Below are 144179 nucleotides of genomic sequence, written 5' to 3'. Positions count from 1 at the left end.
TGATTTAACTCGGGGAGAAAACGAGGACAAAATGGATGCACAGAGCCACTCTCGATCCCACAGGCTCTGTGCTGCTGGACACGTGAAAGGTCACAGAGATTGAGTACACATAGTTTGACTGGGCAACACATTACCCTATGCTTTTATTTAAAAATTAAATTGTTCCCTGGTGTAAAAATGGTTTTAAACAATAATAATGTTAATTAATAAATAAACTGTCAGCATTTTTTTTTACCAGCTAACAGGAAATGGAAAATGGCAATGAGCTGCATAAAAAACATTACCAGGCATGTATTAATATCTATGGTACAAATACTGATATTAAACTTTAAAAAATAATAATATTTCCAGCAACAAACCACACTAAATGGCATAAAATATTAAGGACGTTTTTATTGGCTCACTTATCACATTTTCTGAACAGAAGTCATTGCAGATCTGTGTGGATCTGGAACGTACTTGGCCTCGTGGTAAAAGCAACGTGTTTGGAAACGGGGATCATACTGTAGTTACACTCCGCCACCACCACTCGATAAACCTCTGAACTGGCCTTGGAAAAGGCTGATAAACTCCCCCACCGGAAAACTAGCTCTGTCAGTAAATTACGATGTGTTTCCAATGTGTGTTTCGATCATCAGCCCTGACAAAACGTAGCAAAATGTTTATTTAAACAGAAACGGTGGCGCGTTGAACACGCTGTTTCAAACCGACTGACCGACATAGCACAGTTTGCTCCTATAGCGTCTGAGAAGGCGTTCTCCGTCCTTTAAAGCACAGGCCTACATCATTACTGATTCAACCTACACCCCCTGACGTATCCAGCAAATGGGAGCAATCATACCTCAAAGCCTGCGGCAAAGTAGCACAAGGTTGGGAGAAAACAGAAAACGTAGCAAAACATTTTCTGATTGAGAATAATGAATAACAAGAAAAAACATATGTAATTTTACTCATGCCAGGGTAACTGTGAAATATCTAACATAAAAATATAAACATGAACATTGGTGTATTGCATAACATTAGAAATGTGTCATAACACAGAAATGCACATCATGCTGTACTGCCAATATTTGAAAACACATTACTGTCTTTAGAGGCAGCACGGATGGTGCAGTGGGTAGCACTGCTTCCTCACAGCAAGGAGGTCCTGGGTTTGAATCCCCGTCGGCCAGGGCCTCTCTGTGCGGAGTTTGCATGTTCTCCCCGTGTCTGCGTGGGTTTCCTCCGGGTACTCCGGTTTCCTCCCACAGTCCAAAGACATGCATGTTAGGCTGATTGGAGAGTCTAAATTCCGCACAGGTATGAGTGTGTGAGTTAATGGTTTGTGTGCCCTGTGATGGACTGGTGAACTGTCCAGGGTGTATTCCTGCCTTTTGCTCAATGTATGCTGGGATAGGCTCCAGCCCCCTGCGACCCAGTTCAGGATAAGCGGGTTAAGATAATGGATGAATGATTACTGTCTTTGGAGAAATCAGGATGCCCTTCTCACCACACTGCTGACATATGGCAAAGGAATCTGTGTGTCATCTCCACTGCCTTCCGTTTAGCACTTTAAAATATCTCCATAAAATGAGTCATCTTGAAAACGGTGACTTTCCTTTCAAAAGAATAAGGTTCCAGTACCTAGACCTTATTCCACACTTCCAATCATGAAATACAATCATGGTCTGTGAAGAAAAAAACTGCTCAGTGTACTGTTATTTTATTTTAGGCAAAGAACAAGATTGCAGGGATATTTTTTAAGCCTACCTGCTGATTTTACAAATGTGCTCGTCCAAAAATTATGAAATGATTCAAACCAGGCCTCACCTGTAGGATGTCATGCATGAAAATAACAAAGGAATTCTCCCCACCGCAATCTTTAAAAGATAGATTTGGTGACATCGATTAGAGTCACGCTGAGGGTTGTGTAAATGTTTATAAACTGTTGGGGTGTCCTGGAATTCTCTCTCCTTAGTGTAAAATCCAGCTATGACCAGCAACCACCAGTTTCAAAACCTAGCTCGAGCTGCCTTTTTTCAGTAGGGTCTCCTTTGAAAGTTGTAGTACTTTATTTCCTTCAGAAGGAAACACAGAACACCAAAACCACACTGGGTCCAGAGGTTCAGGGTTACCACAGAGGTCCAAACCCTAACATCTGATTGAAAACATTGATGAGAATTCTTCATGTTTATTTAGATCAGCGGTGTCAGACTCCAGTCCTGGACGGTCACAGTGTCTGCTGGTTTTTGGTGTGTTTCAGCTCGAGAGATACATTTCAAAGACTTTCATTAGCTAAAGAGTCCACACACCTTGGTCTCAAGGCCTTAATTGGCTGCTGATTGAAAGGAAACCACAAATACCAGCAGACACTTTGGCCCTCCAGGACTGGAGTTTGACACCCCTGCTCTAGATAACGGTTGTTGAGGCTTGACAATATACATTTTCAGAAGCAGTTCCTGTTTCCAGTGGAAACCAACACAGTGCATTCTGGTTCTGTTACATGGAAAATATTTTGCCTGAAGGTGGAGGTTACTGCTGGATGAACTTTACAATTTATTTATCTACAATATCACCTCTGTTGTTAGAATCAGAAGTAAACTGGCTTTAGAGGTATTCAGGAGCCAAGTTAATTTACCTCCAAACATATTAATGTTTGATCTCATTAGAAAGGAGCCGTGAATCTTTTTAAGATAATAATTCAGCTGCTTAGCTCTGCTTCTAACAACATAACAACAACTTTAATATATACATTTTCCAGCAGTCGGATAAGACAGTCCTTGCCTGACCCCTCTTCGAAGCCTTACACATCAGCACAGCTTGTCTGCTTAGTATGCATAGGCCAGGAGAATGGGAGTGTAATAGGGAATACAATATTATTAGGATACAAATTGGTTTATGGGAGAGAGTATAGCATATGTATGGCCAGTATACCCATATGTAATGCTCTACGCAGTCTCATGGCAAATATGTGCCTCCAAGCACGCAGATTACATTCTCACAGGAATGCTCTGCTGCAGTTTCAAAATCAAATGTCCACTGGGGGTGCTAAAGGAAAGCTTAGACCTTAAATTACTGGAGAAGGGGCTCGTATTCTCCGGAGACGCCTTGACAACTCTGCTGGTTTAGCGCGCAGGTTCAATCTAGCGGTTAGGACGTTAGCTTCTCCCATTTGCAATCTGCATTTGAATCTAGTGGTTAGCACGTTAGCTTCTCCCATTTGCGATCTGCATTTCAATCTAGTGGTTAGCACGTTAGCTTCTCCCGTTTGCGATCTGCATTTTTACAATAATATATTGCACCGTAAATACAACAAACTATATTACATCAGAGCTATTCAAGCAGGAGGGTCTGGTGGGTTTTGTGGGAAAGACAAACTTGATTTCTATTTTTCACTTTTATTTTATTTTACCCTTATTTTATGTTGTTAAATTCACACAGCCACCACATGGTCCACCACCACAGTCTACCATGTGTAAAAATGAGAAGATCCGGAGTATTTAAAAAATGCTCGTAATGTTACATTCCTTAAATGACCACCCCTGGTGGACATTTTGTTTTAAAACTGCAGCAAAATGTACCTGTGAGCGCATAATCTTTGGTCTGAAAAAGTATGCAGACGTACGCACGGTATGCCGCGAGACTGGTCTGGAAGAGCTCCAGAGTTTCAGCCCGGCATTAGGTGAGCGAAGCCGCAATCGCTGCATTTCCTGTCTGATGAGAAGTGGCCCTGATTGCAGCGGCAAGCTCATTGCACCCCTGGGCCGCCAGGTTGGAGAGGAGACCCCCCTTTTCGGGAGGAGGCAGGAAGGCAGTGGACGTTGGGGGGAATGTTAGGCTTGATAAAAGATTGCAGGTGAGACTGTTCTGTTCCCCTGGCTGCCTTTCAGGTCGGGGATTAGGAGTTCCGTACTTTAACTGAGCCACAATCTATGGCTGAGCTGGTGGAGGTGGGTGAGGCACGTGTTTGGCTGGCCTGATAGTAGGTGAGACGATCAGTAGTTCTCTGGATGAACAGGGGCACCTGAGGGAGGACTAGAATGCTCTTGCTGGAGAATCTAATTTACAGAACCAACCGTCCAGGTGCCGTCCAGACAAGATCATCCTGGTTCATCTGGTCTGGACCAGTAGATCCGACCTGGGTCAATTACAAAACTGTTTTGGATTCAAGTACTTTTCTGTGCTTGATTGAACTTGCCTAGTGCAAATGAGCCCACCAAGAGAAGGTAAGTTTTGCACTTTCCGAGAGTAATGTTACATCGGCTCCAGTACACCAACCAGCTCAGTAATGTATAGAAAAGTATTTGAATGCAACACAATTACGTAACTCACCCAGGTCTGCATTTCCCACAACTCCCCTTTCATTCTCAAGACTGGGCATGCTTATTCCATATAAAAGCATGTTAAGTCCATAGTTGCTGTAAATAATGGGCAGGCAGTGTATTAATGGTGTTACAGAGGAATAGATGCAGTCTCGTTGTGCATGGAGACCGCAGACAAAACAGACAAACATGAAATGAAGTGCTTCCAAAACAACCACAAGCATAAATAATAACTGCAACTGTAACTCCCAGCGTGTCTAAATATAACTCGATTGCAGGAAATGGCACTAAAAATTCTGACTAGAAAGTTCTGCAAATCCAGGCTGATTGCAGTTCGGTAAATACAGCTAATATCTTAAAACCAATCAGCAGTCAAAGGGTTCTTGGCACAGGCAGGGCCTTGACGTGACTGACAGACTCAAGTGGACAAGTTGAGGAGCAACAACCTGCAGTTTAATCACACATACAGAATTTAAACAGCCAGCCACAGGACAGCGGACGTCTAAGCGCACCCCGCTGATTTCACGTAATCACATGCTTTTCGGCGCAGTTTGAGAGCTTCAGTCCCCCACCCCCTTTCCCACTTTCCGAATTCACTTTCCAAATGTGTTTGGGACCAGGGCAGGGGGCTGAAAGAACGATACGTGGAGTGTTTACCAATCCGGTTGCCAAAGTGAGTCACCTAGCAGGAACGCACAAAACTGATGCTGCAGCCTGTAGCGTGTTGGTAAGGTACGTGACTGGGACACGCAAGTCCTGTGGTTCAATCCCCGGTGTCGTCATTGCTCCAGGGGAGGATTGCTTCCTGCTTAGTCTAATCAACTGTACGTCGCTCTGGATAAGAGCACCTGCTAAATTCCATTCATGTAATGTAATGTGATATATGCAGTTAGGAACACTTAACTTTAACCCCTCGGTATAACGCTGGCATGACACTGTCATACTCGTGACATAACAGCTGCAACAAGATGGCATACGAGATTGTTATCAGTTGATGTCAAAAGATAAAAGAAAAACTGTCATACCTTTATCGGCAAATGTGTGTGACAGGTGTTACTGTCATAAAATTTACCAATAAAAGTACGACAGTTTTATGCCATTTGACATAACCTGACATAACCTGTTATGCCATCTTTTGACAGCTGTTACGTCATGTCAGCCTTATGGTGAGGGGTTCAAGTAGAGTGTTACCGAACATACCGTGGTTCCACACCTAAGAGGGTTAATGCACAAATTAAATCTCTGGGAAAGACAGTGAAAATACAATTCCTGGCCATAATTATACATAACAATAGGCGGAATGGCCTGTTCTCATAATCTTAGGGGCCTCATGTTTATTTTTTTATGGAGCACTGAACACTATAGCATGTATCTCTGCTTCTGGCTAACAGTAATTACCTCTGTGTAGATGTCGGAAATAATTCAAGGGCTATTAGATTAATCATCAGAGCTACAGAAGGATGCAGGAACTGGGGACTGGTAACTACAGTAACAGACATTAGCGTGAAAAGCCTTGATCCAATACGACTCGTGTCATAATGCCTACCTGGACTGAAACAGTCTATGCACATGGCTGTTATGTCAGCTGTCATTGACATTTAGGCCTAATTCATTTAAAGAGTAATTGGTCAGACTTCACAGTAAGGTTCATGAATTGGCATTAACTAATGTAGTTGTTAACATCAATTAATGATGGTCAAATACATTCATAAAAAATGTAATTAACTTAAAATGAACTTTTCATTACTTAATGCATTTCTTAACAACTAAATAATATATTTGTTACATGACATTTATGCATTAGCAAACGACAGGATGTGAATTAGCAATACGTAATTTAGTTGTTAACCTAAATTAATGTACAAATACTTTAACAGGGCTGCGCAGACTTTTCAGTAGTAACTAGTCAACAACTACATTAGTTCACTGACTGTTTCAGCCTGACTCCCCCTACTGCACAATGTTGAAAAATGTCTTCTGGGGTGGGTGGAGTAAGTGTGTCCATCTCATTTGCATAAAGTATTCTCTATCCAATCAGCCTGCCGGCAGTGTTCCATGTGGTATTGATCCGTGACAGCCGGCGTTTCTATTTTGAAAATGAGCGCTAAAAAGTCATTTTTCCCAATCCATATCTGTATATGACGTAGCTGTATTTCCAAAAGGGTACTCTGACATCCCGTTCGGGGCTGGGCCCGTAACTTAACCTGTAAGTCAAAGTGGGAGTTAAATCTTTAAGGAAGGTTGGATGATGCAAAAAAAATGATTGTAGCTAATGTCTGACATCGCATGCATGCAGATAATAAAGTTAAAAGTAAAATTCATTTTAAATTGCCCAGAATGGAACAAGCTCACTCGATAACATCAGAGGAATTGTTCCACATATAATTTATTTTTATTTTTATCATGCTGTCACATTAGCTATGGCATCAGAAGAGGCCGCAAAGGCACAAAATGGTGGATTGTGTCATTGTATTTCCCCTGGGTGTAATAACAGCTTTTACTGCAACAAAGACCTCAACATTCATAAACCTCCCACACATCTTCTTCTTTTTTTTCTTTTTTTTTGCATGTTGCTTTTGTTAGGATGGAAATTGCGTGCTTTAGGTTTTGGTGGATGTTTTTGGTGACTGTATTACGGTCCTCGGCTGGTGATCGTCGTTGGCATTCCAAATTAGAAGAAACGGTTGATCTCAGTTTGTTTCACCTTTCACTACGCAATTCACTTAACTCTGCCCGCTAGCATTCGCAGCGTTCCAGTTTGTGCAAACAAACCTGTTCTTGCACTGAAGGGAAGGGGTGGGAAGGGAAGGAACCCTTGTTTCATTACATAAGGAGTAATACGTCGCTCTGGATAAGAGCATCCGCTTAATGCCTTGTAATGTAATGTAATGTAATGTAATTCAACCAATGCTGGAAAGCTATATGCCCACAGTGCATTGAGTGCCATAACAGAGAGACAAATAATACAGGTTTTCATGTGTGTTCGGTGTGTGTATGGGGGATTCTCCATCTTACCAAGCACATTTTCTCTCCTGCATGTACATATGTATATGTGTGCTAAGGCAGGGCAGAGGCATAGCGGAATCATTTGATTATATATAATACAGCATAAGCATGTTAGTACCAATAGGCATTGCACATACGAGGGAATTGTTTTTTAGTTTTTTTTTTTGTTTTGTTTTTTAAAGCACAGAATGGCAGATTGTCACTGTACTGCCCCAGGACACAAACATGTCACAAGCTGAAAAGCAGCTCCCATGAACCCTCAGCCTGTCACTCCGGGGATGCTGAGGCGCTAAGGCATTTGCAGACTCTGTCACATTCTACGCCAGACGCAAACTGGCTCTGTAGGGCAACAGCTCAAACTGTGACCTTTCAAGACAACATAAAAAATCGAGTCGATACATTTTTTTTTCTTTTTGCAGGGCAATTTTTTTTTTAATGGTTCATGTCACGCAATGTGGTAAAGGCAATATCATGGCACAGATGTCTTTTTTTTTCCATCCTCTTTCATAATTTGATGTGAAACTAGAAGATCGTATTATACATCCCCACTCATCCCACGCACAGGGGAAAGGCCCCGAAGTGTTTCTGTCTTTTTGGTCACCTCTTGAAACAGATAATAGATAATAGCTAAATAAATTGTTTTAAAGTGTGACTTAGTCTTAAAAAGTTTGGTGGTCTGACGCTTTGACGTCTTTCATTTTATTGTCTTTAGAACTTTCAGTAGTCTTTAAAGTCAAATTAATGTCTTTTTTGGTTGGTTGTTGCATGGAATTACAGTATATATTTCCACAATCAGTGTCATCTCACTTGAGGGAGGCACAGGGGAAAGGCCCCAAAGTGTTTGTCTTGTTTGTTTGTTTGTTATGTGGATATATTCCCACAGTGTTTATTATTGTTATTTGTGTTGTCTCTGCAATTCTTTGAAATTGGCTTAATGTAAAGCACTTTGAGCTACATTTCATGTATGAAAGGTGCTATATAAATAAAGATGATGATGATGATGATGATGATGATGATGATGATGATGATAATAATAATAATAATAATAATAATTATTATTATTATTATTATTATCATTATCATTATCATTATCATTATTATTATTATAATTATTATTATTATTATTATTACATGTAGACAACACACATTCATGGACACACATTCATTCCATTAGCTTGCTGTATGTCACCATTGCTTGATATCCACTCTTCATTGACAAATTAGGTGTTCTATTATTATCCATTATCATGATCTGTCAGTGGGCGGCACAGATGGTGCAGTGGGTCCAAAGACATGCAGGTTAGGCTGATTGGAGAGTCTAAATGAGAGTGTGAGTGAATGGTGTGTGTGCCCAGTGATGGACTGGTGACCTGTCCAGGGTGTGTTCCTGTCTTTTGCCCAATGTATGCTGGGATAGGCTCCAGCCCCCCTGCGACCCTGTTCAAGATAAGCAGGTTAGGATAATGAATGAATGAATGAATGAATGATCTGTCAGTGCTAACCAAAGCCTTTGAGGATCCCCTCAACCCAAGATTATAATTAGGACTGGTACTTGTATGTTGCCAATAAGCCAATTAAATATATCAAAAAACGGGTTCCTTTCAGAACCCAGGGTACTACTGATTTACTGAATCTTATCCAGAGCGACGTACAGCAAAGTGTATACCCATCACCTTTCTTTTTTTATGGTCAAGAAAAGGGGTGACATGGCACAGGCAGTAAGAGCAGTCGTCTGGCAGTAGGAGGGTTGCCAGTTCGATCCCCGCCCGGGCTGTGTCGAAGTGTCCCTGAGCAAGACACCTAACCCCCAAATGCTCCTGACGAGCTGGTCAGTGCCTTGCATGGCAGCCAATTGCTGTAGGTGTGTAAGTGTGTGTATGAATGGGTGAATGAGAAGCATCAATTGTACAGTGCTTTGGATAAAGGTGCTATATAAATGCCAACCATAAAAGGGGCGATATTTAAGGTGTTAAAACCAAACAGGATTAGCCTGACCTCTTCAAATTATAACTGACCAAAAACTGTATATATTTATATAAGATATATATTTATTCTTTTAACCACATATAATTTAGTTGTCAAACCATCAGTGACTTGACTACCAGCTTTTGCCTCATTTCACAAATTATTTCTGGACCAAAAATCATTGTACCTTTTAGTTTAAAAATAAATGCATTTAACTGCTGTGTTTGAACCTGTCACTTGACAAATATGCATTATTCATTCCAATTCCTTTTGGTTGATTATGCTGTCAGCAAGATTATGGTTTTATTTTGTTTGGTTTTTCTGCACTCACACTCAAAGTCCGCATACGTTTAATGAAACATATGATAATTATTTGTCAATTTCGCAGCGCTCTTGAGTGGCTCAGGCAGTTAAGGTGTTCCCCATGTTCTCCGAGGTCCAGTGACAGATTAAAAATGGTATCTTTTTGAATGTCATTCGCCAACTCTGACAAGGGGCATACAAACCTTTGTGAGGGTGGGTGGGACACGCAGAGCTGGCTGTTTGCACAAATGATGTTTAGGGCTGTTTAAGGGCCACAAACACAGATAGGCCACACAATTAAGTTAATCAATTTTAGCATTTGCAAGTCAGAGAGCATTAATTGCTTTTTTGATGATATTGTACCAGCTCCCTGGTCTGTGAATGTTGCACACCTTTGGGAGAAAACATGCCGTTGAACCTCAGGGGTATACAGAGATGGAGCACATTTGCCTTGTCAGCTAATGTCACTTATGTTAAAATAGTTCCTCTCATTGATAGCACCCATCAGCAGTTATAGGCATTTCCCTTCGGATAAGAATATACACTCAGTGAGTACTTTATTAGGTAAACATGTACACCAGCTTGTTAATGCAAATATTTAATCAGCCAATCATGTTGCAGCAACTAAGACATGGCCAAGAGGTTCAGCTGTTTTTCAGACCAAATATCAGAATGGGGAAAAAATTTGATTTAAGTGTTTTTGGCCTTGGAATGATTGTTGGTGCCAGACAGCGTGGTTTGAGTACCTCATAAACTGCTGATTTCCTGGCATTTTCACACCCAACAGTTTCTGGAGTTTGTAGAGAATGATGTGAAAAACAAAAAGCATCCAGTGAGCAGCAGTTCTGCTGTTAATGAGAGGTCAGAGGAGAGGGACGGACTCTTTGAAGCTGACAGGAAGGTTACTGCAATGCAAATAACCACACTTTACAAGAGTGTTATACAGAAGAGCATCTCTGAACAATGCGTCAAACCTGTAAGTGGAGAGGTTACAGCAGCAAAATAAGTCCAATAAATAAAGTGCTCACTGAGTGTAGTTGTAACTGCCAATTCCTAAATGAGTTGGAAAATGCTTCCTCTTCTATGGCAATTTGATATTCATAACCCAATATGGTGCAAGATTGAGGCCAGTTCCAGAAAAAATGGGAAGTCTGTCTTGCGGTCAATTTGGTTCCATCCCAGATGTGATATCCATATGGACATTGGAACGGTCCAAACTTCTGAATTGGAATGGAAGCAGGTTTGGCTTTGCACAATGAACAGAACAAACAACTCACTTTGTTTAATTTGTGCAGAACATGGGCACACATAACACCGTCTGTAGATCAGGAGCAGGTTTTCATCTCCTTCATGTTAAAAGTGAGCTGCACTAAGTGCCTCTATTACTTCACATTGCATTCACTTTGGAGAGCAACTCACTTACCCAGAGCAACTTGCAAAAGTACAAAAGAGCAATAACACCGAAAGGGCACAGAAGGCCCATTTACAAACAATAACTGTAAAGCTAGGCCGAACAAATCAGCAATTAGCTCTGTAAACGAAAATAAATTGCACTCTGCAGCTCGACCGTCTTTCCCCCGTCTGCACCGATAACGTTTTCACGGGAGGCGGTCTCCGAACGAGAGCAGAGCAGACCATGCCGCAGCTGAAGTGGGTCGGAGGTGCTGTGCCGTGGTCTGAAGAGGTTGCTTCGCAGTCGGGAAAGTTGCCTGAGAGGACGGGGAATTGGTTAGTATGCTGCACAGCGTCAGCATCTCTGATAGAGCTCAGGTAAAGTCGGGCTACAGCGGCCTGCAGGTGTGCTCGGTGTCTGCAGAGTGTATGTGTTTAAATCATGTTCAACATGTTGATGTCTATGGCACTGTGTCGCCTAGAGAGAAATGTAATAGCAGGCATTAAGCTCTCCCCCCCGCCCCCCCCAATGTAATTACACAAAAATATGATCTGGAAAATTTGATGGCAAATGACTAATTATGGGTTCTGAGTGGGTGATATCTATGATTTTAGGGTACCTGAACACCTTTTTTTTTTTTTTTTTTTTTTACCAAAATGAACAATATAAACATGGCCAGTGTCAGCGAGCTCAAACCTGTTCAAACCTGTTTTTACTTTTCAACATAATTAGCCTCATAATCATCTTATCCTCCATCTGAAGAGGTTTTATAAGATGAAATAACAGTGTACAGACCTGAGATCACAGCTCATGTGGAAACACACAGTCCACACCTCTAATTGCTGCTATTCATCCGAGTGGGGGCTGGACCAACTGCTCTTTGCTAGCTGACAGTATCATAATACCTCTTCTTTAATAAGTATCATTTTTCTCTGCTTTCTGAGAGTTCATTTTGCCCCTGGTTCATTAACGTGAAAATATAGGCTGCTACTGTTAACTTGGTTTGAGACAAATAATGTTTTTGTCTTTTTAAAATTTCTCAAGCAATTCATTTTCTGCCTCATGTCAGTGTGTTCAATGGACTTGTTCCTCGGATATTCATAATTTAAGATTCAGGATTCATGTTGACATGAGTTTCTTTACTTTTGAGATGTATTGATCGAGCTATGTAATTATACTCAAGTTGTTGTCATTCGCTAAATGTAAATCTCTTCATATTAGAGCATGATTTGCAATAATCCAATAACACGTTTTTGATACTCACTTTAACTGTGTGCAAAGTCTAATACCCTAGCACTTCATGGCACTTCTGCAAGCACAAACCCCATGATAATTATTCAATATAATCCAAAAGGTGGATTTATATTCAGTTCATTGTGCTTATTTCCACAAAATTGAATTGCATTCTTAAATAAAAGTATATTATTCATTTAGCAAACATCTAGCCCAAATTCCATTTCTTTTTCAACATATTTGCCTTATGTCTTATATTTTCCGTAAGCAAACAAGCAATCAGACCTGCATAGGAGGAACCCATTTGCACCAGTCAACATTGGCACCAGGTTCAGATATTCCTTGTAGCATTATTCTTACAAATGATCTGAAATAATATAGTCACAAGGAAATGCATGACTTAGCCTCACAAATGATATGACTAGGAAAGTGCCTCTAACCTGACAGTAATAGACTAATGCTGTTAAAACCGTTGCGTGGATACAAAAGCAAGTGTATATCTGTCACTCCACTTCCCCCAAGCTTGCAACACTGATCAATAAGAACCCTCCTATTCTGACAATGAGCCCCCTGCTGAAAAGCACACGCAGCGGCAGGTTCACATCGGCATGCTTGGGTACTGTTTGGAAGGCGGTCAGCACTTCCAGGCAGTGAAAATAAAAATAAAAACAACAATACGGTCACTAAATAGGACGCCGGGGCCATCATTGCTGGCCTCATTCTTCTACGTGAACGCAGTAGAATACTTGATTGGGTTGGGGTCTTGTGAGCATGAAGGCCGTGCCATATAGACAAGCTCAATGGCACGCTCTTACAGCCATTAGCCTCTGTGATGGGGCCATTATGCCGTTGAAATGCCCTGCTCTCTGCTGGCAGAGAATGTCAGCACCAGGGGTGAAAATGATCGCTCAATACCATTAAGAAGCAGTTGACACTGACCCGGCCTTGAAATGGGATGAACGCACCAACCCGTGCCTGGACAATTCACTCTACTCCATTACAGCGCTTTACTGTATTACACTTTGTATTTTCTCATTAGCCGGGTCTTACAATTACAGTTATCACTTCATACGAATGCACCTGAATGCTGTTTAATCATGAGCTTAAAAGGATTTCAAGACAGCTTTTTACATGCTTGGTCAGTCCAACAAAAAGCTCCCTGCTTTTTTTTTCTTTCTTTTTTTCCCTGAATGCAACCCTGGAGTTTCCGTTTGTAAAGGAAAGTCTTAGAGGGCCAGAGACTAGACATCATCCCTGTCCTACATAAAACTATTCAATAGAAGATTTAATATTGAGGAATTAAATTAAATGAATCCCTGGAAATATCACAATAGTGTAGCTGTAACACAAAGCATAGTAGAGTATTTGGCCAAATAATGTATGAGAATCTACTGTATCTACTTTAAATGTAAAATAGTTTAATCGTGTAGTGCAACATGGGACAGCTTGATGAGACTGCTAACCCATTGTAGCTTTTGCCGTTGTTGTGTTTTTGTTGCCATTGTTGTGTTTTTGTTGTGGTCGTTGTGTTTTTGTTGTGGTTGTTGTGTTTTTGTTGCTGGTGTTCTGTTTTTGTTGTGGTTGTTGTATTTTTGTTGCCGTTGTTGTGTTTTTGTTCTGGTTGCAATGGTGACACAAAACAGGGAAAAGCAGGAAAAAACCGTAAATGAGTCCTGCAAAGTGCTGTAAGCCTCCCTCGCTCCAGAGAGAGAGAGAGAGAGAGAGATGCCTGCAATAATGTATGCTCATCACAAAGGAATTTGTGCTTTTGATACTTTTACAGAAATCCACCGGCTGTCCTTGCTCTTTGGAAGTGTACAGATAGCACTTCAATTTGCCACTATTTGGAAAGGGGACAGCATTGTAAGCCACTGTTTATCCGCCCTGCCACAGGGGCCTGCATCACATTAGTAAAGAGTCCATTCCGATTCTGGGTACGTTCGGAGTGCTACAGCAGCGGGAGAGAATACAGAGATGCAAACCAGGGACGGCAGAGATTGTGTTTTATCTTTCTGCACGCCTCGGTCCAGAATAGACGGCGTTCGTCACGTATATGGGGTCAGTCAGACAACCAATGACAAATGGATATGCTCCGCCGTTGAAAAACAGAAACTACATTTTAAGGCTCGCTATGAATCACGATGAGTTTAGTGACAGAATTGGGCATTTGCCAGACTAATGGAGCTTCTTGTGAAAAAAGACAGGCTGAGCGCCATAAATACTATTTCACTGTATGTAGGTCAACCGAAGCAATCGTAGCGCAAAATAATAATGAGTTATAATGGGCCAGAGGACCTGAAACCACTCAGCGGCATCAGAATGATTGTGACAAATAGCACAGGTGCGCATTGTTATAGCAAAGGTCTGCTGACTTGAAATAAACAGGAGGAAGTTTAAACCAAACTCTTGATATTTATTTATTTTTATTTTTATTTTTCATTTTTTAAATATTATTTCTTTATTTACTTATTTGTTTGTTTGTTTGTAAAATACACTGTGAAACTATATGGAATATAAAACTAAAAATGTAATGTTGGGATGTTTTCTGAAATTTCCTGAACCCACACACACAAAAAAAAAAAAAAATTATTCATTATTAAATATTAAGATTATTAAGGTTATTTTTAAAAGAAATGTAAAACTGAAGTGCTGGAATTACTTCAGGGTGAAACGAATATAAATATGAACAGCGAATATAAAAGATATGAAATAAAAGCTGAGAATATGCACTTGCAAACTACATATGAATAGTATGAAGAATCAAGTCGAAATAAATCAATAAATAAATCCAGTTTTCCCAAACATTATGTAGGGCATTAAATACAGACATGCAAAGCATGCCTATGTAGTAGAGGGTCAACACTTCAATCAGAGATGTGCAGCATTCCCAGCTAGTCTTGTTGAGTTGAGCGTATTGCCTTTGATTACCTCTCTCCCGCTAACCCGGTGCATTCCAGACGGCCAATCAAATCAGAGTTTGCCACAAACACAGGGAAGCTATGCATAATTCCCCAAACAATCGAGCGGTTTCCATCGCCGCCGCCGTCCGTTTGCCCTGATCACAACGCTGAAGCGCGTCAACAGTGAAGCACATCCACAGACCTGCATGCTGTTGCGCCAATCACAAATAAGCATTCAAAGTTTGGTAATCCTCTTCGCAATCAGACTGCAATCACAGAGCCTTTACACTAGCCCGCCGTCTACAGGGCTACCATTACAACGAGCCTGGAATATAAGCACGCTATGCGTTGCCTTTTTTCGATCTATCGAAGTATGTATTAATTAAAAGGGTTATCCTGTAACGTCTTCCTACACTAAACACAGAATGTGGATGCGAATGCCCTCAAGAGAAGGGTGACAGTCTGCACTTTAACCTCCGATTCATTGTTTTGTTTCAAATAAAATTTGCTGGAGTACAGGAGGCAAAAGAACAGAAATTGTACCACTGTCCAAATATTTACGGACCGCACTGTATATACCCTCTGCAGTTTATATGTGCGAAAAAATATATTGATAGAAAAAAAAAAAAAAAGAATGGAAAAATTAAGAATGCAGATATTCATTCGTATTAAGACATTGGAGCAGTCCTCCGATGTCACATTCCCCCACCTAACCGTTAGGACTGCTCCTATCTGCTTTTGTGAGGCTTTGGAAGCTGCAGATTGGGTGGAATTGTATGAAATAGCTGTGAATGGTAAATGGATTTTCTCACTGCGGGTACAGGCAGCTGTATCAGACACTGCTCACCTCCTCACGTAGCGAGCAGAACCCAAACATCTTCAGAATCACACTCCCCCCCCCCCCCCCCCCCCGCCTTCCTTTCGACTCCCTTCGTTTGTGTTTTCATAGAAAGTGCAGTCCTGCACTCCCGGGTTTTATGGATTTGCAGACCTAGGCAGAGCTCTGCATAAATAGATCAGTGTTCTATTAGGATTTCGGGGTTTTTTTTTATATACGTAATAGAATGTGAGATCTGACACCTCTTCAGACCTCCTCCGGAGATTGTGGCCCAGAACCCTTTCCAGCTGAAGTGGCACATTGAAATGGAAGTAGTATCAGACACTTTCCCAGCTGCAGAATCGCTGCAGGCTTGTGAGCCCCGCTGCAAGCAGACGGCCCTCCTCTCCTCCCCGGATATTGAGTCTCCTTCTACCCCTTCGACTCATCTGTCCCGTGATTCCATTTTCCATAGCTCAACGGGCAGTGAAAAAGCCAGGGAGCATCCTGTACACATGAACTTTACACCTGTCTTCTGCTGGTGAACTCTTTTGTACTGACACCACTAATAGAGAAGACAAAAATGAGTATATATATACATATAAAAATATTGAAGTTTATACCAAATTTATATATAAAAAATTTTAAGTGCCTAAGACTTTTGTGAAGTGCTGTGCACCCCTGATTTATCACAATGTTGCTATTGTATTAGCCCGTCCTTTAATCACTGCCAGTTCAACTAGACTGAGTTGACCCTTGTGTTGCCTTAAGGCTCAAACATTACATGCCACTATGTTTAACAGCAGAGAAAACCCCCTAAATTATCTTTTTTTCAACTTGAAATTTGATGACAAAGTGTGTGATGATAACGGGTTGTTTCTTATACATTTGGCTGGCAATTAAGCTGCTTTATTTTAGGGGTTTAGTGAAGGCGGGTCATTTTTTACCCCTAGGACAAGGGGAGTATACAGAATGTCAAGAGTACACAAGGGTTAAAGACAAATGCCTGTTGTGTAGTTTATCAAGGACAAGAGCTCCCCACTTCTTTTTGATAAATCCTACATAACGGTAAAATGCTATTCCAGATCTGTTACCAATAAGGTCCTCGCAGAAGGACTGTGGATTTATGATATCTGTCCGTGGTGACAGATCGGTTGTCACGAGAGGCAATCCTTCTCGTCAGGCTGTCTTCTTCTTAAATCCACGGTAGCCATGTTGTGAATGATGGGGGATATGCAGCTACAGCCGCCATTTTGAGATTCACTGGGGATATGTAGCTACAGCGGATATGTTGTGATTCACTGGGAATATGTAGCTACAGCGGCCATGTTGTTATTCACTGGGAATATGTAGCTACAGCAGCCATGTTGAGATTCACTCAGGATATGTAGCTACAGCAGCCATGTTGAGATTCACTCAGGATATGTAGCTATACATGGCTGTATGTCCTTCACTCCCCTACAGATTTATGTAGAGGGAGAGATATATGTAGGATACTGGGATGTGTTTCTCCTCTGTCTATCTCAGACTGCTGAAAACTCCACACCAGCCCTCTCCCCGACTCTCTCCGTCTCTGCTTTAATGATTTATTTATGGCCCCCTCCCCCGGTCTAATGCGCACCATCATGCCGGAGATCAGAAGCATCGGATGCCACTGGCTCGTGTGAGAACAGACCGCGGTATTCGTCCAAACAATTGGGATGTCTTCAATAATACATCACAGGTGGATGTCTTTGTGTAGGTGCACACTCGATGCCGCATACCAATGCATTGCTATGACCATCAAAGAAGGCTGAATATTGTATTGTTAAGAAATCTATCTTAGAAACAACTCGGGGGGGTTAGAGTGTCACACGTAATTATTGACAGGTATTTCAGCATAATTGAATGCTGGCTCCTAAAGTTTTATTTTGTAAGTTATTTAAAAAAACGGTTGTGTATGCATATAAGGTAAACCCTAGCTGTCCAATTACAAAGAAATGATAGGCTTGCAAAAAGAATTTTATAGCTTGCTTGTATCTAGCCGGAGGATATTGATTTCAAGGGATGGACCTGTTATTCCATCTGACTCAAAGTGAATTTTATCACTTTCTCCAGCAAAATGCGCAGCCTTACAAAAGCTGAGACTAGGCTGAGATTCCCCAGAACCCGATTTTGGGCCCAATTCACCCCTCTGGACAAACGCTCCGGACCTGCGGCTGGCCTGAAACCCATTACAGATTATCCTGCAATGTAAGGTGTTTACAGACAGAACTGTAACCCTCCCAATCAGCTCGGGGTCAAACAGTCAATATCAAAACGTGACCAGAAATCCAGTAGTTTGAAGGGAACAGTGATGGAATATCAAACAGAAATATGCAGTAGCCAATGAGAGCTGAGATGACTGGTAAGTAGGATTTTTGTTTTTCTCTAAAGTCACGCAAGCTTTGGAGATATCCCAGGTTGTGCGAGATCGTAAGTCTGATTGATCTCTGATCGTTCGTGAGCATAAACGTCATACGTGCGACACTCCGCCGTGGCCAAATCTTCTACATTACATTACATTAATGGCATTTGGCAGAAACTCCTCCCCACGTAGCGAGCAGAACCCAAACATCTTCAGAATCGCACTGCCCCCCCCCCCCTTCCTTTCAACTCCCTTCGTTTGTGTTTTCATAGAAAGTGCAGTCCTGCACTCCCGGGTTTTATGGATTTGCAGACATAGGCAGAGCTCTGCATAAATAGATCAGTGTTCTATTAGGATTTCGTTTTTTTTTAAATATACGTAATAGAATGTGAGATCTGACACTCTTATCCAGAGCGACATACAGTTGAGTAGACAAAGCAGGAGACAATCCTCCCCTAGAGCAATGCAGGGTTAAAGGCCTTGCTCAAGGGCCCAACGGCTGTGCGGATCTTATTGTGGCTAGACCGGGATTAGAACCACCGACCTTGGGTGTCCCAGTCGTTTACCTTAACCACTATGCTACAGGCTGCCCGGGCGTGCATGCTGATGACTGAAAGTCTGTGAAATCTGTGAGCTCTGTTGTTATGTGGGTGGTCTCTCGATATTGCTTCGGATTTTAAAAGTCCTGTGTGAATGTACACCAGACCTAAAGGGAAGGGGACCAGAGTTGGTTCTGAATAGAGATGTGGACATAGCCCACTTCCTGTTTCTGTGACAGGCAGTGGAACTGTGTTCTGGTGCGCATCACCTCGTCAACCCGCCATCTTTTATTCATGCCCTGCCACACTCTCCGAGCACTGATGAACGAGTGGGAACGGCGGCGGACATTTTTCATCCGTGTTTTTTTGACGGCCGGCTGAAGATCATTTTCCATAGGTTTTTATACGTCGAGAAGGCCAGGAAGTTTGAGGAGAAGATGTCCCCCTTCTCCCGCTCACAATAAAAACCAACAGCTTTTCACCCCATCGAGATGAGACTTTCCTGTCCAATCTGAAGATTGATGACAGCTTTAAAACCGCTTCCTATAAAAGCAGAGAAGAAGAAGGAGAATGCCTGCAATGTTGGGTCATTATTCATGAGTCACGGACGAATGTATTATCATGCACCACATACATGTAAACATGCAATACTGTACATGTTTCCATTTAGTGCTGAAGACTAAGATGGTTATTTCCCCAGAAGGTTAGAGGTCAATGTTCAAAGTTCACAGCTGAGGCTCAGAGCTTAAACAGGGGGTTCTCACTTGTTTTCTGACTCGGAAGCTGACTTGAAACTCATAAATGTTTGTTACGCATACTAAAAAACTCTTGTGAAAAAGGTTCTGATGTTTGGTACCAGATTACTTGTTGCATTTAAATAAACTGATGATGGCCAATAACTATATTTAAGGGCAACAAAAAAGTAGCAGAGTGCTTTGAAAGAAGAGGATTCATAGGTCCAATCGTACATAGAAGTGGCCAATAATTTCTGATCTGATCAAGGGAAATACACTGATCTCAAATACACTGATCTCTGTTAGACGGTTCCCTCTTCCAATAACAAGGCTGTCTGTGTGATTTAAAATGCCTGTGGCAAAATCGTAGGAGCTGTGTTCAGAATTTTAATAATTCACGAACCCAAAGTAATAGGCATCAAAGTAATAAATATATGAGTGTTGCTGAGTGTGCCTATTTGTTTCCATTCAGCGTCTTTGGGTTGACGCAGATACCTATTTGCTACAGCAATTACAGTGAATACATGCAAAGGCTACTCCTGTAGATCTGGCAATGAATTGACAGATGAGCTATGGGAATGAAAACAAAACAAAAGAGCTTATTCTGGCCGTGATCTGATTTGATCAGGGCAGAAACTTTGAGGACAAATATGATGACCAGTGAAATAAAATACTGTTACTAGTTCTGTTACTAATCATTAATGTGTAAATAATGATTAAGGGTGATGTACTCAGGTCAATTTAATTTAAGGAGGACATAAACCAATTAAACTCCTTTCAGGATGTGATGTATAAGGCATCGTATAGAAATTGACAGTTCATATACTTAATATCCCTTTCACGCTGACCGCCAAGCGCGGTTATATGTCTGGTATTTTTTCTGCAAAGGAAAATATTTAATATATTCTAAAGTTGAATCAATTCTGATAATTGAGGTCACCACTGAAAATCAACGCAAACGGGGTCCATTCTAAATGATGGGAAAGGCTGCATTCTGAAATTGAATCAAGGTTTTCACGTGTGTCACCCACCGTAAGTGTGATTAATTGCCTGCCTTTTAATGAAAGATTTTTTTTTTCATATTTCAACACTTGATTAATGTTGGATTTGATGGTCGTGGATTTGTCTCTTTATCATGTAGAAGGCTCATTTATGGCAGGGATTTATCACGACTGCCCTCCAAACACGATCAGCCAGGCAGTGCAGTGGAGGAAAGTTTTGGAGATTTAAACATGGAAGACTTTATGTCTGCGCGAGAGATCGTAGCACGCATGTATTTATTGTTAGGAATAGGAGTGAACAACAGACAGGTTATATATTATAATTTGTTATTTAGCTGACACTGTTATACAAAGTGGGCGGCACGGATGGTGCAGTGGGTAGCACTGCCGCCTCACAGCAAGGAGGTCCTGGGTTCGAATCCCCGTCGGCTGGGGCCTCTCTGTGTGGAGTTTGCATGTTCTCCCCGTGTCTGCGTGGGTTTCCTCCGGGTACTCCGGTTTCCTCCCACAGTCCAAAGACATGCAGGTTAGGCCGATTGGAGAGTCTAAATTGCCCGTAGGTGTGAGTGTGTGAGTGAATGGTGCGTGTGCCCTGCGATGGACTGGCGACCTGTCCAGGGTGTATTCCTGCCTTTCGCCCAATGTATGCTGGGATAGGCTCCAGCCCCCCTGCGACCCTGATCAGGATAAGCGGGTTCAGATAATGGATGGATGGATGGATGTTATACAAAGTGACATACAGTTGATTAGGGGGGGAGCAGGAGACCCCCACAGGAGCAATGTGGCCCAAGTGACCGGCAGCTGAGCAGGCCTTATCATGACTACACCGGGGCTTGAACCACCAACCTTCTGGGTCCCCGTCCCGGCCCCTGTTTGTGTGTGTCTAATTAGAGCAGTTAGGTAAATACATCCTAAAAAATATAAAGAAATAAATGGGATTCTGGCAGCCAAACTCTGGCATGAACTCTGTTCTATTACATCAATAAATTCCAGAAATGAAATAATTCAATTATAGATATGAATAGCTTCCTCAAGCTTCCTGCTCTGTGAGATTCTGGTGGCGATTTTTGCTGTTTTCCGTTACAGTCTGTTTTTTCGAAAATGAAACGCGGCGGACGCCAATCGGTGGTGAGATAAGATGTGCAAATGTTTTTTTTTTTTTTTTGCTGTGCGTTACAGCTCTGGGCCCTGGAGAATGTGCCGGAAAAATCAAGAGCTGTTTCGACTCCGGGGCTTTCATTTCAGCCCGCGCTACATTTGGACGGAGGTGTTAAGAAACGGAAAATGAAATCCACTAAATGTAAGTGAGAGAAAAATCATTTGGAGAGAGATCCAGGAGTGAGTGCGGGGATGTGAAATACGGGGTATCTAAATGGGACGGCACGAGACCAGCTGGGAAACGCTTCCCCTTCATTCGTTTTAGACGAATTAGACTTCTGTCTGCCCACACTTCATTTAAGACCCCTGAACCTTCTCGCCCTGGTATTGCTTTTTCTCTGTAACCGTTCTGTTCTGCCCCCCGCTCCCGGGGGAGGATAATGCGAGCGTTTCTAACTTTCATTCCGCCCGGGTTGTGTTTTCTTGAAAACAAGCCGGGGGCCAAAAATTGCATCCCTCACCACACATTACTGCACGTCTCCCTCCTGGAATTTCGTTTCTGTGCATCTGTCCGAATGGATATTTATCCAAGTGTGGCCCCTGGACAGCCACTATTCCTCTGATAACAAGGGTTCTTACTGTGCAGCGTCAGGAGAAGAATTAGCATCCATCCTTACCAAAGTGAACCTCATTCAACAGCTAAGGGCGGCCTGCAGCGTAGGAGCTAAGGTACATGACTGGGACCTGGAAGGTTGGTGGTTCTAGCCCCAATGTATTTGCAGTAAGATCAGTGCAGCTGTTGGGCCCTTGAGCAATGCCCTTAACCCCACATAGCACATAGCTCCTGGGGGTTAGTCCCCCTGTTCAGTCTAATCAACTGTCCCTGTGGACAAAAATGTCAGCTAAATAACAAATTATATATTTTAATTTTTAGATTTTCATTGAGCTGCTAATTAGTGGAATCAGGCTTGCCAGAATAGGAAGACATACAGGACGGTCGAATGATTAATGGTGTGGCCTACGATAAAATCATTCCTTGCCAGGTCCCCTTTGATAAATGCCTTATTGAGTTCATGGAAATTCCACGACCTCGACAGAACTAGTGGTGAGGGTAAGAAAAGAGACTCAGATGATGGATCCCAGGGCGATGGACTGAGAGACATGGATGGAGATCATATCAATAAATTTGCTTCTTGGCAGGGATAGGGCTACTGCATTAGTCATGTACGTGTATGGTTAGAAAGCAGCCAATAAATACACTGCTATCAATTGATTACGTTTCTGTTTTTAATGTAGTCATGAAGGGGGCAATGTAGGTGCAATTCAGCTTTAGTAAATGTCGGTATTGCGTGGAAATATTTGATGTGAATCAAAATTTTGTTTCCTGACAAAATAATGCAAACAGATATATGAAAAATCATGTTATTTCATTTAACCCTGCATGCCATGTGTTTATGTCATTTTTAATGCCACAGTTATTTCATAAGCCTTTACACTGACCTGTACATTTAGCTCCTCGGTCAAAGCAGAGGTTTTATTTGGTGAGGTTTTTTTTGGAATTACAATTCTCTCACACGTATGCATTGTACTCTCTCAAAAATAAGTGTACAGGGGAGGAATGTGTTTGTTCTTTAAGGAGCACACTTCCAAGGTGTACCCTGAAATGTACAATTTGTGTTCTTCGAAAAAGGTACAAATTAATTATTGAACCAATGGCTAGGGGTACAGTTTTATATACCTATAAGGTGCCCAAGTGATACATTTTCTTGTTTCGTTTTCTGAGATATGTTTTATTTTTACAGTCCAATGGCAGTTTTGCACATAAATTGCGCATTCACTTAAAGATGATAATGATCTGTCTTGGAAAGTGAGACACGTCACCCGAATGCGTCGGCACTCAATACTCTACCCACACAGCGCCCAGCACTCCTCGCACTTTTTAAATGGCGCTAATGGAGTCCGATGTGTTGTTCTCAGGGAGACAGGCTATTTATAGGCGTATCGGCTGAATTTGTGAATAAACTCTCAGTGACAGACAAACCGAGCGTGACAGCGGGATGCGGTGTTGGGATAAGAGGTCCTCCTGGATCCTGGGCTAACCGTGCAGTGAGGGACACATAGTGCTGCTTCTTATTGACAGGCTGTGGTATCACATTCTGCTTTAGTTTGTTATGCAGTGAATGCAGATTTTTCTCATTGTATATTAGCCCAGCACCGGAAACTTGTTAAGGGACATTTCCGAGTACTTCACTAGCACCAGTGGTGTAATTTAGCCATACATACATTTTGCTGTAAATCAGTGGTGCCCCAAGAAATATGCACGAATATATTTTGTGTACTATAACATAAGAATAAGCCAATGTTTTTTCTCCAAGCAATTGGATACGAGTAGATTTAAATGCTTCAATGCAGACTGACAAACTGAACAGTTATTTGTCATAATGAGCATGTATCACTGAGTGGTAAATACACCAACTGACGCTATTTACTATCGACATCCCTGAGCAAAATGACAGCAGAATGACTGCAGTCAATTTGAAAATGTTCACTGCTGGGAACATCTTGTGCAAAAGGTGATAAAAATTCCATGTGTACTGTAACATATCCACTTGATTAACTTGATCAAAAAATGAAATGTTTGTAAACGAATAATGATTCATGAAGTGGGAAAGAATGACACATTAAGACAAGTGGTCAGTAAAAAAGACTAGATATGATCCAGTTGTATTGTATTCATGGCAGCCTGTTGCTTAGTCTAACCTTAATTTAACAGTGGCATTGTCATTAGTGCCTACCGTTATTGTGATAGTTGTTCCTGTAGCCTTGCAACATTTTTAGTCTGGTGAATTGTTCACTGGGCAGCAGTCAATTTCCATAGCAGACGTAGTTTATATTTACAGTAGGTTACATTCTATGCATACTTTATTATACCTTTACAGTTGCTGGTTGTGTCTGTACCATGATACATTTTTGTGCAAACTCCCAGTGTCAATCTTCCTCAGAATCTTCCTTCAATTTCAACAAAATCAGCGCACCACTGCCATTTGAAATATGCAATGCGGTACTCTATATTTTCGAAACATATTTCCCATCAGTCCTATTAAATTCATCCAGCCCCTTGTAGTGTTCATATTTTTAACAGCCCGTTGAAAACTGCATATGTATGAGTTCCCTGCACAGCGTGATTTTAATCATCTCTCATTTTGAGCATGGATACATGGTGAAACGCAGTGAAATGGGGGATTATTTGACTTCATGACTTCACTTCAAGTTTATTCTACACAGTAGAGAAATGTGGGGGACCGATACCAACTGTGGGAGACAATTTAAATTACAGCCGCATGACGTGTTTATCAGCACGGCGATGACATCTATCATCCCACCATCCATCCATTATTTAACACGGTTATTCCTGGCCAGGGTCACAGGGGGTGCTAGAGCCTATCCCAGCATGCATTTGGGCGAGAGGCAGGAATACACCCTGGACATTTCAGGTCACCGATCCATCGCAGGGCACACACACCATTCACTCACGCACTCATACCCACGGGCAATTTAGACTCTCCAGTTAACCGAACCTGTGTGTGTTTGGACTGTGGGAGGAAGCCAGAGTACCCAGAGGAAACCCACATGCACTCGGGGAGAACATGCAAACTCCTGCTATCATCTATGCTGCAAAAAAAAGAAAAAACCCTCTCAGAGGATTCCTCCATTATGCCCTGGCTTCTGCTCCAGCTCACACACGTTAGGGACTGAAGTGTCCCGATGCAGAGGCTAATGCACAGGACCCAGGCCTGCTGAAAGATAGATGAAGCGGGCCAGCTTCCTGACCTGCTCTGTTTGTGCTGTCTCATGAGTGATAACCCGTGCTTCCACTCAGACGCTGAAGTGTTTGCTGAGATGTGTGCCGGCCTGTCAGTTTCCTGCGAGGTCGTCTTTAACGTGAAATATAATACCGACTCTTATTGCTCCGTGTTCTTCCAGCGTACGCGTTATGCGCGTCGAACGATTACCACAAACGGACTTGGACGCGCGGTTCTTCACGAGTCTTCTATCGGGGAGAGAGAGCTGTTGGTTCCGGGGATGTTAAAGATTCATGCACTCGGGCTGAATGATTTAAAAAGACAGGAAGAAACAGACAGATAGACAAAGAGAGGAGAGAGGGAGAGAGAAAGAGAGAGAAAGGGGGAGAGAGAGAGGGGGAGGAGAGAGGGAGAGATAGAGAGAGGGGAGGAGAGGGAGCGAGAAAGAGTGAGAGGGGGAGAGAGAGAGAGAGGGAGCGTTATTAGAACTGACGAAGAGCCGTTACAGATGTTAAGCATGTAACAGCATATGTCCTTATCTACTGCAGGGACATTTTAATCTGTGTCCATTACATTGGTGAAAATAGTTGTGTGGTGTGTGGTTTTGAGACAGAGAGCATCTCTGAGACTGACACATTAACTGGCTACACCCAGGGGTTAAACTGACGGCGTTCCGGTAAATTTTTGGAACAAATTAAGTATTTTATGATCTCATGTGATTCGGCCAATTTGTTCCTGTAACTTGTCTACTCGACCAATTAGACAAAGGAAGACAAACATAATGTTCATTCGTTACCCAAGGCAGGTGAAACTCAGTACAGACTGAACGATGCAGAGAGAGCTGTCTGTTTAGGATAATGAGCTACATTTTATCATGTATATTTTTACGGCTGTAGCTTTTTCTGAATGCTGTCTTTAAGACATATAAATCAACAGCCCTTAAGTGCCACGGCTACTGGTTAACAAACTTCACTAATGTTGAATTTTAGCTATGTCTGCACGTAGAGTAGGTTAGTTCGCTGGTTAACCTGCTTTTGCATAGTTAGATATCAGGGCTGTCCACAAACTTTTTGGGGGCCATATGCTTAAAATAAGAATGAAATTGTAGTGCGTTAACAAAGTTACAATATGTTCCCCTGGCTTTTGTCATTGCCCAATGAGCTATTGAACATCTTATTTTCGATACATTTTCATGTGTTATAAGGTTTAATTTGCTCTATTTTTTTTTCATGTAGTGAACACAGTTTACCAAACCATCTTGCATCTGACCAGTTGTTATGGTGATAATATATGGCAGAGCTCATCAATATGACAACTAGTTTTGTTTATTTTGTTGTCCCCCCATTATTTTTATGTATTTATTTTTTTATTATTATTTTTTTATTTTTTTATTATATTTTTCAAGATTCAGAGCGCATACCCTCTATTTCAGAAATCTGAGGCTTGCTGACTCACATTATCTGTTGCCCCAGGCAACAGGACGTTCTCTAAGCATAATCCTTGCATTATCGTCAGGCCGTTACAGCTACGCCTAGCAACATCAGCGCTGCCTCAGGCTGAACACTGGTGTGGACAGACCCGTAAAAACATGCCACACGTATCCTCAGTTCTCCTCTCTTGTCATGTGCGACACTGCCATTTCTTCTGCTTCATGCGCTATTACCAGGGTTCATTATTCACTACTAATTAGACGGATTAAAAATAAACGGCAATCATCCCTTCTGCGTTTCATACCGAGCTACTGAGCTGCATTTATTTCATAATTTTAGCTTATCTTAAAAAACAAATATTTGAGGGTACTGCAACAGCTAATATTTTTTCACGTTGTTTTATGTGTACATGTTGAAAATTGCATGCTGTCTCACCGAATAACCAAACCACGAGGGGTGTTTAAAAAAAAAAAGTTTTTATACGAATTTAAAATGCAGCCACAACTTCAACTTGTGAGTCAGTCTTGGTTTTACATCGGTACGTTAACGTGGGATGACACGACCGATGAGCTGAGTTTTGAAGTGGCAGAGCCTCGTTGTGACATTGGAAACCTGTCGAACGCGCGGGTTCCGACGTCTGCCCGTTAATGCGCGCAGGAAGCCCGATGCAAAGAGCTGTAATCGGCTGCATTAGCACACTGCGGCGGTCTCACAGTGCATATGCTCACGAGACACGTCTGAGCCGCGAGGCCGACGCCCCTCTCAGAGGCAGTGTCGTAGCGACGCGGACGCTATCGTATGCAGAAGCTGAAATATAAATGTATTTTTGTTAGTAATGTATTATTGCCTGTCCCTGTACAAGGGGTTCCAGCTGTGGGGTGAACTCGCTGTTCGAGATTGCAGTCCAAAGCATGTCATTAAGGTGGCAATCAATTCACTACAATTGTGCTTCTGTTTGTGCAGTGTAACCTGGTGAATATGATGCAAATGGTAAATGGTTGGCATTTATATAGCGTTGTACAATTGATGCATCTCATTCACCCATTCATACACACACTCACACACCGACACACCGACACACCGACACACCGACGGCGATTGGCTGCCATGCAAGGCGCCGACCAGCTCGTCAGGAGCATTTGGAGGTTAGGGGTCTTGCTCAGGGACACTTCGACACAGCCCGGGCGGGGGATCGAACCGGCAACCCTCCGACTGCCAGACGACAGCTCTTACTGCCTGAGCCATGTCGCCCCACGATGCTAAGAAAGTAGAACCAATGGTTTGAATAAAAATGTTGTGTCCTTAACTTGTGATGTAAATAACATTACAGACTTTTCAGTAATGGAATGACAGGGGCAAATTAGAATAACCTCTTATTGAAGCCGAAGCTTTTATCCAAAGCGACATACACTGTGGGGTCAAGGGCCCGACCGCTGTGCGGATCTTATCATGGCGGCACCAGGGGCTTGAACCACCAACCTTCTGCATCCCAATCATGTACTATAGCCGCTAGGCTAAAGGCATTAGGTATTATTAGGTATTAATACTATACCATTGGCATTTATGAACACATTAATCAAATGTAGCAAATAATATATTTTCCACATGCACTCTTGTAATGATCTGTTAAGTCCAAGTTTAAATAAAAATGGGGTATCCTTTTTGCATGAAATCATCATTTAAAATGCAATTATTAATGTTTCATTTAGCACTCGTCCACACTCAGTAATTTGAAGAGCTACTTTTCTGAACTCGTCTGCATCTTCCTCTTCTTCATTAAACACACTTCCAGTATGCACATTCACTGACTGTAAAAGAGAACAAATGGAAAGTTTATGAGAAAAATGTTCTTTTTTAAAACCAATTAGTGGCGGTATTGATTGTACATTTGGAAGTAATGGAATATACGGGGCTCCCTGCTGCTACCGTCTCTCTTTACGTTTCTGCCTCAGGAAACGCAGATTGCTCTTTTTATTTGTATTTTTGTTTTTTAAATCCTCCGGCTTTTCGTTACGGAGAAAATTGGTGCTTTGGAAAGCACCGCACACGGAGAAAATTGCCTTTAATTCGCAGTAATTTGTTGTAATCACTAAGCATCCCTGGTCCATGGTGATGCCTCTATCACTCGAGAGCAAAATGCGCATTATTCAGGGTAACAGATTAAAAAGACATATAAACTAGCGCCGCCATATTTGTACCGGCCCAGAGAGCCACTTTAAAAACTCATGCAGATGAAGTGATTACGCTTACAGTCGTTGTCACGTAAATTAAATATGAAACTTTTCTTTTCTTCCGGGAGCCATTTCAGTTGTTTATGCTTCAACCCAGCTGTATTTTACCAACCCAGTATTTTAAGCTACGTGTTCATTCGTTCTCATGCCCACCCCTACAATGCCATTCACACCACAAATAGAATACCATGAATTAATATTGAGACATAATCAATTTGATTGCAATTAAGATTGTATTTAACCAAATTGTGTGACGCTTAATTATTATTATTTACAAGTTGAAATTACACATTCAAGATAGAATGCAAAATCAGGACAAAACATATAACACATAAAGTTGCTAAATTGGTGCATTTGACTTCAGCGTTTCTGAATGTGCTGTGTGTAATTGCCCTATAGTATTGAAGACATGGAGTGGAACCACAGTGTGAATAAAAACGTTGTGTCCTTAACTTGCGATGGAACTATCATTACGGTCTCTTCCGAGTGCAGTGCCCTCCCTAATAATTTACACCCTCCATAAATGTGCATGACCCTATTTCAGTACTCTTCTACAGTGTTCTATTAAATCCCATCGTTATTTGGGAAATGGGAACTAGACTAAATTACTGTGCAGATAACAGTCCCGAGACTGTATGACAATAAATACGGCAGAAAGGTGATTGAAGCTAAATTCCTACAATTTAAAATAGAACATCATATGCAGTTAAAACCCATATAGCCACTACAGACAGTGTAATTAGCAGAGGTTGAAAGTCCAGGGGTCGGAAAGTAAAGGTCTTGCCATGCGTTTCTTCCACCAACGAGCTGATTTCATCGATTAGTTCCTCCTCCTGGCTGAAGAACCGTGCTCATCAGCAGATTCAGATACTGTGGACGACTTTTATTTTCTGAAACTGGATGTTCCATTTCTGCCAGTTAAGTTAGTGATGTCAAGGATTAGCATTTCAGTGGTAATACACATCTTTCAGTGTCCCATTACGAAATCCTTTTCCATGGTATTGTACGCTTTTCAACTAAAAGTCTCGGTCTGGGTTAAATCAGCACCTCGACTATGACTGACGTATAACTTAACTTTTTGTGACTGAACTTTTGACTTCAATTTTGCGAATTTGCACATTTAGTGAATTGACTTTCCTGTCTGCTGAAAGGTGATTGCAGAAAACATTTTTTTTTAAAAGCAGGAAAACACTCAAAGGTGCGGGCGGCAGTTGATTGATTCCACTTGCTTGTTTTTGGAAAAGCAGCTGAAAAGCTACACTTTTCCTGCGCATTTCAGTGCAGCAGGTGCTGTTAAAAGCCCACTTTCCTGGCAGAATAGCACAGACCGGTGTGGCTCCTGGCTCACACTCTACCAAACACTCAAAGCAGATCAAAATAAACAGGTTAATGCCAGGAACACATCCCCACCTCTCTCTCTCTCCCTCTCTCTGCCATTTCTGCTGCCATGTAAACAAACCCAGGCATCCATTTTATTTTGGCAGATACAGATTCGCCTGTGTGTGGAAAGAACAAGTCAGTCAGCCATTTTGTTTTCAAAGTCCCCTCCCCCCCTCAGTAAACTAGGAAGGGAACCTGACCCTGACCCAGACACCCTCGCCCCCCTAATACAATGCAATAGACCCAGGAGGACCCTTAAAGCTCACTTAATGTCTGGATGAGACCCTGAACGCAGCTAATGGAGCGTTGTTTCAACGACGGCACCCAACAGTGCAGGACTAAGAGCAGGAAGCGTGCGCCACCGGCCCCTGAGGGAGCCGTAATGGCGGCGTAGCCCTGACTCACGGTGTCGTCCTTCACGGAGCCCGAGTCGTTGAAACGGGGCTCGTTCACACTTCGCCGAGCCGCGTGGGCGCCGGGCGGAGGCCCCAAGGCCTCGCTCGTCCATCCGAGGCGTCAGCGCGGCGAGGGAGAGCCCGGACGCGACCTCCCGGCTTCACCGCCCGCCCCGGCGCCCTGGCCCCGCACCCTGGAAACCCGCATCGGTCAAAAGCCCGGCAGGCGGACAGATACCGCCCCTCCTGTCCGTCACAGTGGCTGTGCGGGAACGTTCCGGAAAAGGGCGTCGGGAACTTTGAGCGAGATAATACGCGTCTGGCTCAGAACACCGGTTTTAGACACTGGGTACATGTCACTGTTGAATTACAGTCCTACCTTGGGATGGGGTGTTATAAATTACTCCCCAGACCACACACAGACACACACGCACGCACACACACACACACACACACACACACACACACACACACTCCCTCACCCTGTACCATCCTGCAGCTCCCCAGGCAAACGTTAGTTACCACCACCGCCTCTCAGTCCATAATTCACAGGTTGCTGTCCAAATATAGGATTGGATTCAGTATAATGTGAGAGATGGTCTGAAATGCCCAGTGAGCTGGAAATCCTTAACCGTCCTCATAATTAACGCGAGACGGCGAGCAGCGTGTATGCTGCATCACAGGGCGTTTATTCTGAAACTCACTCCTCTGCGAACGCCCGCATAACAGGATGCCTGGCCTCCGCTCATACTAATGACGCGATTAGTATTCCGCCAGCGAATCCCACTCCATTAGCAATTACTCCCTCAGGTGCGACTGCGGGTTTGCCATTCCGCGCGCGTCGTGCGCTTCTCTGAAGACAGGTACGCACGCGTCCGGTCTAAAGGGGGCTGCTCGTGCCGCGGTCGAAACTCCGGCGGGTTTTTTCAGGATAAGCCCAGAGCCGGATCGCTCTCGAGGGCACACATCTGGCTTTCAGCTCTTTTGTTTGGGGTGTGAAATGTGAAGCTGTGCCACTTAGACGAGACCAGTGTGATTAATGATACCTCTCCGTTAAACGCGCCACCAAAACATTCGGCGGTAATTGTAGGTAAGAGGAATAGGCATTGAGGCAGGACAGAAAATGCTGCACTTGAGCTTGGCAATGGAAGTACTTCAATTTCCACAAAACTCTAATCGGCAGCAGATTTGTTTAATAAAAAAAAATAAAAGAGCTGAATATAATTTGAATTAATTCATAGTCCTTGGGTAAATGCTGAAAAAGACATAGCCCAGCAGGTGAAAGGCAAAATTACCTATTGAGATATCATGAGTGAATTTACTGCTTTCAAAAATCCTTCATTTTGGAGAGTTTCTTTGTTTACATTGATTTTTACGTTTGGCCTTTTAAATGCAAATTCAACCTTTCCAATTGTGTGACACAGAAGCCCCAAATCCCACGACACACAGCAGTTATGCAGCATTGATAATGGATGGTAGCAGAGGGTGGGCACTTCAACCCAGAAGTGGGAATAATTTGATAGGATTTAATGAACACTTGATTTACAAATAAATGCTTTTATTTCACAATCTGTCTGTTGGACTCACTAACAGCATTTGCTACTTAAACGTTGCTTTAATTTATGTTTGAATCCAGGCCAGTATTTTGAATAGAGCGTCCATACAAGCCAGCTAGACTTAGCCACATATCACACAAGGTTATGTAAGACTCCTGTTTATTGTTGCACTTTAAATGGTTGACTAAAGGTGATCATGTGATGGATGTCTCTGCCCAAGGGTGGCGGAATCCAACACTGTCTTATTAATGCCACATATTCATGGACTCAACAGTGATGTGGCTAAAACAAAGATGGCACCTGGCGACCTTTTGATTTCACGCATGGTTGGTCCACGTTGACGTCTCCCTCAGTCATCTCTCCTCATTCTCTGCTTCATCGGAGACCCGGTCCTGCTCCCTCTTACACTGGAGATTAGTCTCCATACACTTGATGTGCAGTCCAAATGATTACCCCGCACAACTTTATATAGACTCCTTTCAAAAGACTCATTCATCATAACAGACATTGCCAAGAAAATTCTGACAGCGAAAGAAAAGAAAGAACAATATCCCTCTCTTACAGAGAAACCTGGCGATTGTGGGTGAAGTAATTCCGCGCATTGCGGTTGTTGATATAATAGCCTAGATACGTACATTATGTGTGATGTTAAATGTCACCCGCAGTTCCCCCATCACAAAATTACCTGTTGCCCAATAGCTGAAAATCCTGCCATCGTCCAAGATAATTGGAAGGATGTTAGATGCAATACATACAGTTTTAGAAATGGAAAGCAAATATAGTATTGTTATATTACAATAACATTCAACCCAGATGCCAAAGATATATATTTTTAAGAATCAGGCTTTCTGTAAAAATCCTGAAAGAAATTCTATCACTTTATCTGACTGGAGGCTCCGGCCGTGTCTAATATCGCACCTGGAGCTCGGTGCTGTGCAAAGGTGCCCTGTATCCATATCTGGCTCTCTTCTGAGGCCAAGTTCATTTTCCTAGAAAATCGCCATCCCTGAAATCCTTTCAAAATACAGTGACCTCTGTAAGTCAAACAGCACTGTAATTACAAAATGGAGGCGGGATGTTGCTGTCATGGTTACCACTGTAGCCTGTGCTCCAGATCAAATCAAAACAACATCTGCTGCTAGATAGATAGATAGATAGATAGATAGATAGATAGATAGATAGATAGATAGATAGATAGATCAATAGATAGATAGATAGATAGATCTGTGCAGTTCTGGGCCCATATATCCAGGAGGGATTGGCCCGTGCTTAGTCAAATCAATGGTAAGTCGTTTTGGATAAAAGCATCAGCTAAATAATGCTAATGTGATTGGCTATATCTACTGCAAGCATAATCTACAGAGAATCAGGCACCACAGACTTCCTTTACCAATTCTCCACTCTGTCCTCAGACTGGATGCAGACAGAGAGAAAGCAGTGTATATTCACTTCCTCAAACGCAGAGAAGACAATACAGAGCTTTTCTGTCACCTTTGAAGCCATCTCTATTTCTTTTATGCGGTTAATTAATCGGGGGAGGATTAATTACGCTTGACAAAGTACCTCCAAGTCTCCGAGGTTTATTGAAGATGGACAAAAGACAAAGGCAAACTGTCAAGGACAGCCGTAAGTCAAAGGAGAGAGTGGTGGAAATATGGTGCGGAATTCTGATTTGCAGTCGGGCAATCTTCAAAGACGAAACTAGGGCCCTCACCCTCTCCCTCGCCTTGCGTTTCTGTCATGCTCTGCCTGATGGGCAATTCAGAAGCTGCAGAGAACCGCACTGATCAAATACAGAGACAGTTGGTTCAAATCAGCGCTTTGAACAATGCATAAAAACAGACACAGATGTTTTAAATACCATTACACATTTCTTGATGCGAAAAACTGATGGGAGTTGTCCTTGGCTCTTGCTATTTTACATAATTGGAAGGTGCACACATTTCTATGTGTATGATTTATAAGTATCACAGTGGGATGCTGATCTACACTCACCGAGCACTTTATTAGGTATTTATTAGCCTTATTTTGTAGACTTCTACTGCTGTGGCCTATGCCCTTAGATGTAAGATGCGTTGTGTGTTCAGAGATGCTCTTCTGCATACCACTGTAGTAATGTGTGGTTATTTGCGTTACAGTCACCTTCCTGTCAACTTCAACCAGTCTGGCCATTCTCCTCTGACGTCTCTCATTAACAAGGCGTTTCTGTCTACAGAACTGCTGCTCACTAGATTTTTTACATTTTTATTTGTATTTTTTGCTCCATTCTTTGCAAACTCTAGAGACTAGTGTACATAAAAACCACCCTGTCTGCCACCAACAATCATTCCACGGTCAAAGTCACTTCAATCACTTTTCAATCACTCAATTTTTTTCCCCATTCTGATCCCATATCAATATGATTGTATGCATTGTAATAAAGTTCCTAATAAAGTGCTCGGTGAGTATAATTCATATGTTCAGGCTGTACCAGATTGATATGCATAATAAATGCATAATTAATAATTAATGAATGCATAATTAATTATGGCTCCAGGATAAATGAGGTGTACCGCCGGTCATCCAAATAAAACTACTACATTTGCTTAAGGGACTTCACCACTATTTGTCTTTTGTTTAAATTAGGATAATCACCATCTGGGCCCTGTTTCATGAAGCACCCTCCTGAATGAGGACCATGGATTGAAGTAAAAAGAGCTGTTCCGGGTTTAAATCAGTCCTGCTTGATGAAATACCCCCTGGATTGCATTTTCTTCCAGAGAAGCGGTTACCCTATACAGTATATCACCTGTGAGAAGCAAAGTAGCTGGCCATAATGTGAACTGTGATGTTTGTGTTTCATTACACGATAGAGGTCGATGTTTAAAGCGGTGAATTTGTAATTAAAGCACACATTCCTCAGTAATAAGTTAAGCTGCTTTGAAGGTTGAAAGCCATGGATTCAAGTTCACTCAGGGTATCTCATTAAATATGCAACAAAACGTAGAAGCAACCATATGTTTAGATAAGGATAAATCAAACTGAATTATTGAATGGACAGGCATTGTTCCAGAGAAAGTCTATGCACCAAACGGAAGACAAAGAATAAATAATTACCATATTAAACTCCAGTTTTTTCATTAAATGTTCACTTTATCATACCTGAAACATAGATTATTCATAATCTAGATTATTTAAAAAAATGTTATTATTAAGAATACTTGATGCAACGTTCCTCAGTAGGCCCGACCAGCAATCTTGTTTGATTAATATGAAGAACCAATGCAGTGTGAATTAAATTGATAGGCACCATCAGTACCAATCTGGCAAATATGACATTGTATTATAATTAATATCTCAGATTTATTTAAGTAATCAATTTAAAGGGAGGCATACAATGGAATATTTTCCAGGTTAATGGTGCTCATCCATTTCATTGATATTGTATTGGCTCCTCATATTAATAAAACTAGATTGCTAGTATTGGTACTATGTTACATTACATTACATTACATTATTGGCATACACTCTTATCCAGGGCGAGGTACAGTTGATTAGACTAAGCAGGAGACAATCCTCCCGTGGAGCAATGCAGAGTTAAGGGCCTTGCTCAAGGACCCAACAGCTGTGTGGATCTTATTGTGGCTACACCGGGATTAGAACCACCAACCTTGGCCTGCGTGTCCCAGTCATGTATCTTAACCACTACGCTACAGGCGACCCTGTATATGTTGGATACTGTATTGGTTATATATGCAATAAACTTGGCTTGTTTGGCCAGTTTTGGGATATGTGGTTTGGTGGGACATTAAATCTGATTAAATATACTTACCTGCCAGATTTCACACTAGTTGTGAGGAGATGTAGGTCTCTTGCAAGGAAGACATACCGTAAAAGGAAACGCTGATCGTCTCACTGCTTTCTGTTCAAGGAAGGTCACACAGTGTTGCACATATTCCACTGGCCTTTGTCCTGTTTGCTGCTATAGTAAACAGGACATAGTTACATAGTTGTACATAGCTGTACTGCAATGCTGATAGTAATTAAATATTACCTGACCAATTTAAGACATTTTAAAACTAGATCCAGGCTATCAATTAGTTTGGATACATTACATCGTAGTTATTTAGCTGATATAGATACAGTTGATTAGACTAAGCAGGAGACAAGCCCCCAGGATCTATGCAAGGTTAGGGGTCTTGCTCAAGGGCCCAACAGCTGTGCGGATCTTATTGCGGCTACACTGGGGCTTGAACCACCGACCGTCATTCCTCTTAGCCACTAGGCTACAGCTTGCCCCTACCAGTGTTTCTTCACTGAATGTATCCTGGTGCCAGCAAACACAAAGAAGTTCAATAACTATAAAAGAATGAGAGGTCAGAATGTTCTTCTTTTTTTTGTTTTGTTATTGATGCACATGTTTATTTGATACCACTAGTTTTAAATAAAAGTGGGTTTTCACAAATTAACGATAAATGCTGCTGAAGCTACATAACCTTTTAACAGTTATAAATTAAATCATATGCAATATACAGCAGCCAGAGGTCTAATATTTATATATGTGATAGAATATAAGTCAAATATATAAATTAGATTCAGATCTGCTAACTGGCCATTACACTGCACCGACTGATCTCCTTATCAAACCAATCATCTCATTATGATGCTGAACACATTGTGCCTGTAGACTGCTTGCTGGTGTGTGTTTCTAAAACAGCGTATCTGCACCCCTGCATTCTGAAACACATTTAAATCGTTTCCACTGATGCTTAAATCCCGACTGGACAGCTGATATAATTCATGTCATCTTGTCATCAACACAACACGGACACATTTTGCTTGGATTCAGTCATTTAATAATCCACAAATATGTTTTCTTATATCTCATAAGGTTTGTCACATTTTTTTTTGAGATGGACATTGTAACAGGCATATATGCAATTACATTGTAATTATAGTTGATCCTTCTAGATAGTTCAATAGCAATTCAATAGTTCAGTGAGCTGCAGTAGCCGTAGCAGGAATGGGAAAGGCAATAAGAGAAGTAATTCCAGTAAGTAGCAGTAGAAGCAGAATTAGCAGCAGCAGTGGTAGAAATGGTAGGAAGTGGTGAACTAAACTGCAACCTTACCTTTAAACTAAGTGTTCCATATACTTTGCTTTATATAATCTTTTGTGGTTGCTTGGTGACATGGCGAGCCGGAGTCTGAACACATATACACACACACACACACACACACACACACACAGAAACATACACACACACACACACACAGAAACATGCACACACACACACATGCATACCACACACGCACACACAGAAACATACACACACACACACACACATATACCACATACACACACACACACAAATATACACACACAAATACCACACACAGAGAAACACAGGCACACACACTCACACACACACACGCACATGCACGCACCCACACATGCACACACACATACACACAAACGAGCAGGCATTCATGCATACACACACACACTCACACACACACACACTCACACACACTATAAATAAATTAGGCAAATACTACTATAGGCCTTTATATACCTGGGAACACAGCCTGTTCAACCTATCCTCCATTATGGCAGTTTGTGCTTCGACAGTAACTGCCCTCCTCTCCGCCTCCATCTTGGGTCCTATCAATCACCCTCCCAGTCCCCTCCCAGTCTCGACCAATCACTGCACCTGTCACTCAGGGCACCATTTTGTCTAGTCCTGTCTCCATGACGACACTCACCGAGGTGGTGCAATTCGCTCTGTCTGCCCCGCTTGACCTTGCGTTGCCCGCGGTGTCATCTGCGCCCTGCCTCAATACGACTGGAGTAGGGCGGCGAACCTGCACGTCCGTCACTGAGCGTGGTCAAACGCTAACTTGTTTTTTTTGGATTCAGATACTTTGGATTTTCTATATTTCACTGATATGCCTGGCGTATTGGAACCCATGAAACAATCTCAGAAAGTTCAAACCCTGCCTCCTCGTCCTCTTGGCTGGCTCAATCGCCCCAGGCAAGATCAATCAAGCACAGAAAGGTCTGGTCCTTCATCCCTGTGGCTTTATAACCTGTAACTTTTAAAAGGAATTAAAAAATAATCAAATACTCTACTGATCAAATACTTGATTGATTAGACAGATCCCACCGTCTCTGAGGTTCATCGGCTGTGCAGATGTGATAGGGGCTTTAACTTTAATGGTACACTCTTCGGTTTTGAGGGAATTATACTCTCAAGAAGGAGATAATTAGAATGCTGGACTTGGAATACAGAACCGTTGGAAAATAAATTATACAATAAACACAAGCATTCAATACTAATACTTCACATTATATGAGGTGAGTAACATGTTTTCTACAATGACAGTTCTGTTGTGATGGAGAGACATATAGCCTCCTGTATTTAGAAAATAAAGATTTCTTAAGTTGTGTTAAAATAGTTTGGATAGATAGATAGATAGATAGATAGATAGATAGATAGATACTGCCATGTACATTTTTCTCCATGGGAAATTAATTGTGTGAGTAATGATATGTAATGTTTCAGTTGAAGATAAAAGTGCACCTCAGGATTAATGGAGCTTCTGTAAAATGTGGTTATTTTTGTCTTTGCCCATATTTCACTGCGTTAGAGCAATATGGTGTGTGTCATCATAAGAGCTCCTCATTCTTTGAGTCAAAAACGGATTATGAGCACTGAGCAGCTTGCAGATCAAATGCACTGTAATATACTCTATGTCCAAAAGTTTCACGGCACTGCATATTCCAAGTATAACCTGTCATCTGTGCTGAAACGTATTATTTAAATTGAAGAGTAAATGTGAATGTTCTCAGAGCACGTTGAGATGGCAGTCGTTTGTTCCTTTCCATGAAAGGATTGTAGTATACGTATATAACGGTAGATTTTCATTTATTTTTCATACGTGTAATTGAATGTGATTTCGCAACTCTGATGACTACTTCTCATGATTTTTTGACATTGGAGCATTGACGTTCCATAGCTCACATCATAGCACAGTCTGTCTTTTACAATAGCTGGCTGCTTCTCGGGGTTCGCTAGTGAGCGATAACAACAATAAAATGTCACTTTCTTGGCTCCAGTGCAAACGTCTTCTAGAGCATGTAACTTCTAATACCAGGAAAATCATGTTTGTCCTCTGCAGTGGACATGAGTCTCTGGTCTCCGATAAAAATAGCATACATGTGTTTTTCACTAGCACTAGGGACACACACACATTCTATAGGTTGACTCAACCATCACCAGGAATAAATAAATAGGCTTTGTACATTTTTGTGGGCACCATTTATAAGTGAACAACAATCTTTCCAGCATGTCAAAATATAAAAAAACTTTTTCCAAATAAAAGTTACGGTAAAAAATAACTACAGGAGGCTATCCTGGATGTCTAGCAAGTGCAACCAAAAGGAGCCATTTAAAATGAGGAATAACTGTCATTCATCATTCCATAAATGAGTAATTGATTATCCTTATTGTTATGATGGCATTTCAGTTAAGGATAACTGGTGAGATCCTCCTGCTCTGTTGGTATACTTAGCTTGTCTCCTGAAACAAACAAACGACCTGTCTCTAGAGAGTACCTGTGTTCATGTTAAAGAATCATTCTCATCATCATGGAAACTAATAATATTACATTACATTACATTAATGGCATTTGGCAGATGCTCTTATCCAGAGCGACGTACAGTTGATTAGACTAAACAGGAGACAATCCTCCCCTGGAGCAATGCAGGGTTAAGGGCCTTGCTCAAGGGCCCAACGGCTGTGTGGATCTTATTGTGGCTGCACCAGGGATCAAACCACTGAACCACTTGTTGGTCCCAGTCATGTACCTTAACCACTATGCTACAGGCAGTAATAACAAGAGAAGGGAAATATGAATCATTCATTATAATCTTAATCTGGGTCAATAAAGGAGGGCATTATATGTATGTTCATACTTTCCAGTAATTGCATCATTTGGCCTTTGCAGATGCACTGAAATTGTTAAACTTTCACAAAAAAAGTTCAAGATGACCTTGACCGAGGCAATAGCTTTAAGTTAGAGGGACAGTTATACATGAGAAAATGTTGTGTTTTCTAATTTAATTGTAAACATCTGCAAACCTTTCACACGTTTAACTCAAATTGATCCACATCTCTCTTTGCCAAAGCTGAGACAAAACAGTCTTTTTTCAGCATGTTCAATAGAAGGTAAAGGACAGGAAAACATACTGTATAGCTGCAACCTGCCTCACATAAAAATATGGGCCACAAATCATTGTCATCCTTGAGGCATGGAACAGAAAAGGATGCAGACCACTTAAAATTGGTTCAAGAGCACCGGAAACAACCTTTTTTCTCAGAAAGTGTAATCAGGATGATCTCACCTGTCACTGAACTGCCTCCAACCTTCAACCCTGTCAGAAGAGAAACTAATTAACGCGGGAGAAGATCCACACCTTGCAGTAATGATGCTCACGCCAGCTCCTGACCTCTGACAGCAGTGGACCTGGGGGAATAAAATCAGCTTGCAGGGTGAGATTTAGAGCTTTTATTGGATCTGGGTGATTTTCTAAAATGATGGGATTTTCACAGCAGGAATTCCAGAAGGCCTGTGATTTGGCATTACAGGGCAGACGTGGGGCGACGTTAGCGCAGGAGGTAAGAGCAGGCGTCTGGCTGTCGGGAGGTTGCCGGTTCAATCTTCTGCCTTGGGTGTGGCAAAGTATCCCTGAGTAAGAGACTTAACCCCCAATTACTCATAACAAGCTGATATGTGTGTGTGTGTGTGTGTGTGTGAGTGAAATAACCTTTGAGAAAATGAAATTTGTATGCAAATTTCCAGAGTTGCACATAGTGTAGGGGTTATGGAGGGATAAACTACACATCATGTAAAACTTTCATTTTGAAGTATAATGCAGTATCATTGTGTGATACGCAAAGGTGATACCCACATGTTCTTTTCTTCAGTGTGCCTCTATGAAATATCCCAGTATCTGTTTTTGGGTGTCCTGTATGGTAGAATGACATTCCATTCCATTCCATTATAGTAATTTGGCAGACACTCTTATCCAGAGCGACGTATAATAAAGTGCAACCTGAACAAAAATACGTTTTGAGCTTGTTTCAGAAGTCACATGCGTTTTCTAACATCATAACGATTTGACACTTCAGGATATCTTCAAGAGCGACCTTCCTAAAACCTAGCCCTGAATAAGTTTGTGATAAGCTACAGCAAGCCAAAATTATCTGGTTTCTTCATCAAAACTATGCAATTGTGAGGCTACATAGATACACCTGTTTGGTATACTACCTGTTGTGTGTGCTAATAATATATAGAACGGTATGTGGTTAAGACAGGGATGCCCAGGTCACACTTTAAAATAAGGCGCATGAATTAACATTGTATTGATGAATTAATGAATGATGGGTAGATACATTAATGAAGCATGAAATTAATTTTTTATTAGTTTATGCATTTGTTTAGTAATTAGTTAACCATTAACAAATACATTAACTGACTTTTTCATTCAAATATGAATTGGCAATAACTAATGTAGTTGTTAACATGAATTAATGATGTACACATACATTAACAGAGTTGTACAGATTATCTTCTCAGTAGTAGCTAGTTAACCACATTAGTTCATGCGAGTTCACAGTTTTACATTGCTCCATTCTCCACAGGTCTTACCCCAGATAAACAAGCACAGGACCACTCTGTCAGTCAGCTAAGTAGTGTTCCATAGAAGTATGAAAATATTCCTAGGCAATGCCTGTCTTTGACATCAGATTTCTTTGGAAATCTGATTTGTATGCAAACAGTATGCACTTTTGAATAGAAGGCAAGGGGGTTCTGCTGCAAGATTAACGATAGCCAGCAGAATTTTTTTTTCTGACTGAATTAAAATTCTTCACTGAGAGTCTCTGCCTTTCTACTAATAGCCTGACAGATCATTTAGGGTTTTCTGGCACAAATGACTACTCACAGACAAGGCTTTTCTTTCCAACGTCATGCAGTTCATAACCATCTCACCTCTGTCAGTATGTTGTGATTCACTTTGGCCATGCCGTGGGCTCCCACTGTTGGCACTGAAATTTGGTCAATAGCACTACGTTATTTCAATTAAATCTATTTGGTCTATTAAGTGTTCAGATCTTGTATCACGATTTGAGTAATGAAGAAGGACTTGGTTACCTCTGTTGGCAGTTTGAACACTGATTAGACAATATTGTAGCATGGTTTTGTCACTGCTTCAGTTTTAAATGTGGAATAAAGGAGACGGCAGTTTAACATTTTATCATGTTAAAGAGAGAGTTCTCTTGGTGCCTTCTGAAATCGAAAGTGAGCCGGTGAGTTGAATGAAAAAGTTTGGGGAGAGTGATACAATTATACTCCATCACACTCCAGTTGAAATAACCCCCTCCCCCCACCCCCATTTTAGGGGAGCAAAAGTAATAAGAAAATGAACATTAACAGCATTGCATCTTTAGTTCATGCACAATAAAGCTAACAACATGTCTACAGTTGATTCTAGGTGTGGAATTTACATTTGTAGTTACGGTTTTCTTTCCACATGTGCACCAATAAAGTGTCAATGCCAGTGAAGTAATCTTGAGACTGAAAAATAAGAACTAAGAGCTAAAATAAGAACTAATCACCGCCCCCCTCACTGTGCCCTTCCCCCCCTCTAGGCCCATTCCCTTCCTTTTCCACTTTCTCCCCCCTTACGGACTCTGATGTTTCTCAACTCCTGCTCTGCCACCGCCCTACAACCTGTGCCCTTGACCCTATCCCCTCTTCTCTTCTCCAAACTATCACACCTGACATTCTCCCATTTGTCACCTCCCTTGTCAACTCCTCCCTGTCTTCCGGCTGTTTTCCGGCATCCTCCAAGAGGGCCCACATCACTCCGCTGCTAAAAAAGCCTACCCTGGATCCCTCCATCATCCAGAACTACCGCCCGGTATCTCTTCTTCCTTTCCTTTCTAAAACTATAGAACGAGCCGCTTCTACTCAACTTTCTTCCTTCTTTTCTAACAACAACCTGCTAGACCCCCATCAGTCTGGCTTCAGATCGGGCCACTCGACAGAGACTGCGCTCCTCTCCGTCAGTGAGTCACTTCATGCCGCACGAGCAGCCTCCCTCTCCTCTATCCTCATTCTTCTAGATCTCTCTGCTGCCTTCGACACTCTGGATCACTCCATCCTCCTGTCTGCCCTGTCAGCAACCGGCATCTGTGGCACAGCCCTGGACTGGATTGAGTCCTACCTCTCTGGTCGCTCCTTCCAGGTTGCCTGGGCTGATTCGGTATCGACACCTCGGCCCCTCGCCACAGGGGTTCCCCAGGGCTCAGTCCTTGGCCCACTTCTTTTTTCTCTCTACACTCGCTCCCTTGGCCCTGTGATCACTGCACATGGGCTATCCTACCACTGCTATGCGGACGATACCCAACTCTTCGTCTCGTTCCCGCCGTCTGATACGCAGGTTTCAGCCCGTATCTCTGCTTGCCTGAGGGACATCCAGAGCTGGATGGACAACCACCATCTAAAGCTCAACCCAGGCAAGACTGAAATGATATTCATCCCTGCTAATACCTCTCCCCATCTGGATCTCCCCATTTCTCTCGGGGATACCACACTCACGCCGTCACCCAGTGCAAGGAACCTCGGCGTGGTGATGGACAGCAGACTGTCCCTTTCCGAGAACATTGCGGCGGTGACCCGGTCTTGCAGGTTCTTCCTAAACAACATACGGAGAATCCGCCCCTTTCTCACCCCCTACTCGACCCAGCTCCTGGTCCAAGCGATGGTTCTGTCCCGCCTGGACTACTGCAATTCCCTCTTGGCTGGCCTCCCAGCGTCCGCCATCAGACCCCTCCAACTCATCCAGAATGCAGCAGCTCGTCTGGTCTTCAACCTTCCCAAATACTCACACGTCACCCCCCTGCTTACTTCCCTCCACTGGCTGCCTGTCATGGCTCGCATCAAATTCAAAACATTGGTGCTAGCCTTCCAAGCAGTTAAAGGGTCTTCCCCAGCTTATCTGCAAAAAATCATCAGACCCTACACCCCTGCCAGACCTCTTCGTTCAGCCTCCACAGGCCGCTTGGCACCTCCCCCTCTCAGAAACTCCACCTCACGCTCACGACTACTGTCTGTTCTGGCTCCACGGTGGTGGAACGAACTCCCCGTTGAGGTCAGAACTATAGAATCTCTCCCCACCTTCAAGCGCAAGCTGAAGACACACCTCTTCAAGCAGCACCTCTCCCTATCCCTCCCTACCTCCCTGTGAACCTTAATTGTTGTCTCTGTGACTTGCTTTGTGTATCGGTATTTTTAGTTGGCTAGGTAAGCAGTGTTTGGATAGTTAACTTTGGTGACTTTTGCTCTGTTTGTTTGTTTGTTTGTTCAAAAAAAAAAAAAAATTATAATAATAATAATTTAAAAAAAGGCCCTTGTCCTTTTCTTTGTTGTACAGGTAGCAGTTGAAATTGTACTTACCTCTAGGGTCTTTCAGCGAACTTATCCCTGGTTATGGGTATGCACTTTGTTGTACGTCGCTCTGGATAAGAGCGTCTGCCAAATGCCAATAATGTAATGTAATATAATCTCAATCAGACACATAGCCAAAACATTGCAAGTGTCAAATCAAATGTTTGATACATTGTTAGGATGCAAGAACACACTGGTGAGCTCAGAATTAATTTCTACTGGTGCCAAAAATGTATTTGAATGTAACACTTTCAGTAAAGCTTTATTTCATACATGGGATTTGTTTTAATATCTGACAAAACAAAAAATCTACTTACAATACATGAACAACTTTGCAAATATTTAATTTTACAAGCCTTGCATCTAAAACAAAGTGCTTTTTTATTTTGCCAACTGAAATTGATTAAAAGGGGAAGAGAAACCAAGAGGAAAGAGTAATCAATGAAATTAGTTTTCATTTTCCAAGTCTCTTTTCATCAAAAGAGCTGGCCAATATTATGGCCAATGTTATTTTATTCAATTTATTTTGTTTGTTCTTTCTTCTTTTTCTTGATAATAGCTGCTGAAATGCTGGCATTTACTTTTTTAAATAAACAGTGAAATATAGATTTCAAATGTTCTCCATTTCCTTTTATCTGTTTTGTAATGACTCAATCACATGTATTTATTTATTTATTTATTTATTTATTTTTATTTACACAGAGGGGGGCTGGGCTTTGCATTAAGCTGTCTGCTCAAACTTGATTAATTGCTTTCTCACGTATGGAATACAAATCCAAAATTACAGCAATGGCAAATATGACTTCTACAGCTGTGAACAAAAAGGGCACCTGCGACTTATTTATGCAGGAACACAAGCACCCTACTTTAAGCAGCTCTGCAGTGCAGTTCTACCCCGCGTTTATCTCCATGAAGAAGCAGACGTGGTTCCTTGATGTTTGGGGTCATAGGGCGTCCACTGCTAATTGCGGTCCTGTTTGTCTCCTTTCCTCTCTGCATGGCTAATTACCGTCAGCGGCCATTTTACGAGAGTGTTCCTGCTCCTGTCAGAGCAACTACAAATTGGAGCATTATTTAATTTGCATCTATTTTGTTCACCTCCGTGCCGTATTAACTCACTGGAGCAAGGACAGAAGACATGTGCAGTAGTTACTGTCATATCCACTGCATTTATTCCCCAAAATACATCTTTGGTATTTTGCTATTTGCATCCATGTGGACATAGTAATGCTCTCTGAAAGACTCAAGCCTTTCCCCTTAACACAGAACAAGGGCAAGGCGGGACTTTTCTGTTTCTGGATTTCAGACCGACCTGCTCTTAATTATTTCATTAGCCTAATCATTTACATTATCAGCCACATTTCGTGATGTAAACATTAGCTGATAAATATGATTGTCTTGTAGCTTTTTATTGTGGCTAATTTGCGAGTGAGTCGGTCATGGTGCATATGGCTAATTAGCTGATTGAGCCAGGGTAACTGGTGGCAGCAAAATCCTGCATACACACCAGCCCTCCAGGACTGGAGTTTCCCATCTCTGCTATAATCCTGCATACACACTGGTCATCCAGGACTGGAGTTTCCCATCTCTGCTATAATCCTGCAAACACACCGGCCCTCCAGGACTGGAGTTTCCCTTCTCTGCTATAATCCTGCATACACACTGGCCATCCAGGACTGGAGTTTCCCTTCTCTGCTATAATCCTGCATACACACTGGCCATCCAGGACTGGAGTTGTTCACCCTGCCAGAGTCTGTAGTGTGAGTACAACAGACGCAAAATGCACATTTTTATCAGACGTTTACTGTTTTGAAGACATCATTCGGCCAGATTGTTCTCAAACTGTACCCGAATGTGGTCTTCTTAAGGTTAAGGAACTACAAATCATAATATCATGAATTTATTAACAAGACCATTAGGTGGCTCATTACTTATTTATTTGACCTTTGTAATAAAGCCTGCCATTTCATGCTGCCGGCTGGATGTTCAGGTTTAGAGGGATTTTTTTTCACCCTGCAATACACAATCACAGGCTCTGTATAACAGTGTTCTAGTTTCTCTCCTTCCCGTTGAGCAGGAAACTCAGGATTACCCAGCATGCTCCTCAAGGACCATCCACCGGTTCGTGGTGAACTGGGTTAAACCAAGGTCTCCAGAAGAGCCTTTTCCAAAAGCAAAGCACCTGTTTCCATGGCAATCCAGAAATATTTCATCTTCTGAATCTCAGGCATCCGCTGTCCTCAGTAGCCTAACCCCACTCTGCCCCACAAAGTCCCCTCAATACCGCCTATCATCCACAGCCCCTCCCAGAGTCCTGCCCAGAGCCGTCCCTAGACTTTTGGGGGCAGCCTATGTCCTAGTGGCTCAGATGCTTGACCGAGACCCAGACATTTGGTGGTTTGTAGCCCAGGGTAGTCACAGTAAAGCTGTTGGGCCCTTGAGCAAGGCCCATAACCCTCTGGGGTCGGGAGCTTCGCCGACGATGCCCACAACATCAGATCGCCTTTCCTTTCTATTTGAATGATTACCTTTGTGAGATTTTATCTGATATGGCTATTTTGTGGACCAGGCTGGGTTGATCCTCCAAGAGGACGAACCACTGTCATGTAAACGGAGCGATGTGGGGTTTAGGGTCCTGCTCAAGGGCCCAACGGCTGTGCGGATCTTTTCGTGGCAACACCAAGGGTTGAACCACCAGGTCCCAGTCATGTACCTTAGCCACTAGGCTACAGACTGCCCCATTTCTTTTAGCTCACTATATAATTCAGTAATTATTGATTTAGCAATAAAGATTCAATTATTCAACAGTCATATTCAATTATATTCGGCCAGTATATAAATATTGAGCAGTATATAATATTTTATTACAAAAGCATTTATGTGATAAACACTTTTAGCGAGTCTGAAGCAATCACTTCTCTCTCAATATCTCTTTGCTAACACCATGGTAGGAACTTTATTTTACATTTATTTTCAGCCTTTTAAATTATTAATACTTCTGTTCAGGCCCCTCCATCTGTCTTCTTGCACAATACAATAGATTCCAGCTTCAGCACAATTGATTTTCTTGTAAAGGCATTTGGGGCTGCATTGTTTATTCAGTAATTAACTTTTTTTAATCCCATGTGATTTCGACTGAACAGTTTCAATTTACCTTCAACTTTCCGTCTTTAATTAAAAAAGAAGTGACACTAATTTTGTATTGGCACCACTGCATATGGTATTTATTATACAACAGATGTCATTAAATGGGTGCATAGTTGTGTCTGCAGATCATACGTTGTCAATGTGTTATCAAGGCATGGAGCGCCTGTTGCTACTCCGGGGTGAGTTTCATGAAGCATGTCGTAGCGGCAATAATGTCTGGAAGTATCTCTCCAAGACATTCGCTCATTTTACGAGTGTTTCATCCAGGGACTAGGCATGAGATTCCATGTATTTCTCGTGCCATCACTGCGAAAGAATGCTTGTCTTAGCAAGCATTGTAATGATCCTTGTAATAAGACTTGTACTTAGCTTGACAAATTAAATTTTCTCACGCCATTGGCAAATTTTGAAATTTGTTGAACTTTCAAATCCTTATTGGCAGTTCTCTGTATCATTTAGCAAAAAAGTCATAGACATAAGATCGCTATGAGGAAACTCACCCCTCACATCCACTGCATGTTTATGGACTATGGAAACCGTTCACATCTCATAAGCCATAAACATCTTGTCTAATCAGCAGTGAAAATCCTTTAACATTAATATTGTGGATTAGAAGCACATTCAGGACTCACTTAACAGAAAACATTCACAATCAGAGTGGAAGCAATTTGAGTATTTTATGTTGTGTGAGCTATGGTGTTTTTCATTGCTGGATAAGGGGTGAGCAGGCCCCTGGTTTGTAGCCTGGCCGGTGCCTCTCTGCGTGTAGTTTGCATGTTCTCCCCATGTCTGTGTGGTTGCCTCCAGGTACCCCTGTTTCTTCGCACAGTCCACAGACATGGAGCTTACTGTAGGTTCATTAGAGACACTAAATTTCCCCTAGGTTTCAGTGAATGCGTGAGTGAATGGTTTGTGTACTGCGATGGATCGGTGACCTATCCAGGGTGTATTCCTGTCTCTTGCCCAGTGCATGCTGGGATAAGTTCCACCCCCCCCCCCTCTTGACCCTGACCAGGAATACCCAGGTTAGAGGATGGGTGGATGGATGGACTTTTCTCTTGTCTAATTAATATTGAAAATCCCTTTATCTTTTATATTCTGGATTAGAAACACGTTCAATACACATTTGCCATTAATAACAACACCTCAGAAACAGAGGAAGCATTTGTGGAGTATTTTATGTTGTGTGAGATATTTTATGTTTTTAATTTGTGCTCATTTTAAACATCCTCGCCATCAGTTATACCAATACTAACAGTCCTGAAGTGCCTCTCAATACAAGACCCATTCGCCATTCTGATTTACTTCTGAACCAATAATATTACGGCATAGTGTGTGTACGTATCAATATTCATTGGACCATTGTTGTTCAATTAATCACCAGGGACCATGAATATGAGGCTATCACTTCAATAATTTAAACATCGTGGAGGCAGTAATGGTCACCCTTGGTTCTGGGAATTACAGTATATGGTTTTGCTGGCAGTCAGATAATAATACATTATTTTTGTGCATATGCACACACACACACACACACACACACTGAACACTGTCCTCCTAGCCTCCCTGAGACACTGTTTGCACTGCCTGGGATGGGTTTAGCATCAGCTTCTCCGGGGCACTGCTCTGGGTATTGATAGCTCTACACTCTCACAAAAACAGGGTCATTTGGCTGGTCTCCACAGGGCAACCCCATTGGGTTCTTTAAAAGCTCTATGGTAGGTGTGAAAAGTGTGAAAGCTTCCAGATTGGACCTTTTTGCCTGACAAAGAACACTTGAACTAGAAAGGGTTGCTCTATGGGGACACTCTGGAGCTTTGTGAAGCCTTCTGAGAGTGTACAGTGAACTCAGAGCAGGCTAGCAGGTTAGCATTTTCTCAGTGTAGAATTTTATTTTATTTTATTTGTAGGTTTTCCTTATCAAGGAACAGTAATATACGGCAGAAGAAGCAACACCACCCAAGAAATGTAAAGCCTTGGACAGCTGATGGATGTGAAACTTCTTTACCTCTCATGTAAAATGTACCCCCTATGTGCGTGTGAATGTGACAGAACATTCAAATGCTGATATAACCCTCGCTATCGGTGATTGAAAGCAATTGAGTTATTTCAATTATTTCAGAAAGAAAAAGTTTACTCTTCGAAGGGTGTTTTCAGTACGGGACGACATTGGCTCGGGAGGTAAGAGCGGTTGTCTGGCACTCAGAGGGCTCCCAGTTGGATTTAGTGAGCCACAGTGCGGAGGATTTCTATCCCCACTCACTGAGATTATCTCTCAGGTCTGCTCCTGTCCCTGGCGTCAGTCTGCACCATGTGCTCATCTACTGTGCTGCTCTCTGAGTTGATAATGGGTCTTGCTTGTTTGTAACTTTGATGTGCTCCATTAGAAGCTCCAGTGTGCCTCCATTTTGTCATTGCTGGCTTTCGTCAATGGGCATGCACCAGCAAAGTGTTTTTGATTTTTCCCTTTTTCTCCCAATTTCGTAGCTAATTGTACCCTATCCAATCCAATTAGTGTCAGCTGGGGGATACACCGCCCACACCCCATCCCTCGGTGGCCCAAAGGGATCTAGTGATCCGAGAACAACACGCCTTCTTCAAGCCGTCTCGTCTCGTGCACGTGACCGTGAATCCGAGGCGCCCGGTGTGCTGTTGTGCGTGCCAATCTGCTAACCCTGCCAAGTCCCTCCCTCTGGAGCAGCGAGCCAATTGTGCCTCTCCACGAGAGCCGGCCAAACTTGGCTTTTAGCAGGACCGGGGTTCGATCGAACCCTGGTCCTTGGTGTGCAACTGCAACAACAACCACAAGTCCGCTGCATCGTGTGCCTTGTGCACAAGCAAAGTTACATTAAGGCTGTGATCTGGGAATACTGCTACTTTTTCTGGCACCGGGAAGGTTGGTGGTTCAAGACCCAATGTAGCCGTGATAAGTTCTGCACAGTTTATCAACCTTGGGCTAGGCCCTTAACCCCACATTGCTCCTGGGGGGATTTGGATAAAAGTGTCAGCTAAATTATACATCACTTTTCTGTGATAGTGGGTGGTGGAGTCAGTGTGCTCTTGGGTAAACAGGTGTGAATAGTTCTTCGCCTGCGGTGGGAATGGGCCTTGATGATTTCCGGGTAGCTGGACTTTTGTTTCTCTCCTGTGTGTGAGGTGGGGAGGGGGTTTGACTTTCTAGACCCTTTTCAGGGTTCCATAATTACGTATTTTACTGTGAATAGAATATCAGCTAGGATGGATTTGTTCTTAGCAACTGGCAACCCAATAATGTTAACGTTGGAATGAAATCTTCACAAAAAGTCCATAGTAGAAAGGAAAATGAAACATACACATCTGTAATAATATCTGACATTTAAATAATCTTGTGGGATTACGCTTGTCAATTTTTCATCTTTTTTTTGTCTTCAGATAAATCAAATATAACACAAAATGTGCATACATTTATTCATTGGCTCCAGTTTTAATTTGTCACGGAATTGAAAAAAGAAAAGACGGTATGAATTATTTTTTAAGAAGAAAGCCCTGATGAGAACAGTGTTGCCATAAGGGGACGGGACTGGAAACACAGAGAGCTGAGAAATCCAATTATTCTGGTTAACAAGCTGACATTCAGACGCCCCCTATCCTGCCTGTCCCAGGACTCCTCCGTCTGTTTGGCAGTAATCACTGCCGGATTGATGAGAAAACCTTTAACACAACCATGATTGTTTTTTAAAAACAAAGCTTGGGAAAATATACTGGGGGTTGTATGTGTGTGTGCGTGTGTGTGTGTGTGTGTGGGGGGGGGGGTGTGTTTAGGATGTGTTTAGGTTGTGTACTAAAATAAACAAAACATTTAATTGGATAAACCTTTTATTTACTTGAATGAACTTCAATGAAAATGTTCAACTGAGAAAACCAAAAAAGGTGTAACAACGGGAAAATAGATGTAACAATGTGAAAAACAAAAAAATAGGTTTGTCCAATTAAGCTTGCATGGGTAAACCATAGCTATCCCATCTAGCACCTCTGCAATAAAATGAAATAAGAATGGCGCTGCCTATGTTACATCACTTTTCAAGAGCAATCTTCACTTCTAGACTGGTTTCAGCTGGAGGGAAACAGAGCCAGCCAGGCGTAAGTGTAAATGGCGTATGTTTGTGTCGGGTTTCTACCTACAAACTCAGAGAGAGGGAACATTCTGTATTTCCTGGAACTGGCAGGTAGCAGCTGCTCCTGACATTGTTGTAGAGGAACAGAAAAGCAACTTGTAAAGGTTTCCAGTACAGTTCTGGCTCCTGGCTGACTCAAAAAGGTCCTCTGTCAGCCAGCTCAGGCAGTGCAAAGGGGTGAAAAATATTTAAAAACGCATGCTGAGTAATGCTAGTGCAGTGTATAGCTTTAGCATACTCATTGACTCCCATTATAATTTGTCATGCATTAGCATTGAGAGAAGTGTACAAACCTGACTAAAGGGCACGTGCTGAGTTTTCTGGGGTTAATCACACTGCAATCCTGTCTCTCCATCCGGTTTTGTTATCAAAGGTAACTATCCAAATACCTATACAAAACAATGGGTCAGTACATCCAGGGGACAGAGCAATAACAATCTCTCTCTCTCTCTCTCTCTCTCTCTCCCTCTATCTGTCTCTCTTTCTATCTGCCTCTCTTTCTGTCTCTCATGCTCACTCTCTCTTGCTCACTCTAAAAGGGTAATCAAAGATCTGTCTAACCTCTCCATCCATCTCTCTCTCTTTCTGTCTGTCTCTGTCTCTCTCCCTGTCTTTCTCTCACTCTCTCTCTTTCTGTATGTCTCTTTCTGTCTCTTTCTCTCTCTATCTCTCTCTCACACACTCTTAAAATTGAATCAAAGGTCTCTCTCTCTGTCCATCACTCTCTGTGTCTCTCTCACGCTCTCCCTCTCTCCCTCTCTCCCGGTGCTTTGCAGACACAGTGAACACTTGATCTGAGCAGTCGCCAGTGGGCAGCGTTCGATAGGTACGTCCTACACCAACACACCCCTACGCATCACCACCTGACTGACATCCCTCGGCCCCACCCACAGGAGACCGCCCAAACGCGTCAGCGTGTGTTCATCCCGAGAGAGAAACAGACAGACATGAGCAGGTAATGAGCAGGCACGTGGCGGGTGCCATTCATCTACATTTTTATTTACCAAAAAAAAAGAAAACGCTTCGGAGACGTTTAAGCTCAGTCCGAGACAAAACTGAGTTTTGTATGGAGGCTCTCCGTTCAAAATGTGATGTAGTCTATGACCATGCTAAGTCTGTCTGTGAAAACAGCCCGTTACGTCTTTGTTTTTGTTGCCTCAGATGTATCAGAGAGATGTACAGTGTCATGTCATGTCCTTGCTCTTTTTCCTTGTTTCCCCATTTCCTATGTGCTTTTCTGCGCTCCAGACGATGGTCTGTGAAAACCAAAATGGCTGCCTTGTCCTCCCGAACCACATTCAATCTTGTCCTCACCTCTGGTCTCTCTCTGGTCTCTCTCTCTCTCTCTCTCTCTCTCTCTCTCTCCCTCTCTCTGGCAGAGCCGGGTCTAGATGTCTGAACGCATCACAGGACTGCGGGAAACGGCCCGCTAGTCAACACGGGCGAGCGTGACCTCGAACACGAAAGAGGCGGAGGAGGAAACGGCGAACGCGCGTTCGGCGCGCTGACAGTGATGAAGTGAGGCTCCGCAAAACAAATTGGCGCCGCAGTAGAGGGGCATTTCCAGAAAGAACAAAGGCCGTTTTTTTTTTTTTTGCGTTTTTTTTTTCTTCTGGTAGCCTTTGATGAAATTACCGAAGTCATTCTCCATTTGCTTCTCTCTGTTCCGCTCCTCTCATTCCGCCACACTGCACAGCTTCCGCGCCGCGCCCATCGCCGTAATGAGTAATGTGCTTGCCTGGAACAATAAAAACAGCCGAGGCAATTCCGTCTCTGACTGCTGCCATCTTTTTTTTTTTTTTTGGACGGGCGCTGGAGTTTTTCGTGGTGCGTTTGATGTGAAAACAGGAGGCAACCGCAGTTCGGGTCTACTGAAGCATGTAAATAGCGCGGTATCCTTGGGGATGACGCCTGGAGCCCTGTGGAGGGAAATGTATGGGGCGGAAAGTGTTGCATCGTGGGTAAGGGACACGTCGCGGGGTAGGTTCGACTGGTAGGACACTGACGTTGTATCCTTCCGCAACATACTTTATAGTACATATGTCCAGCTGTGTAAATGCTTAACAGTCAAATATGACTATAATCTGAATTATGAAGCGTCCATTACATTACATTACATTAGTGCCATTTGGCAGACGCTCTTATCCAGAGCGACGTACAGTTGATTAAACTAAGCAGGAGACAGCCCTCCCCTGGAGCAATGCAGGGTTAAGGGCCTTGCTCAAGGGCCCAATGGCTGTGCGGATCTTATTGTGGCTACACCGGGATTAGAAACACCGACCTTGCAGGTTCCAGTCATGTACCTTAACCACTACGCTACAGGCCGCCCTGTAAGAGTTACGCACGGCGGTGGGATTCGAGTTCAGCCGAGACCCTGAACCTAGAATCCCACCGTGGTAACCTGACGGGAAGCTCCATCTCTTCGTCGAGCGGTTTCGGCAATGGGGCAGCGTGATGCACGCGGCAGGCACATGACTGGGACCAGGGTGGTTCGAGCCCGGGTGCAGCCGGTACCATCCATGCAGCTGTTGGGCCCTTAACCCCACGTTGCTCCAGGCAACAGACCGTAACTTTGGAGAAAAGAGCCAGATACATAACTGTAATGTCAAGGCTGATTCTAGGCATCGGTGACACACGCGATTACCTTTTACCTGAACCACTACGCTACAGGCCGCACAACACGCCTCCGTGCTGTATGCATGATTTCAGTGACCGGGCCCTGAGAGAAATGTGAGAGGGAGGGAGCAATAGAGAGGAGCCAAGAGAACAGACGTCTGAGGACCCTCTGTGAGTTTTTCTTTCAACCCTTCCCGTGCCCTCAGAGGTGCAGAGAAGGGACTGTGGCCCGTGGGAATTGGGAACGTGTGTTGGTGTGAGAGGCACCACCACCAGAGGAAGGCCACTTCACCTGCTCACCGACAGTGTGTAAAAGTGCAATTCTTAAAGGTTATTACAGTCAGTCTTCCTTACAATATCTGTATTATTATGTTTGGTAACTGTTTTAGAAAAGCAATAACTCCAGGATGTGGTATATAGAAATTTTATCGCAGCTACGGGGGTTGTGTCCCTCCGCTGTGCATCAGGCCGAACAACGCCCCTTAGGTGTGATAAGAGTTCCATTTACCACTGCCTGTCATGAGTTACCGCTTCACCCTTGTGTTGTCTTAAGGGTCAACAATTAACAGCAGAGAAAACCCCCCAAATTATCTTTTTTCAACTTGAAATTTGCGATGAGTGACAGGTTGTTTCTTCATGCAAAATACATTTGGGGTTTAAGATTCAATTAAGATGCTTTATTTTAGGAGTCTAGTGAAGGCGGGTCATTGCTGACCCTTAGGAAAGGGGAGTATACAGAGTGTTAAGACAACACTAGGGTTAAGCAGAAATTGTCTAAATCACTCTGGATAAGAGCTTCTGCTAAATACAAGTAATGCAACAAATCTCATATGCCCTAGAAGCTACTTTCTGGGGGGAATTGTCCCCTGCTTAGTCGAATAAACTGTCAGTTGCTTCGGATAAAAGTGTCAGCTAAATAACAGGTTATTCTTGCCTCCCACTGTAATGACTTTTGACTCCATGTCCTCCATTCTTCATGAAATGGAAAAGAGCCATTTTAACTCTACACTGTATCGCCAGCCAGTCAAGCAAGGATACAGCATGCCCTTTCAAACCGAACAGAAAAAAACAAACAAAAAAAACAATACATTATTCATCAACTTGAGGCATGCTAAATAAAGTGTGAACCTTCTGATGGATTAAATAAAAAACACAAATATGGCTTGAATCCTTTCTAAATTTTGATCCTTCAAATGATGGTTATGAATTATAGATATTAGTTTTGTATCTGATTGAGCATAGCCTTGAGGATGTTCCAGCATTCTTTTTTTCCATGAAATAGTGAGGTCTAAATGGCGGACACATATTCCAGGTGGAGGCTCCATCCGTTGTTTACACAATGAGGAACGTAAGGATATTTGGCAGCGACTCAGATATGTTTCTGACCACAATGATTAGATCCCATGATTTTAATATATTCCACTGCTTATATTTCCATGGGACACCATCTATATTTTTTTATTGGATTTTCATATTGCAGCTGCATATTGCAAAATGTCAGTTTGAATAATATCACTGTGAAGGAGTGAGTCCTCATGCTCCTTGACTTGAAATTGAAACATACTGTGATATTTCCCCCCATCTTGTATTTCCGCGATATAATTCCTGAGCATTTTTCTTCTTTCTTTCTTTATATTACTGCGTGTGTGTGCGTGTGTGTGCGTGTGAGTGCGTGTGTTGGTGTGTTTATTGTTTTATATATTTGTATTGTGGTGTTTGGTCCAGATTCATACCGCAGGCAGGGGCTTGAAGTAAACAGAATTTTTAATAGGAATTGAGGAGGGCGACAGTGACCGCCCAGAGATTCAGAGTTCTCAGAGATGACAGGAGCTGTGGGTGCTGTTCAGAGGTACACCTGTAAAATGATTGTTTAAATCGACTCGGTCAGGTTGGTCAGGACGGCATTGGCTGATATGGCGAGGTTGCTGTGCGTCATGCCTTGTTTGCACTTTACACCGAGAGCATGTTGTTCGGTGAAGAACTAACTCTGTGTCTTCTTTACTGGAGGGGTGAAATGATGTCTCTTAGGCCTTGATTCTGCCAGCGAGGTTGAAGAGGTTTAGAAGAGGTTTTTTTCCCCCTACATGCCACAGGGGTTAACAAAGTGAACATATAATAACTTGTGTGTATGTCTACGTATGTATGCATGTATGTATGTATGTATGTATGTATGTATGTATGTATGTGTATGCGTGCATATGATGTGTGTGTATGTGTGTGTGCGTGTGTGTGTGTGTGTGTGTGTGTGTGTATGTGTGTGCGTGCATATGATGTGTGTGTATGTGTGTGTGCGTGTGTGTGTGTGTGTGTGTGTGTGTATGTGTATGCGTGCATATGATGTATGTGTATGTGTGTGTATGTGTGTGTGTGTGTGTGTGTGTGTGTGTGTGTGTGTGTGTATGTGTATGCGTGCATATGATGTGTGTGTATGTGTGTGTATGTGTGTGTGCGTGTGTGTGTGTGTGTGTGCGTGTGTGTGTGTGTGTGTGTGTGTGTGTGTATGTGTGTGTGTGTGTGCGTGTGTGTGTGTGTGTATGTGTGTGTGTGTGTGTGTGTATGTCGGTGTGTGCGTGCATATGATGTGTGTGTATGTGTGTGTGTGTGTGTGTATGTGTGTGTGTGTGTGTGTGTGGAAAAAGTGCTCACTGACATCCTCTCACACCTCAGTCCAAAACTGGCCTGCCAGGCACCAGGCAGGAGGGAGGAACTGCCCATCATGAATGGAGTATATACCATGTGTGTTAAGAAAAACTCCAAAAATATAAGATCATTTGTGATGAAATCGAAATGCATATCTCTATACCCCAAACCCTACAAATGGTATACAGTATAGAGGGTATATTACTAAGTGGGGAAATATGAATGGACCTGAAACCAGTGTGTTTGATAAGGTCCTTAACTGAATATGCTAATGCTGATGTAACAATCCCTACTGGTATTTGAAAGCGGTGGAGTTCTGGAAAACCTTGAATAAAAAAGACCCTCCTCTTCAAATGGGTTAATATTCCCTTCACGGGGCTGCAGACTCCTGTGTGAATGTCAGATCACTCATCAGCTTTAGTATTCCAGAATAAACTTCGTAAGCCTTTTGGCATGAACAATGTTTAATAATACTGTTAAACCGGAGCCATGAGGCAAAGGTTATTGGGCTAGAATGAAGGAAGGTCACGCAGAGGTCAAGCAGTTAAATGGAATTGCTGCATCAAATAAATGGGACTTGGAATTGTTGGCAGGTTGAAGGTGAACACACTTGCTTGAGAAATTTCCAACTGCGTAAATAGAATAATAAAATAAATCAATGAAGGTCTTGTGTGTAGGCGGCACGGATGGTGCAGTGGGTAGCACTGCCGCCTCACAGCAAGGAGGTCCTGGGTTCGAATCCCCGTCGGCTGGGGCCTCTCTGTGCGGAGTTTGCATGTTCTCCCCGTGTCTGCGTGGGTTTCCTCCGGGTACTCCGGTTTCCTCCCACAGTCCAAAGACATGCAGGTTAGGCTGATTGGAGAGTCTAAATTGACCATAGGTATGAGTGTGTGAGTGAATGGTGTGTGTGCCCTGCGATGGACTGGCGACCTGTCCAGGGTGTATTCCTGCCTTTCGCCCAATGTATGCTGGGATAGGCTCCAGCCCCCTGCGACCCTGTTCGGGATAAGCGGGTTCAGATAATGGATGGATGGAGGTCTTGTGTGTCCTGTGGGTGTATGCATGTGTGTGCATATGTGTGTGTGTGTGTGCGTGTGTGTGTGTCAGGAAATGCTCACACGCACTGTCCACACGAACACAGCACCGGTGATGCATCTGAAAACACCACTGGCACATTTTCTACATCGATCGCTTTGCAAATGAAACTGAGAAAGCCCGGTCTCTGTTAGACCATAAGGACTCCCCTGTGAGGGGGCAATAAATCCAAAGGGGCACTTTGGACATGAAGAAATAAATACCCTCCCAGGTTATTGACACACTGCAGACCGCATGGGGAGACCTTAAAGACATACATTATTTATCATCATTTATTTATATATTTCAGCGCACCGAAGCGGCATGCTAAATGGACATTACCTAACGATACATTAACCACCCTGTTACACATGCTGCTCCTCCGATGTACACTCACCCAGCACTTTTTACTTTATTACACCCACATATTCATGTAAATATCTAATCGGCCAATCGTGTGGCAGCAGTGCAACGCACACATTCATGTAGATGTGGCTCAGGAGCTTCAGTTAATGGTCACATCACGCATCAGAATGGGGAAAAAATACGATTTAAGTTACTTTGACTGTCGAATGATTGTTGGTGGCAGACAGGGTGGTTTGAGTATCTAGAGTTTGCGAAGAATGGTGCAAAAAACAAAAGATCCTGTGACCAGCAGTTCTGTAGACAGAAACGTCAGAGGAGAATGGCCTGACTGGTCAAAGCTGACAGGAAGGTGATAGTAATGCAAACAACAGTGGTATGCAGAAGAGCGTCTCTGAACACACAACGCACCATAACTCTAAGTGGATAGAGCAGCAGAAGTCTAAAAAGTAAGTCTAATAAATACCCAATAAAGTGCTCACTGGGTGTATGTGTAAAAGGTATGAATGTAATATTGGCAGCCATGCAAAGATTTAGCTGTTAGTTTTAGCTGTTAGGAAAATGAGAGTGTACCTGCTTTCACACATATTTCATGGGGCTATGTGGATATGCAGTTCCCTCTTGATTACCAGTGTAGCTCCCCGCTGTGTAGAATACGGCAGGAAAAAATATACTCACAGAAGCTTCTGGCATTGATGAGTACTGCTAAGGCCATAGGATTTATTGTACAGATGTCCCTGATTATTAATATTTCTGTACGGTTTAGTACTTCCAGTAGTGCCCTTCTGGGGTTGCAAGGTCTTAGCTGTGAACAGCCTATGAACGAACGATGCTCTTTGCAACAAGCACGCCAGCCTCGAGCTGTAGGAGAACAGTGTGCCTTATGAGCATTCTGCTTGGGGGAAACTTTCTGTGGGAGGCTACGGCACTGAGAAAATAAGCATAAAAATGCATCACTATAGAATAATCTGGGTCTGCATAAGCTCTGTTTCCAATGCTAACCACACTCAGTCTTAAAGAGTGAAGGGCACAACGTACACCTGATTCCAAAATCTGAAATTTATTTCATTTTCTTCCAGGGAGCTGATGAAATATTAATATTCAGACTACATGTGAACCCTTCTCGGTTAGGTGAAGATGATGAAATGTTTCTTTACGCAGCTTTAGTATGTACATGTAATTGTTACTGGAACATTGTTAGGTGAGAAAAATAAAACTAGGAGAAAAAAGCAAAAAGCTTAGCGAACCCATCATCAGTGTGAGAAATCACATATGCAAGAAGAGTTTAATCTGCGGTTGCCTTGCACACAATTACTTGTAGACCTCCTGTCCAGTGCGCTATCTGCGTGAGCAGATTTGATCAGACGCCATTATTCATTGATTGCGGCTCTAATTGTTGTGGCCTCCATTTCTATTAAGTTCTGAGCTCTTCTTGACTCTGTGATAATTATTGTAATGACCCCAAAGGCATGTACAGAGACCTCTTCTTGTGGCAAAGACAGAAATGAGAGATTAAGAGCGTCAGAATAGAGCCGGCTGTCTGTTCTTTATTCATCCCACTGACCTCCAGGGGCCTCCGTATTAATATACCTGACAGACATAAAGTTCAATATTTTAATTAGCTACATATTTCTGCTGTACTATCCTGAAATTACTGGACTACAGAGCAGCTTTTTAGTGTCTAAACCATGTGCTTGTGTAGTGTCTTCTTCTTCTTCCTATTATAATAATAATAATAATAATAATAATAATAATAATAATAATATTATTATTATTATTATTATTATTATTATTATTATTATTATTGAGTTATTTTGCTATTGTAAATCTCATTAGAAACAATACATTTGTGTATTTATTTATTTATTTTAAAAACTCCTTATTCAGAACGCATCATTTCATATGGTATTTTCTTATCGTTGCCCTCTGCTGGCCAGGAGGATACATTTTTCTTGATTTCCCCATCTTTACGTCCTTTTCTCATTTCAAATAAATAAATGGTTGGCATTTATATAGCGCCTTTATCCAAAGCGCTGTACAATTGATGCTTCTCATTCACCCATTCATACACACACTCACACAACGACGGCGAATGGCTGCCATGCAAGGCCCCGACCAGCTCATCAGGAGCATTTGGGGGTTAGGTGTCTTGCTCAGGGACACTTTGACACAGCCCGGGCGGGGGATCCAACCAGCAACCCTCTGACTGCCGGACGACTGCTCTTACTGCCTGAGCCAATGAGACGACTGCTCTTACTGCCTGAGCCAATGAGACGACTGCTCTTACTGCCTGAGCCAATGAGACGACTGCTCTTACTGCCTGAGCCAATGAGACGACTGCTCTTACTGCCTGAGCCAATGAGACGACTGCTCTTACTGCCTGAGCCAATGAGACGACTGCTCTTACTGCCTGAGCCATGTCGACTGCGAGGAAAAGACGCAGGACGGGAGAAACAAGGGCTGCGACAGAGCCCAACGATTAGCTTACAGCGTGAGGAGAGAATGTGTCATTCATTCATTCATTCATTCATTATCCTAACCCGCTTATCCTGAACAGGGTCGCAGGGGGGCTGGAGCCTACCCCCGCATACATTGGAGAAAGGCAGGAATACACCCTGGACAGGTCGCCAGTCCATCGCAGGGCACACACACCATTCACTCACACACTCATACACTCATACACTCATACACTCATACACTCATACACTCATACTTGCGGGCAATTTAGACTCTCCAATCAGCCTAACCTGCATGGAAGGTGGGAGGAAACCGGAGTACCCGGAGGAAACCCACGCAGACACGGGGAGAACATGCAAACTCCGCACACAGAGAGGCCCCGGCCGACGGGAATTCGAACCCAAGATCTCCTTGCTGTGAGGCGGCAGTGCTATCCACTGCCCACTGCACCATCCGTGCCGCCACGAGAATGTGTCATCATTTCAATTAAAAGTTCATACCTTTTCGACTTTTGGTTTTAAAACGCGATGTAATACTGACCTTTATTATTGTGATGGAAGGGAAAATGAAAATGGCAGCAACGATCGGCAAGATGGAAATCAGAGAGTCAACACGCCTCCAGGATGGTGACTGTGTGAGGTGAAATCTTCAGAGAAAGCCCTGAAAATACGAGGAAACCATAATTAAGTATGACATTAGGGCCTGCAAGAAGTATTTCTATGACATACGCAAGTCAAGAGATTTAAAAGTGCCAATAGAAAATTACTATTTATCCTCCATAAGTACGATGCTAAATTTACTTGGATTCTTGGGTCATCTGCCTAAGCACACAGTGAAAACAGATGTGGCAGAACCAGGGGTGTCCAATCATATCTGAGAGCGGTTGGGGTCACTGCAGGTTTTTGTTGTAGCCCAGCACTGACACCTGATTTAACTAATGGACTAATCATGGTCTTCAATCAAGACCTTCATAAGTAGAATCAGGTGTCTTAGTCCTGGGCTAAAACAGAACCGTGCACCCACACTGACCCTTTCTGGATACGAATGGACACATCAGTTGGCTACCCCTCCTAGCCTGGCACTGCAGGATGAATATGAAGTGCCTGTCCAAATTCAGTTTGGCACTAAAAATGTGAGTCTCCTTTGAGAGCTTCACACTGATCTACCCCCACTATTTCACTCCCAGTGATATAAAAACAACTTTAAATAAAGGGGTCATTTTAGAGATGTTCTCCTCACTGCAGTGCAATCCAGCCTGAAAATGCATACTGCATGATCCCAAATGGACTCATATGTACTCTGGGTTGGTATTCTGTTCAAGATCTGAGTTCAAGTTAACATTGGGCATATGAATGTGTGCTTTTAAATATACTTTACTTAGCTACTGTCCAGCAAAATAAATTGTGAGTTTTTTGGTTTATTCTACGGAACCACGTGACATAAAAAAACACAGAAATTTAATTTAAAATCATGTAACGCTAATATCCCTTGTCGTTTTGGATGCTGTATAATGAACAAATGCAGAAATGCAGGGATGTTCATTCCTGTACTGTGTCAGTACAGTGGGTGTGTTTGAGGTTGGATTAGTTACAGACAGAGGTTCAGCTGCATATCAATCGTATCAGTTGTGCGTGACTCAAACTGTCTGTGACTTGAAAGTACAATGGCCACATGCTCTCTCATAATTATTTCACCTAAACTTCATTTTGTTAGTTATTTTCAATCAGTGGAAGGTGGATCACTGATGCTGTTGCATAGAAAATGCTTAAGTGATCGTGTCCTGAATTCAATCAAGAGTTCTCCTGAAACTTTAACCTTTCAAATGAAAATAAATGTTTGTTTTTTATTTTTCTTCCCAAACACAGTTTGTGACAAAGTAAAAATGCACTTTACATGAACTTTAAATCACATCGATAAAATAAAAGTTTCGGGGCACTGTAAGGAAAAAAATGTTTGTCATTCTGAATGACATCTGGAGAAACGAAAACGCTGATTTGAGATTCGCAATTTCTCTTCATCTCTATTTTCCCAATAAGAAAATAATCACCGACGATTCGCTCTTAAGCTGAAACTCAAGGTTGTGCACTCCCCTGCACTCTGTACAATTGACAGGAGACGTAACCACCAGCCAGTCTTCCTGCCTGTCACTGACTCCAAGACGTCTTGCTTGTTGGTGCATCACAGCAACTCGAAAATCCGCGGTCAAGGTTTGTCCCATTCGTCACCAGATTGTTCACTATAAATGTGACAGGCCCTTTCAATCTCCCACGTTTTTTGAGATTTTACTTTTTTTTTTTTCCTTACAGCGGAAAGGAGCCAAACCGCTCGGAGAAAGGAGATTGCTCTCCTCCCTCTCCCCGTCTTCACACTTGAGCTGACTGGATGGATGCAAATCTGCACAGTGACTGTAGTCCTCTGACTCTGCCAAATGAGACTGATACCGTTTCGCCTTTGCATCTGCGCAGCCAGATATGAAAGACACAAGAGGGTTTAGCATAGAGAAGCTCAGGCTACAGGATGTCACTGTCAAAGGCATTAGAGACTGCCCCAGTGCTCCTGCCAATAATGATCTGAACCCTTTATTATTAACCTTTATTTATGCAGGGTAACCATTTACATTGCATTACATTAATGGCATTTGGCAGACACTCTTATCCAGAGCAACGTACAGTTGATTAGATTAAACAGGAGACAATTCCCTCAATGCAGGGTTCAGGGTCTTGCTCAAGGGCCCAACAGCTGTGCGGATCTTATTGCGGCTATGATCGAACCACCAACCTCGCGTGTCCCACTCATGCACCTTAACCACTATGCTACAGGCCGCCCTAGTTAGAACAAAGTGACTTACAGCCCATTTAGACTAAGCAGGAGACAATGCAATGCAATGCAGGGTTAAGTGTGAGGTCACAAATATGACACTGGAATGGCCTTAACGGAACTTTCTTATGCTTTTTACATGCGACTTGAGTTTATTGGAGAGTCTAAATTCCTCGGTGTACTTCTTCCGTTGCCCTTGACCGAGGGGGCACTATGGCTGCCCAATGCTCCTAAGTGACCTGGATGAGTTAAATACTTTTTGTTGCCTTATATATATATATTTATGCTCAAATGTGCTCCCAGGGACCAATCGTACTGCTGGTCTTCATTCCTCCGCTCCAATCAGGGTCTGGTTTAGTGAGCGTGATGTTGGGCCAATCACTGGCATTATGGACTATCGGGCAGAAGAGAAATCCAGCAATGTGAATGACTTTGCGAGCCATATATGAGTATCCCCAGCTGAAGCAAGGTTTTGAAACAGCTGGTAGCTGGTTGACCAGTTCAGACCAGCTCCCAGCTCAACGTGGTTTAGCTAGTTGACCTGTTCAGACCAGCTCCCAGCTGAACTTGGTTTGACCAGCTCAAGCTATGTTTTGAACCAGCTCGTAGCTGGTTGACTAGCTGCCTGCTCAGACAAACTACAAGCACTAGCTGGTTGACCAACTCATACCCAGCTAGACCATCTAGACCAGCTTTAGACCAGCTTCATGGCCAGCTTGTGTCGTGCTGCTGGAAGTAGCAACAGTATAACTTGACAATACCACTGCACTTTCTGTTTTGCAATTAGTTACGAATTTCGGTGACAATGTAATTTATATCAGGCTTAAGTAATTCCTTATAAAGACTGCTGCTGTTGATTTGCCTCTACTCCTGCAGGTAATGAACGGCATGTTATTAATTATTTACAATTGTTAATTAATTATTTACAAAAGTGACAAATCGTAAAACTCTTCAATATAAAACTTTTGTTGCCTAATTTTTGGGAAGAGAAATGTCGTGAAAAGCCCAAGGGCAGCTTCTTACCTTAGGGCTGCCAGAAGAGTCATCTTCATCATCCTCAGTCCTCAGGCAAGGGTAAGATGGGGTCACATTTCTCTCCTTTTTTTTGTCTGTTTTGTCTTGTCTTGTCATCTGTCAGGTTGAGTTGCTTCATCCTCACTGGACTCTCAGGCATGGGAAGACCGCCGGCGTTCCGGATGGGAAGGTCATTCCGCGTCCCTCCGGATCCTACACGCGGACGGCACATCCCAGGCCTCCCTCCTCCGGACGTAACCTTTCCTTGCAGGTTTCCGCTGGTAATGAAACTGCTGTCGGACACGTTGTCCAGCGGGACAGACCGAAGGCCCACCTCCATGTGGGGCTGCCCTGGAGATGATTGCCACAAACCCTCACCCGTAATGGAAACCATTTTAGTTCTTTATGGAACCCTCTATCCTGGTGTGAAGCGTGAAAGCTCCCAGACAAAGAACCACCCTGTTTGACAAAGAACCCTTCAACTAGATAGAGCTCTTCTATGGAATGGGTTCCTTTAGGAACCTTTTTTTTTTGTGTACAGAAAGGGACATATAGCAAAGTTCTGACCAGCTAGCTGATAGCATGAACTGAAAAACTCCATCCATAAAGTATTGTGCTCTCATAATTCCTATGGTGGTGCCTCCTGCCTCTTCAAAGACTGAGAGGAGAGGTATATCACATACTAAAGAGCACTTTCAAAAGACTCAAATCCATTTGACACTGTACATTCTCCAATAGAGGACTCTCCCAAAGGATATGACAGGCTGTTAGATAGAGTGCCAGGACGGCATGTCCTTCACATGATACAGTAAGCACACAAGCCCGCTGGGGAACACTGGGTGATGGAGGTATATAGACCTTCAAACAAATGGATACTTACATGCAAAATATAAATTCTAGAAATTAATGAACTGCATAGTTTTTTTTTTATACTATTATGACAGCTCCATTTTACTGATACTCTCACTACCTGCACTTGAAAGCATTGATTTGTCATTCTATCCAATTCAACTGCGCCACTGAATGACGGTCTTTGAGACAATCCGTAAATTAACTGCAGTTAAACAGGGCTGACTGAGCTTTCAGCGCGCTAACGTGTGAAACATTCAGATCAGCCGGCGAGGGATAATGGGAGCTGATTCCCGTAAATCGCCCGCGCGCGGCGCTACCAGACGCACCGTCGGTCTGCGGCCCAATCTCCGCCCGCTGTGGGACCCAGCGGGGCTCCGTGAAATTCATTTCCGCCGGCGCGTTAGTCACCGCAACGCCACGCCGTACTGGGGCTTCACGGCGGGTTTGTATTCTGAGGCTCTCCATTACCCCCGATCATACCCCCCCCCCCAGGGTGTCCTCCCCGCCCTGACTCTGTTTTATCACTGTTAGCTGTTAGACAGCGCTGCGCTAACTGCAGCTTCACGCTGGCGCCAAGCTGTCATACTGAAAAATAATAAAACAATAATAATAATACTCTAATGTTTACGCCACCATGTCTATCTTCCGGCACACATAGCAACCTGAAGGTCATGTGATCGTTGTAATTTTATAGTCTAATATCAGAGTATGAGTATTAGCTGTGGGACAGTAAATGTTTTGGGGGGGGGGGGGGGGGATTGTAGTACCTATGTACTTATATGGTAATTGGATGAGTACTAAGTAAGTACAGTGTAAGTACACACTGGTACAGTATGTAGTATCTATAGATCTAACACCTGTGTAATTCCATATACAGTACGAAAATAACCCAATCAATGGTGTGTGTATGTGTGAGTTTGGAAAACATTTTTCACTATTGCAATATAAAGTGGGACCAGACCAAAAAGTTTTTTTTATAAAAGAAGTGATAAAAAAAGGAAAAAAGAAACCAAGCATCCTACAGCTGTAATAATTTATAGATTACTATTTTATTGATTCATCTTTTTTTCCCCGCAGTGACACAGTTGCTGTGGTTGTAATTAGAGGCAGTTGTTTTTCTGTGATCAGCCATGTCTGAAATGAGAATTCTGAAAATGGGAGAAATATTGGAATGGAATGCACTGGCTGCTGGTGAGATTGCATTGGCACTGCGGGTTATAATAGATTTTTTTTTTATTGAAGAGGATTCATTATTCAATTAAAGGCCCTAGGTGTGTTTTTATTTGGGGTAATATCCACATCTCGTATTTACCGTTTAATGAAGCGCATGAGAGGAGAAATATTTGAAAAGGTCTAATTTACACTCCAAATCACAACAGCGTCATTTCTACTGTCCATAGTATTGCCATTAATTACCACATTAAACTGCCTACTGACATAAACAAGATTTTTAATGATGCCTGGGAAAATATGTTATCCATTATCCATTAATTGTCCATATTCTCCCATCAATTTCAATGTGTAACCTGTACAGTATGGGCATTGACAGCATTGTCCCGACAGATCTATGTGCAGTATGCATTATACTGTGCATTGTATTTTTTGCAGATTGTCTGTTCTGGCAGACTGTCTCAATGTTATTATTTTGCTTGGTAACATTTTCTTTGAAGGGTACTATATAAGAGCTATGTTTCTTCTTAATAACAACTATATAGCGCATTCATAAGTGCTACATACTGTAAGCATTCACCAGTGCTTATGTCAATAACCGCAAATAATCACATGGTGTGTTTTGTCAACATTGATGCAGCAAGTGACATCATCACGACATACCGAGTGGACCCTTTTCGAAGAAGGTGTTACAGGAACAGCAGCAATACAAGTTTTAAGTTACGAAAACATTTCTGGGCAGATCTACATGGACAGGCGGCGTTAGAACGGCACCACGCCGTCGCCCCCTCGTCGGAAAAGGACACGAATCCGACACGCTGTCCCATGAACCCCGCCTGCCGCCGGGTCCAGTCCGCGGCTCGAGCGGTCGCGCTCGTGATTGGTCACGGGGAGCTGAGTCACGGCAGGGCTTCCCGCAGTCGCTCCGGAGACAGGGATTTCTCTCGCTGTCGCCGATAAGCTCCGGGTATTAGCGCTGTCGGACCGGGCCGACCGCTCCGCTCCGCTCCGCGGCTGCCAGAACATTCCTCAGCAGCTTACGCCGGCCTCTATCAGAGCTTAAGCTGAGCTGTAATACACCGTGACCGAAGAGAATGTTCCGGGTCCCCGGCTCGCCCGGGCCCTGCTCCTAGATTTTATGAGATTTTCCAGAGAGACTTCAGAGCGTCCTTTTGTTCTTCTATAAAACATAATACCAGTTGTCTTTAGGCCTCAGGTCTCACCAACCGACTCCAGGCCCGCGGCCCTTGATTACGATATCTCTTTTATTGTTTATAACTTTATTATTTATTATTATTTTCACACGTCAGGAAGCTAAGCGCTGTGCCTCCATGACATCGCCTCCAGTCACATTTGTCTCCGAGCAGAGCTTTTTTTGTTTCTATTGTTGGTATTATTTGCACCAATACCCTACATGTATCGAAAATATCATTATGATCACTGGGGCGGCCTGTAGCGTAGTGATTTCGGTACATGAGACCCTCATGGTTCAATCCCCAGGTGTAGCCACAATAAGATCCGCACAGCTATTGGGCCCTTAAGCAAGGCCCTTAACCCTGCATTGCTGCATGGGGGATTGTCCCCTGCTTAGGGTAATCAACTGTAAGTCGCTCTGGATAAAAACAACGGATAAATAACATGTAATGTATACTAGTAATGTACACTATACCCAATTTAAAAAAAATATTTGCCCACCTGTGTAGCAGCTACAAGGCTGCTTGACGTCAATTCACAACCCGACCGCTTTTCTACCTGTGACACATCAGTGCTTTGTGCTAGTCTAATTACCCACGTCAAAATAGTACCTTTAATTTCTGCCCCGCTGATTGACATCGTATTGACCTTTATGACCGACGGTGATTAGACATCTAGAGGGGCCAGATGTGCAGTTAGGGTGTGTTTATGGCACTACCATGGACACTGCTAAATGATAAATATATAAACATGTAGCGAGGATCATAAGGAACATTATGGTGATACAGAAACGACCCAGACGGACCTTGCAATGTAGCTTATAAATGTTATATTGCACATTAATTTTACATAAACATAGCTCAAGCCATTTTTATTTGCAAATGAAAGTAACTGTGTTTACTTATTAACTGTGTACCAGGCTCCCGTTGTTTAAATTTAGAACACTTTTATCATATTTAGAACTTACAGCTCAAAATAAAATATTTATGGTCTGAACCTGTCCTGTTGTACAAAATATTAGTATGCAAATATACTTGATTTCCACTGAATAAATTCTTAATACCCTTATATTATACTTGCATCTTCCACTAAAACATATTGTTTTTTGCATCACTTTAGTACTAAGGTATTGCCTGTTTCAATTGTCGTGTAATACAATGTATTTTTCAATTTATTTGCACTAACTGATTGTATTAGAAAGTGATATTTTCACATTTTATATGGGCAGCCTGCTGTATATTCAGCATAAACTGGAATTATGTTTATACAAATGTTATTGTATCTCTGTATTTACATTGGACGGCATCACAATCAAATCCCTGCTTCAATCAGACAAGATGATGGGCCACACATTATCCATTCAGATATAAATAGCCAAAACATGCATGCACGCACACACACACACACACACCCACACACACACACACACATACGACCACTCACAAACACACACACAAACACACACATGCACATGCACACACACACAAACAAACACATGCACGCACACACACACAAACACACACATGCACATGCACACACACAAACACACGCACGCACACACACACAAACATGTGCATGCACATGCAAACACATGCACACACACAAACACACACACACACACACACACTCACACACACTTGCATGCACACACGCACACATTCACACACACTTGCATGCACACACACACACAAACATGTGCATGCAATGCATGCAAACACATACACACAATGCAGTGCTACAGGCCTGGAGACTCAGTAGTCCTGGGCACTAGTTTTCTCCCGAGCTGCTTTTGATGAACTGTCATAGGAGGAGCTGATTATTATGTCATCATTAAGGGCGGCTAGACTACAGAGAGCACTGCCAAGACAGCCACTCTCAGCCTCCCACTGCTTTTCGTTATGGTTCAACCATAACTCTTAACTGGACGCATATGCCATCACGTGATTAAACTGTGGTATTAAGCAGAGCTAATAACTGACGTGGTTTCTTAGGGACATTTTTGATGGATATTTTAGCCTACAGTGTGCGTGTGTGTGCAATTGTGTGCATGTGTTTGTGTGTGTACACGCATATATGTGTGTGTGAGAGCCCAATATTTTACAGGATTGGGTTTTTCTTTAAATATAGGGATTATGTATACATGTATGCATTGAATAAAGAAGTTTCACTAAGGTTCTTGCTGAAGAAAATAATTCCATACTAAAACAACAAACAATTCAGTGTGGCAAATTAAGGTTTAAAAGTTAACAGTTAAAAAAGAAGAGAAAGTAAATAAGCTTTTTCAAAGATTTTCCCCATCACAGAGTTAAAAATTCTCAAAGTTTCTTTATTGCACAGGGCTATGGAAAGGCAAACATCTGAGGTTTTCATAACCCCCTGAAAATGACAGCTTCTTGGCAGATTGAAGGGATGTTATATTCTGTGGACTGGAGCTAGCTCCTTTGATGCTCTCTTGTTTTTACAGAATTTTAATACAACTAATAGAGGCAGGTTTTCTGGTGATGGTTTTAATTAGTCAGTCAGAGGGAAGTTATCAATGCAGTGGGACATTTTAAACACAATCAACAGTTAATTTGTTCATTTTGAGCTCAATTTTTAAACGATTGCAACTGCGACTGTAACTGTCAATGCAGTGGGACTTTTGAAACACAATTAATTCCTTAATTCCTTAATTTTGAGCTCGATTTTTAAATGCCCGCAACCGTGGAGACGTCCCAACAGTGCCATTAAGAAGGATCACTGCTTTCTCAGAGCATATTAAATAACAGCTATACTACTGACTGCCGCAGTTCAAATGAAGTTTCCATTTGGCAGTCTCCATACGTTATTTATTATTTTGTCAAAAGTGTATTCAAAATCCGTACACACTCAGATTTCGGGAATACATATCTGGACTTCACTGTATCATAACCTGTCTCGGTGTTGCATTAAATAAACACACAAAGCTTATGTAAACACAGCTGACTCGATTTGTTTTTATTATTGTGTTAGGAACCAAAGCTTCTTTCCCTGGAGTCAAAGCCAGGACAATATATAAATGTATTATGGCGACAAAAGTTTTATTTTACAAAAGAAAGTAAAAGTTTATTGCACGGCATGCTGGGAAGATCAGTGAAACACTGCTGTCTGAACCTGGAAGCCCTGGTCTCCTGTCGTGGTTTAGATGCCCACAGAGGGTCTGGAGAGGCACGCTTATCCTCCCTTATCAAGGCAGAGACGTGGCTGCTTATCTCCGGATTGAGAAATGACATACACATTGTTCACAAACGACACTTTCTCTAACAGTACATCTTGTGCCATGCCGTAATGATGCACGTGAACACACTGAAGGACTCTTATTGAAAGAAGAAAACGATCAAGAGGGTCAAACAAGAAAAAAAAAAAAATCTTCATGTATTCAATTCCTTCACTGTTCTGGCATTATCTGTGGGCGGCCTGTAGTGTAGTGGTTAAGGTACGTGTCTGGGACACGCAAGATTTGTAGTTCGATCCCCGGTGTAGCTGCAATAAGATCCGCACAGCCGTTGGGCCCTTGAGCAAGGCCCTTAACCCTGCATTGCTCAAGGGGAGGATTGTCTCCTGCTTAGTCTAATCAACTGTATGTTGCTCTGGATAAAAGAGGAAAAAGCTTCTTTTTTTGGGGAGGAAGACGCTGTTTGTCCAGTTTGCTGAACCATATTTTATTTCTGTCTGGTCCCTGTGAAGTTGTCCAGGTAAGGGGTCTCATGTAAACTCTCTGTCCTGGTTGTGGAGCAAAAAACTGAATCAAATCAATTTTTTTTGTAACCACCCTTCGCGTTAAAACTGCATCATTTCTCAGATATAGAACTGCAGGACAGAGTTGGCTAAGACAATCAGCAGGAAGGTTGTTCCAAGCATGTTGGAGAACTTGCCACAGTTGGGTCCTTGCTTCTGACAGCCTTGATCAAGTTTTTATGTAAAAAGTAGTAAATTGCAGTAATAAATTAAATTAAATCCAAAAATGTCTCTGTAAAATTAAATCTTTTGGAAAATGAATATTTGGAAATCTCAAATGTGTTCTTTTATAACACATACGAAAAATGAACCTTTTTATAATAAAGTCTAGGGTGCCTAATACTTCTGCACAGTACTGTATATTCAAAATATGCATTTACGTGCACATGTACAGTGCATTATAGCTCATATATAGCTCTGCAGAATCTCAACACATTTTTTAAACTATGTTTGATAGCTTATATATGCAACTTTTAACCATGAGCTCAAGTTAGTAGTTGACATGTAATTACATTACACGATTACCACATCTAAAGTGCTACATTTCAAAATTGAGGAAATCACGACCACAGGTTATTTTATATGATTTTTAAACCAGGAGCGCAAGCTGGTAAACTTTACATTACAGCGTAACCAGCTTTACAGAGCTGTATTTGAGAATTCAGGAAATGACTACCACATTTTTACGGTTCATGATAAAATTGTACACCATGAGGTCAGGTTTACCATTTGGCACACTTAGATTACATTGTAACCCGCTTTGCAGAGCTTTATGGGGAAACTATGACGACCACGTGCTCTAAGGTGGTGGTCAAAAAGCAGTTTCACTCAGGAGCCTATCCTGAGCTTCCCTGCAGTACTGCAGAGCTTGTGTTCGTGAGAAAATAAATAAGTGACATCCATCTGAAGGAGAGGAATCACCGATGAATGCTACTTCTGCGATGTTAATCCAGCAGATCAGGAAAACAGAAGACCGGAAACCTCAGGGAGAGCTGAGCAGGTATTAGACAGAATCCTGCTCCCCATGTTCTCTCGATCAGCCATTTTGTAAAAGTTTCTGCAGCTCTAATACTCTCTACAGGCTGGTGGAGCCTGGTAGTAGGGTTGCCACATTCTGGTTTTCCCAGGATTGTTGATTTTTTTTGCTTTTTTCAGCGACTGCCCCGTAAAATGACTATCCTTTCCCGGGACACAAATTGTCCCAGTTTTTTGTGCTTCTAAATGTCAGAGTTCCAAATAAAACCGGATTCTTCTACTGCTATTCTGTTTTTTCCTCTTTACGTTTAGACATCCAATTCGGTGTCTGTCAACAGGTAAAAATGAGTGAAACACAGCGTTTTTTTACGTCTTTTTAATTGGTAGCAGAAATACAAAAGTTTACCTTATCACCTAGCAACTGCTGCACGGGCTGTCAGTCTGGCGTGTGCATTCACTTCAATGACCCCACCGTGGGAAAGTTCAGCTAGCTACTAGCCTAGAGGTAATAATTCTGATTTATTTTTTATTTAGTTTGTCGGTTTTATAAAATGGGGGGAGAGACAGATGAGGAGGACGAGAGAACAAAATCAGACAAGCAACCATAAGCAAAAAAAATAACTAAAAGAAACGATATACAATGTCAAGAGAGCACTTTTCTGAATGGATAAGGCCTCCTTTTTGTGAATAAACGCACGCTTGAGTGCTTAAAACTGCAACGTCTCACTCGTCTTGTGTCTCACTCTAAATTATATGCACACCTCCCTGATTCCCCCTCCAGTTGCCACAGAGCGCATCTACGCCAGGACAAATAGAGGTAAGAGAGGCAATAGGGAGTCCTACAACTGTTAACATAGTATATTTGCAAATATTGTTTAACGCCCCGCATTGCACGTCAAATGTCCCGTTTTTTCGCAAATCAAATTTGGAAATAAGACTCCAGTAACAATGAACAGTCCCACTTCAGAAGGTTATGGCATCAAGAGGTACCTTCAGTCAGTATTTACCAATACCACTAATGAACTACAGTGAGTGTTTGTCTTCTTGACAAAAAAATAAACGTTGTCCTTTCATTATGCGTTTTGATGTAACCGCAGTAAACCCCTGTCCAAAAGCCCGCAGTGTGATCGGAGGGGAGGTGGATACATGTAAGGTCAGATGAACTGAATTAAGCGAGACATGGACGTTTGGGGCAATTTTTAAAAGCGGCCATGCACAAATGAATTTCTGCCATGAACCGGTTGGATCCACTCATTTCTCCTTGATTGCACAGGGTGCTGAACTTATATAGTCAATCATATTCAGCGGGGTAGGTCCTCTAGCTTGCAGGTACGGTTAATGTAGCCCTTCCCCAGGCTGTCAATCTCAATTATAACCTGACATTTACATTTAAATGCAGTGTCGTTTAATCCTGCTGGTCGCGTATGTGGGGGGAGGTGCCTCCCTCAGAAATAAAGGTGTGAAAAATGCCCAAAAAGGTTGTTGCTGGTGAGGTACCCAGTAGCTTGTGTTGTTTCCATGATTCATACAACAGTTTTGGACCACTCGTACCAGCGATTTGTTCATAAGTGTCATGGTTATTGCATGAGACCCAATGATGCCATATAAAAAGACTGGACAAACATCTCTTATCATGAAGACAATCTTAAAGATTGGATATCATCAAGATGACATTAGGAAGCCTATTCGATGCAGTTGATGATGGTTTGTGATATCATATTCTGATGCGTTTCTGTATTCAGATGAAGCTGATTTTGGTTTGGGGCGACATCCAAATTCGGAGAGCTGGGGAAAAAAAGAACCCTTGTACATCATTTTAGCTTCGGGGAGAATGACGGATTTAATAAAACTCCATTAGTTACATAGACTGTCATAGCAGAGTCATCTGTTCAAGGTTATTGTGTGCGATATGCTTGCTTATGGGTGCAATGAATCAGATTAGTTACAGCTCGTGTTGTTCTTAAAAATAATCTTGTCTTCAGGTGTTAATAGGAGGAAAATTAGATTTATGTTGTCGTTAACGCACATTGTATATGAAATGATCATTCACTCACTGTGAAGTGATAGACGACTGTCTTCCACAAGATGTCAATGTCTAAGCCATAGTTTCTAAATTATACCATTTAATTGCATACGTGGGTCCCTGTTCAAATGATTCAATAACGATCTTTGAACTATAATATAACATTCTATATATGTATATGCATTTACTGTATTTAGTAAATACCCATTTCCAGAATAGCTTACGTATTAATGTACATCATCATATGATCAATATTACATTCCAAATATTTTACAATTAACACTTACAGAGAGTGATAGAGTCAGCATTTAGTACAATCAACTAACCGGTCACTATACTGTGAATATATCCAATATGCATAAATCCCAGGGCTAAGATCTAGACCGCAGGTAGACTCCAGCGGTAAATATACTTTTCTGTATTCACTGAAAGTCAAGCTCATTCACTCACTTAGACAGGCGACAGAATACAACCAGTGAAGTTATAAAAGTTGTACATTAATTCCATTGACTGTCTGTGAATATCTCCACACTCCCACATGCTAATATTTGAGCATTTGGCCTTTATAAACTAATATAAAACTTTCCCTAACTCACCCACTCCCTTCCCTCACATCGTACCATGTCTAAAACCAACAGACACATCTCCAAAACTGGGTCAAAAGTAATTCACGTCACAACACCCAAGCCTGGAATTGTTTATTTTTTACACCTTCTGTGGATCTACAACCCAGAAACTGCCAGGAACAAAGAGTCTTTGTACTCAAAACTAGGACCTGGATCAACTTGTTAGACTCAACAGGAACTTTAAGACTCCTACATGATTCAAGATATCCAAACTGACATGGAGAAGCAGAGATGTCATCAATATTCCATGTTTTGTATTTCCGCTATGGGCTAATTATTGTCAAGCACCCACACATAATCCACCAACCATCCATTATCTGAACCCGCTTATCCTGATCAGGGTCGCAGGGGGGCTGGAGCCCATCCCAGCATACACCGGGCGAAAGGCAGGAACACACCCTGGACAGGTCGCCAGTCCATCGCAGGGCACACACACCATTCACTCACACACTCATACCTACGGGCAATTTAGACTCTCCAATCAGCCTAACGTGCATGTCTTTGGACTGTGGGAGGAAACCGGAGTACCCGGAGGAAACCCACGCAGACACAGGGAGAACATGCAAACTCCGCACAGAGAGGCCCCGGCCGACAGGGATTCGAACCCAGGACCTCCTTGCTGTGAGGCGGCAGTGCTACCCACTGCACCATCCGTGCCGCCTACCCACACATAATGTGGTTCACAATTAATTTGTATTAATATTATTTGCATTGTAGTTTTTTTATGAGACTGACTGAGATTGCTAAGAGATGTTTAATTAACCAGAGATTAATCACTCTAATGCAAACTGTCTCTCAACTGTAACTCAAATTATACATTTTCTTCCATTGCTGTTACCTTTTATTTCCCTGTTGTTAAATTATCACTTATGTCTAATACGTTTTGCTATTAAAGCATGAGTGATATCATTTATAATTAATTTGCTATATTCATTATGCAACCAATCTTATTCTTATTCAACAAACTATTTTATAAACTATTTCAATTCTTGTAATGTCAATTTTGCTTCATTAAATTGGCCGCTGACTGTTCAAACTCAGATAATGTGAATCAGCTTATCAGATTGAAAATCATAGATACGAAGCCCAGTGCACCGAACGTATCATCCTGTCTGGGGACTTCATGCCTAATGCCTTCAATGAGCATCCTCATTTCATGAATGTGCTACTCTCGTCACCTAATGCCGCAAGCTTTTTAACTCTTTAATTCACGGATCCCCATCTCGAAGAAGAAATGTTCCCAATCGCATTGTTTCCTCCTTGAGAGCACGGAGACACGGTCGATTCTTCCAGAGCCTTTTCATCCCAGCTGCCTTAGCATGGCATGCCCTCCGACTCCATGGCTTGCATGTAAAACAGGCCAAGTCAAATAGAAGTCTCTTGATTGAAGCGGCTGAGAGATCTGGAGATGGATAAATGCACCGTGGGGATGGTGAAGGAGGTCCTTGTCCCTGTGGGTCCTCTGGCCCTTCCCTTTACAGAGCTGAACGCATGGGCTCACCAAAAGCCACAGCGGGGGGTTTCCATGGAAATAAGAGCACGGAATCAGACGCAGAGAGCTACTCGACGTCCTCCTCCATCTCCGAGAAGAGCCGGCGGGTCGATGAAGGGGATAATATCAGTTATGATATTTATGTTCAGACAAGAAGGCATGTACTCTTATTGGCAGCAGCACGCATGTCCACACGCACACACACACACACACACACACGCGCACACACACACACACACGCACACACACACACACACAGGCATGCACACTCTAATCATCGAAATAACACAGACGCAAGCACAAATCACATAACTGATATAAATATAAATATATAAATAAACAAATGAATAAAAAGCTTGTCATTGTCCAGTGCAATAATTAACGGTTTGGAGAAAGGCGCTAAGAGTATCCAGGTCAAGTTTTTTTTTATTTTAAGTGTTTATGCTGGACTCTTGCCAGCATGTTAGCCTGCTTCTCAAGAGCCACACAGGTCCCCTGGGTTCAAAGTGTCTTCCTCCCCAGTAAGGGAGTGCTTTTTGCCCCCATTAAGTGCTTTGTAAAGGTCTCTGCGGGTCTGTTCACATTGGTAGCTCCAGCTTGAGTTCAGACCGTCCATCCATCCATCCATCCATTATCTTAACCCGCTTATCCTGAACCCGCTTGTACTTACCTCTAGGGTCTTTCAGCGAACTTATCCCTGGTTATGGGTATGCACTTTGTTGTACGTCGCTCTGGATAAGAGCGTCTGCCAAATGCCAATAATGTAATGTAATGTAATGTAATGTAATGAACAGGGTCGCAGGGGGGCTACCCACTGCAACATCTGTGCCACCTGCTTTCGGACCATAATGGATAATTCACATTTTCTAACCACCTCTCAGGACCTCCTCAATGTAGCTGGTTCAGAGCTTCTCCATGTTACGGAGCACCTGCAGGGACATTTCCCAGCATTCCCCAGAACAGGAAGTCCCTACAGAGATACTGTATGTATGTGTAATTGGAGGACCTTTGGACAAATGGAGACATTAATGCTAATGCTTATTGTGGACTATTGACTGCATTTTGTTTTTGTGTTTTTTGTGTTCTTATTTATGCACTCAGTGGGCATTTTATTAGGTATTTATGAGACTTAATTGATTTATTTATTGGTCTTCTGCGTCTATCCACCTGAGAGGTTTGATACTAGAGATGCTCTTCTGCATACCACTGTTGTAATGTGTGGTTATTTCAGTTAATCTCCCTACCAGCTTGAACCAGTTTGACCTTCTCCTCTGACCTCTCTCATTACCAAGCCGTTTACAATCTGCTGCTCACTGGATTAAAAAAATGAAAAAATTGGTTTGCTTTATTAGAGTTTACAATTCTCTGTGAACTCTAGAATCCGTTGCGTGTGAAAATCCCAGGAGATCAGCAGTCTGAGATACTGAAATGACCCCATCTGGGATCCTCGCTCATTCCATGGTCAAAGTCACAAAGATCACATTTCTTCCCCATTCCGATATTTGGTCTGAACAACAAATTAACCTCTTGACCACGTCTTTTTTTTCCCCCCACTACGATATGAGCTATGCCTATCGAACTAAGTCCCAAGAGTGAGTTTTATCTCCAATGTTTGAAACTTCCAAGATGAAAAGAAAATAAGCTCATCTATTATACGGTTTTTAATGGGCAATTGCCAAACAAGAAGAAAAGAACAGCAATGGGAGGACAAAAAGAACATCTTGAACGTTCAAAGCCCATGCCGCACTGATAATTAAAATGGCCTCATAAGTGTGCAAGCTGTCCTTCCCCAAGAGAATGAGTGATGACTGTAATTACCTTCCAGGCAAGTAAACACACGGGATTAAAAAGTGCACAGAAGTAAACAAAAGAAAGTTGAAAACATATGGGCTATTCGAACAGGTTAGCATTATTCAGGAAAGCGCAAGCTTCAGAGACCAGTCGTAATGTTTTACCATGAATGTCTTCAACCGCAATTGATGAAGTCCTGATAAGGGCTAATAATCATGGCCCAAATTTTCTCACACTGGGATGTGCTGATCTAGGATCTGTATCATAACCTTATCCATTTTGGACTAAAAGGCCTTTTTTTTATACATAAAATGTGCATTTCTATCCAGGCCTGCAAGGAAGACTGTCACCTGTGAGATGAACTAAGAATTACAGCAAGGTTCATTACAAAACAAAGTAAGAGTCACCATGGACCATTCGATAAATTGTGAAAAAATGTCTTTTACTTTTTTACTCATGAAAGATTAGCTTCCTGGTCGCACCATTTTCAACTAGTTTATCGAATAGGGCTTATGTAAGAGAGGTTTAGGTTGACCAGTTTGAACAGGTAAATAGTAGCAAAAGGCACTGGCTTAGTTATGTCATAAACATGACCACCCCTTTGAGAAGAAGTTTTTTTGGAATGTTTTTTATTTTTCAGAACTCTCAGACAGTGTTCTAGAACTTCTTACATCAGCATTAGAATGTTCAGTTAAGAACGTTGTAATCACATAATTTCTGACCTCACACCTTAAGGGGTCAAGGGCCACTGCGTGCTGACAGCATCGAATAGAACAAACGTATGTGGTCATTCAGGTCGCGTATTATTACAGGGTCCTCACAACACACCCCCTGTGGCGGAGACAGGCAGTCACCGCAGCTCTTTCCTTAGCAACAGGTCCCTGCTGTCGCCATGGCAGCCAGCAAACTTTTAACAAGGGCTCGGATTTACAAGGACCAGAGTGTGAATCATCTCAGCAAACATGAGCATCAGAAAATTGCTTTATTTATGAATTATCATGTAAGGAGCTGCCTTAGCCAGAGTTCTTAGAAAAATGATCAGCTAATTTCTGTGTGTCGCAGAAAGACATGATGTTGAAACAAATTCAGTTATTAATCAAATGGACCATTTCTTTCTCTCACTTTCGCGAATCACTAAGTATTTAAAAGAAATTTAGTAACACACACACACACGCGCACACACACACACACACACACAAAAACAAACACACTAACAAGCCTTTATATATGTACATTACTAACGTATTACCTCTGGTTTTTTCTACTGCCACACGATTGGCTGATTAGATATTCGCATGAATAAATAAGTGTCCAGGTGTTCCTAATAAAGTGCTCAGTGAGTGTATGTTGAGTAACCGTGCGGAAAATGTTTAGTTCACTGCAAACTTCCAAGGCAGTGCCTTTACCAGGTACTTTTGTAAATCTCAATGTGACGACCATGCCTGGTCTTCCTCAGCAGGTGGCAGTGCTGCGTGCTATCTCTCCCTTCCCCTGGAATTGTCTAATGGTTGATTGGATAATTAGTTGATGAGTTACCAATTTTCCTGGGTGTTTGCACCTGAGAGAACCCTGATAAATGGCTTCACCCAGAGGCTCAGAGAAGTGATTTCTCACTCTGTGCTGAGCCTTTGACAGTGGTTGTTGGTTGTTGGTTGTTGGTTGTTGGTTGTTGGTTGTTGGTTGTTGGTTGTTGGTTGTTGGTTGTTGGTTGTTGGTTGTTGGTTGTTGGTTAACTTGGTTAACTTGGTTAACTTGGTTGACTTGGTCTTCCTTTGTTATTTTGGATTTCCACACTCCACTTGCACTCACACTCAAACACCCCTAAACTGATTCACTCTGACACGCATTCAGACAGAAACACAATTATTGAAAATAAAACTCATAAAATCTATTTTCCTGGTCTGGTCTCCATGTTTTGTTTGACTGCTTGAATGCCGGTCGTAACATCAACTATATTGGCCTGTGTGTCCTGACTCATAAGGTGTATTCTGGAAAGTAGTGCAGTGCAAAAGAGGTGTAAAACACCTTTATTATGCATCTTTAAGAGTTAACCATAGTAATTAGGACTAATGTATAATAAAGTCCTGAAAAAAAGAAAAACATATTAATATGAATACATTTTTCAAGCTGATGTTGATCTATTGCCGATGAATAACTGGCACTATAACTGTACAAGAGCGACATCGCAGTGACATCACATATCTAATGCACTGTATAATTAATTAGTACTGAAATGTCAAGGAAAAAACCTGCGGTTTAATTTTACCCTGAAAGACCCATGTCCCCAGCAGGTAATCCCGCTGTCACGACCACAATAAGTGATAGCAGACCAGCCCCTCAGACTCTATCCGTCTTCTCAAATCTAATCCGAGTGAAAGCGCCCGATTTTCAAGCCAGGAAGGACATTTGAGTTCAGCTAAAGGTGGTGGACTTTGATCAAACTGTGTTCTTTAATTACAACTCTCAGATGATTTTGGTCGGTGCCGTGCTTATAATACCCACTTTGATTTTGTCAGGGTCTGCAAGGTGCTCAGTGAGTGTACTCTCAGAAAACGGGATGGAGAGTAGCGCAGCAATGTTCTCTCAGTTCTAGAAGCCGAGATGAGCAATCGGAGCTAATTTTGTGGTCAGAAATTCACAGATTATTCTGTGATTTTCGCTGGTGGCTAGGCGATGCGAATGCTAAGTGTGCACCCTCCCTAATTGATGGAAGATGTTGGGTCAATGGAACAGGTCGCCAGGTCCGGCTGGTAATTTTACTTGTAAAAAAAGCAAGTCTGTCTCCTGAATTGATTCATATCGGTTTCTTAATCGTGTTCTAATAAAGCGAAGATAACCGCCTTTCTTCATGCAAATGTTTTACATTATGCTAATGAACTCGGCTGGACGTCCAACGTCTGCTTTTGTCTGGGTGCCTGTAATCAGTTAAGACAATTTAATAACTCTGTGACAGAGGGAAAGGGAGAAATCTCCAACCATCAGTCAGCCATGGGAATGATGATGATGATGATGATGATCGAGGTGATGGTGATGATCATGATAATGATGATGATGATGATGATGATGATGATGGAGGTGGTGATGGTGATAATGAAGATGATGATGGTGGTGATGATGATGATGATGATGGTGATGATGATAATGATGATGGAGGTGGTGATGGTGATGGCGATAATGAAGATGATGATGGTGGTGATGATGATGATGATGATGATGGTGATGATGATGGTGACGATGATAATGATGATGATGATGATGGTAATGATTATGAAAAGAGGAAGATGATCTGATGGGGAAGGGGCAGGGAGTCTGACAAAAACAAACTGGGGTCACATGACAAGTACAGAATGCAAAAGTGATACCTCATTAATGAAGAGAGTGGACAAAGCAAGTTAACTGAAGGTGTCCCTTACACTGTGTGTGTGTGTGTGTGTGTGTGTGAGAGAGAGACAGACAGAGATAATATATGTACCCCATATATTATTAAGGAGAATACTTGAAGTCACATAGCAGTGCCTAATCCAACATTAAATATATATACTACTGCATATTTACAGTTTAATTTTACATTTTTCTTCAATTTCTTTTCAAACGTGCAGTTCACACTCCTCCAACACAGAGATCTGAAGCCAAAACAACACATAGTGAGGCCTTAATTATCCCAGTGCATCATTCAGTGACCACCGGGGGCGCACTTTCATCTGAGTATGGGCTTTTATTCTGTCTCAGCAGGGTGCCACCAGAATCAACTAACAGACTAATCAAGGTGTTCTACAGCGATGTGTTGAGGAACAAGACAAGGATATGGGTTACCTGCTCCCTAGGTAGGGCTCCTAAGATACTATGTATCTTATTGAACCTCTTGGGGTAATCTCTCCGCAGCGTTTGACCCATCCTGGATATTTAGGAGCAGTGGGCAGGCACAGTGCAGCACCCAGGGATCAGCTCCAGTTCTGAGGCCAGAGCCTTGGTCAAGGGCAACGGCTGAAGTATACAGTACCGAACCTGACATGCACCTGACCCACGCAAAGTTCAGTATTCTGTTGTTAGATTAGCTTCTGTTGTTGGATTCTAAAAATCTCTAATAGCCCCTCTATCATAAAATACATACCTTTTTGCTGAAAGTCCCGCTCTATATAATTCTCTCAACAAGCGGAAGGTGCATAGATACAGTGACGTGTCTATGACGTGGATCGAGTGATGAATTTCATCACACACTGAAAAATTAACCCGCCATGGTTGGTTTTTGAAGAATGTATGTTGCTTGGGATAAGATTGTCTGCCGGCTGAATGTGCGTCCTGTTAAATGGATGAATGAATGAATTAATTAATTAACTCCAAAATGTTGAATGAATCCAGGCCTAAGTGTGTGATCAGGATGAATCAAATCAACTTCAGTCGGAAATCACATTTAATTCAATAAATATTTACACGAATCGCGCTAAATCTTTGTCACAGTTCCACCAAATGACTTCCGCAACCAGGCTGTGCCAACGCCAGCTCTGCTTTTCGTCTTTGTGGCTTTCTGAGGACAGAAATGAAAGACGCCGCCAGACTGTTGTTTGTTTTCTCCGGTATCCTCAGATTTCCCATTCTTCCAGATGGAGACGGAGCTCATTTTAAACCTCTCGGCAGCCTTCTATCTCCTGTGTGCCCAACACTCTCCCTCGCTCCTCTGCTATAACTCATCCACTAGATAAATAGACACTTTCATTAGCATAGTCATTATTTCCTCTTCAAACTGGCAGTTTATTCTACCCACCCCTAATTTCCTTTAAATTCTGCTGCCCATACACTCTCAGAAATAGAAAATGGTACAAATGCCTCTTGCTGGGGTAAAGTATTTGAATCTAACACACTTCGATATTGGACCCAGATCTGGCCTGAGCAACTTTCGATCTGTTTAACCTAGTAGGCGATATTCAGTAAACAAAGCCAGGATGCCACATACGTTTGATACTCTTTGAAAATGGATGAAAGGCATCAGCAGTGGCAGCATCGGTAATATAATTGTTATAATTGTCAAGGATAAGGGTGTAACAACTCAACTGACATGTGGCCGAAAACAGGCAGATGGGTAACACACTTGATTCCAGGCGTTATGCTGCATGCCTAGCTCCAAACACTACCCTGGCAGAAACATTGTCAGAAGAAGACCAGCTGGGATGCTAAGCGGGTTTAGGATTTAAGCTGTTTTTGACACTTCTGGCTGGTCATACTGTAGCTGGTCAGTGGCCGGTCAAAGCTGGTTAAAGCTGGTTAAAGCTGCTCAAAGCTAGTCTCTAGCTGGTCAAAGCTGGTCACTAGCTGGTTAAAGCTGGTCAAAGCTAATCTCTAGCTGATTAGAGATGGTCAAAGTTGGACAACTGATAGACTACCTGATTATATAGGCTGGTCAGCAGGTGAACTAACTAAATTAACCATATTTGTGCCATGATCATAAGTTTTTATCACCTGGAAAACAGAAATGTAGGGTTGTTGAATTCTGTAGGTTCTGAATAGAGTTCAGATTGCAGTCCCTGCTATAGCTACGTTTGGCTTGTGAAACAGACAGAACGGTGTTAGATCTTAACCCAAAATCAGTTATTCCAAGAACCTTTGCTTTACCATAGCAGTCGAAACACACATAGGCACTTAAAATGGCGCTGTTCTGAAATATAAAAGTATTGTTTTCTGGAGATGAAATACCATGAATTAGACTGGTATTATTTCCATTTAATTGGTATACCAATAATCCACACAAAGCAGTAATAATTTTGTCCATTATATTATCTTGCAATATTGACAAATTAGTTGTATCCCACACTGTTTGTTCCTGGTAGAATTATTACTGGGCTGCACACCACTACTATATCATTCATGCAAACGCCCTTCTGCAAATGTTCAATCCAATACTGTGCAAAATAATTATCCAACAAATCGCTTTGGATGGAAATCATGCCTGTGTATGTTTGGTTAATCGTTCCCCAGATGTCTTATTTCCTTCAACCGATTTTTATTTTTTATTTTTTCCCCCAAAGCCCTATACAAATATACTCTATACCTATACCATAATGCAAAGCTCTCTACTGCTCCTACTGGTAGTCTGAAATACTGCTCCTTTGAGAGGCTGTATTTTCCCCTTCAGTAGATAATTAGCTTTGTTTATTGTATTTTCAGGATGAAAAAATATATTGCAACTATCCATCCTTGCCTGTCTCCTAGGTTTATAAAAACAGGCAAAATGGCTATTGAACAATAGAACCGTGTCTCGACACTAACTGTGGAGTTATGAAAAAAAGGGTGACTACCCTGTTTTTTTTACGTCCACATCAGCATGCGAAGACTTCGCGCAGATGTCAAACGGCTCGTAATGTCGGGATTAAAGCGGTGGACTGACCGCGGGTTCACGGCGAGGAAATGCTAAATGATCCAATAACCCAGCGGCCGCCATTTCCCCGGCTCCAGCGCAGTCTCCCCCCGCACTCAGTGCTTCATCAAACGGGCGGAAATGCATTTCCCCCACACAACCGCTGCTCTATTTAATTTAGCCTGACACGTGTCTAAATTATTTAGCGTGGGATCATTGAAAGTCAGGGAATGATGTCGTTGTAATGTTCTTTCGGCCCAGCCCGCGAGTTGAAATAAACTGCGCGGTCATGGGCGTAAATTCTAAATAGGTGCTGAGCAGACCCGTTGCCCCACTGATCTTTATATAATCTGGTTAGACTCGCAGTAAGCAATACACGATTATATTGACAAATACATATAGCATAATGATTAGTGAATCGCTACCACTCATTCGATACAGGGTAATAGGAGTTATTTCATTATAAATGAAGTTATGAGCGGTGCTATATTTCAATAGTTACTGTTCTCTTTCAGTGAAAAAAAACTCATTTTAGCAAAGCATTTCTAATCCAGAAGATTTATTGTAATTGCAGGCAATGGCGGATAGGCCTGCTCTTTGCCAGTGCTGTTAAATCTTTACACAGTGGGACAACAGCATTCAAAAGTTCAAAAGTTGACAGTTCAACAGCTTCCCTGTAATGTTTTGTTAGGAGGTATTGCATGAATTCTGCACCCTACTGGCTGACTAGCGCAACTGCTGGTAAATCTCCATGCACAGTCCTACACAACCTCAAATTCAACATTTTTAATCTCTAAATGTAAAAATAGTGAAAAAGGTCATCAAAAGTTGTAGAGAACACTTGTTTGGAAGAATTTCTACATGTGTATAGTTGAGTGTTTCTGTCCTTTAGCATCCATTGATTTGGAAAAAAACAAAAAACCTCCAACCCTGAAGTGATCCCTCAATTCATTAGGAGTAGCTAGCATTGGGAGAATATCTGGAAACCTTCAACAGAACTATTGTCAGCAGGTATGTAATTGATGTCTCTGAGCCCACCACGTTTGCAAAGTGATCTTGCAGAGTGAAATAAAGTCCTCAGTTAATGCTCAGACATTATTTTCTGATAAAATGTAGTAGTTAAAATGCATAGCAAGGCTTTCTTATAGACCTGTTCATTAAGTAAATGAGTGACTGAGTTTTATTGATTGTGTGAATAATGAACTAATTTTCATGACACATGGCCAAACGATGAAATAATGTGCACATGTGTGCGTGTGTGTGTGTGTGTGTGTGTGTGTGTGTATGGGCATGCACTACATGTAGACATGGATACATGTGTCTAATGTTTGTGGATGGGTGTAAGCAAATCAGGGACAAATTGTCTTTACACCCTTAATTGAGGTTATTATACCAATTATGTACATTTCCTGCATATTCATCAGCCAGAAAGCAGTTAACTTTGAAATAATTGCCTCCTGTCTGAATCATCTCCATATGCCAGGTTATCCTGGGAGCTAACGCTGATATTATAGCTAAACAGTGCCAGGTTTTTCCTCTGCTTATACTCTGCCCCTCTCCACATTGCCTGCTCTGATTTCGGCTGGTCTGGCTGTCACTTCCTGTTCCAGTTTGTCTCCACCTGTCCTGTCACTTCCTGTCAGTGAAGAGGGACATCCCTGAATATAAAGACACAGACGGTTCAGAAGCAGGGAAACACCATCAACCCTTTCAGGTGTGAGGTCACGAACATGCGATCGGAATGTTCGTAACTGACCATTCTAATGCTGATGTAACAATCACTACTGGAAATTGAAAGCAACAGGGTTCTAGAAGACTGTCTTATAATTTTGAGAAAAAAAAAAGACAGAAAAATTATTACAGATATTTATTTTAAAATCTACAACAACTCATCTGCATTGTTGTAGATTTTAAGACATTACATTACATTACATTATTGGCATTTTGGCAGACGCTCTTATCCAGAGCGACGTACAGTTAAGCAGGAGACAATCCTCCCCTGGAGCAATGCAGGGTTAAGGGCCTTGCTCAAGGGCCCAACAGCTGTGCGGATCTTATTGTGGCTACACCGGGATTAGAACCACCAATCTTGGTGTCCCAGTCATTTACCTTAACCACTACGCTACAGGCCGCCCTGAAGACACTTCCTGATTTGGAAATCTCCAAATATTTGAATGCTATGAAATGTTGAAATGACAACCAGGGGTGTCCAAACCTATCTGAAACAGCCTGACGTGGGAGCGGTTTCTGTTTTAGCCCAGCCCTAAGACACCTGATTCAACTAATTAAAGAACGCGGTCTTCAATCAAGACCTCGATGAGTAGAATCAGGTGTCTTAGTGGCCCTTTTTTTTTGTTGATAAGTTTGTACACAGTTGTAGACTGTTGTGTATTTGCAACGCTGACATGTGTGTCATGTATTTTCACTCACAATCAGAAGCCAGAGCACACTGAGGCAGCATCCTTCCCGCTCAATAAATAACAATGAAGCCGTGGACGTGTGACATTTTCCCCTCCGCACTGTCGGTAAAAACGCACTTTCAGTAGCGTGCCGGCTTCCCCCTTTCACGGAACGTAAACGCGTTGCGTCAGCTGAGCTCCGAGTTTCACCGTGGCGATGCGCTCCTCAGCCTGCTGTCAGACGCGCAGGTGTGACAGGTGGATGTCTCTGTCACGATCCGCAGAGCGTCTGGCATGGCAACGGCACAAAGGCGTCTCTCAAGTCTGGCAGCAATATCCCACTCCCGCTCTCTTTCCCTCCGCGCTTTTTATCTTTCCGTCTATCGCCTCTGCTCGTTCTCTTCATGTCTTGCCAGAGTGCTCAGTTCCTGTTGCCTCTGTCATCTCCAACTCCATGTCTGCTGGCTAGATCGATGCTTAGCCACCGTTAATGGCATTTGGCAGACGCTCTTATCCAGAGCGACGTACAGTTGATTAGACTAAGCAGGAGGCAATCCTCCCCTGGAGCAATGTAGGGTTAAGGGCCTTGCTCAAGGGATCTTATTGTGGCTACACCGGGGATCGAACCACCGACCTTGCGTGTCCCAGTCATTTACCTTAACCACTACGCTACAGATGCTAAATTTCTAATTTATGCTTACTTACTTAATTACTTATGTGGCTTAATGTGAATGTTTTCTTCAGTGCATACCCCGTACGTATGCTGCACAAATCCAGTTGTTGAAGTATTGATGATAATTGCATTGTTGTTTATGTCTGTTACATTACATGTAGATAACTTTTTTTTTTTGTCCAAAGTCACTTACAGTTGATTAAGACTAAGACTAAGCAGGGGACAATCCCCCAAGGAGATTGTGCCTTGGCCACTATGCTGTTTCATTGGATAATAAAAAAAGCTAACTATCGTGCTAGTGCTAGCCAGGATCATCAGGCTACAGTACAAATAGCTACAGTCGCTAGTCAGGAAGTTATTCCAACAGGAAGATAGATAGTGAAGATTAGCCACACCATTTCCACATCTTCACCTCATTGCAAGTGAGCAATTGCACTGTGCTTGTGCCCTGGGCACTTGAACTCTGAAAGTATGAACAATGGGTTTAGCGCTGTCAAAGTAAGGCCCTCTGTCTGCCAAACTGCACTGTTTGCAAAGTGTTCTAAAGCCATCGTTGGAAATATGCCACAAACAGACAGAGAGGCCAATATCCTGGCATTAAAATGCTACCTCCACAATATCGTTCCAGCTCTTACTGTATATGCCCGGATCGTCCAACGGTCATTAGACTGATCTGTTAGTAATTGTGTTGCTGAACAAGAAAATGGGTTTGCCTTTCATAGCAGTTTTTTAAAATACACTTTTAAAACTAAATCTGCTTTTGATACCTTGCGAAAAACCGTGGGAAATGCTATGTATTTATTTATTTATTTATTTATTTATTTATTTATTTATTTATTTATTTATTTGTTTACTGAGTCATATTAAAACCCAAAGGGAATTAAAAGAAAAGTATCATAAATAAAACATCACTAAGCTCAATAGGTAGTACAGCAAAATGACATTAAAAAAAAACATCCCCCGAGAGAGAAATCTCAAACGATATCGTGCATTTTTATGAATGCATTGAGGAAAGGCATTAGTTGTGGCTGGTGGCTTTGGGAGTCACACTGGAGCTGTGAGCAAAACCAATGCAGAGAAGAAACTTTGCGATAAACGTGTTTGCCAAAGCACCAGTGCATGAGCAGACCAGAGCCACTCAGTACACAAGAGATTTTGCACCGTGCTTCTGCAAGACACGCACTCATTCTCTCTGGCATTTCTGCATCTACAGGACTCTATTATTTATACTATGACAACAATTGGGAAACGATAACTGGTGTTTTCGTCTGATCCATGGCGCAAGACGTCCTGCTTTAAATCAAACCGCAGAACAAAGATATCATTTCAGTTCTTTGTCACGACATTGGGGCTCCAGACGTATTTCAAGGATTTCAGCAAATGCACGGACTGAGGAGTGTTCTCTCACGCAATCACGCAATCATGCAGTACTCTACTGAAATGAATACCAGAAGACAAATTCCATCTCTCTCTCTCTCTCTCTCTCTCTCTCTGTATTTTCCCTGCAAACTGAAGTCTATGGAACGATTACTGCTGATCCAATACAAACCAATCCAATGATGGATTTGTTTACCCATATCTCTATATATACACTGAAGACCGTCTTCCTCTGTGACAAACTGACCTATATGATCCATAAAGCACTGGTGAGAAATTTAATTTTAGGATCACATCCATTTATGTGGCCATGGCCATGGCGTACAGTAATATCTGAGGAATTCAATAAAACCCAGGATTTATTGAATGACACGTTCCTTGTCTATATGAAGCATATAGGTGAATCTGATTCACTTTGATTCACCATATATCCATCTGTCCACCTGTCAACTCACAGGAGTGTGTGCTCATACTGCCAATGCTTTTTAAACATTTAAACTTTTTAACTTAAAAACTAAAGTATTCAGAATGGTCACCAGTCATCAGAGATGTTATTGGTGTGCATTTGGTCATTGGGTTGTTATTTCCAACACTGTGCTTTCAAGCTGGTTTGCCTCAAGTATGTCACACATTTCAATAATGACAAATATGTTATGAACTGAAAATGAATCAGGTAAGCATCTTAAGACAGCACTGACTGGCTGGCTGCTCAGTTGACATTAGAAAGACGTATAAAGTGTATAAAGTAAATATATCTGCCCCTTAGTCCTGGAATGTCACAAAATAAGATCAACAAATACTTTTGTTTTTGTAACTGTGTAACTACAGCCACACTTGCGAGGTGTAGCTAAGCTATCCATGCCAAAGAGTGAGGAGGTAGTTTGATAAATATACAGCTCTTAAATGATATGCATTTAAAAACTCGTTTTGGAATCTAGACGATTTATTTAAGGTATCTTAATAAATTTTAAAAAAATTGCTTAAGAAGTGAATATATTTCAAAGAAAATATACATTCTTGCTATTGACAGGCGCACATTTTCCCTGGGCAATGTGTTGTCGTGGCGTAACCCTAGACGACTCTATGAAAGAACTGCGTTCTAATAGCTTTTCGTAGCCATCTGTCGTCCCCGGCCGGCGTCGGCTAATTGTCGCGCAATTAAGCGTCGCTCTCAGGCTGGCAAAATGGCGGGAAAGGAGCCGAGCAGGGGCCCCCGTGTCTGCATTCCTCGCCTCCGTCTCCTCCGAACGGGATTTATGAATTATTATAAATACAAACAGGGCTGTGCTATGATTCTGCCGCCGGCTCCTTAAATCACGCTGACAGCATTATTATTAGACGCTGGCAGTGAGGGAGCGGGGGCGTCGGGGCCGGGAGGGGTTCGGCGCGGGAAATACGGGCCCCTTCGCTTTTTTCCGCGGCGGGTTGATTAGTGCCGCCACTCGTCCGCGGTCATAAGCCTTCCTCGGCGGAGTTACTCCAGTTAATTAGAGTGCCGAGCCCGGCCGGGTGAAATACTGCGCGCTCCTTTAAACTGTCACCTCTCCTATGTCACCGGCACCGAATCTAGACCGCTCTCTCTTTCTGTGAGGTGGAGGTGTGAGATCGAGGCTGAAGTCAGGGTGCCGATGGACTCTTCAGTTCACTTAGAGTCTAATCGTCGAGCCTGACCATTAGTGGTACTTTCAGGACAAATCGACGATTACTTTTCCGGTTTAGAACAGCACAATTATGAACTATTTCTGGATGAGACAGTGGGAGTATTTCCTCTATCTACACAAAATGTTGTACTTATGCTGCCCACACATGTATAATTGGCATGTAGGTTTATTTCACTATTTCAGAATGTGTGTTACATTTCACTCCCAAAAGGCAATTAGGAATGCATTTTACTGGCCGGTAAAATATAATTGTAACCCAAGGTCACTTGTTACGAGCACCTGTTAACTGTTAGAGCCGTGAGGTCACAAACGCGTGATTAGAATACTCCTAACGGAACATTCTAACGCTGATGTCACAATCACTACTGGCAGTCGAAAGCCACAGAGTTCTAGAACACTGACAGCAAATGAAAACAACCTGCTCTTCACTGGGATTTTTTTTTTTTTTACGAGAATGAAAAGTTTCTTTGTTCTGTGAGGTTGTCGGGTGGGTTGAGAAATGTCTGTGTTTTCATTCGGCTCGGAGGAGGAGCGGTTTGTCATCCGTGGCACAATTACATCCCGTAGACAAGGTGTCTGCAGAGAATCAGCATAACAATCATATTTGCACCAAGGAAATTCAATTAGAGCTCAGATAGAAAGCAGGTACAAGAAATGATCCTGGGATGACCAGGCGTAATTCTATTTCTGAGTGCCACTGTGGGTTGTATAATATTATAAAATCAGAACCCATCTGAACCCATGTTCCTACACATTAGACCATAGTATTTTGACAGGACTGACCCATATTGTAGTACTTGTTCTAACTTCTGCATATGCTTGTTGGTTGCCAGGTACGGTAATGCGTATGTAATGCATATGCACACACATTATTATAATATTTTTTCACAATGTATGAATTGCAAATGTGAAATATGAGATGACTTTTTGGCAATATAGGGTCTTTCTGATCCTACAGTTTCCTCCCTTGGGGGACAATGAAGCTTTAACTTTCCCCTTAACCTTAACCTTAGCACGGAAGCTCGTACGGATAATTACACATAGTCCCAATGTTCCGCTGCAGTTTTCAAATGCACCAGAACGCATTAAAATATTTCCACTTTTTGCGAATGCAAGCTGCGATCTGCTCAGCTTGTTGCTGTCATTTGCAGCCCGCTGTAAAAGGCGAGCCGTTTGCGTTCTGCTTGTTACAGTAATAGAGGCCCGGCCGTTTTTTAATAAGCCCTCTCCCTGGAGTCCCGGGAATCCGCTCCGTTCCACTCCTCTGGGGATTTAAGCCTTCTCTCTAATTGCTCTTTATACAGGCAGGGTCCTGGGAGAACTGAGGGCATGTCCGGAGACTGGAAACAACGTATCCTCCATTCCTCCACGCCTATGTGAGCACGGAGGTTAACACTTTACCTTGAGGTCACATGAACTGGCATTACCTGATGTAGTTGTTAACATGAATTAATGATTTACAAATGCATTAATTAAGCATGACATTCACTTTTCATGAGTTCATGTATTTCTTACGTTAATATTTATACATTAGCAAACCATAGTTTACATTAACTACAGTTAGTTAAGCATTAACAGATACATTAACTGGTTTTCTCAATCCAACATGAATTGGCATGAACTAATGTAGTTGTCCCTGCGACCCTGTTCAGGATAAGTGGGTTAGGATAATGAATGAATGAATGAATGATGAATAATGTAGTTGTTAGCATGTATGTATTCATGATGTACAAATACATAAACAAATGAACAGCTTCAGTACAGTTTCAGTAGTTAGATAATTAACAGCTACATTAGTTCATGCCAATTCATATTGGAATGAAAAAGTCAGTTAATGTATTCTATAATGATTATCTAATCATAATTCATCCTGTGGTTTGCTAATGTATAAATATCATATAACAAATATGTTAGTTATTTGTTAAGAAATGCATTATCTAATGAAAAGTTAATTATATGCTTAATTCATGTATTTGTCCATCATTAATTGCTGTTATAGGTATAATAGGTCATTTTGGACTCTTTAACGGTCAAGAGAGGAATTGCAGCAATAAATACCTTCAAACCACAGCACTGTGTATTCCTTCACCTTCTCTGTGACAATTAGAACCCATTTTCAACCAATGAGCTTGAATTATTGTACAGCTGATGTTGGTGCATCAACTGTATATTTTGAAACCTGAATTTAAAGACTGTAAACACAGGCAGAGGGTGAGTCAACATGCCAATGAGCCTTTTTCAATGATAGGAAGGGATGGTCTTGTAACAATGTTTTAACACAAAAATCCTACCTATTGTCCCTTTCACAACTACATTAGTTAATTAGTTTTTAAGCATTGGTACACCCTGGGTTTTCTCTCCTCCTCTTCTCTCCTCTCTCTCTCCTCCACTCCTCTCTCTCTCATCTCCCTCTCATCTCCCTCTCCTCTCTCCTCCCCTCCTCTCCTGTCTCACTATCCTCCCCTCTCTCCTCTCTCCCTCTCTCCACTTTCTCTCCTCCCCTCTCCTCTCTCTCTCTCCTCTCTCCCTCTCTCCACTCTCCTCTCCTCTCTCTCTCTCTCTCTCACTCTCTCTCTCTCTCACTCTCTCTCTCTCTCTCTCTCTCTCTCTCTCTCTCTCTCCCTCTATCTCTCTCTCTCTCTCTCTCTCTCTCTCTCTCTCTCTCTCTCTCATAGCCGTTGTGTCTCCGTGGCTCTGTGATTCGGCTCTTAAATATGAGCAACTGTCTCATGCTCACCCAATGCACTGCGTCTTCCAGACAGGACGCTTCAGTGTCTCATGAATAAAGATTCAACGTCTCAGTTGTTTCTCACTGTGTACTCACCTTCTCTCACTTTGCTCTTATATTATTTTGTTTTAAAGCTGTCATTAATCTTAGAGAGAGAGAGAGAGAGAGAGAGAGAGAGAGAGAGAAAGAAAGCGAGAGAGATACAACACTTCTGGAACATTAGAAATAATCTTGTCTATGTGGAATGTTAAACTGTATAGGAGAAAGAGATTTTGGCCAATTTTTCATTATGAAAAACAATTAAGCAATATTGATGTAACATTCATAATTTGTGGTGAAAAAAAAAAACTGAACCAGGCTCGGTAAAATGTTCAGCAATACCCCAGTGATGCAGAAGACCTGAGCGCAACAACATCTCCTGCCTCGGTCTCTGTGCCATAACGTGGGCAGCGTTAGGTGAGCGTTTCCATGGCACCGAACACGGGTCACCAGCTTGTCTTTGGATTGCGGGAGGGAACTGGAGTACCCGGATGAAACCCACATGGACACGGGGAGAACATGCAAACCCCACACAGAAACAGGCTGTAATTCAAACCCGGCACCATCTCGTTGTGCGGTGACAGTGCTATCCAGTGCACCACCAGCTGCTTGGCATTGTGCGCTGGGCTAGTTGGCAAGTGCTCCAGGGAAGCGCTCGACCTAACAGCGCCCGGTGCTACTTGCCTGAAGTCTCTGCTCATCATGGAGCTGTGTCCACAGCCATGTTCCTGGGAGATGTCCTGGAGATGTTCTGGAGATGTTCTGGGAGATGTCCTGGAGATGTTCTGGAGATGTTCTGGGAGATGTCCTGGAGATGTTCTGGGAGATGTCCTGGAGATGTTCTGGGAGATATCCTGGAGATGTTCAGGGAGATGTCCTGGAGATGTCCTGGAGATGTTCAGGGAGATGTCCTGGAGATGTTCTGGGAGATGTCCTGGAGATGTTCTGGGAGATATCCTGGAGATGTTCAGGGAGATGTCCTGCAGATGTCCTGGAGATGTATTGGAGATGTTCTCCTGAAGGACACTCTGGATGAATGCTGATGTATTTAAAGAGTCCTTTCCCGGGATGTAGCACACTGCAATCTTTTTTCATCACCAGTCACACGTCATGTCCTACCCCGTGTCTCCTGTCATGTGCTATTGGTCAGATCCACAGCAGCACCAATCTGTCGGCAAGCTGATTTAGCATGCCTATAGCCTTGTGCCTAAGGTGCTTGAGTGGGACCTGGAGGGTTGGTGGTTCAATCCCCACTGTAGCCGTAGCTGTTGGGCCCTTGAACAAGGCCCTGAACCTACCAGGGGGAATGGCCGCTGCTTTGTCTAATCGGCTGTGAGTTACTTGGGATAAAACATCAACAAAATACCTGTGATATAATGTAGGAAAAGTAAAAATCTCCCAAGAGGTTTAGATTTCATTCAATTCCATCAATTCATACAAATAATTAGTCTCCCTTTTTAAGCAGGTACTCAGTCATTGCGATGGTCTAGTTGTAGCCATGGTCTATGCTATGCTATGAAAACAGGCTCATAAAACCCACCTCATAGCTCATATTTACTTTCCTCTTGCCATTTCCAATTGCAACTTCAAAGAGCTTCGGAAGTGTAAAGATCCACGACAAAGTCAATAGAAAGCGATACCTCCCATGTCCTTTTATATGAAGCGCACATACAGTATGCGGTCTGATCCCGTTGCTTTGGATGAATTCACAATGTACATTCACCGGAAGATGGACGACAGAGACAAGCATCAGTCCCCCCTTCGCCCTGAGACAGAGACGGATCGAGCAGCTGACATATCAGCGGACAGATGGCTCCCGCGATACCCCCGTAATCGACGGGCGAACAGACGGAGAGAGCCCCGTCGGTGCTGACAGAGGCAGAGGGATGGACTCTCAACGGAGGAGCGGAGAGATAGAATCAGCCGGAAAACAATGGGCGAGTCCGGGAGGGCTCTGCCTCTTATGACATTATTGGCATTTGGCAGACGCTCTTATCCAGAGCGACGTACAGTTGATTAGACTAAGCAGGAGACAATCCTCCCCTGGAGCAATGCAGGGTTAAGGGCCTTGCTCAATGGCCCAACGGCTGTGCGGACCAACGGTTATTGTGGCTACACCGGGAATCGAACCACCGACCTTGTGGGTCCCAGTCATGGACCGTAACCACTACGCTACGGGCCGCCCTGTGTGAGTTACGCATGGCGGTGGGTTTTTGCCATGGGCCAGCGCGCAGCACACTGCAGGTACAACACTGGGACCCGGGAGGTCGGTGGTTCAAGCCCGGGTGCAGCCGATACCATCCATGCAGCTGTTGGGCCCTTAACCCCACGTTGCTCCAGGCAACACACCGTAACTTTGGATAAAAGAGCCAGATAAATAACTGTAATGTCAAGGCTGATTCTAGGCATCGGTGACATACGCGATTACTTACCGTTCACCCAATGGCTCCATGAACGCTATCTCCAGCAATCTGTGAGCACCCTGTCATAACAACTCTCAAAGCCACAGAACCCCCACAGGCATCGTGAAGTGAGGAGCAAAATTCACAGTGTGTGTACTTTATTAGGTCGACGCAAATATTTAATCAGCAAATCGTATGGCAGCTGTTTTCTGAAAATGTGTAATATATAACTAATAAAGAGCTCACTGAGTGTATATGGGATGGAGTACATTTTACCACGACTACATTTGCTCCAATTAGGATTCATATGGACTACGGCTAAACTAGCCCTAATTCTAATGCTCATGCAACTATCACAAGAGAAATGGAGTTCTGGAACACCGACTTGGAATTATTAAAAAAGGTAGCAAAAAAAACCTAATATCAGCAATCAATTGAGACCAAAGACACCAGGTGAGGTGAGTTAACTATGTGATTAACTGCTTTAATTGATCAATTAAGTGCTGAGTAACAACACAAGCCAGCACACCCTACGGCTCTCCAGGACCAGGAGTGAGGACGCCAGCACACCCTGGGGCTCTCCAGGACCAGGAGTGAGGACGCCAGCACACCCTGTGGCTCTCCAGGACTAGGAGTGAGGACCCCAGCACACCCTGTGGCTCTCCAGGACCAGGAGTGTGGACCCCAGCACACCCTGCAGCTCTCCAGGACCAGGAATGAGGACCCCAGCACACCCTGCTGCTCTCCAGGACCAGGAGTGAGGACCCCAGCATACCCTGTGGCTCTCCAGGACCAGGATTGAGGACCCCAGCACACCCTGCGGCTCTCCAGGACCAGGAGTGAGGACCCCAGCATACCCTGTGGCTCTCCAGGACCAGGATTGAGGACCCCAGCACACCCTGCGGCTCTCCAGGACCAGGAGTGAGGACGCCAGCACACCCTGCGGCTCTCCAGGACCAGGAATGAGGACCCCAGCACACCCTGCGGCTCTCCAGGACCAGGAATGAGAACTCCAGCACACCCTGCGGCTCTCCAGGACCAGGAATGAGGACCACTGGAGCAGCACCATTGTTATTGCACTGGCATCGCCATGGAGGGTGAGTGCAGCTGGCTTGTCCCTCGTGGTCCAACCTTATCTGAGCAATTACAATGAGCTGAACATGAGGCTAGCAGAGGGATTTGCAAGCCGTCGAGAAACCACAGCAAGCCGGAGGCAGACTCGCTTGTGAATTGTTGACACATTCGCGTGTTGTGGGCAGACGTGGGTCAAGTACGTGTTTTGGGTTCAAATACTCTTCTGTGCATTAAATAGCTTGGATTGGAACCAACAAAATGCTCTCAAAAAGTGGGAACACCACCTTCTGGTCCTTCTGGTTGGCACAATTGCAACAGGCAAGATCAATTGAGCGCAGAAAAAATAAATAAAACATTAAATCCAAAACAATTACGTATTCCGGTTGTAGTTAAAATATGGTAAAAAGCTTGCCCTTTGTTTGTTGCCCTGCAACAGTAGGTGTGTTCCCATTACAGTATAATGATCTTCACCTGACCTACTTCATGTTAATGGAGCTGAACTTTTATTGTAAACATACACCTAATTTAAAATCATGGTCTAAAAATCCAAAGTGTACAAATAATACATTTGGATTACACCAAGACTCCAAGACAAAACTCAAAAGAAGAAGTTACAGTACAAAGATCAACCAGAGAATCACTGCAAAACCACTTAAGCTAACTTAAGTAGCTCTGATCGTTTAAAACAAATCCCAGTGTTATCAGCCGACATGGAAATAAAGAGGACATAAGCCATAGGCTTGCATAAACCACGAGAGCGACCGCCTTCCTATAAATCTTCCCCGTGCATTTTGCAGCACGATCACCGTACGAGATCATTCCTCCGGTTATGGAGAACCTTGACTTAGCAGAGCTGAAGGCCAGGTTTTAGAGGTACTTTTGAAATTCAGAGATGCCACGACTTCACGTAAACAGATGAGAGCCGGCGGGAATGAAAATGAGCAGGTCTTGCATCTGTCCAGACGAGGATATGCTCCCTCCTAAAACAAGGGGAGGTAGTGGATGCTTGCAACAGGAAGCCTCCGGAGACCACAGGCCTGTTTCGGGTTGGATTCAGATAAATCGGCCTCTCAAATCCCAGCACTTTGCCTGTTTCCAGTCTGTCTGGGCTCCTCTGTTCTTATTAGATTTTCCCAGCTATGCCCATTAGAGATAAAACAGGTTTATTGTTTATTTAAAGGATCCACATTGACGGATGCCATAGCGATCAGCTAGTCTTCCTGGAGTCCACACCCAACATACTGTACATAACACATTAGATGATAAACATTATACTGCATTAATATGCATTCATAAAAGCCAAGATTACTTTGATATTTAATATAAAATGATAAAACAGGCAATCTAGTATTTATTATATGTGGGCTGCACTTTCATGGAAAAAGCAGTCAGTTATGAAGTTCTTCACTCAGCATTACATAAATCCAAATTAATCAAATTATGTATATTGAAATCAGATGTAACTCAGATGAAACAAGCGCAACCAGGAAATGTGCTGAATAGATGCCTTTAATCAGCACATGGCAGATCAAACAGGCAGGCGTTAGCAGTGATAATTAGAGGCATAGTCACTGTCACAAGCAAGAGTCCGAACACAGTGAGGCAGTCCGACAAGGCAAAGGTACAGAGAGTAATCCAGCAATCAAAAACCAAGTCCAATCAGAATTCAGCAATGACCATTCAAAACAGAAGGAGAATCTAAAAACAGAAGGTAGAGGTACACCCCAAACAGTTCGAAGCACGAAGCAGGCAGTCAGGACAGAATGCTGTCAGACACATGGGTATATAGTCACAGGTAAATTAACTGAAATGACAAACCGGTGCGGAGAACAGGTAACGAGACGCAGGTGAAACGGATTCATGGATGAAAGGACTACGGAAAAAGAGAGCGGACAAAAAACGCAAACACAGGACAAGAAACAGAAAACGCCAAAGGAGAAAGGACACAGAGTATGACACTGATTATGATGAATTAAATTATTTCTCACTGGCTTAACCACAATGGGATTTGGACACCACTCCCGGAATGTACTTCTTTTCTTGGTGGGTTATGTTAGGTAGCTGTCTAAAATGGTCTTCTGAAAGATTCATCTGAAAATTAATCATTTTTGCAAAAGCACTGCTTTTTAGGATAAAATATTACTCTCTCAATATACCTGCATGTCCCTCATTAACACAATGGCCCCTGACATGGAGATTTGGCCTGCCATTAATCAAGAAGTATGATATGGGTAATATTTCCGTGGCACTGCATGAAAACAAGTTGGTTATCAGGAAATTAAAGTTGGTTATCGGGAAATTAATCCCACCATCTTTATTAATATTAAGCTTTATTTATACAGGGTAAGTTGACTGAGCACACATGCTCTTTTGCAGCAATGCCCTGTTAATGCCTCCCCAAGTAACTTAATGTTATTTGCATACATGATTGTTTAACTGTTTTAAAATATTTTATATTTCAATTTTTCCCATTTTCCCTCCCTTCTATTACTATGCAAAGCATCTTTGGGGCAGTCTTCTGTGAAAAGCGCAATACAAATAAGAATAATAATAATAATAACAATAATTGAATTGAATATAATTGAATATCACAAATACAGCAGGCGGCACGGGTGTATGCCTGCCTTTCGCCCAATGTATGCTGGGATAGGCTCCAGCCCCCCCCGCGACCCTGTTCAGGATAAGCGGGTTAAGATAATGAATGAATGAATGAATGAATGAATGAATGAATGAACAAATACAGCGTGTGATTGGAATCTGGTTCTTAACTGAACATTCCAATGCTGATGCAGCTAGTGGTAATTGAAAGCAGTGGAGTTCTAGAACACTGACTTTGGATGTTAAAGGAAACTGCACTCCGATGAACCCTTCAAAGGGTTAAAGTCCGTGGTGTATAAACCCCAGTTCATATCTTCATATCTCCTTTCCAGACATTTTTTTTCCCTTCCCGGTTCCAACTTTTCAAAGATGCCACCCGCGACCCGACAAAGCAGTGCTGAAAATTAACTGCCACACAAACAGGAAAAAAAAAGTCCCTGTCTCCTTAACTGTGAGATACACTGGTCCTGATAAATATTCATTGGTCACTTGAAATGCCAGAGATGTGAGAGAGACACAGATTTAAAGGGTACGGGAAATAAAGAAGAGAAATAAAAGCTTGGAAGGAACACACGGCAGACCTTTAAAAAGTGACTTTCTCAGAGACGGCCAGTGTACTTTCCACCATTAGAGCTGCAAAAAATCTGTTTCCCAGAAATTTTTTACCACACCCATGAAGAGAACACTGACAGTCCAGGAATGTAAAAAGAAAATAACAACCATCGTGGCATTTGTGCGTGTTATATATGCGTGGGTCGTTTTGTTTTGTTCTGATTTAACTGAGAAAACTGCCATAAATTGCCATAACCCTGTTACCTCTGTTATTCATCCTCATAACAGGCAGCAGTTTAAATCTCCTGAGATTTTTTTTACTTTCTATGTTGACCCGTGTCATACTGCAAAAAACTAAATCAAGATTCCTATTCCCGTGTGAAAATATAAAACCAGCTAATAGGTTCCAGTGTCAATGGTAACATATGGTATCAGGTCATGTGTCACATGTTAATTACCACATTAGTTTCCCAAGGGACATTCAAATGTATGGTGTGCAGTAAGCAATGAATGCCTAAAGGCAGGTACTCTGACTCGTGTGTGTGTGTGTGTGTGTGTGTGTGTGCGACTAAAATAGCAAATAAATAGCTGAAACATCCTGTAGGGTGATCCCTACAGGATGTTTCAGCTATTTATTTGCTATTTTGTACTACATTTTTTCTTTAGTAAATGCAGTACCTCAACCATTACAGTGCACTGCCACTGCTAATTTTAACATGACCTTACATGACATCTTATTTAGTGCTTGCTGAAGGTCATTAGCACTACAGAACCAACAATCAAATTAAAATGAGGAAACGCACTCCTAACAGGACTGCCGGTGGAAGGTAACGCTGATTAGACGCACTAATACTTTTGATGTTCTCGGGGTCCTGTACATATGATGGTGTATGGATCACTAGGTAGGGCACTCTGTATTACAGCACGGAGAGAAGAGAGTTCACAACACATCGGTACGGTGCTTCTGCTGAAACAAAGCAGCAAGCTCTCTGATATACAGTACGTACTCTGGTCAAAACTATACACTTGGCACATTCTATATCGTTCCAGCCATGTGCAAATTCTTATTGTTCCTGCTTAGTCAACTCTTAAGCAAAACATCTTGACCATACGGCTGGGCAAAACAACTTTATCTGACTGCTGAACAAACCGAAACAAGCATGCATGTGATTGCTTAAAAGTCATCCCTGAAGTGGGGCCTGATTACCTGGGGCCTGATTCACAAGCAGGATTACTGAGTTAGCTGGATAACTGCACTGAGTAAAACCCACAGAGCAGGATTACTGAGTTAGCTGGATAACTGCACTGAGTAAAACCCACAAAGCAGGATTACTGAGTTAGCTGGATAACTGCACTGAGTAAAACCCACAAAGCAGGATTACTGAGTTAGCTGGATAACTGCACTGAGTAAAACCCACAGAGCAGGATTACTGAGTTAGCTGGATAACTGCACTGAGTAAAACCCACAAAGCAGGATTACTGAGTTAGCTGGATAACTGCACTGAGTAAAACCCACAAAGCAGGATTACTGAGTTAGCTGGATAACTGCACTGAGTAAAACCCACAGAGCAGGATTACTGAGTTAGCTGGATAACTGCACTGAGTAAAACCCACAGAGCAGGATTACTGAGTTAGCTGGATAACTGCACTGAGTAAAACCCACAGAGCAGGATTACTGAGTTAGCTGGATAACTGCACTGAGTAAAACCCACAGAGCAGGATTACTGAGTTAGCTGGATAACTGCACTGAGTAAAACCCACAGAGCAGGATTACTGAGTTAGCTGGATAACTGCACTGAGTAAAACCCACAGAGCAGGATTACTGAGTTAGCTGGATAACTGCACTGAGTAAAACCCACAGAGCAGGATTACTGAGTTAGCTGGATAACTGCACTGAGTAAAACCCACAAAGCAGGATTACTGAGTTAGCTGGATAACTGCACTGAGTAAAACCCACAGAGCAGGATTACTGAGTTAGCTGGATAACTGCACTGAGTAAAACCCACAAAGCAGGATTACTGAGTTAGCTGGATAACTGCACTGAGTAAAACCCACAGAGCAGGATTACTGAGTTAGCTGGATAACTGCACTGAGTAAAACCCACAAAGCAGGATTATTGAGTTAGCTGGATAACTGCACTGAGTTGAACCCACAAAGCAGGATTACTGAGTTAGCTTGATAAGTGCACTTAGTGAAGCCCACAAATTGGAATAGCTATTGGAATGGATCACAGACCAGGGGATCAGTTGAGATGCAAATGCATTACAAATGAACGGTCTATTTTCTCCCAATGAATTACTCTGACGGGACCACAAATCGAACCAGTACAAATCGTTTGAAAACCAAGCATTCCGGGGGCAAAAACGTGTGTGTGTGTGTGTGTGTGTGTGTGTGTGTGTGTGTGTCTGTGAGTCTGTGTGTCTGCAGGGCCGGGCTGGGGCCAGCAGACGCTATGGAGATACGCTGCTATCGCTAATACACACATCCTCCTCTTCCCAACTCAGGAGAGCTTCTTGTGTCCCTCGGATGGTTTAACTTGCCAGACTCTCATCTCGTGTCGCTTGTAGCCTGTCATTTAGCACAGCTTACAAGCCATGGTAATATTTAATATCAACACAGACACATGTGTGCAGATATGGACACTCACACGCACCCACACAAAACACACACACACACACGCACGCACACTTTCTTGGTTTAATAAACCATGTTACTGCTTATTGCATTAGAGGGCTTCAGTAGTCAGATGACTTACCTTCTTGAGGAAGAATATTTTATTATGACTAACCCAGTCCTGAAGCACTAGATTGAGTGTAGTCAATTTACACCACAATTTACACATATTTGGACAGCCATCATATTCAATGCTGACAACATTACGACTATCAAATAATAAAACAGACCATCCCATTCAGGACAATGTAGAAATGGTAAATGTGCATGTAAATGAGCTCAAAAAGAGACACATAAAGGAAAATATCATTACTGAACAATGTACTTCTAGTGATGTGGCAAGTAGCTAAGGTACGTGAGTGGGACCTGGAAGGTTGGTGGTTTAAGCCCCGGTGCAGCCACAATAAGATCCTCACAGCTCTTGGGTACGTGAGCAAGGCCCCTAACCCTGCATTGGTCAAGAGGGATTATCCAGTGCTTAGCCTAATCAATTGTAATTTGCTTTGGATAAAAAGCATCAGCGAAATAACGGCAATGTGATGTTATCCAGAACAAGCATGTAAATCAAATATGTATTTAGTTTAGTATTTAGTTCCAGTCCTCAGTAACAAGAGCTGAGTTGCCTCATAGCTGGGACAACTGTTGAAAATAAGCTAGTTGGCTAACACCAGCACTTTTACAGTAATGTTGATTAATAGGCACTGTCCCTATAAAAATATAAGACAAGGAAATAAAATACATGAAATATAAGGCGGAAGAGAAGAGATCACGGTAAGAGTTGTGATAGTGTGTGTTATAAATAAAGTGCCGCGATAGCTTTCGTACTGTGGGTAAAAGAAGCTAACTGGCTAACTCCACAGGTGCACCCAGCGCGCTGACTCACATTTACTGTGCTATCGCCTGAGAGCATGTCTGTGTGCAGCGCTAGTTGTGCTTCCCGGCGCTCCATATCAGCAGGTTTCCGAGACTCCAGAGAGACGGGAAAGGGAATTATAACCTAACAATGTTTTCCAAGATGTAACGACCTCATTACACGAAGGTGAAACATGCCCTGCACAGGGCATCCGGGCGGAATGAAAGCTTTACGCTGTCTTTCACACGGACACAGGAACATGAACAAACTCATCCGTATGCAACTATTACCGCCATTTTATCTACTTCTCAGGAATTCTTAGGCCGCTTCTGGGGAGGAAAAGGCTTCGATGGAAAAATAAATGAGTAATTGATATCGGCTTTCGAGCTGTTCGTGGGCATAGTCAAGAAATGAATGACTAATTTTACTGAGAATACGTAAAACGTGAAAAGCTCAATTCAGAAAACAGCACCGTTCTGTGTAGCCAATTTCAAACTCTATTACCTGATCGGCAGTAAATAATTGAGTGTGATTATGTATAACCACGCAGGAAATACATCTGTGACCCTTTGTTTCTACTTGATGATCCCTTCCATTGTACTGTTAAATTACAGGAGTTGAGCACTCAGAATGCACAGCAGCGCTTTGCTTGAGGAGAGTACAGGTGCAGTTTGAGAATGTATAGGTCACGCCAATCATATCTGTAATAGTATAAACAGGCCTCTCTTCCTTTCTGTCTGAATACTTCCTTGACAGCGGAGGCCTTGAAACGATTCCATGAATCTTTAAAAACACAGTAAACGCAACAGCAGGACGTACTGAACGGGCTTTTAAAATGCCAGATGAATGGATGGGGTCGTAGGTTTCTTTAAATATAGCCTCAACTTGCATTATCGCTGTTTTAAAACAAGTATAACCTTTTTTTATGTCTTTTATTTTTTCTTCCAGGAAATTCAGAACCCCCATAAAGTCCGGAAAAGGGAGGGGGAATATCAATTTGTCCAATTTTCAAATGGCGCTTGATAAATGGGTAAAACAAACGGGGCTGGCATTGCTCCTGCAGTTCCGTTCATTGTGGCTACTCGGTGTACTTAAAAAATACATACTCTCAGTACCCAGTGAAAAGTACTTTATACATAACCATTGTACTACTTGTCATTTCACTTGGCTCGGGACGTTGTTGAAAGAGCTGACTGATATGTCTCAGGTATCCCGAAACGCACCTGAGGATATGGAGGCGAATACTCCATCCCGCTCTGCGCCTGGGGCTCTGAGGGAGTCGTCCTGTCGGGTCCAGATCAATCCTGTCATGTTGTGTTTTAAATCTTTTAATCTCGGGGTCAGTCCGCCACCCCTGGTCCCTGCACCATCAGCAACTTCCAGCCCAATTATCAGCTCAGCGGTGGGACAGATCACCCGCCCTGGGCCGCCAATTAACGCGCTCCGCTGAGCCACGTCGTAACAGTGACTCAACACTTCCGGGGCTTCTGGCCTGACCTGGGACTCTGACCGAAGCACATTCCAGTGATTAGCTGAGCGGATGACGTGCTGAATGACACTGGTGCAGCCTTCAGCTGCCCTGATGACAGAGAGAGTGACACCGCATGACACCGGCGCATGGGCCTTTAAAAGAGCACGGTGTCACTTTGCTACTGATGTGCCCATAATGCAAAGTGCCTTATTCCCTGTTGTACCCTGAATTAAACACAGTATGAAAACACCCCGTTTTTTTTTGGGGGGGGGGGGTTTTAAGCACAGGAATATGGATATGGGGTGCAATATGAAATCACGGTACTGCAATGCCCTATGAATAGTTAGTATTTATTTTTTAATCAATCGTTGAAACGTATTAGAACACAAAACAACAACAGGGATCTAAGGGAGCAAGCAAAGACAGAGTGGATATGACAACCAGTGACCCCACTGTAGGCTTCCTCATGCAGGTCCAGTAAGCCCTGTTGAATCAGAGAGTCTGTAAGCCTTTCATTGTATTCTGAATTACTGTGGCTCCCTACTCTTCAATTCACAACTCATTCCATGCCTAACATTTACGCCGCTGTTGTATCGCAAATAAACTATGATTTCCTTTTCCTCCAATGCCCCAGGGAGGTTCTTTCTCCTCCTCTGTAGTTGTTGTTCAAGCCCTTGTTTTGAAGCGCTGCATTGCTTTGCTTGTTTAAGCTACTCAAAGTGTTCTCATGTCCGTGGTATTTTAAAGTTTGTTTTCGTCTAAATCCTGTATTATTGTACACACTGGCTGTAATTATCAAATCTGTCTGAGTTCTCTCTGGACAAGTGTTTTGTGAGAACACAGACAAGAACAGCAGCAGCTGTAAAGAATTCAAGAAATACAATTAAACACAAAAGTGCAGTGTAGCAGCAAATATATATTTTTTCCAGGATGCTGGTATTTGCCACTTGATGGCATGATTGAGCACGAGATACAAATTGTATTTTTCTATTTTAATTTAACCTTTGTGGATACTGGTACTTTGTGTATACTGGTACTGTAGGTAGATTGAGCACTTATGCTAATTATACAGCAATTCCCTGTTAACTCCACACGCATACACACACACACACACACACACATGCACAGAGCCATGTAGTATCACTTGCATGTCTTTGGCCTGTCAGAAGAAACCTGAGTACCAAGGGAGAACATGTAAACTCCATACAGAAAGGACCCAACCAGGATTGAATTCCTGGCCCTTCTTGCAGTGAGGTGACAGTGCTCTCCACTTAGAAATGTACTTTGCGGTATACTGAGGGGGGGTGGCTGACAAGCCAACAACTCCCACAAGGCTGGATACACCCAAATGGCAACCATTATAATTCTCTCATTTTAATGGGCCATAATGAAGCCACAGCAGCTTGTGGTCAGGCAGACGTTGCACTGAATTTGAGAGTTTAGGATTTCTTTTTAGACTGCTTCGTGGACAACCCTTGGATTGCCGGTGAATAACTATTTTCAGTTTGTTTTTCCCTTCAGCTCTGGGCATTGGCAACTCTTGGACCTCACTCTTGGGATTGATGCCAGGTAATGGCTCGGCTGCCTGGCAACGTTATCCGGTCTCTGAGGAGCCCGGTTTTGTTATCTCTCCTTTTTGTTTTGTGCCCAGTGCTACATCACTCCTGTCATTAATAAAGTAGCAGTGTGTTCATCCAGGGCTTCTCAATGGCTGTGTGAGAAATGTCAAACTTTCAGCAACGGCAACTCTCGAAAGAACTCTTCTTTCAATCGATGATGCCAGCTACATTCGGTAGTCTTATGCTATCCTCATTATTATTTTTATTATTATTATTACTATTATTATTTATTTTGTTCCATAACAGACAAAAACAGATTGCTGTCGAATCTGAATAACGTGGCAGCAGCTAAATGCATAAAAGCAAGCGGACACGGTCAAGAGGTTCAGCTGTTTTCCAGACCAAATGAGAGTGGTTAGAGGAGAAGGGTCAGACTGGTCAAAGCTGACAGGAAGGTGACAGTAACGCAAATTACAACAGTATGCAGAAGAGCATCGCTGAACACATCAAACCTATAAGTGGATAGGCTACAGCAGCAGACGACTTAATATGTCTAAAAAACAAGTTGCATAAATGTAATTGTGTACCCCTGCAGTTTTTTTTTAAAGATAGTGATTTTGAAGCCTTGACTTCTTTTGCTGAAAGTACACAGAAAATATGTGATTTCTTCTACAAAGCTCTCTCCCTCCTCCCTATGGAGGCCACCTCATTGTGCGTTTGTTCCACCAGCGTATTTTTACCGCACAGCATTCCACTAGAGAGGCATTGTGAAGTGCCAAAATTGGAGAAAATTGCCTTTAATTCATTGCAATTTGTCGCAATCACTGAAATCTCATATTTAAAACCGCTGCCTTTATCGACTGGGAGAGAGAGCATTATTCAGGTTAAAGGATAGGGAGGTATTCTGGTGCGTGTTCCACTGCAGACAGCTTGTTCTGGGGCGGCACAATAACACACGGAGGGATTTAGGAGTGGTGTGACAGGAGCAGACGTGTCCAATCTTATCCTAACAGGGCTGGTGTGGACGCAGGTTTTTGTTTTAGCCCAGCACGATGACCCCTGATTCAATTAATGAAATAATCATCGCCTTCAATCATGAGCTTGGCAAGAGGAAGGACACTGCTGCCTCCTCCTATTATTTCACAAGGTGAAAATAATCACACTATAAATACCGCTAAATAATCACACTATGAATACCGCTAAATAATCACACTATGAATACCGCTAAATAATCACACTATGAATACCGCTAAATAATCACACTATGAATACCGCTAAATAGTCACACTATGAATACCGCTAAATAGTCACACTATGAATACCGCTAAATAGAGACACTATGAATACTGTTAAATAGTTACATTATGACTACTGCTTGCATTTGCTGTTAGCATATATCATTAGCCTCTGCAAATTTGTATTTGCTTCTGTTGAGGATAGGCATTCGACCTTGCATTCATAATGCCTTAATAAAGTATATATAACATGCTTATAAACATGGCCTTAGTGTTGTATTAATATGCAAATGTGGTATATATGTGATAAACCACGAGTACTGAAAGGCATATTATTATTATTATTATTGTTATTATTATTATTATTATTATTATTATTATTATTATTATTATTATTATTATTATTATTAAAGCAGCAATGAAGTTTACAAATGCAACTAATAAAGATATTATTATTTTACACATTTCTTACCAAACAGCACAACCAGGCCCACAAAACACAAGCAGTCTGACGGTCCATCATCTCTAGGATTCAGATGAATTTCCACTGCTTCACTCCTGCCTTATCTGCAGACTACAACCGTAAAAAAAAAAAAAAAAAAAACAGATTAAAAGCAGGCAGCGCACAGTTCATAATCCATTCTAAGATGAAAAGGTGAGAGGAGCAGAGTTCTCTGCTTCTGCCCCCCAGGTGGTAGAAAAACGGCTTCCAAATGAAGGCGGCAGGAGGAGAATTACACAGAACGCATCGAACAAGACGACGGGGCCTTTAAAAAGAATCTCATTCCGGATGTAGTGCAAAAGAAATTTGCAGAAAGAAAGTTCATTTCATGCATTTTGTCGAAAGGTAGGGAATGAAGGAGTTGTTCAAAGGTACTTTATGAAGTATGTTAAATCAGACCAGACCATTACGTCTGATTGCTTTCAGTCTGCTCATGCCAAGAAAAGTCTACCGAAAAAAAAGTGCAGCTTATATAACATATCAACTAACTTTATGTTTATTAACTTACAGTATTTAATTCTCTCTCTCTCTCTCTCTCTCTCTCTCTCTCTCATGCTGACTCCAACAGACATAAGAAGCAGGGGATTCATTGGGTAATTAAGACTTATTAGCTGTCCGATTAATATAGCACTTTGACGTGCTGCCTGATGTACTATAAATATACATAAAGCTTAATTATTTCCGCTTCAAATTTTTGTCAGTTCAATTTCTGAGTTGGAATGCCTAAGTGGTCTAAGATTCTCCTCTAAATGAGGTTTAGGAGTAATTAGTGTAGAGATATTTCATACTTTTGTTGCATAGTAATTGACAACCTTGTAATATTGTGTTCAGTGGCAGGCTCTTCTGTGTGGCTTACATTGGAAACGATTTCATATTTATCATCAGCAGAAACAAGCTCACTGGATCTTTGCTGAATCCCACAACAGTGATCATGCTTCTCTATTTTTTTTCTGTACTTTTTCTGTGATTATCTAATCAGCCAATTGTGTGGCATCAGTGCAATGCATACAATCATGTAGATACGGGTCATGTTCCCATCAACCATCAGAATGGAGCAAAAATGTGATCTCAGTGACTTTGTCCGTGGAATGATTTTTGGTGGTAGACAGGGTGGTTTGAGTATCTCAGAAACTGATGATCTCCTGGGATTTTCATGCATACTAGTCTCTAGAGTTTGCAAAGAATGGTGCAAAAAACAAAACAAAAAAATCCAGTGAGCAGCAGTTTTGCAGACAGAAACGCCTTAATGAGATATATCAGAGGAAAATGGTCAGACTGGTCAAAGCTGTCAGGAAGGTCACAGTAACGCAAATAACCACACATTACAACAGTGGTATGTAGAAGAGCATTTCTGAACACACCATCATAACATCATAACTCTAAATGGGTAGGCTACAGCAGTAGAAGTCTAAAAAAAAAGTAATATATACCTAAATAAAGTGCACGGTGAGTGTACATGTACAATATACAATATGTTGTTTGGATAATCACTGTTTGTGTAGTTGCTAATATATTGTGTCCATCTCTTAAATGAGCAAAAACAATGTAGTTATAACAAACAAAACATATGTTTTGTAATCGGTAGGTTAAAGATTTATTTCTTAAAAAATCTTGCATCCCAAGGTTTATATTTTTGACAGGTGACAGCCCAGAACAGGTGACCATGCTTCTCCTATTCCCCATTTTTAGACGGTCAGCAAATAACAAAAAAAAATATACATCCACCGTACTGTACATTTACCACGATTCTCCCGGTCTTTCACCGCAGAGACCGGGCGAACCCCCCACAGCCACAGCCACAGTGGTTTGCCTCTGGCTGAGAGCTCAGCCTTCCTGCGGCGTGGACCGGGCGGCCGCTGCCGCTCAGGTCCTTTGGGTTTCCGCGTCGTTTGCAGTTCAGACACGTCCGCGGCGAGCCGCTCAGCCAATATTCTCCGTCTTCGGCGCGGCTCCTGCTCCCGAAAAGAGATTAAAACAAAAAAAGATCTGTGGGCTGGCTGTGAGAGCGGCTGAGGAAAAGGCCGGGGCGAAAGACACGGTCCGGCAAACTACAGTACGCATTCTGAGGAGGACGTTTTGAGGAGGAGCAGAGTGAATGCCAAGCGTTGCCGTACTGTTGTTCGATGTCAGATACGTCACCGCGGGGCGGATGTCTGAAGGGCTGACGGCACCACGGTGGCTCACTCGCTCTCCCGCCCCGTTCTGGAACATGGACTGACGAGCACCGCCCCGGCCATCTCACCCAAGGAGCCAGCTTCCAAGCTGTTGGTTTCGCCAATTTATATGCAGGGCGGCACGGATGGTGCAGTGGGCAGCGCTGCTGCCTCGTAGCAAGCGGGTCCTGGGTTTGAATCCCGGTTGGCCGGGGCGCCTCTCTGTTTGCATGTTCGTGTGGGTTTCCTTTGGGTACTCCAGTTTCCTCCCACAGTCCAAAGACATGCAGGTTAGGCTGATTGGAGAGTCTAAAATTGCCCGGGGGTATGAATGGTGTGTGTGCCCTGCGATGGACTGGCGATCTGTCCAGGGTGTATTCCTGCCTTTTGCCCAATGTATGCTGGGATAGGCTCCAGCCCCCCTGCGACCCTGTTCAGGATAAGCGGGTTAAGATAATGGATGGGTGGATGAATTTATAAGAAATCGCCCTCTAGTGAGGCCTATATTTTTGGACTCCAGTCCAGTTAGCTTGACAGCAAACCAAAAAATAGTTTTCCCCTAGCTCACAGACAAAAATGTACTGTTTGGCAACCATGCAAGAATAGCCTTGTCTTTATGTCATGACCTTGCATGTGACCAGCCTTGTGACCAAGGACACAACAGAGCACGTGTGGTGTGCAAAAACTATTATAGCTGGTGCCCTATTGGCATCACTCTGTCTCTACTCTGAGATCTCGCCTATCAAGGACACACAGTGTCATAGACGGAAAGCACCATGGGTGCTAATAGCTCCCTTGTGGGGAATCTTCAGCCTGTTATCGTGAGTGAGTGAGTGGTTCCTCAGCGGTGGAATGACTTCAAGACAGCGGAAGCCCTCCCCATATTTCAACGCAGACTAAAAACACACCTTTTCAAACTATAAGAACCTATGCACTTGTAAGTATTTGGATTAAAAGCATCTGTAAAATATAAATGAGTGAGTTAATTAGTTAGTTAAGTTACTTAGTTCATTAGTCAGTTTGTTGTAAGCCAGGTCCATGAGTTGTTTGCATCTAATAAAATTGGATGGTGACAAAAATAAATCCAGTGAGCAGCAGTTCTGCAGACAGAAATGCCTTGTTAATGAGATACGTCAGAGGAGAATGGTCAGACTGCTCAAAGCTGACAGTAACACAAATAACCACACATAACAACAGTGGTATGTAGAACAGCATTTCTGAACACACCATTATAACATCATAACTCTAATGACCATTGGCAATGTCTTCCAAGAACAGAGCTCTCACTGAGACATGAAAAAATATTTAATTCAATTATTTCACTAAATTCAATAAATTAACCTGCTAATAAATCGCTGGTTATTTTTTAAACTTTTGATATTATTTCAGACACTGAAAACTGCAATAAAAAAGCAGTCAAAGATGTATATTATTAACAAGATCATATATCCATTCTGCAACAGTGAGTGAGAAACAGATACTAAAGACAGCTCCCTTGTTTTGTCTTCAAGGCCTGGACGTAGGTTTCTTTGGGGGAAGCAGGCTGCTGACTGTCTCACATGGTCAAATGCCAAGTCTCACAAGCATAACAGCTTGTACAGCAATTAATTCATGTGAAAATATCGGGGGTGACATGTCTCCCTGTCCCAAACCATGAAAGCCTATCTATTGACAGAGTCGTCTACTGACAGCATGTCAAAGGCGTGATCTTCAGACACAAGTGAGGGTCCTGCCCTGAGAAGCGACGAGCTCATATCCTCGCAGTTCTTCCTCTGATGAAGGGCCTGTCCGCGCGGGATGTCTGTCCGAAAATTCTGAATCATCCCATCGCACTTCCCATGAGCCTTTGCTCTCTTCAGACAACTGAAGAGCAGGGCTGGCTCCCTCAGTGTTCGGGATGCGAGCGACTGTCAGGGCTGTTTTCAGGCAAGGTGTGCTGCCATTGGCCAGGAACATAAGACAGCGCCAAAGCATGCTGGGAGAAAATAACTAAAATCTTCGAAGCTTGCCTCCTGCCTGAGGATGGAAATTATATGAGATCGTTTGATTCTGAAAATCCATGTTTGCCACCTGTTGATAGAAATTACCTTGCAATTGCAGGCATTTCTCATTCAATTTTCTTCACCCGGTTACAGTACTTAGACTATAGTGGACAAGTAATTAGCAGGGTTGACATGTTTTCAAATGCAAAAATAATTAAGATCAAAAATTGTGATAATTGAATTATTATCCAGTGCCTCTCTCCACACACACACACACACACACACACACAAGCACAAATAAAGACCACTGATCATTAATGCATTTTAAATTTAGGGTGCTTACAGATGTGTGATTGTGACAACACATTGGTGTCCTCTCCCCCCCCCCCCCCCCCCCCCCAGACCCTGACATTGACATTGCAATAAAGAAATCAATACTGCAGCCAAAAATATCAAGGAGACATGGTGCAGGAAGAAAACGCTTCTGCAAGGAGACATACTGCAGGAAGAGAACACTTCTGCAAGGAGACATACTGCAGGAAGAGAACACTTCTGCAAGGAGACATACTGCAGGAAGAGAACGCTTCTGCCAGCGTCTGTTTCCAGGTCTCCCACGGGGGCGATGTCTCTGTTAAACGCTGTCATCTGCCAAAGTGAGGACCGCAGCCCAACAGGGGGATTACCTCCTCTAATCCCCCACCTCTCCCGCTGCGTGACACACTGCCCCTCTGGTGCGGGGAGATAACGCCCTCGGCAACGCCCTCGGTCCAGCTCCCGGTGCGTCCGCAGAAACGGCAGGCTCCGTGACAGCGCTGCGCTCCCACGTACCGCGGCCGCCGAGAGAACAAAGGCGGAAATCACGGTCCCGGCGCGTAATGACCGAGCGAAGAATCGCAGGGTCCGCCTTCACCGTCCACGCCGCCCGGGCACGTGTTTCTGCAGCTGGCGGATTCATTACGGGAGGATTAACTGCGTTTAGTCGGCCAAATACGAGTCTGGGAGCCGCGCGAATGGCGGGGATGAGGCGGACGCAAGGCGTGAAGGAGATTAGTAATTCACGGGAATCGGAGGGGAATGCGTGATTAGGAATACGCAGATCTCTCTTCAGAGGTGACGGCACGTTCCTTCCCGTTGGCCGCTGTTTATTTCACGCTTCGTTTCGGAAGCCTAATTCCGCACACGCGGAGAGGAGCTCTGATCAAACACGCAGCCAATCTACGCAATCAGTTCTGAAAACAGCACAGAGGCAGCAGGGGTGTAGTGGATGGTTTTTGAGAGACAGGTCTATTTAGGTAGAATATTGGTATTGTTTGAAGTGACTTAGTGGGATGTGCGGAGTGGTAATCAGTCTCATAGAGCATATGTTGCCTGTACCATTTCAAAAGTGTATTCCCTGAATATCAAAACAGCTCAAGCTATGTTTTGACACAATTTTCAGACAAGTTACCAGCACTAGCTGGTTGACTAGCTCATACCCAGCTAGTCCAGATTTACTTGCTCAATATTCAAATGGGTCAAGCAGTCATATCTGGATTTTACAGCAGTACACCACTGGAATAAACAAAATGTATTGAACAATACTGGAAGAAATGAGAAGTTAATTTAATACAGATTGCACTGAAACTCCAACTGAGTTTCCTGAACACTGGGGAAATTTTGGATTCAAATTTGATATTATATTGCACGGGATGCACTTTTCTCCATCCCTTGTTGCATCCCTGAAGACAGCATTGCGTTGCTGAAACACTGGCGATCAATAATGCATGCAACGTTGGAGTAGAGTGCACATCTGTAATGTAAACATCTTATGCACGGGCACACCTGATTGTGTACACCGGTGTAAAAATCCACCTGGAATTACCAACTGCCAGCTGTTTCAATACACAGCTTGAGCTGGTCAAACCCCACGTTGGGTATGGACTGGCCTGACTTGTCGACAAGCTACCGGCCGTCTCAAAACTTAGCTAGAGGGTACAAACGACTGGAGAGATGTTTTTATATTACATTAATGGCATTTGCCTGACGCTCGTATCCAGAGCGACGTACAGTTGATTAGACTAAGCAGGAGACAATCCTCCCCTGGAACAATGCAGGGTTAAGGGTCCAACGGCTGTGCGGATCTTATTGTGGCTACACCGGGATTAGAACCTCCGACCTTGTGTGTCCCAGTCATTTACCTTAACCGCTACGCTACAGGCCGCCTTTATGGAAAACAGGCTAGTAAAAGGGATCGTAGGATCGTTCTCACGCTGACGCGCGGAGCCCAGAACGTGAATGCGGGCTGCAGGCTCCCTCACGCTGCCCGTTACGCTCCCCCTCCCTGCGGCTCGGCCTCTGGTTTGGAGTGGACGCCGCCGCGGAGCAGAAACGCTGGCGATTAGCCCAGGGCCGGGCGCAGGGAGCGTCGTCAGCGGGCAGTCGTCCCGACCGGAGGGCTGGCGCTGCTCCGCTGGGGCGCTGCCCAATGAGGGGAGCAGGGGCCAGGAAATGATCCGCCATCCTTTAGCGTAATCGGAGTACGGGGCCCCGGCCCAAGCCCTGGGGGACGAGCCTGCTCTGAGATGTATTATGAAGCTGTGGACTTTGAATATGGGGGCCCTGAGTCCTTTTCACGGGTACACTCTTAAGAAGAGGTGTTTATACAAATACGCCGTGTCAAGGGTGCTTTGACACAAGTTGTGTGAATTCTGAACACGTTTGACACGCAATGTGCAAGAATGCTTTTCAGAATGAGTCCACATGTTTACGCTTTGGCAGCTCAGAATCTTACACATTTACTGTGTCAACATAAACACAACATGTGTTGTCCCTGAGTGCACTCTCTAAGTGTGTTACAATTCTACACAACGTGTGTTACAAATGACACCTCTCCTCTTCGAGTGAAGTTGCTCAAAGTGAGAAACAGTCACAACGACCTCTAGTCGAGAGACTTGTTTTACTGTTCCCAGTTATTGCACTGAATACGTTTTACTGAAATGAATGTATGCAAATGAATGACAGCAACAAAAATATTATAAATAGTTGAAAAATGTAATTCCGAAATAGTTTCGTCAGTCCAACTTGACTGTCCCAACATAGTGATACATCAACTCCACATCAATGTATCAAAACATCCCCGTGGGCGTTTAGGGAGCAGCCATGTTAGATGAGAGCTTTGGTGCAACTCACTTCTTGGATCCGAAATCTGATTGAGCGTAGCGTCCTTCATTTCACAGACCAGCTCAGTTTTAACACGTTAATGAATAGCCGCACACGAAGGGGCTTATTTTCCGCCTTGGTCTCCGGGGCCAGCCCCCTGAAGAAGGGGAAAATGGGGGTGGGGGGGGGGGATATCGAGAGGGACAGCTGTTAGCGGCGTAGCTTAGCGCTGTAGCTTAGCGCCGTAGCGCCTGAGGGTGTCTGAGAAGCGCCAGTCTCCACAGGCGTCCCCAGCCACCAGAGCTAATGGCGGCTTGTTTATTCTGTAGCACGGAGGTAAACATAACTGCTGTTACGAACTCTGTAAGGAACTTCAAAACAACGCGATTTATTTCTTTATTTTCTTCTACCCCGACGAAGCTGTGCTATAATGAGCTGAAACATTCTAAGCTGCCTACGTTATTTATACTGGATCTTTTTTTCTTTTTTTTTTGTCTGAAAAAAAAACTCTTTTAAAAGTTTGCCACTACTATGGCAACGAGGAACACTTAGTCCTGCCGCCTTATGGAGTTCTTTGCAACACTTTATCTGAAGAAAATAAATGCATTTCAAGGTTGGGTAGCCACGAGTCAATCAGGAAAGAAATGGAACAGGTCTTATTTGATCTGCCGTCTCTCAGACAACAACAACAAGCAAAATCTTACCGTTTTGCTCTATACGATTTCACTGCATGCATGTATGAGATGTCACCAGCCAGCGGGCTGTACATTACGGTGAAACGTATACTGCAGGAAGAGTTTCTGGGGCTGAGCCAGCTCTTTACGCTTGACCTGCACTGACATGAAAGTGCTCACACACCCGCATGGAGCTTCCATCAGGATGCTGTACAGTAGTGCACTTTTACTTCCATTACCTCGTGGGTGATGCCTCTGGTGGTTTGTGGAGAGTATTGTACAGTTTGTGTGTGCCTACTTTGTTGTGACATTTCTTGAAAGCTACAGATGCAAAAAAGTGAGGAATGCAATGAAACTCAATCTGGTGTGTGTTTTGATAATTTAGATGGATACAGGGGCTGGTCAGGATAAACATTATCTAGCGTGATCAGGTCATCCCACACATTAAAATGTTCTGTGCAGATCCACTTTGACTTTTGACTTTAGACTTTATTGTCCCCTAGGGGAAATTCTGAATTCAGAGAACAGCAAACACAACAGCACACAGTAACAGCATACAAGACAGGCTATGGCTGCAGAGAGCAGGCTTTTCCCAAAGCGAGTTCTTCTGCACCTCAGCGTTCTGCATCAACTCTTACATAGTACGTGCAGTGCCCACCAGACTCATGCTGATAACATTGAATTAACATACCGGAGGACTTCCATCACTCGAACCTGCACGAGGCGCTAAGGACTCAAGTTTCTGTTTTCTCTTTTATTATGGATTTATCTTCTTCACACTCTCATCACTGGATCTCAGGATTCTTCCAGTTTAATACATCACAATCTCCATTAAAACTGTCACTGGATCTCAGGATTCTTCCAGTTTAATACATCACAATCTCCATTAAAACTGTCACTGGATCTCTGCATTCTTCCAGTTTAATACATCACAATCTCCATTAAAACTGTATTAACTCCTTCATGACTCCAGCTCTGCATGCCAGAGTTTATGGCATAATCAAGCAAAATAGAGAAAAAAATTGTAATGAAGCTTTAAACGGCCCAAAAACCACGCCTCAGCGCGCCAGAGATGGCGGATAGGTTGTGTTCTCAGCGGGCGCGCTTCAAAGACGGTTATAATGGAAATGATTATGTTGATCAGATAACGAATGCACATTTTAATGAGGAAGCGTATTGACCACATCCAGATGAAAGCTCTCCGGCTGTCCCAGAGGCACGAGCCGTCTGAATGGCCCCCTGATTGAATGCCACAGCGCCACGTGTGATTGGGTGCTAAAGGAGACCAATCTCCGGATCCCCAGCGCTTCCTCCGACCGGCCGGCCCAGGTGCGGGGGCCCAGACGGGTCCACCGCGGCGCGGATTAATTGCGCGCAACACCACTCTTTGTGGCTGCCCAGAGTGCGGCAATCACAGACAAATTCACGGGTTACACGGGCAGACCCGGGAAGATCACCCTCTCTCCATCTGCTTAGCAATCTGTTACTTTATAGGAAGGGGGAAAAAAAAAACCCTTTTCCGTTTAGCTCGCTGGCAATGTGTTCTCATTTCGGAGACAAACAGCATATTGAATGCCGCCGCTTTTTGGTTGCTGATTTTTGGCAAAACGGGCCGGGGTCTACAGGTGCGCAGAAGGGGGGGGGGGGGGGGGGGGGGGGGGGGGGGGGGGGTGTCGTGCAATGAGATTCATAAACAATATTCCTCCGTTATGGGCCCTATATGCGTAGATATTGTAAAAATAATTATCCATCCATCCATCCATTATCTGAACCCGTTTATCAGGGTCGCAGGGGGGCTGGAGCCTATCCCAGCATGCACTGGGCGAAAGGCAGGAATACACCCTGGACAGGTTATTATTCCATCCATCCATCCATCCATTATCTGAACCTGCTTATCCTGATCAGGGTCGCAGGGGGGCTGGAGCCCATCCCAGCATACATTGGGCGAAAGGCAGGAATACACCCTGGACAGGTTATTATTCCATCCATCCATCCATCCATTATCTGAACCTGCTTATCCTGAACAGGGTCGCAGGGGGGCTGGAGCCTATCCCAGCATACATTGGGCGAAAGGCAGGAATACACCCTGGACAGGTTATTATTCCATCCATCCATCCATCCATTATCTTAACCCGCTTATCCTGATCAGGGTCGCAGGGGGGCTGGAGCCCATCCCAGCATGCATTGGGCGAAAGGCAGGAATACACCCTGGACAGGTTATTATTCCATCCATCCATCCATCCATTATCTGAACCCACTTATCCTGATCAGGGTCGCAGGGGGGCTGGAGCCTATCCCAGCATACATTGGGAGAAAGGCAGGAATACACCCTGGACAGGTTATTATTCCATCCATCCATCCATCCATTATCTGAACCTGTTATCCTGATCAGGGTCGCAGGGGGCTGGAGCCTATCCCAGCATACATTGGGTGAAAGGCAGGAATACACCCTGGACAGGTCGCCAGTCCATCACAGGGCACACACACCATTCACTCACACACTCATACCCACGGGCAATTTAGACTCTCCAATCAGCCTAAACTGCATGTCTTTGGACTGTGGGAGGAAACCGGAGTACCCGGAGGAAACCCACGCAGACACGGGGAGAACATGCAAACTCCACACAGAGAGGCCCCGGCCGACGGGGATTCGAACCCAGGACCTCCTTGCTGTGAGGCGCAGGTTATTATTATTATTATTATTATTATTATTATTACTATTATTATTATTGATTTAACCGACGGTCAAATGGAAATACACTGCTGTAACACGCCTAGGTGGAGCTTGGGGTTGCTTAGTAACACCCCTAGGTGGAGATCATGGTTGCTTTTGTTGTAGTCAATTGATTAGTCTATTCATTGGTATATGGACTGAGTACCACAGTTGTGGGGGAAAATCTGATGCAAGAAGATATGTTTACCGAAGGTCATCCACGCTCAAGTGGTACAATCAATTCTCCAGCCCAAACTCCTGCCCTTGCTTTGCACAAAGTTCCTCATCCGTCCTTGTGCAAAACAGACTTTGACATGTCGCTTTTTTTTTTTTTTGTTCAAAATGGCTGCCTCACAAGGTCAGCTGTCCCCTTGCCAGAGAAATGGGAAATGTGTGTCGCCTATAGCTATTTCTGTGGCCCCAGGCCTTTGCCACAGGGGGCTAATCTGACTGTCTGGGAAACGATAACCTCTATTTAGTCTTGAGCAGGGGATTCAGTTTGATTTGTGTGAAACCTGAAAAAAACATAAACATTACCCTTTAACATTTAGCTGCCTGAAAGCTTTTCATTTTAAAACACATTTTTCCCCATATCATTCTTTTTTTTTAATTAATAAAATTCATACTCGGATATAAAGAGCAATGAGGTTAACTGTGGATCACATAATTGGCAAGATTTTCAGCTAGTTCCAATTATATTAACCTTAAAAGCAGCTTTTAATTGTGGCATTGTGGCAACTACATTTAAAAATGTAGTTATGTTATGTTATGGTCCTAGTTAATGATAGGCTCAGCGTCAAACCTGCGATGACTGACAAATGGCTCAATCAGACATCAGATACACCAGCACAGGTAATGCTGCTTGTCCTTGCTGTAAAATCCAGCTATGCCTGCTTGACCAACTTGAAAATTGAGCTGGTCAAGCTGGTCATAAACTTGTCTAACTTGGTATGAACTGGTCATCCAGCATGGCCAAGCTTTTCATGAAGCTGGTCAAGCTGGGTATGAGCTGGTCAACCAGCTAATGCTGGTAGCTTGTCCGAGCTGGTCAACCAAAACATAGCTCGAGCTGGTCAAACCATGTCAAGTCGGGAGCTGGTCTGAACTGGCCAACAAGCTACCAGCTGTTTCAAAACTTAGCTGGCTTGTGCTGGGTAATGCTGCTTGTGCTAGCAGTGCTAGCAGTGCTACCTAATGCTAGTAATGCTGGTGAACAGTAGAAAAGTAAGTGTGTTAGCGTCGCACCTTTGAACACTGCTGTATTAGTGTCCATTAGTGCGGAAAACACTCTGAACCTCCTGCCCCTAAAAGTGAAGAGGATATAATACATTCTACACTGGCAACAAGTACACATTGCAGTGTATGTACTTTAGATTCTACAAGCAATTTAGTTTCATAGTTACTTGCGTCATGGTGTGCTAAATTAAGAGTTATCGCATGAAAACCCAGTGATAAAGCGTATAAAGGGCAAGACTTCTTCACAACAGCAGCACCAGCATAGACATGTCTCATGTCTCATCAACTTTTCTTTCTTACTTTAGCAGCAATTTTCAGGAAATGTCAAAACAATTTAATCTGGCAATTCCATCTGTAATTGAACTGTAGCTGATCGCATCTCCTGTTGGAGCTGGGAGTAATTAACAGCAGGGATGATTCCCACCTCTTCTGTTAACGACTCTCTAGCCTGAAGACCGGGGACATTCTGCTGACCTGATCCTAGGGTGTTTTCTTGTCTTTGCGGGAAACCTGTAGATTTTATATTTTAAGTGCAGGTGTGGGGGTATGAAAGATGATGAGAGAACTTCTTGAGCTTTTCCTGTGACATACACTTACTGAGCAATTTATTAGGTAGAGCTGTACACCAGCTTCCTAATGCAAATATTGAATCATCGAATCATATGGCAGCAACTAAATGCATAAAAGCATGCAGACGTGGTCAAGAGGTTTAGATGTTGTTCAGACCAAATGTCAGAATGGGGAAGAGATGTGATCTAAGTGACTTTGACCGTGGAATGATTATTGGTGCCAGACAAAGTGGTCTCCTGAGATTTTCACACAAAACAGTCACTAGAATTTGCAGAGAATGGTGCGAAAAACAAAAAACATCCAGTGAGCAGCAGTTCTGCGGGCTTAAACGCATTGTTAATGAGAGAGGCCAGAGGAGAAGGGCCAGATTGGTCGAAGCTGACAGGAAGGTGACAGTTACGCAAATAACCACACATTACAACAGTGGTATGCAGAAGAGCATCTCTGAACACACAACGTGTAAAAGTTGATAGGCTACAGCAGCAGAAGATTGAATAAATCTAAAAAATATATGTAGTGTATATTTGAAGACAGCTGTGATAGATTTTTGCATGAGGTCATTTAAAAAAAAAATTCTCAACCATTGTGTCGGCCTCAAATAGCACTGTAATTTGAACATTGATTAAACAGACAACAAAACCTTTCTCAACACAGGATTGGGCATAACACTAGGATAAGATGACATGTAAACTGAGGGATACTTGTCTTCACGTATTGCACTTTGTTTAATATTGCAAATCAGATTATTTGGCACTATAAGGACAGGCTGTTTTACTAACAAAGAACAGCTTTCAAAAAGCAAAAATCAACAAGAACATTCAAGAGTTTGCGAGTTATTTTTCCAAGAGCAGTGAAATATATTGCTTGATCGAAGGCATTCATCTGCAAATTGAAGAATAATTCACAGAAATTGTTCGGAGGGGTTTAAAACCATTTAGTGGAATGTACCCTCAGGATTTTGGATAACTCAGCAGATGTCCTCTTCACTAATGGTCTCTAATTGCTCCTTCAAACACCACATTCATTCTCCAGATAAAATGCACTGGCTTTTCGAGTGATTTTTTTCTCACTTTGGATGTCGGACAGGAAAATGGGTCAGTCGCTTCCTTGGATAAAGCATCCTTCCTGATTATGCTGCTTGGATGTTAATTGCATCAGATATGTGCCAGCTTTGGGAAAAAAAGTGTATCTCAGAGAATTAGAGGGGAATGTCCTTTTGTTGGTGAGACAAAAAAGCGATCGATGTCAAACGCAGATTAATGCTCTTCTGCTGCAGGTGTGGGAACACAGAGTCACACGGAGGACTTCATGGCGTTGCCTGGATGTGATGGCGTGGCTTTCTCATGTAACCAGGCAGACGGCCATGGGAATGAGCCTCTTTCCAAGCGAGCGTCGTCTGATTGAAGTCATTAAGGCTGCTGGTGTAGACTCATATTAGTGACTGCGTCTTACACACTGTGTAGCACCACTAGTCATGCGCTGTATGCATTTCCACCAACAGAATGCGCATGTTTAAATCATTATGCGATGGTGAGTATCTTGCCTGAAAACATGCTTAACCCTTAGAGACCTAGCAAGATTTTTTACTTTTTTACTTCATTATTCTCAGCTTTTTACAGATAAAACATGGAAAACCCCAGATGCAACCCATAATCTGTTCACAATTCCTTTCAGATAATGTTGAAGTTAGGCCAAGATATGATATGGTTTACACAGAGCCTGTGTTTAAAATGTCTGTAAATCTGGCAGTCCGTGCAGCTTTGACATGACAGACACACAACTACAACCTTTTCAAAAGCGGCTCAATGACACATCGAGATATGATGCAAAACAAAAACAATTATTGAAAATGTAGATATCCCCAGGTTCACCCTAGAAGAATTTGAGCAAACACTCAATCCCAATCCCATGATCTCATTCAACATGACATGCAAGAAACTCAGCAGGTAATTGCAGAAATCCACCTGGAGGCGACTGTTTTCACCAACGTGTGGTCTTTTTTGCTGCATGAACAATAAAACAGCGCGATGAAAATGGCAAATAAGACGCCTGCAGAATATAAAAATCAGCTGTACCATGGTTTATCATCCAAAGAGCTCCTGGGCTGTTATTATTATTAGTTTTTAGCCCGGAGTCACTTGTTACCTCTTTTAACCTCTAACAGGGAATGCCAAGGAAGTAAATTGATGGCTTGTTCCAGCCCCTGTGCTGCAGACGTAAAAAACAGCGAAAGAGAAATTGGAGGGGCAATTACTTTAGATAAAATCACAGCGCTGTGTTTATTTAAAAGCCACTCACTTAAAAAATATTAAAGCATGTGTTTGGTTGCAGCTATTGTACTACTGAGCTCCGACTTCAACTTTGATATTACCCTACAGGCCATACATATCCAAAGAACAGCTTATGCGCAGAAGCAGTTCAGAGAAAGGCAGCTGTTGAAAGACACTCATAATGTTTATCATTGTGTCTGTAGTTATCAAAAACATTTGATAACCAGAGGCACCGAAAAAAAACAAGTTGCACATGAAAGCCTCTTCTCGGGAATGCGACCACTGAGCGAGGCAGTCCCATGGTAAGATATCAAAACACGCCGGCACAACTTCTGTCTGGGGCTAGTATCCCCACAGCGTGACAACAAATACAATACATGCACATTCCACTCCAGTGCTGTTGGCAAATTTCTGTGTAACAGCACGGATACAAGTGGGCTGGAGACTGCATTAGTATCTCCCAAATAACAAATAACCTATATTTAAAAATAAATCCACCCCAACTTCAGCAGCGTCTTCGACCAGTGCTGTGTCTTCAGCAAGATTAATTTAATCGGAAGTGCACCTGAATCATGTAAATTCAAGATCGTGAACGCGTTATCGCAACCCAACATTGGGACAGATATTTTGGTTCAGCATCAACCAGTGTGGGTTGATTTCATTCGGTGGATTTATAATCTGTTCGAATCAGCGCCCTCCTCTGGCCAGTTTGGCACCTGCAGCTTGGGTTCATCGCAGGTAGTACAGTAAACTGGAGTATGTGAAGCTGAAGCAATGACTACATAAATGGTAAATGGTTGGCATTTATATAGCGCCTTTATTCAAAGCACTGTACAATTGATGCGTCTCATTCACCCATTCATACACACACTCACACACCGACGGCAATTGGCTGCCATGGAAGGCGCCGACCAGCTCGTCAGGAGCATTTGGGGGTTAGGTGTCTTGCTTCGACACAGCCCGGGCGGGGGATCGAACCGGCAACCCTCCGACTGCCAGACGACTGCTCTTACTGCCTGAGCCATGTCGCCCCATGTTAAATGGAAATAAAAATGTATTAATATGTACGGTTAATTAGCATTTCAAAAAGAGCCCAAAACCTATATTTGGACAGAAATCTGGCAGAAAATTGGTTTACGTGAACAGATTCTCAAATAACCACCAGGAAGTCCTCTTTTCACTGTGACATTGTAGTTGAAAACTGTAAGACAATGAATCAATTTGTTCAGTACATACTGCTCATAATGATTCTGTTCCAGCAGGTAAAAAAAAAATCTAACAGACAGGGACCCATTTCACAATACAATGCAACCAAGTTATCTGGATAACAGCACTGAGTAAAACCCGGAGCCCTCCAAAATCTGGAACATGGACTGAAGTAAAAAGTGCAGTTCCAGGTTTTAATCAATGCTGTTATCCTTATATATATATATATATATATATATATATATATATATATAGATATAGGAAACACCGAAGAGCCAAATCGTTATGAAGTGAATAACATTGACTATCTCATAACAATGGCTCATGTCAAGGCCTGGGACATATAATACATATCGGGTGAGTGAACAGTCGGCTCTCGTAGTCGACGTGTTGGGTGTGGGAGAAATGGGCTGCCGTGAAGACCACATTGAGAACTTACAGGACATAAATCTGCTGCTAATGTCTTGGTGCCGGATATCATAGGCACCTTCAGAGGTCTTGTAGAGTCCATGCCTGGGCGTGTCAGAGCTGTTTTGGTGGCACGCAGTGGTCTGACAGTGTGTTCGGCATATTCGACAGTGTGGTCATAATGTTTTGGCTGATCGCTATGTATAACCAGCTCAGGGGTTGTGTGTGTTCACAGGACTGAGGTCGTGTTGTGCTCAGGGGTTGTGTGTGTTCACAGGGCTGAGGTTGTGTTGTGCTCAGCGGTTGTGTTGTGCTCAGGGGTTGTGTGTGTTCACAGGGCTGAGGTTGTGTTGTGCTCAGCGGTTGTGTGTGTTCACAGGGCTGAGGTTGTGTTGTGCTCAGCGGTTGTGTTGTGCTCAGGGGTTGTGTGTGTTCACAGGGCTGAGGTTGTGTTGTGGATCTGTGGTTGTGTGTGTTCACAGGGCTGAGGTTGTGTTGTGCTCAGCGGTTGTGTTGTGCTCAGGGGTTGTGTGTGTTCACAGGGCTGAGGTCGTGTTGTGCTCAGGGGTTGTGTGTGTTCACAGGGCTGAGGTTGTGTTGTGCTCAGCGGTCGTGTGTGTTCACAGGGCTGAGGTTGTGTTGTGGATCTGTGGTTGTGTGTGTTCACAGGGCTGAGGTTGTGTTGTGGATCTGTGGTTGTGTGTGTTCACAGGGCTGAGGTTGTGTTGTGCTCAGCGGTTGTGTGTGTTCACAGGGCTGAGGTCGTGTTGTGCTCAGCGGTCGTGTGTGTTCACAGGGCTGAGGTTGTGTTGTGGATCTGTGGTTGTGTGTGTTCACAGGGCTGAGGTTGTGTTGTGCTCAGGGGTTGTGTGTGTTCACAGGGCTGAGGTTGTGTTGTGCTCAGCGGTCGTGTGTGTTCACAGGGCTGAGGTTGTGTTGTGGATCTGTGGTTGTGTGTGTTCACAGGGCTGAGGTTGTGTTGTGGATCTGTGGTTGTGTGTGTTCACAGGGCTGAGGTTGTGTTGTGGATCTGTGGTTGTGTGTGTTCACAGGGCTGAGGTTGTGTTGTGGATCTGTGGTTGTGTGTGTTCACAGGGCTGAGGTTGTGTTGTGCTCAGCGGTTGTGTGTGTTCACAGGGCTGAGGTTGTGTTGTGTTCAGCGGTTGTGTGTGTTCACAGGGCTGAGGTTGTGTTGTGCTCAGCGGTTGTGTGTGTTCACAGGGCTGAGGTCGTGTTGTGCTCAGGAGTTGTGTGTGTTCACAGGGCTGAGGTTGTGTTGTGCTCAGGAGTTGTGTGTGTTCACAGGGCTGAGGTTGTGTTGTGTTCAGCGGTTGTGTTGTGTTCAGGGGTCGTGTGTGTTCACAGGGCTGAGGTTGTGTTGTGCTCAGGAGTTGTGTGTGTTCACAGGGCTGAGGTTGTGTTGTGCTCAGGAGTTGTGTGTGTTCACAGGGCCGAGGTTGACGAATGTGTGCAAAAGCAGGTGTTGACGGATGTGTGGAAACGCAGGTGCTGATGGATGCCTGACGGAGGTGCAGAGATGGATCTCCGTTCCGGGAGGTTCCTCATTGTGGACGAACTGATTATAAACGACCCTTCAGCAGGTCATTAGAGGACAGTGCACTATGTGGATAAATGGCTTTTAATCACGGGGAGGCAGACAGTGGTCTGTGGGGAGGACACCAGGAGCACATTTGGCTACATTCATCTTTAATAATCCCGCCACACACTCCCCCCGCCGTGGTTTTATAAACGCTGCTCCTGGGCTGCGGTTCATACACTGCCTCCTCCGTGTTTCACGTGTCATACGCATCCCGCTTCGGGTGTTAATTATCGAGAGTCCCACAACAACGTCCACTTGCGCAGCCAGCATTTAAAAACCCACGAACACCGCTCCCCTGGTCAGTATGCAATTTAATTTAATTTCCACTGAATCACACATAACATGACAGGGCATCTAGCGCAAAACAATTTCTGTGGTAGTCTGGGAGTTCCAAACCAGCTCGGTTTTTGATCTGTAGAAACTGGATTGATTTGTGAGCATTATCTCATTGAGAACATCGTGGAACAAAGGTTGACCACTTACTACTCTGATAACGATAAACAAGCTGGTCAACTGTTCACTTTAATTACAACAATAGTCCATTTGTCAATTGGTAGTTTTCAGAAAGTGCATTTCAATAATCTCGCAAGCAATTTACTATATGAACATACCACGATTTTGAGAACTGGATACTGCATGTATCGCATCTTTTAACCTGTGTTATGTTGTTAATGCTCCAGTTCTGTATGAGGCTGGAATTATCACCAATCCCGTCTCTCCATTTCCCCCTCTCTCTTTCCCCCCTCTCTCTTTTCCCCCTCTCTCTTTCCCCTCTCTCTCCTTTCCCCCTCTCTCTTTCCCCCTCTCTCTCCTTTCCCCCTCGCTCTTTCCCCTCTCTCTTTTCCCCCTCGCTCTTTCCCCCTCTCTCTTTTCCCCCTCTCTCTTTCCCCCCTCTCTCTTTTCCCCCTCTCTCTTTCCCCCTCTCTCTTTCCTTACTTACACTCATTGATATTTTTCTTTTTTATCTCTTATTGGTATGTCTTCTCCCTTGTAGATTTGCAGGAGCGCCGGGCGAGGCTGTTGCCGACGGCAACATAAACAATCCGTTCCGTCTGACTTCCAGCCCTTTCAACTTAGTTGTGTTCAAGAAATTCCGTGGAAAAAAAGAAGAAGCAGAAAGAGAAGAAAGTGTGAACTCCTCTTTGGTGGAACATTGCTCCTTGAAGTCGGGAATGAAGAATAAATATTGATCAGCCTCGGTCTGGCCTGCACGGAACAGCACAAGGCTGCCGGGTTCCCTGGGGCTCCTCCCAGCTCCCCTTCAGAGGGAACGCCGCGGGCCAACGTTCCGACGGCGGATAACACGCGGGAGCGCCGCCCGGGAATCTGTCAAACGCCACATTCAGCCGATTGACCCCACCCGCAGGTGAGCCAAGGGTGTGGCACTACGTACCTGCTGAATATCCCCCTGTGCCAACACTGTGCACCTGCTGAATTAACCCCCTGTGCCAACACTGTGCACCTGCTGAATATCCCTCTGTACCAACACTGTGTACCTGCTGAATATCCCTCTGTACCAACACTGTGCACCTGCTGAATTAACCCCCTGTGCCAACACTGTGCACCTGCTGAATATCCCCCTGTGCCAACACTGTGTACCTGCTGAATATCCCCCTGTGCCAACACTGTGCACCTGCTGAATATCCCTCTGTGCCAACACTGTGTACCTGCTGAATATCCCTCTGTGCCAACACTGTGCACCTGCTGAATATCCCTCTGTGCCAACACTGTGCACCTGCTGAATATCCCTCTGTGCCAACACTGTGTACCTGCTGAATTAACCCCCTGTGCCAACACTGTGCACCTGCTGAATATCCCCCTGTGCCAACACTGTGTACCTGCTGAATATCCCCCTGTGCCAACACTGTGCACCTGCTGAATATCCCCCTGTGCCAACACTGTGTACCTGCTGAATATCCCCCTGTGCCAACACTGTGTACCTGCTGAATTAACCCCCTGTGCCAACACTGTGCACCTGCTGAATATCCCCCTGTGCCAACACTGTGCACCTGCTGAATATCCCCCTGTGCCAACACTGTGCACCTGCTGAATATCCCTCTGTGCCAACACTGTGCACCTGCTGAATATCCCCCTGTGCCAACACTGTGCACCTGCTGAATTAACCCCCTGTGCCAACACTGTGCACCTGCTGAATATCCCCCTGTGCCAACACTGTGTACCTGCTGAATATCCCCCTGTGCCAACACTGTGTACCTGCTGAATTAACCCCCTGTGCCAACACTGTGCACCTGCTGAATATCCCCCTGTGCCAACACTGTGCACCTGCGGATTATCCCCCTGTGCCAACACTGTGCACCTGCTGAATATCCCCCTGTGCCAACACTGTGCACCTGCTGATTATCCCCCTGTGCCAACACTGTGCACCTGCTGAATTAACCCCCTGTGCCAACACTGTGCACCTGCTGATTATCCCCCTGTGCCCACACTGTGCACCTGCTGAATATCCCCCTGTGCCAACACTGTGCACCTGCTGATTATCCCCCTGTGCCAACACTGTGTACCTGCTGAATATCCCCCTGTGCCAACACTGTGTACCTGCTGAATTAACCCCCTGTGCCAACACTGTGTACCTGCTGAATTAACCCCCTGTGCCAACACTGTGCACCTGCTGAATATCCCCCTGTGCCAACACTGTGCACCTGCTGAATATCCCTCTGTGCCAACACTGTGCACCTGCTGAATATCCCTCTGTGCCAACACTGTGTACCTGCTGAATTAACCCCCTGTGCCAACACTGTGTACCTGCTGATTATCCCCCTGTGCCAACACTGTGTACCTGCTGAATATCCCCCTGTGCCAACACTGTGTACCTGCTGAATTAACCCCCTGTACCAACACTGTGTACCTGCTGAATTAACCCCCTGTGCCAACACTGTGCACCTGCTGAATTAACCCCCTGTGCCAACACTGTGCACCTGCTGAATATCCCCCTGTGCCAACACTGTGCACCTGCTGAATATCCCCCTGTTCCAACACTGTGTACCTGCTGAATATCCCCCTGTGCCAACACTGTGTACCTGCTGAATATCCCCCTGTGCCAACACTGTGCACCTGCTGAATTAACCCCCTGTGCCAACACTGTGCACCTGCTGAATATCCCCCTGTGCCAACACTGTGCACCTGCTGAATATCCCCCTGTGCCAACACTGTGCACCTGCTGAATTAACCCCCTGTGCCAACACTGTGCACCTGCTGAATATCCCCCTGTGCCAACACTGTGTACCTGCTGAATATCCCTCTGTACCAACACTGTGCACCTGCTGAATATCCCTCTGTGCCAACACTGTGTACCTGCTGAATTAACCCCCTGTGCCAACACTGTGTACCTGCTGATTATCCCCCTGTGCCAACACTGTGTACCTGCTGAATATCCCCCTGTGCCAACACTGTGTACCTGCTGAATTAACCCCCTGTGCCAACACTGTGTACCTGCTGAATTAACCCCCTGTGCCAACACTGTGCACCTGCTGAATTAACCCCCTGTGCCAACACTGTGCACCTGCTGAATATCCCCCTGTGCCAACACTGTGCACCTGCTGAATATCCCCCTGTGCCAACACTGTGTACCTGCTGAATATCCCTCTGTGCCAACACTGTGTACCTGCTGAATATCCCCCTGTGCCAACACTGTGCACCTGCTGAATATCCCTCTGTACCAACACTGTGCACCTGCTGAATATCCCCCTGTACCAACACTGTGCACTTGCTGAATATCCCTCTGTGCCAACACTGTGCACCTTCTGATTATCCCTCTGTGCCAACACTGTGTACCTTCTGATTATCCTTCTGTGCCAACACTGTTTACCTGCTGAATTAACCCCCTGTGCCAACACTGTGCACCTTCTGATTCACCACCATGACCCAAACTCACCACCATGATTAGCCGTATGTATGCCATAGACTGTAATGGCACTTATATAATTGTATAGATATTGTTGTTTTGTGAATTAGTTATTGTATTGTTGGTATTCTAGCTGCCAACTGTGGTATGCTAGTTTGGAAGTTCAAGTTTGTATTCTTCAAGGGTTCTGATTGTATCTGTATGGTTACACTAGGACGGTACTGTTTTCTCAGGTCCTCTTCGCACTTGTACTTGTGTTTGATCTGCACTTCGTTGTACGTTGCTCTGGATAAGAGCGTCTGCTAAATGCCATGAATGTAATGTAATGTAATGATTAACCCTCCGTGCCGACCTTTGGTAATTTGGGAGTTATTTAATTGTATATCGTGTCACAGTCTTTTTCAATGGGATTGGTCCATAATGTACTTGTATAAAAGATGTTAACAAAAAGGAATACTAGTTATATTCCATCCTTCCCGGTTATCTGTACTACATATATTTCCAGATGAATATATTTTTGTTTGTTTTGTATGATAATCCCAAAACCGTATATACCCAGATGTAAGAAATTGCATTCAGAAGTTTACTATGTGAAACCAGTGACTATCCTTCATTGTTGAATACTATAGTTACAGCACCTTATATTGTTATGAATGATCAAATTTTGGGAAAGAAGAGCGTTGTCAGCAATCCTATTTCTGCTTTGTTCTTCTGCATTTTCAAATATTGCACTCGGCTCATTTATAAATGTATTAGTATTTGTATTTAAAAAAGTCACAGAACAAAACAGATAAACAACTGTATTACGCCATAAAATGTGGAATACTGCACAGTAAAATTTCCAGTCTTAGTTCAACACTAATAGAGTACATATGGGCCTACTCTGATTTAACACCGTGAGTATTGATTGAACGCTGGACATTTTCCCGTGTAATGTTTAGGCTGGTGTCCATACGTGTCCCTGGGATCAGCAGCGTGTTTACTGCTGATCTCTTGCATTGTAAAACGGGGTGAGTGACAGGTTCGGCCCTGGTACTCACAGGCTTGCCTGAGATTGCTGTTCCTGGATCAGTGATAATGCTGGTCCTTCGCAGGCTATGACGTCTGTTAGACGTCTGGGTCGAGCTCCAGATCTGTCTCCTGCAGTTACAGTTACGGGACGTTCCCGATGGCGGTGGAGCAGCCAACACGCACCTCACCCAAGAGGAACGACTGGCATTCAGTGCTGACAATCACAGCAACAGCAAATGCAGCAAAGGCCCAGGTGTTAGCCTAGAATGTGTGGCAAGGACAGACAACTGGCATATTGAATACGCATGTATTTGAAGCTCTTTAGTCCTCTGTAACACTTTGCTCTCTCCTTTACAAAATGAATGAATGAATGAATAAGAGGTCCCCCCATCTCCAGGGTGGCCTGTAGCGTTGTGGTTAAGGTACATGACTGCGACCTGCGAGGTTGGTGGTTCTAATCCCGGTGTAGCCACAATAAGACGTTGGGCCCTTGAGCAAGGCCCTTAACCCTGCATTGCTCCAGGGGAGGATTATCTCCTGCTTAGTCTAATCAACTGTATGTCGCTCTGGATAAGAGCGTCTGTCAAATGCCATTAATGTAATGTAATATGAGTCATCCATGTTGGAATTTCTGCCCCTTTAAAACATTGTTCCCCCATTTTAGGGATTTATCCTTAATATATGTAATTTGGTGTTATTTAAAGATTCAACTAGGAAACAAGAACCACAAACAGTGTGAATGAAAAGCCTTTGGAAAGGCAGCAGCTTTTAGTCTGAGCAGCACCATCCTAACCTGCAGTAAACACTAGACTTATCGCCTTCTCACAATGCACTTATGCTTGGATTACCTTGTGGTATGATGCAATGTCACACTCTACTGCTTGCTCACATTAGATTTACAGTATGCTCTGTGTTTTGCTTTGCACTAAGCGTAAATGTATGTTTCTTTTTTTTTACTGTCAATGTGCTTTATTGTGTTCATGGCACTGACACTAGAGGTTAATCACTGACCCTACCAGTGTTCAATGTTCCTGTACTACTTTCTGAGTCAGTCTAGATAAAAGGCCTGTTAAATGCCAATTCATGAAATTGGCACGTTGGCAGTTGCCTCACAAGAAGGATGCTCTGGTTTTGAGTCATGACTGGCCCAGATCCTCCGTGATATTGAATATCGACAATTTTCCCCCCTGGCTAACTCAAGACATGTTTACCAATTTGCTGTTATTAATTAGCGCTGTCCCAGTCAAATAAGCTAATAAATGAAGCTGCACCACCCACCATTTTCCGAGCTTTCCAAGTTGTTGGAACTCTGTCTGAACCCTGCATGCTCAGCGCATTAGCCAAGTTGAGAACGATTCATTTATCTAAGCCATGGCATAGGTGAATTGATGGGGCTGTTTCCCTTTCTTGGTCTCTTGGCAACTATCCCCGCATCTACAAAGTTAAACCACTAAAACTTAATTTGGCCGATAGAATGATCCACTTGATGCTTTCCTTGGCCTGAAAATGGAACAGGATAAAGAACATTTTCAGTCCAAGATGTTCTTGTTGAAACAATGGGGTTCAGAGAGATGCTCTCCTCTCCCTGCTGATGGAAAAGGCCCTGATGACAGGCACGTTCCACACGCCAGAGTGGAGGAGGACTGGGGATTCACGCCGTGATCTGGAGGAAATGTGTTTCCACGGCCTGCAACCTCCTGGGATGAGGAGGAGGAAGAGTGGAAATTTCCTGAGTTTCTGTTTGCCTTGAAATGCCATACAAAGTGAAGCACTTGAGTTTCCTCAAAAGACTAAAAGGACATTTCAGAGAGAACGCCATTGTTGCCGGTGTTGAATGCTATTCTGCGCTTTGAAATTTGCACAGTGACCTAATCCTGTGATATTCTCCCTCCGCCTCATTCTCTAGGGTTGTCAGCGCAAGGCAAATCAAATTACACAATGCAATTGCACAGTTTTATGTTCAATGGGGTATTCTGCCAGTTGTCAGGCGAGTCTGCACTGGTTGCACTTGCTATCTCTGTTGGGACTACACTTGTTAGATGATACAACAGGGGATTGGAGTATTACACTTGTGTTTGCATTATTATTCGCTCTGGGTAAGAAATGATAGGAAAGCTATTTAATGCGGGGTGCAGGAAATCATATAGAAAGTATGATTGTGTGTGTATCTGCAAGTGCACATGTGTGTGTGTGTGCATCTGTGCATGTGTATGTGTGTGTCCCCTTGTGTGTGTGTGTGTGTGTGTGTGTGTGGGTACGTGCGTGTGTCCGTATGTGCATGTGTATGTGCACATGCATTTGCGTGTGTGCATGTGTGTGTGCGTGTATACATGTGTGCCTGCGTGTGTGTCCCTGGTCCTTGTGCTGCCTGAAACCCAACGTCTTGTTCAGATCCGATTGGATGCTCCTGTTCTGCACCATGAATGCTACTTCCTGAATGACTCAGCGATCTTCTGAAGCCAATCACCATGCATTCCTAATGTGTGCTAATGAGTGTCGGAAAATGCACTGCAGTCTCCATTTTAATATATTAATTTTAAGACTGCTCAGATTGCCCAAATGATGTAACTCTTGCATTAGGCATGTATTATGATTTCTGCATATGTTTTTTTTTTTTTTTCAGCCAGAGTCTCAAAACAGCTTTCAAAGCTATTTTTCATATCCATCTCTTTGATGAAAGTCTTAATTTTTATATATGAGCTTTGTACATTATTCATTATTAATTTTTCTTCTCTCGGCACTCTACTGATATCCTCCCAAATGTGGAAGGATTAAAATGTCCCTGCAAGTCATTTGTCTTTATATTTTTAGATGCTGCAATGTTTTGCATTTACATTTTAAACTTTAAAATGATTTTATTTGAATCTTTTCACTAGGGGCGACATGGCTCAGGCAGTAAGAACAGTCGTCTGGCAGTCGGAGGGTTGCCGGTTCAATCCCCTACCCGGGCTGTGTCGAAGTGTCCCTGAGCAAGACACCAAACCCCCAAATGCTCCTGATGAGCTGGTCGGTGCCTTGCATGGCAGCCAATCACCGTTGGTGTGTGTGAGTGAGTGTGTATGAATGGGTGAATGAGAAGCATCAATTGTACAGTGCTTTGGATAAATGTGCTATATAAATGCCAACCATTTACCATTTGAACAGTGAATTGAACCCCACTCATATAAGTTATTTTTGTGAAACTTTTGTAGTTACAGAAAAGTGATGCTTATGTCATGAAGTTACCCTTAAATGTACATGAGAACATGTCTGGCCTAAAATTAAAATAAAGTTGGCAAGCTCCTCTCCCACAGTGCATTATGTTCTCATAAAATACATTACAATTCTTTTTCTGATGCTTTTGTACAAAGTGACTTACAGTTGATGAGACTAAGCACACACCACCGGGGAGCCTTGCTCAAGGGCCTTGCTCAAGGGCTCAATGGATCTTATTGTGGCTACACCGGGGCTTGAACCACCAACCACCACCCTCACTAGCCTGCATGCTCACTCTTTCAGGTGACACAATAAAGCGGACAGCAAACCATAAGCAAGCGTGTAAAGTTAAGGAATCCATAATCTAATTTACTCATCACTTTGTGGGGTCTCGTGATCGAGGTGCTGGTGGCTGCAGGGTTTAGATCAATACCTTTGATCTCTGTTGACCTGCATGCATTATGGCATGCAATTCAGCCTGCTCCTCAGAAAGCAAGGGTCATTCTCTAAGCCGTAACATCCTCTCCGAATGTGTTTCTGTGTCTGTGGGAATCACAGAGCGAGAATCGGAAAACAACACTTCACAGATAAGGGACGTGGTCTTATTTAGTGCAGGTTAGCAATTATTTTATTTTCTCTATCTTTCCCCTCTGTCTGTGTCCTTAGTTTTTTATCTCTTCAGAAGCAAATTCCTATTTGGATTCACCATTTATTCAAAAAAAGTATTCTTATTGCGTCTTGGAGTAGTTTGCTTTGAACCAGTTTGAGCGATTATATAACTGTCTGGTATCCGCAGTGCATTCAAGTCACATCACATTCTTGCGACAAAACAATGGTTTAAACAAACGATAACACAAAATAACACACCAAGCGATTAATTTACTGTTGGTAATTAATATCTGGCGAGGGGTTCTCTTCCAGATATTCAATCATTTGCAACCGGCGAATGATGGCAAGTGTTTTATTCACCAAATGCCATTGGGAGCTCATTAAGGCCTCAGTCAACTGAACAGCCACCTCTGTACGCGGCTGACATTGTCCTCATCAACCCAACTGTGCCGTGTTTGTGTGCACACTGCCTCTGGAGCTGACATCGTTGGGCGTCGGGCCTGGAGCTCCCAGAGCCACGCGCGGCTGACACGTGGCGCGCCGGTTTGACTGAAGAAACCCCCGTCACGTCTCCGCCGATCTTAATTGGAATGAGACCGATCCGCATAATTCGAAAGCGGAAAAGAGGTACAAATGCTTCTGTTCGACACCGATCAGGGGAAAACATCAGAATCTATGCAAATATTTTGCCTCCAGAAATTCAGTTGTGAGTTTGAATTATTCAATCATGGTCAACAGGTGACTGCAGCTCAGACTGTAAATTCCCAAAGTTCTGCAGTGAAACTTATTGTTTAAATTATTATTTTTATTTAATGTTTAAATTACATTTATTTCATTACAAATTTCATAAATAAATTGAAAAAACAGTCCATTTACAATGATGAGTTACTCATGTCCAGAATTCATTTTCAATTTACAGTATATATTACAGGTATTTTCTGTTGAAAACTGTAGAAAATATCTGTTCATAATTCATAATTCATAAAGTTATTTCATACTGGAATGTGAAACCATAGTGAATACATACAAAATCATTTAGCAATGCCTTTTCATAATATAAATGTCTCGTCTTCCTACTGTACATTTTCAGACTATTACATCACCACTATAGCCTTTCATTAGAATAATACTAGCTTGGCGTGACTACCTGTGACGCCTTGTCATGGCTTTGGGCTCAAATCATTGCATGTGCTCCCTGCAGCTGGCTTTGCGCAAAGGAGCACGCGCAGGTAGAGGAACGGCGGGTTAAAATGAGTATCAATCACTCCGGCCATCAGTTTCATCTGCAGGTGGTCGATGAGAGTCTCACCAAACTGCCTTTGCGGATAGCGTTGTTGAAATCACTCTCGCGCCAGAGCAGGCTAGCGCTTTGCCCCTTCGGGCAGGTGACCAGATGGCTCCCGTGTAATTTAGAATATGATGTGAGTAAATTAACCCAATTCATGCAGCACCTGATGCGATGCACAGCACTAATTATAACGGCAGAATGCTCGCCACACGAGCCAATGTTGAAAAGAAAAGATTCCGATGGTCCTTTTAATAGGAGGTGGCGTGGGTTGGAACTTTTGCCAGACGGCCACTTTCTGCAATATGCTCCCATCGATCTGAACCTGTGGGGAAGATTGACCTGTCCCCACGGCCCCAGTCCCACCACTTCCGCCTGAAACTCTTTTTCTGAGTAGGTCGGTCTGCCGTAAAAACACTGACCTCGTCCTGCCTCCCTTTAAAACAGCTGCTGAAACTCTGCACACTGTACGAACAGAGGGCTGAAGGATAGCTATTTAAACTAAGAAAAATGTATATATGTAAATAGCGTATTGTCCCGTGTAGCATAATGCTTCCATTCCAGCATACTGCAATATCGATCGATAAATGTTCCTCTAAAGTCAATATGTCTTGATTTACAAAGACATTTAGCTTTGCTGGAGGACAACAGGCTAACATAAACCAGTCTTGTCACTGCCCATATTTGACTGGCACCTGAGTCAGTCAGTCAGTAGGGGTGTCAAACTCAAGTCCTGGAGGTCTGCAGTGTCTGCTGGTATTTGTGGGTTCCTTTCAATCAGCAGCCAATTAAGGCCTTGAGAACAAGGTGTGTGCACTCTTTAGCCAATGAAAGGCTTTGAAATGTATCTCTCGTGCTGAAATACACCAAAAACCAGCAGACACTGCGGTCCTCCAGGACTGGAGTTTGACACCCCTGGCGTAGAGACTTCAAGGTGTTGATGGCATGCTTGGCTTATGGCTGCCCTGTTCTGCCAAATCACAACTTTTGTTGTTGGTATAAATGTTGTTTCTCATGATTCATACCTACACTATAGGATATACTTTACTCAAAATATACAAGCAGGCATTAAAAAGCGAAAAGAAAAACCAGCCTGTAGCCTAGTGGTTAAGATTCATGACTGGGACCCGCAATGCCAATGGTTCGATCCCTGGTGTAGCCATGATAAGATCCGATAAGTTTCCCTGTAGATCTCCATATTGCAATCTATAAACATTATTATATCCACAAGTTTACGAGGAGGTCTTGTGGAAAAGTAATAGAGTCTATTGTGAGCTGAACAAATTTACTAATGCAAGGTTTTCCTTTCCTTTTTGTAGTCTTTCAGTATCTTGCAGCAGAGAGTACATGTCATACTGGCTCTCTAAAGTAGCTTGCAGAAGTAAATAAATGGAGACATTTATACGGTTGAAAAATGTGAGGCAGTGTGGAATGTGCCAGTGAACAGGTGGAGGAGGAGCAGGGATAGAAAACATGCTCACACTCGGCCAAAAGCAGATCTGCCGTAGATGTGCGAAAAGACGTCTGAAGTTCAGAAAGCAAAGAAAATTAAACACTCAGAACTACATCCAAAAGGGCTGTCAGAAATATTTATCTGACATTTTAGATCTCAGCTGGTGAATCATAAACACCCAAGTCCCATGACAACTGTCAAATTCTATCATTATGAAGAAAGGCGGAGGTCTCATGAAAGTTCACCGAGAGTGCATCTGTCGTTTTTGGACCAGTCAGGGAAAGTGTTTGATCGTCAACGAACGCAGTCCAGTCAAAATGAAATTATATAACGTATATCAGTAAATGGTTCTTGCTTGTGTCTTAGAACGGGGTAATGCCATACTGCATGTCCAGTCATCCGTGATGCATTGCCTATTGAGGCACGGCAAAGAGCAGGTGCATTTTAAAGTGAGTTGTCATGGTTGTCATGGAAACAATAAAGGACCTCTGACTCTGCGCTCTAGATTTAGCACGGAACGAAGGCCGCATGTCAAATGTTTCATCTGACAGGCTGACTTCGCCACTTTGGTTTTAGTCTACATAATTGCCAGGTAATTATTGTTGTAATTACGTGGACTGTATCATGTCCTTTACACTAAATTTAACAGTTGTGCTGGTTATACCATTCATTGCAAGCATCACTGTCCAAATACTTATGGACTACACTGTATACATTTATGTACAGTAAAATTCAAAAGCGTAAGGGGCAGTTTTTTTGTTGTTTTGGCTCAGTACTAGCACAGTAAATCTGAAACAAAGTGCAAGACTGTCAACTTTAATTTGAGGGTATTTACAGTACTTCCATACCAGGTGACCCATGGAGGACTTGCAGCCATTTTGTCTAAATAATCTCCCCATTTTAGGGCAGCAAACGTAATTGTACATTTGGCTGCTCAGCTGTTTCTTGGCCATCTGTGCATCTTTGCGTCATTAGTTCATGCGCGAGAAAGCTAAAAAAAGACAGAGTTTATTATCGGCGTGGAATTTGCATTTGGAGTCTGTTGCTGCTCAAGATCTCATAATGAGGACAAGATAAATGTCAAAGCTAGTAAAGCAAGCCATCGTGAGGCTGAGAAAATCAGCCAATCAGAATAAATCGATCATGGACAAAGCCAAATCATTAGGTATGTCAAACTCAAACTTTTGATACATGCACTTTTAGGAAGGGAGAATACTCTGGTGAGCTCAGCAATAGCAAATAACTATATTTCAGATTTAGTTCATTTGACCAATTAGCTTTGTCCACTCATTTATTTGGTTGAGATATTTATGTTCAACTAGTCTCTACCTGTATGTGGGTTGAAAAGATACATATGTCTGTTGCTGCACAGCCCTGGTGTGTTACCTTTTATTAATATAATGTAAAACCAAATTTCCTGCGTAACAATTTATTTACCCACCTGTAATGCCGCCTTAGCAGATGACATCACATTTTTTTGACGTCACATATCACATTTTTCAACCGTGTAAATGTCTCCATTTATTTACTTCTGCAGCTATTTTAGAAAGCCAGTATGACATGTACTCTCTGCTGCAAGATACTGAAAGACTACAAAAAGGAAAGGAAAACCTTGCATTAGTAAATTTGTTCAGCTCACAATAGACTCTATTACTTTTCCACAAGACCTCCTCGTAAACTTGTGGATATAATAATGTTTATAGATTGCAATGTGGAGATCTACATGGAAACTTATCGGATCTTATCATGGCTACACCAGGGATCGAACCATTGTGGGTTGAAAAGACACATATGTCTGTTGCTGCACAGCCCTGGTGTGTTACCTTTTATTATTAATATAATGTAAAACCAAATTTCCTGCGTAACAATTTATTTACCCACCTGTAATGCCGCCTTAGCAGCAGAACACAGCATTGGACTTGGGCCTCGGGACCTGGCTGACACCCGACAAGCCTTTCGACAAGCCGTGCCGAGGTTCAGTCATTACCACAAACCGTCCGGGCATAACAGCACCCCTGTGTGACGGCAACAGCGATGGCGAAAGGTGAAGAAATGCGTAATGAAATCCGTCAGCTTTGTGTGATAGGTGTCAAGGTTATCTCCGAGGGCGCTGTGATTGACAGGCTGACAGTCTCGGTAATGAAACGGAGCGGGGAGAGGACAGGAGAGCGAAGTTTCGGAGCGTGTTTTTTTTTTTTTGCGGCCGCTTCGCTCGCTCGGTAGGACTCCCCGCTGTGGGAGCTGATGAGGTGACAGATCTGGCGACCGGCCGTGCCGTCAGACCCTGGGTGCTGCCGGGGTCGTGAGCCTCAGGTACCATCTCCGACCCCAGTTAGGACGTGACGGATTGGCCGACCGCCTTCGACCCCGGGGGGGGGGGGGGGGGGGGGGGAAGAGAAAGGTCCTCTCCTTGCTCATATTTCCCCAGCAGCTGGGAATGCTGGGAAGGCCCGCTCCGTCATCCTAAGAGCGATTTCAGTTTGTGGAAACCGCACGAGCCCCATGGTACTGCGTGCTCCCCTGGCCAAATCACCAGCGCTTTCGTCTTTAGGAAATGAGACCATAACTATTTACAGCTCAATTGAACCTACCACCTTCATTCTCTCCACTATAAAAGGGTGCAAAATGCTAAATGCTAATTTTGAAAATGTACAATCCATTGTTATGAGCAGGAGGTCAAATATACTGGAGGTGACCATGGATCCAAAAGTTGTGCTATTTTTTCAGGTAAATAATTTTCATTCGTTATCCAGCTGACACTTTTATCCGAAGCGACTTACAAATGATATATATGACTTACAGATGATTAGACTAAGCAGGAGCCAATCCCCCCTGGAGCAATGCGGGTTTAAGCGCCTTGCTCTAGGACCCAACAGCTGTCTTATTGTGGCCACAATGGAGCTTGAATCACCAACCTTCCGGGTCCCAGTCATGTACCTTAACGACTACACTACAGACCGCCCCGGTTTGTTATTTTCATTTGTTAGATGTACAACACCCATATGACCTAAAATAAATGAAAATGCATATAGCATTAATTACTGATTGGCATTGGTCATACCACAGCGCACTTGCACAGTTCCATTAGTCTATAAATGTTACAGTCGGTGGCTCATTTATGACACTTTTTTATTTTTTATTCTGCTGCTGTAGCCTATCCACTTAGAGGTTTGACGCGTTGTGTGTTCAGAGAGGCTCTTCTGCATACCACTGTTGTAATGTGTGGTTATTTGGGTTACTGTCACCTTCCTGTCAGCTTTGACCAGTCTGGCCATTCTCCTCTGACGTCTCTCATTAACAAGGCATGCTGCTCACTGGATGTTTTTTGTTTTTCACACCATTTTCTGCAAACTCTAGAGACAGTTGTGCCTGAAAATCCCAGGGGATCAGCAGTTTCTGAGATGCTCAAACCTGGTCTGGCACCAACAATCATAAGTCACTTAGATCACATTTCTTCCCCATTCTGACATTCGGTCTGAAATACAGCTGAACCTCTTGACCACCTCTGCATGCCTTTATACCTTCAGTTTCTGCCACACGATTGGCTGATTAAATATTTGAATTAGCAAGCTGGTGTACAGGTCTACCTATTAAAGTGTTCAGTGCACGTAGCCTCTACTTCACCCAAAAAAATGTGTGTTTAATATGCAAATTGAAGAAGTTTGCCTGAAAGATTTTCGTTGCTGAAGTGTAATGTTCATTAGGTGCATCTGCCCCCCCCACCCCCCCACCCCCCCGCCCCTCAGCAGATTTAACAAAATTAGAGCCTCTGTCTAGCCGCCCCAATTACTTGCATGCTAAACAGCAGAGTAATTGGAGTTAATTGACTGGATTACAGTTGACTGCCTCGCGCCCAGTTCCGTCCTCCCAGTGTGCCGTGCGTTGGCTTCCGTTTTCTCCGCTCGGTTGCAGGGCTCACCAGAGATTCCCCCCGATCCTCAGGTCACAGTTTCCTGACAGGAACAGCCCCCCTGTTTTTTTAATGCTTTTTTAATTCCGTTTTTTCAAATGACACCAATCAGATATTTATTCGGGGGTACTGCTCTGTTTTCAAATCGGTGCAGAACGCATGCGTTGTCCTGTAGGCGGCGCTGTCCCGTTTCCTGCTCCTCAAACCGGCTTGAAGTCTGATGACCACCGGTTAAGGAGGCTGACAGCAAATTATCCCGAGTCATCGATCTCACAATATCCATAAATGGACTCAATTGTTGTTTTCTTACATTTTTAAGAGCCTGTGGAGAAATGATATGTCAACATTTCCATTAAAAGACAAAGTAATTTAAAATAAGGTGTTTAAGGTGGGGGTGGGGGGGATGCCAGGACCGTTCTCAACCCCTCGGGCGGTGGAAGACCACAATTACCCAGCATGCCTCTACGGCACCACCGGGGCTGTGTACAAGCAAAATAGACATTTTATATGCCTGCTAGGACAGGCGGTCGTGGACTGAATTGGTGATTTGTTTCTCTGTCTTCTATGCCTCTTATCTTCCCTTATTACGACTACAATATATGTACAGTATATGACCCGCTCTTGTGTACAGTATATGACCTGCTCTTGTGTACAGTATATGACCTGCTCTTGTGTACAGTATATGACCTGCTCTTGTGTACAGTATATGACCTGCTCTTGTGTACAGTATATGAGCCACTCTTGTGTACAGTATATGACCTGCTCTTGTGTACAGTATATGAGCCACTCTTGTGTACAGTATATGAGCTGCTCTTGTGTACAGTATATGAGCCACTCTTGTGTACAGTATATGACCCGCTCTTGTGTACAGTATATGAGCCACTCTTGTGTACAGTATATGAGCTGCTCTTGTGTACAGTATATGACCTGCTCTTGTGTACAGCATATGACCTGCTCTTGTCAAACTAATTTTGCACACACATGGAAAAAAAGAAAATACTTCCAATATTTATTTTTTGGTTTCAAGTTTTTGCATTTGAAATGATTAAAATATTTCTTTGCAATATGAATATCAATTAGATTGTTTTAGTTTTGACACAAATTTGATTCTGCAGTAAGCAATATAGCCTACCACCGAATATTACTGCATGTGCTTATTTTCCCATTGTCAAAATAACACAGTAAAATCCATTTAATTTGCATAATAATTTCTCACATTGTGCCAAACTCATCATTGCTATTTGTCGCTCATTATTTCTAATCACAGTTTTATCACAGCGGATCAAATTATCGCATGTTCAACCAAAGTCATTACAATGAGTTGTTTAAGGTTTGAAAGTGAATTACAGGATAGAAGCTCCAATTGCAGACAGTGAACAGCCATACCGCATTATTGACTCACAAAAGCAATGGCAACACTGGTGACTACCGCTGATAATTTAACATAAAATGGATGACCAACAAAGACACAATGGGATTGCGTGAATCGAAACGCAGTGAAATAAAATACATTCTTAAAATGATTCCCTCTCTCTCTCTCTGTATCTCTCTCCAACTATCTCCCTCTCTCGCCCTCTCTCTCCCTCTATCTCTTTCTCTCTGTCTCTCCCTCTCTCTCTGTTTCTCTCTCTCT

Source organism: Conger conger, chromosome 3 (genome assembly GCF_963514075.1).
Source record: "Conger conger chromosome 3, fConCon1.1, whole genome shotgun sequence".
Taxonomy (NCBI): Eukaryota; Metazoa; Chordata; class Actinopteri; order Anguilliformes; family Congridae; genus Conger; species Conger conger.
Note: the sequence above shows the minus strand (reverse complement) of the source record.